At 39.9% G+C, this 144179-nt stretch overlaps 3 protein-coding genes across 6 annotated transcripts; 1 reads left to right on the top strand and 2 right to left on the bottom strand.

Annotated features, from left to right (window-relative positions):
• Positions 1-56961: 56961 nt before the first annotated feature.
• On the bottom strand, positions 56962-78112 carry BMS1 (BMS1 ribosome biogenesis factor). Of its 2 annotated transcripts, none has more exons than XM_054163494.1 (22): positions 77906-78112; positions 77322-77512; positions 75592-75671; positions 73962-74150; positions 73336-73478; positions 72278-72399; positions 71379-71575; positions 70549-70685; positions 69199-70004; positions 68552-68653; positions 67305-67462; positions 66739-66820; positions 66511-66587; positions 65335-65517; positions 63520-63708; positions 62745-62925; positions 62220-62278; positions 61074-61196; positions 59870-60017; positions 58800-58975; positions 58158-58319; positions 56962-57470 (listed from the first exon to the last, which is right to left on the bottom strand). In XM_054163494.1, exons 1-22 carry the CDS (start codon positions 78079-78081, stop codon positions 57234-57236), a joined length of 3918 nt encoding a protein of 1305 aa, XP_054019469.1. In that variant the 5' UTR covers positions 78082-78112; the 3' UTR covers positions 56962-57233. The 2 variants fall into 2 exon arrangements, with proteins under 2 accessions (XP_054019469.1, XP_054019470.1); XM_054163495.1 differs by having other exon boundaries at positions 66511-66584.
• Positions 78113-94380: 16268 nt separating this feature from the next.
• On the top strand, positions 94381-101317 carry TMEM254 (transmembrane protein 254). The gene is made up of 4 exons (XM_009898942.2): positions 94381-94558; positions 96211-96314; positions 97466-97525; positions 99759-101317. Exons 1-4 carry the CDS (start codon positions 94451-94453, stop codon positions 99877-99879), a joined length of 393 nt encoding a protein of 130 aa, XP_009897244.2. The 5' UTR covers positions 94381-94450; the 3' UTR covers positions 99880-101317.
• Positions 101318-109605: 8288 nt separating this feature from the next.
• Positions 109606-139147, bottom strand: LOC104298839 (L-threonine ammonia-lyase). Of its 3 annotated transcripts, XM_054163858.1 has the most exons (12): positions 138689-138874; positions 134334-134360; positions 130839-131181; positions 126812-126928; positions 125781-126022; positions 120646-120811; positions 120133-120229; positions 119203-119278; positions 118493-118618; positions 117124-117291; positions 116769-116826; positions 109606-109773 (listed from the first exon to the last, which is right to left on the bottom strand). In XM_054163858.1, exons 1-12 carry the CDS (start codon positions 138820-138822, stop codon positions 109675-109677), a joined length of 1653 nt encoding a protein of 550 aa, XP_054019833.1. In that variant the 5' UTR covers positions 138823-138874; the 3' UTR covers positions 109606-109674. The 3 variants fall into 3 exon arrangements, with proteins under 3 accessions (XP_054019833.1, XP_009897245.1, XP_054019835.1); XM_009898943.2 differs by lacking the exons at positions 134334-134360; positions 138689-138874 and adding an exon at positions 138883-139147; XM_054163860.1 differs by lacking the exon at positions 134334-134360 and having other exon boundaries at positions 138689-138873.
• Positions 139148-144179: the final 5032 nt, after the last annotated feature.

Below are 144179 nucleotides of genomic sequence, written 5' to 3'. Positions count from 1 at the left end.
GAGAAAAATTGGTAGAAGTATGCTAAAATTTTAACCACCAAATAGTTCCTTTGAGAAAGCTTTTTATTAACATTTCATTTTTATAATTAATAAAATTTTACTGATTTAGCATTCTTGTTCAGGTTACAGGGTCAGCTCCAACATTTTCTCTGAATTGTCTTTCCTATTTCTACCTCAAATTTCATTATACCACAAGAGACCAGATCCAGACCAGATATTATCAGGCAAAGAAAAAGGCTGAATACTTCAGGGAAAAAGTTACACTTGCTTGCTGTAGTACTGAATTCAGTTCAGTATGCTCTCATTGACACACACACACCAACAACACAAAAAAGAGGATGGTGATGTCTGGCCATTGCAGCCAGATAAAACTGTCCTACTGCACAGACACTGAGGAACATCATATGTGCTGTAGTGGGAGCAATCTCATTTCCACATGGATCTCCACATGGTCAGTGGTATGCCATTACAGCCACTTAGGATAACAAGTCTCATATAAACAGATCATCTAACAGGAGATTTTTGCCAGAATTGCTTTGTCTTCTACAATATGTAGTTCTTATGTTGTTTTAGTACTAAAGGAAATGAATAAATGTTTTGGAAGGGCTCTTTTGCTGTTGTCATTTCCATACATAACTAATAAGGAGGTCTACAAGATATTTGTGTGCTCTACCATTCAAAGTAGAAGATCTCATTTCACAATCCAGCCTATAATGTGGCATTCACCCATATGGCAGACAGCTGGGAAGGGCAACATCTTAAACCACTGCTGCTGAATCCACCAAACCTTACGGTCCTGTGTTCACAGTATGTAAAACATGGAAGATGACTCTTTCTTTCCTTTGACTGCCTGCATGGATTATACATCCCTCATAGAAGGTTTTCTCTCAGTGTTTCTCTGTGAAAAGATCTGCTCACATAGTAGCATAAGGCCTGCAGGACTGTTCAGAGCTTCTGGATATCAAACTGTGACTACTAAGATAAGGTGTGGTCAAATGAATCTTCCTCATTTCAGATAATAAAAGCAGATTCTTGTTAGACTGACTGGACATTGGCATTTGTACACATTCCAAACATGAATGCTGTAACTCCACATGAGCTGAACAGTTTTCTGACAGAATAAAACTTCAGGAAACAAAAACTTCAGGAAACAAAAAGTGAGTCTTATAGGCAGCTAACGATGAAAAATTTACCAGAAACACCACAGAGAAAAGAACACATAATCCAAACAATAATATTCCCTAGGATTAGTCTAGGCCGTCATAATCTTACATCACTGCCCTGCTACCTGTCTAGTTTCTGTTCATTTCTGTCACCATCAATAGCTGAAACCATGTGGCACCACTGTCACTTCCACATTATCTGTTTCAGCAGAAATGCAGCGGTAAGTAAGCAAGCAAACAAACACCCCTAGCTTCTTTTTTTTCCTGACAAAACTTCTACAGAGAGAGGCAAAAAGCCACAGAACACCCCCAAAACAATCAATATGGCTGCTATCAGTTTCTGCATTGAAGATGCGGGAGGTATTCCAGTCTGTTTGTAGATTGCCTGTTTGTTTTTACAAGGTTCTTCTCCACGAACAAAACACCAGCAAGCCTTTTGTCTCCCTGTAGAGCTGATTATATTAGATCATTTTATCTTATTGGCAGAGGGGAGAGACAGGCTGGGTGTGATGAATGGCTATTGTTATACCCTACCTGACCACCCTGGCGCCCACCCAGGCACACAGCCTGATGGCAATCAGGTAGCCTGATATTTGACAAAGAGTAGGTCAAGATCTTTCCCATCTGTTACCAGGAAAAGCCTTCTGACTATCTGCAGCAGTACTGCAGTTCTGAATTTCCTACTGAAAGAAATGTATGAAAATAAGAAGTACAGCTTAAAGATTTCCCTTCTATTGTATCTACATGATTTAAAAAGGGAAAGGAAGCACTTGCATTGGAATAAATAGCAGCTCTCTTCTGTGCAGCACAGGCTGAAAACCAGACAGTATTCTCTTTGTCATTGTCAACACAGCTGAATGTGAATGCTTACCCACACCTGTGCTGCCTAAATTATGAGCTATATAACTTCCGTCGAAGTGTAGAATTTTAGAAGATGCCACAGAACTTACCACAGACACTAGTATTTGGCAGCTTGAAAAATCAGAAATGGGAGCATTTCTGTTGCAAAAGAAGAAATTCCAGGAAGTGAAATATGGAACTGCACCCAGTGAATAACCAACAGATTAAGTAAAAACCTTCTCCTATCTCTAATGACATAAAGGGGGTAAAGGCAGCAAGTGTATCTGTAAGGCTAAGCCATATTTTTTTTTTGTTTGGATCTTCTAACCTGGATATCCTGGGACATCTAAGAAGTTTTTCAGTTGCAGCAATAACCCTACATGTTGCTAGAAAAAGTGCTAGAGTACTAAACTAGATATCACTTTTCCATTTATTCACATAACAATGTGACTTAAACAAATGATAAAAAGAATACCATCCGCATTCAGGTGCAGAGTCAGAGCCACACCTAGCTCATGTGTTGTGGCAGTACATTATTCCCATTCAGTGCAGGAACCATAAGCTTTTGAGTAACTTTTGTCTTCACTAGAGAATAAGGAAACTTTCTATTCTCTCCCTGTATAAGCTTCATCATTTGTCAGTTTACCAATTTTAGGAGAAAGCCATGTATTAGAATAATTGATTTCCATTAATAGTTTATTACTAGAGGATTATAATTATTTCTTTCTCTATAGAGAGTTAGTCTTCATAGATTAGACAAGCATGTGCTTCCCAATTCTTAAAGCTAGCCTGGTTGCTAGGCATCAAACAAGAGCAACAAACACATAATATGGAAGGTCTCTTTTTTTTTTAATTATTTTTTTTAACCTGAGCCAAAAATACTGGTATTTCTCATTAATAGTTTTGTGGGTGCTTTGGACTTTGTTCATTCATGACTTGAGGGTCTTGTTTTCTTGTTATTCCAGAAAGACATATGCAACTATTTCCTGTCTGTACACTGAGGACAAAGCTGATCAGCTGCAGAGATTTTACTGCTTGTGCACTCAGCCAACAAACAGTGTCTGTTCATCAGCTGTATCATGCACAACCACTCAATGTCACTGGACAACTTTCAGTAAAGCTAAAAACCCCACATGAAAGCACATGGTAGCCAGCAGGCTGAAACATACAGGAGCTGAGCACAAAGAGTGCTTTTTATACCATCACTGGATTGCTGAGATTCTGATTCTCAACCCTGCAGTACCAACAGCTGAATTCCGTAAAAGCTGGGAATGAAGACTGGACCTTATTTCACACGAAGTAAGTGCACTGATGCTTCCAGAATTTATGTATTGTAGTTATGTTGCACCATGCAATGTAGGTGTTTATACATGTTGTAGCAGTGATTCAAATATTATATCATGACAGCAACAGCACTCCAAATACAAAAAGTGGAGTAAGTCATCTCTAGCCTGGTACTACTGATGCGGCACATCCACAGAGTTCTCCTACAGAGCTTTATTCTCTTCATGAATTATTTGACAGTTAACAGACAACTTTCAGCAAAGCCCATAGTGATATACCATACAGCAATGAATTTCCTTGTCATTGCTATTGATTGTCATGTGGTTTGGATCAAGGAGAAATGGCAGATTTAAATGAGGACAGATTTAATTCCTCAGACTAACTTTTCCTTGTTTCACTCCTTGACAAAGCTGTAGGAAATCCCTGTGCTGCACCAACAGAAACAGCAACTATGTTACTGAAAAAAACCTCCCTTTTCCATGTAATGCAATGCAAGCCACAGTATCGCCACTGAATATCAGACAACAGTAGGTTTGGACCATTAGCGCAATCCTTTGCATTTCTGCTGAATGGACCATAGGTCCTCTAGATCTAAGTAGGAATGTTCTACACCTGCTTTGTACTTTGAAGGTGAAATTTCTTTCACCTTCAAAGTACATGCATAGTGCCTAAGGCAACACGGAAGTGCAAACATACAACCAGTAAATATGCAAGCCCTCAGAAATTTAGAGGTAGGCTGGAGAATGACATGAAGATGGGTAAAACATCCCTTGTGAATGCAAACCACTTAATAACAGAAAACATTTTTGTTATGCAACTAAAAATTATACACAATCAATAGGACAGTCAGTCTCACCTGTGTGCCCAGAAAGACCATGGAGCAGATCCTCCTGGAGGAACTGCTGAGACAGAAGAATAACAAAGAGGTGATTGGGTAGAATCAATATGGCTTCACCAAGGGCAAATCCTGCCTGACAAACCGGTGGCCTTCTACGACAAGGTCATAACATCAATAGTCAAGGGGAGAGCAACCAATGTCATCCATCTGGACCTGAGCAAAGCCTTTGACACTGCCCCACATGACATCCTGGTCTCCAAGATGGTAAAATAAGGGTTTGATGGATGGACCACTTGGAGAATAAAGAACTGGCTTGACAGCTGTACCCAAAGGGTGGCTGTCAATGGGTCCATGTCCAAGTGGAGGCCAGTGACAAGTGGAGTCCCTTAGGGATCAGTACGGGGACCAGTCTTCTTTAACACCTTTGTTGGCAACATGGACAGTGGCATTGAGTGCACCTTCTGCAAGTTTGCCAACTACACTAAGCTGTGTGGTGTGGCAGACATGCTGGAGAGAAGAGATCAATTCAGAGGGACCTTGACAGGCTGGAGAGGTGGGCACATGACATCCTCATGAAGTTCAACAAGACCAAATCCTCTTACTGCTTCAACAGATTTCTGGCATGCCTTGGTCAAAGTACCTGCAAATATTACTTTCATAATTTATTTTTTTTGGGGGGTGAAAAAAAAAAAATTACCCTGAAACAAAGTTGAACCTCAAGATCTTTAGAATTATTACATTATTTGACTAGTGTCTGATTACTGGTATGTTTCATCTCAAAGCTTTTACAAACACAAATTTTCAGTTTACTCCAAGTCTCAGAGAATAGTTCTAGAACAATATTGTTATTATTAGTGGAAATCACTTTTTCAACCACTTAAAATTAACAATATAAGCTTCGTAAGTTTCAACAAACCTAGTTGCCTAAAATTTCTACTGGCTCAAAAACAAGCCCACAAGGATCTTTAAGTTTCCAGCAGTTATCTCATTTTCTTCTTTTCCTGTTTCAATGTGGCTCTATTATTTATTTGTGATACTTAGTTCTGCACCATCTAGAGTAGAAAGTTGTCATGAAGCATTCAGATTGTTAGACTAACACACCAAAAACTAAGCCTGAATAAATATTTGCAGAATATGGAAACTTCAACCACATTTAAATGCATCTAAATTAATAATTCTTCTCCGAATTAAATAATTGATGGCCAAAATGAATATATAAATAGAATAGAATAAACCAGGTTGGAAGAGACCTTCGAGATCATTGTGTCCAACCTATCAATAGATAAGGCAAAAATGTTTTATGTTTCATTCCTATGCATTTCCTAATCCTTTACGATCTATTTCATCCCAGCACAGTGGAACACAGATGTTTTAGTGAGATCTGCTGCAAATAGATCTCACAAATTATGACTAAATTCTCTGAATTAGTAATTCAACGTAACAAGAAAATGTAGATAACATATTGTGAAACCTATTGCAAATCATACCAGCCATAGCCATTTTATATGAGAATACCACAATTGCCTTAATGGGAAGTACATTTTAACCCCAAAATAAGTGCCCTTAACTTGCCCACCTGCTATCTTTGCCTCACTCTCTGTAAACAGTACTTCCTGATAAAAAGGATGATGTTCATTTGGTACATGACTTCAGGAGCATCTCTAGATCAATTAACATTTGCGCTATCATTTCAGGACATGATATGTAATGCCAGTCACATTTTAAGGTTTCTCTTGGAGTGCTTAGATTCAGACCTTTTATCCCTCTGTCAACTCAAATTTGTCTGCTCCTGAAGTTACAGGAAATAATGACTCAACATTAATTTCAATTACAGCAGAGTGAAAGTCCATTCATAAATATTGCCTCTGAGTTCACCTTGCTTCTTGAAGCTGACCTTGGTTAACCAGGACACACACTATATCACAAAGAAAAAGTAGCAAGACCCTGCAATATTTCTTTAACTCAATAGACAGTGTTTCAGAGGAATTAAAAAAAAAAGGAATTAAAAAAATTAAAAGGATTTCAGTATATGAAAGCAATTTCCAGCAATCATGCCATCTCTGCAATATACTTTCACATAATCACCAAAGGAGTACTGGAGATGCACTAAAAGACATTTGTTTTGAGGTGCATTCGATTGAATCCTGAAAGACCAGTCAATATGAGGGGTTTTTAATTTGTGAATGCCTGCAGAAATGTATCAGATCAGATTCCAAGCATTCTTAAGTAATTTAAATCCTAATGTAAACATATCTCAATGGAAAGTCAAGTTCTTCTAAAAAGCAGTTTAAAACTGTACAGTACGCAGCTCCCTGAAATGCAAAAGAACTCCAAAATGCATATAACAATCATACAACACGCACTCTATGTATAGAAGATTCACACAAAGTTAACAAAGGTCCTTTCATATGCAATTAATGATGGGGCAGAAGATTCTGAGGTTAGTTTCCCTGATTGTCATAGTGCCTCAGGGTCCTTCAATCATTTAACAACCCAGTAAGATAAGGTAAGAAACTAACACAAGGAGAGACTGAAGACCAAGTCAGAAAATATCTAGGAGCACTAATTACTGAAGTCATGGGGGCTCCAGCCACTAGTTCTTTTGAGAATCAATCCTAAATTATTTTTCCAAAGCGTCAAAAGAAAGTCTGAGGAAATTAATTCCCATTTCTATTCATTGTGCCAGCCTGCACAATCACCCATTGGTTTCTTGTTTCATCTTTTGAAGTGTCACAGCTGCCAGAAGACCTTTTCCAAACAGAAAATTATGAGGACAGTTTTGGTGAGACTGTCAGTAGGGCAGCATAAATACTGTTCAGATGATCTGTCGAAGGCAGCTAATTTTGAACAGGCATCCACTCTTTAAAAAAAGAATATGACCTTAGACACCACATTGTCTCCATATTTTGACTTTTCACATTGTATTTACGTGAGAGTTAGTTAGCTGAACTGGATTATGTACTGTAGCCAGATTATAAGAAAGGGATTTTAATGTCAACCATGAGACGCTCCTCTCTGGCATCAGAGTGGTTCGGTACCATGCTTAGTTTATGCCCCAAATGTTCACTGATACTTTACAGCTACTGAGCTGATTTCAAAAGAAATAAAATACAGTTGTTGATTTAATGAAAAAATGAATATAAGAGGTTCTCACAAGTTCATATGAAACAAAAAAATTTTAGAGTACAAGGACAGTATGCTACTGAGCTAATTGCAAATAGATCTAAAAAGGTCTTTCTTCTAATTTAGCAATAAAAAGCTATTTCCCAAGCCTCTAACTTTCACTCAGCTGATATTTTCTGTCATTTCCTTTGTGTAAGGCAAATAGTCACTAAAAGCAATTACTGATATTGCTAAAAAAGGTATTGAAGAGCAGTGGAAGAGCTTACAGTGGTTCAGACTGACCTCAGACTGGATGTTTGCTCTGGAAGGGGTTGAGCTCCACCACTGTGAATGAGTTGGAACCCAGCACACATTTTGTCTCCAGCGGCAGAGAACAGCTGCTGTGGTGTTTTTAGGCTGTGCCTTTAAATTTAGTTACAGATTTGAAGCAGAAAAGTAGAAAAACATAAATAAATCACTATTGTGTGTAAAAAGGAAAACAAAAGATTATTCTAAACAAATTCATTGGGTAAATATCTGGAATAAGTGGAGCCATACCATGACAATTCTTCCCTTTTTCTCTTCTCTTCTGATCTCGGCTGGTTTTGCTTCACTCGGGAGAGATAACGTGCTTCTGGCTTGCCTTGGCTAGGTCTAACTTCTCTGCTCTTTTCTCTTGTCTCTTTTATACAGGGGTGTAGAGGGGGTAGGAAAGGAGAAGCTAGTAGCTTCCCCTGGTCCTTGGCCAGGGGGTCCTTGTGCTGTTTATTAATTGTAAATATCTGTATAATATTGCAAATACTGTATATTTTGCATATATTCATTGCATTCCGTGGGAGAGTGTAGATTTTGCTTGTAAATACAGCTTCATTTGCTTCTAACTGAGTTGGTCTGGCAAAGTTCAACACCCACCAAGTACATTGAAGAAATCTGGTAATCCAAACACACATAAAATTAAGGCATCAGATTAAATAGAATCCTCCAGAAATCCCCATGGTAGTTTCTGCAGCTCCAATAGGTGTGCTGATCCTCAGAGAGCTTTTCGCCATAGCCCCTTCTTGCATAACTGTGCTGACACATGCCAGACTCCCCATCTGCTCTCCTTAAGAGTGCCCTGGTGCACCTCAGGGGCCAGCAGGTCCCTGGAGCTGAGGACTCTCCAGGCAGGCAGGGAAGGGCCTGTCCTACCATCTAGACAGGAAACGGGGCAGCCCCAGGACTGAGCATCTCCTTGTGGGCACACCAATGCTAGGCTGGTGGCCCATTCATGGGTCTGGCTTGACAAGGTCCCTACTCCTCTGTCTTGTCATCCTTTTGCCGGTGTTGTTATCCTAGTTCAGCTCACTATAACCACTGCTCCTTGGGTCTGTAGATTATAACAGAGGCTAAGACTCCTTCCCAGAGCTGAGCTGACAGCAGCAGAATTCTGGATGTGTGTGGAGGGAAGTACTTGAAGAAGCAATCACTGTGAAAGGCCATAGTTTCCTAGCACTTCAACCTTCCTTCATTGTTTCACTTAACTGGTCTATGGGATAAGTATACACAAGGTGCTTTATTGCAAGGGGTTGACTAGATTTTCCCAGCTACCTGATATTGACCATTTTGTATCCACATGTTCTCCTCCACCACCTTGTTTTGACCTAAAATTGACACCACTACTCCACAAATAAATTTACTTTCTTACAGCCTAGAATTTAGCTCCCTCATATAATCAGCTGAACAGTATTTTCCATTTCTAAAAATCATCTTATAAAGAGACCTTTCACTCAAGGCAGTCTGTTATCCAGCTGCCACAGGATGCTGCTGGTTTTCTAACATACCTCATGCTCCTAAAATGTCCACTTTATCAAGGCAGTACGCACCTTCTTACAGCATTTATGTCCATCTGCCTTTATAATACTTATGGGCAGAAAAATATAACTTATTGTTGTGTAAATATCAAATATTTTAAATGTATGTTTAATTCCGAAGGGAGTTCCTTGCTAATTTCTCAGAGACTTTGCCCATGATCTTTTCCTACATCTGTTTCAGATCCATTGTGTATTCTGCTTTTTGTACAAATCAGAGATAGCAACATACTTCACAAATGTCACTATCCTATTTTCTTGGATTCTAGCTAGCTTTCTACCAGTCAGTGGCCATACCACAACTGACTTTTTACCATGAAATACCTCAATTTACTTCAGAATTCAACCTGATGATATGAATGCCTCTTCAAGCAATTAAGCCACGACAATGTAAATAATTAGTGAATCTGGAGGATTTTTCTCCAGTTTAAGGAACTACATTGCAAAGTGACTTGCTTCAGCAATGTACTTTAAAAACATTGTCTGCTGAGCCACAATATCTTCATTAATAATATCCAGTGATGTAACTGATACTTTCATTTGGACATACCCCAATAAAAACAATATCATTAAATCATTTGTATAATATAATTTTTCTCTCCTATTTCTCTAGATTGGAACGTGCCTTTCCTGGAGAAACTCAGATCCTCTCCCACACCACACTGGACTGAAGAAAATAGCACAAATTCAGTCACTTGTTCAACTCTAATTCCCAATCGGTAAAAATGGAAAATGTATTAGCACTTTTCAAAGTCTTGCTGCCTTTCTGAAACCTAGCAGTCTTGCTCAGGGGTCTGTCCAACAGAAAATCTCTCAGCATCTAACTGAAGAGACATTTCACAGATGTTAGTTAATTGATTAACTATGCAGTTGCCATGTAATAGTCCTATACATGTGATTGGGGAATTGTAACTTGCAGCTCTTCAGCTGTTTGACACTGTTTATTGATTAGGAAAACAGATTTCCATTCTCAGAATTGTAACATAATATTTTAATTACTGCCATATACAGCCTCTGACCTTCAGCCTGTTAGGATAAAACTACCCACATAGAATCGGAGTCCTCTTATTCCCAGTTCCTTAAAGCTGATTTATCAGTGGTGCCTAGTCAACCATGATTCTGCGCCCTTCCCTTCCACCTGAATAAATTTCATCTTCTTTCATCTCATTTTGCTATGGGAAAATTCAAATGAATGTGTTTATAAGCAGCAAGGTAGTTGCTTTTTATTTCCTTGTAGAAAGTTACAGAAAATGGAGTAAAAACCCTATAATACAAATATTTTTAAGTGAGTTACTCCTTCATGTCTAGATTATCGTTTTTCACATTATCTACAAGCATCTACATGGAACCCAGCAACGCTGTTCATCCCTCAGTGTCTGCTCTTCTTTGATACAGAGAGTAGACATTAAATTGATTAATCTTCCAGTAGGTTTCAACAGTTACTATCAATTCCACCCACTAAAGAATATGCAAGAAACTGTTTGCTTGGTTTAACATTTTATTGACTTTTTCCTCACCCCTCAAAGATTGTCTCTTAATAATCCTTTTCCAGGGTTGTTTAACAATCTGTTTGGGGAGAACTGATAAGACAAATTTTAACATGGAAAGCAATGGACCTAATTCTTTTGTAAGGAAGTTCTCTATGTCTTAAAGTGGCATTTCTGCAGAATCAAATAACAGAGAAGGATTCCAGCCATAGGATTAGGCATTAGACTGTAATAAAGGTAATATTATAAACACCCTTATATAATACCCATGTTTGTGCGGAAAGTACACATGGAAAGTGAATAGGCATTATTCAAGCTCTAAATGTACCTATTTCTTGTGTTTGTGTTTCTTTACTGGTAATTCTGTTTAAGGAAGTGATCAAGTACAGCTACATGCAATATAGCTCTTTTCTGCATTATGAAGGCATATGGCAAGTTGAGCTACCAGAAAAGAATTTTTTTCTAGAAGCAAATACCTAAACAAATGAACCAATTCCTACCACTCAGAAGGAGGAAAGGCTGAAGAAGAAAGGAAAGAAGGCGTCAGCACAGAGCAATGGTTTTCCAGTTTCAGTATGTGTAATTCCACCGGTGGGGTGGGGGGGAAGTAGTGTGCATCCTAACTGTACTATTCATATCACAGAGATTTTTTTTAATAGCCAGGTCTTAACCAAGAACATTGTCCATTGCTGTGTTGTACCTGTAGTTGAGTGGCACCCTATCTAAAAATCTAATATCTAGAACAAAGGGCAAACTATCACCATGTCATTCCTTAAGTTTTGCAAAAACATGCTGAGATGTCTGAGAGGTTTCAAGGCACCACATCCATGCAAATGCTGCAATTGCATGTGCTGTGCATGAATAAGACATTTAACCCTAAAGTTGATTTAAGCATAGGAATCTGAAGAGTGTCTCAACTATCTACATACATGTATTACAGAATTATCTTCCCCAGATTTGAGGGAATTATAGAAGTCCATTCTCTTATTATAAAAGTGTTATTTAGATTGATACTGCACTGAAAATAATATCATGTGGCACACTTCTCTGAATGTGCTGTCATCCATCCACCCAGTTGTCCATTAGATAACTTATCCAACACACCAATTGCCCCAGGCTCTGGTGGATATTCTTTGGTTTATCAACTGAGCAGCCAGTTGGTCTTGCCCTAAGGCAGTGTAAATGAGACCAAAGGCTGTGTTGTTAAACAGTAACATTTTATTGTGAGTTTGTATTACTCCATTCCTGGCTCACTACTTGTATCCTTCTGCCAACATAATCTGTTCTTCAGGACAGTGCTGGTTGCTTCCACCTTTTCTCATATCACAGACCAGGGCCCTAAGCTAGGATTTTTTCAATGAATAACCTCCTGCCTCAATAGTAAGAAAACACCAAGTTTAAAGCATGTTACATCATCTTTTCTAACCTCAGTTTCCTGCTACATTTCTGCATCAAAATGTATTTTATTTTTCCCTCGTAATAAACCTGAAAGTTGCCTCCCTGGGCACTCCTACTATGCATAAACTTATTTGTCCTTTTACGAACTCGCTAAGCTCTTTTTATTATAGTACAGTGCTTTGTAGTCTGGGACTCAGAAAGAACTGTGCTGGTTTGTTTTCTTTTGTTTCTTTAAAAGTATCATGAATCTTGCCAGTTAAGGATTCTCTCTTACAAGCTCTTGGATTAAAGTGTATGTCCCATGGGTGTATAGAAATCAGAAAGTGGGCTATGCTCAGTGACCGTGGATGAGAATAGAGCTTAAGCAGCATAAAAAGGCTGTTATATAACCTATTAATTCAATGGCTTTACAGGATTTTCTGCTCTGCTGGGTACAAATGAAAGGAAAAATTACCTATTCCAAGCCTATAAAACTTGCAATCCCTAAAAAGGGCTGGCAGAATCTATTCTGAGAGATATTGTTCGTATAAAAGAGAGGGGCAGTTACTTTTCTGCTGAAAATTCCATCTGGAATTGAAACTGAGTAATAACTCTGCTCTTTCTGGAATCAAATTCTGCTCTACAATGACAAGTTTTCAGCCACTCTCTTTGTAAATCTGGCTCACTAATGTCATGGATTGAGTTGAATCCGCTGATTAATAACAGCAGTTGTCCTGCTGACCCAGGACAACTAGAAAATTAAACTCGCCAACAGAAACTCTGCTTTTGCCACTGAGACTAATTTCAGGCTGGATTTCACTTAAGCAGAGGTGATACATTCCAAGTGTTTGGAGTTAGGCTTTGTCTTCACAGAAAATGGATGAAAAATAATGCCTGTAGCAGTTTCATTTTAAGCAAAGGAAAGGAGCTTGGCAATAACTGAATAAATACAGAAAGGAGCAAAACTAAGTGTTCCGACCTCAAATGTTGTATTTGGTTGATCACTAAATCTTTCCATGTAAGAAAAACTACAATTATCACCCATTAGCCAAAAGTCTGGGTTGCAAACTCAAATAAGTAAAAAAAAAGAAAACAAACCATAGACACTAGTGTCAGAGACAAGTGCAAAATGGGAGAGAAAAAAAATTTAAAGAGTGTTTATATTTCCATGGTCATTTGCTATAGCCTGTAGAGAAGAATACATTTAAATGTATATAAGCAATCTTTTGCAGGTATACCTATAAAGCACCTACTGATTGAAGCTGTAAAAGTTAACAAGGTGTAAATGTTTCAACACTGGTTAATTAAAATCCAGGCTATTGTGACAACATAACATTTAGCCAAGTACAGAGTTAACAGTAGAATGGTTGCTTAATAAATGAATGCACCTCAGGAAAGGCCAGTGTTGAATGGCTTCATAGGAGATTGTGTTTATAAGGAACAAAACATGATCTCAACTAAAAGGGTTATCATGAAGCAACCAGTCCAGTTGGAGTGGGGGCTAAGGTAAGGAAATGTATACATATGTAAAACTTAAACTTTCAGAGAGAACACACCCATCTTATCAGGTGGTATATTTTGTGTTTGTTCAGAACAAAAAACTTTTTTTCAGAATCTGTAGTCTCCTGCACCAGAATAAACACATTAAACATAGATCCATAGATCCCCATGTGTGAGAAATAAATTTTAATCATTATAAGGACAACCATCATTTAAAATGGTAATAAGCGAAGCAACAAATAAACATTATGACTTAAATGGTATCTTTAGAAAGGAATGTTAGCAGTAGCCATTTGTTAAGATGCACAGCTTTTAAAATAATTTTAAATGGTAAAAACCTAAGATTTCAGACCAGCAAAACAAAATCATGTGCTTATCTGTGTTAAGAGCACCACACCTAACACTGAATTTAATTCATTTTGTAATCAAAAGGAAATTATCACCCTCTTTTAACACAGGCAACACTCTCTGTATCACAGCAAATGCGACATCATTGACAAAAGTGGGGGCTTGAGGGGTTATTTTTATTTGCTTGAGGTGTTTTGTTTTTAAAAGATAACAGACAACAGCAAAAAGGTCTTATTGATTGATAGGTTGATCCCTATACACACTGTACGTACAACAGATGCTTATTTCAGGAGGGCCAGCGTTGCACAAGGGCAGGTTCACTCTGACTTCAGTGTGATTTAAATAACTCCTTTGAAGTTTACAGTTGCAGAGCAGCAACAGCCTGGCACATTTCACAGGCTTATATATATTTGCTCCTGCTAAGCTAATAGAACACTGCCTACTTCACAAACAGATGTTCACAGATCACCTCATGTAGAGGGAGTTCCCCTATGTGACACAGCATGCAGGAACCACTTCTGCAACAAGAACCTCAGCAGTTCTCCAACAAAAATTGTCAGGAAACACTGTCCTATGAACCATTGACTAAAGTCACCCTGAAGCCTTCTCCACACTCAGAAAGATTAAATACACACGCACACATATATATACACATTCAGGTTAAATATTCTCAGCATCAAGAAAGAAAATGGCAGCCATGGGAAATAAAAGCAAAACAAACCAGCAACTCAGGTACCAAAATGCTCATGTTTTATGTGTTTACATTACTCCATTACTGAGAGCTTTGTTCTTGTAGTCAGATACGAAAGAGATACAGCAGTAGCTGGAAATTCAGAGTAATGTGCCTTCCAAATGCTTTTTACATGTAATGTCTTAAAACTTGAAGAATTTAATGTCTTAGCTGAATTACCAACAAAAATTAATTTTAGTTTTTTCCTTCAAGTTTCACAGTTAATCTGATGGGGTAGCACATGAGCATACTTGCTACAGAAGCATACTTCTGCATTTCAAAAAGAAATTGCCAACATGTTTCCTTACTCCAGGTAAATTTCTTCTTTATTTCAGGCTCAGTCCCTACAGTGAAATGACACACACAGACAACAGCATTCAATTAGGTTCAGAATTAATGTAGCATGAAAGCGCAGCTTACTGAGAAGGCCAAGTGAAATTGAACAAGAGGATTGCAGGTATTTTCCCCATATTTTACTGCAAATAATCACTCATTTTTCCTGCCATGGAACAGGTCAATAGGGCAATAGTCAATACAAAGTACCTGTGGAAGACAGGTGGTTGCTTTAAAATCTTTAATGTGTTGGTTCAATTCTAATTCTTAATATTCACCAATAACAGAGTTGGTCTATATGCCTGTGTTGTCAGATAAGCTTTTCCTGAGAAGAGATTTCATTAGTCAACCAACTCTGTGGATTAATGAATAATGCTCCAGTTTTCTATTTGTGCAAAACTTCCATCAATTTAGCTATTGGATGTAATCTCTTTTATTGAATGATAAATCTACAAGTACCTTACTGCACATATATACATACTTATGAGCATATTTATGAGATACATATACTCAGGATTATTATTTTATTGTTGACCATCTATCAAGCATGGCTTCAGACACTGACCTTAAAGAACCAGTAATTTGGGTTGGCTGAAAATAGCTATTCCTGTCTCATGAAAACAGAGCATGAAGGGAAGGGAAATATACTTATGATCAAAGCAAAATAATTAAATATTGAGAAATTTCAAACACTTTTTTTTTAAGCAGACTCTAAATCATCTAGAGCACATCTAGGAACAAATTATATTATTAAATAATTCAAAATGAATGACTGAATGCACAATTGCATTTTGTGAATATAAAACTAGACACATTTAAAAGTAATCTAATATGGCGGGGAAAGTTGTAAACATTATAAGTGTTTCAAAAAAATAGGAAGTTCAAAACAATCATTTTCTTGGGAGAAGTTTCAGTTTTAATTATTCCCTTTCCATTCATAAAGATATTTCATTCTATTGTTTTCAGCCACCAAAGGAACCTCCAACAGTCATCTGGAAAATCAGCAACCACACCAGACTTGAAAGTCATTATTCCCCTACACACATTTAAGTAGTAAATAGATCAAAAAGAATTTCAATTCAAATTACACATAACTCTCCTTGTTTCAAATGCACATGCATTATTAACAGACTACCATCTACAAAATCCACAAAATCCTCTGTTACCCCACAGCATGATCTTCACAGTCAGTACGCCACACGTGACTCAAAAGCAGAGACCCTTTTCAGGTTTCTCAACTTCATAAGGAAAAGACTAAGACTTTCTGGGGGCCCACTTAAAGCACAGTGTACACCACAAAGCTTTTTGGCATGTGATAGCAGCTCTGAATTTCTGGGAAACTCTCCTATTGAAGTCACTGCACCATCACTTGCTTTTTTGCCCAGGGGCAAACGGAGAGTATAATGCTTAAGAGCTCTGTCAAAATTTTTGAGACAGGAACTTGTTTATCTTCACTAAAATTTCAGAGGCACAACATAATTTGAAGTTCAGTGTGGTTAAAATAATTGAAAAAGAGCTCCAATTTTCTTGTTAATTGTATGCTGCAGGAGAAGTCCTGTGCTGCAGCTTTGCATCAAATGAGTGAACAGAGGCTTAATATTTGCGATCAATCATCATTGCAAGCATTTAATAATAGAGAAGAGCTGAGATGGTTCATTTCCATTAACTAACTCCTCTCCACAAACTATATCTCCTTTACCAGAAACAGCAATTTCTGTTCATTTAAAACTCTGGTTTCCTCCTTGAAAAAAACCCCAAACTTCTGTAACACAAGATAAACACAAAAACCCCCAACACTCTCTGGGATCTTCACTCAGGTACAAGAAGTTAATTTGTGTTTTTCTTGTTTTAACAGGGAAGCCTTAGTGAGCTAAGAGAGGGACAAGGAAAAAGATGAGATAAAACACTTGGCTTAGTCAAGCCAGCTCTGATTGACAATAGATTAATCTAAAACATAAGTAAAACTGCTGAACATGCACACAGAACCTATGTTCTTGTAAAAAAAGAAAAAAATTGCTTGGCAGTAGAATTTAGCTCTGGATTGTGTGCCTGGCAAAGGGAATAATAACAGGACTCCTTGGGATTATATACCTGCCTGTTTCCTGAATTAGGAGTATCTAAAACTTACAAATTAAAAATGGAAGTGACTCATACAACTGAATATGCCCCTTAGTAGAAGTCCTTTAAACTTAGTTGAGAACATGTAGGAAAACAGAAAGTCTTCAAAGCAACCTAATGTGCAGCACATTCTAGAAATATCAAGAAGCTACCAACTTCAGCATTCAGAGCAAACTGTTAATTTCAGGCCACGAGTCTGCATTGTTCCACACTCAACTAGCTGTATCTGGAAGTTATCCATTTCCACATGCTACAGATAATCTTCCTCCATAGTATGTATCTGCACATTCATAGTACAGATCTCTTCTCCAGAAACTCACATTTTCTTACTCACATTCTCCATTTATCCACAGATACATTAAATAAAAAAAAAAGATCAGTAAACATAAAAAAGTGAAGATTCCTGGAAGGCAAGAATGTAATCCAAAGTAGAGGACAGAAGTGTGCAAGAACTTAACAGAAAGCCAAAACACAAGCAACAGCTCATGTTCCCAGACAAGATTAACTGTGCATTAGCTAGCCTGTCTGCATTACAAATTAAATATTTGTCTAAGCTATCAACGACCATAGGAGTTTTTAAAATTATTGTCATCATATATTTTCCAGGTTTTTGGCAAGACAAAAGAAACCTTTGAAGGACTCTCAGAGACATTAGTCAAAGGACTGATACTGTCTGTTCTTGGCTAGAGTTTAAGCAGTGACATTAGAAAGAATTTTTAGAAACCTGTCTGGCATTAAGATAAGTACTCAAGCAGTTAAATAGACACATATTAAATGCTAGTCCATATTTAATAATTATAATGCTATTAATATAGCTATTTGAAATAAAATTAATATAGATGTATATATTATGTTTTAGCTAAAATTCTATAACCTAACTTGCATGTAGATTCCCAGGCTCATCATTCCTCTAAGTCAGTTAATTGATTAGATTAATTTGGGTTAGCCTTTATCAGAGATTTATTTTTCTTCATTTATAACAGAAGGAAATTGAAGTGGCTCCATCATTTTTATTATAATTTTAGAAGAGGATTAACCGGGAAAATGATTTTTCAAAACATGAATGCTTAAGTCATATTGTCTTTTCCACGAAAATGGAATGAAAAGCAAGAAAAGTAAACCTTGTACTAGTCCAGGAGAATGAAAACAACAATTTTAGTCACTAGTCTGGTAAGTATAAAAGCAGAGCAAATTAGTTAGTTAGCATTACTCTTTAAAAAATTATTATTAGTAATGCAGAAGGACAGGTAAAGACAATTTCATGAAGTTTACTGGTGTATTTATTTTCACTTGGTACAAATACTGGATGTTTGTATAAAATATCCCCAACCCCTGTTGAATTGTAGGAAATGACTGCTCTTGGTAGTTGCATCAAATACTTAATGCAAGTTAGCGTGCTGAATGAAGGAACGAGGAGACAGCGGGAGACAAAAAATTGTCTGAAACCTTGCAAGGGTACTTGACTGAAACTCTTCAGCAATCAATTTTGCTTATATCTCAGTCATTTTGGGGGGGATCTTGGGCATGCTGTTGGGGCATGTCAACGGACCTTCAGCCCTTTGTTTTATTTGTCTGAAAAACTATCCTGATTAAAATATCATTATTTCACACACTAACTATGAGTCTAACTCCAGCAGTGAGCTAAACTTTGCTCTGATACAGCATTATGTTTAGAATCAGAAAACATAAGTTTGTAACTCAAAGTTATTGACAACTATAGAAAAAGCAAGCCCTGGGTATTACTTGCATTCCTCTTTTCTTCCTTCAAGGTCAAGAAGACCAAGCAGAAGATCTGACAAAACCCTCCTGGTGGAGGCTTCCCTGCCAGTAGCCTCCACTTCACATTTTCTAAAACATTTTGCAAGTGCAGAAGAAAGACTCAAAGAGTTATCCACATTTCTGTAACAAGGATATTTTCAAAGCTAACAGCCAGTCAGCAGCTGCTGGGACAAAGTAGGTCTGTCTGAAGCTGCTGCTAGCTCTGTAGTGGCAGATGTGAAATACTGTAATTCTTCTCTCTAAAGTTCAGAGGCAAGATGATTATTTTTTATTGGCCTAGTTATAGCTGTGTCCCAAGTAAAACAGGGCTCATCCTAAACAGGTTAAAAAAATTTCTATTTCTAGAATCTCTACTCATTAATCTTGACTTTAATCAAGTTTCCACATTTTGCTTTGCTGTTCTTAAAGGAGAGATACGAATACAGTAACATTTGTGAACATGAATATAATCACAGAAACATTCAGGTTGGAAAAGACCCTCAAGATCACCAAGTCCAATAACCCTACTCGACAAGGTTCACCCCTAAACCATATCCCCAAGCACCACATCCAAACAACTCCTAAACACATCCAGGGTTGGCAACTCAATCACCTCCATGGGCAGCCCATTCCAATGTCTGACCACTCTTTCCATTATTTTTTTTTCCCCTAATGTGCAGTCTAAACCTACCCAGTTGCAGCTTGAAGCCATTCACGCTTGTTTTATCACTAATTACCTGTGAGAAGTGACCAGCATCAGCCTCTCTACAATGTCCTTTCCAGTAGTTGTAGACAGCAATGAGATCTCCCCTCAGCCTTGTCCTTTTCAAACTAAAGACCCCCAGTGACATATGAGTAACCTCACACTTCATTTTCAAAGGAGATAATTCAGATTGGAAGATGAAGGGGAGTGGCAGGTAGAAAATAACTGAAAATAAATGTTAAAACAGGTGGTCCCTTTAAAGTAGTTTTGTTTTAAATACTCATATGTGCATGGGGAGGGTGTGGATGGCTTTATCATGATTCTCCCTGAATTGGTTCCAGGTCCTGTGTTATTAAATGCAGGCAGCTACAGCATCTCTTAGAAACAAAACAAAAACAAAGGTTTCTACGATTTGCTTAGCTTTCTGACAGAGCACTTATATTCCAGGTCAAACACAGGCTGCTATGATCCCAAGTACTATGTGTCCTCAGCTTTAAAATGTGGTACTTTCTTAGGTTTCTAATCCAAGAAAGGTCTTTTGCAGCCTGGATTCCCTAAAGATTTGGGTTATGGTTTGGTTTTGGGGTTTTTTTTAAGTGTACTTTTCTACACTAGACAAGGCTACACAATTTGTCCATCTTTATCACCATATGGTCAACTTTTCCAATTCATTCTAATTAAGACTGCGTCCTAATTAGATCTATATCTTTAGCAGTGACTACTGTACAGTGGTGCTGTTCAGCATGACAGCTCTCCCTAGTTTATTTCCAGAGGAAGCTCAAAGTGCTGAAAGATATGTATTCTGTCATCTGAGAATTTTCTGTTCAATAGGTGGAAGAAAAAACAGAGGCAAACCAGGGTAAGATGATATTTGGCTTTCTTGAGGGCTTATAACACATTGCAGGGTGTGATTAGAAATAGTGCAGTAGAATAAAATTTGTGTCTAGAGATTTTGTTTTCTGAAGGCACTGTCCTTCTTCCTTGCCTATGTGAAGATTTGAGTTTTCACAGAAAAATCTAGACCTGCCACTAAGGAAGCACTTTCTCACGGGCTCTGAGTTTGGAATTCATCCGTTAGGCTGGTGGCTAGAAAGAAATGGAAATCAGGTGCAAAGAGAAAGAGCAAGGGAAAACAGATGTACAGGAAAATCACAATACTTAAGCCTACTCTCAATTCTGCTTAGCTCTGTTCTGTAACACGGGTGTGATAGGTGTTAACAACTCCAAGCAGAAAGACTAGCTGCATACCTGCTGAAGCAAGGAAATTCAGACAATAATTGCTGGGGAATGTGCTTGACTATTCACACCAGGTTTTCCCGGATGAGTACAGGGCTCCTGCAATAACCCAGCAGTTTTAGCCTATTTCTGGAGCATCACTAATACATGACAGAGCACACCAGCAAAGCAGACATGCTGACAATCCCCCAAGTTTTCCACAGGTGGCTTTCGATTCTGCAGTAAGCCCACAGTTGTGTCATCACATACTATACACTGCTTAACATCAGCACATGGAAGTCATGGGTAAAAGAGATTAAATTATTAGGTGGGGACAGCAATAACACAGAGACTGGTGCTGCTTTTACAGAACATAGCAAACTGCAACCCATCAGATTTTTGTGAGTGACAAGCAAAACATTTCCCTTGCCTATGCCTGGATTTCTTACAAGAGATATGCAGATAATAAGTGAAAAATTTTTGGCAGAACACTGTATAGAAGTACAGTATTTGTGATTCTACTAAACTTACTAGCATTATTAATTACTAACATTATAACTGTCAGATTTTAATGGCAAACTTACTAAAAACTGCCTCCTAAATGATGGGATGCAGAACAAAGTCTGATAGAACAGACACATCATTTATTTCCTGGGGCTTTTCATTTTATGCAAGTCTTCCAAACAATCTTGAAATATTCATATTTACAGATGTCTGGGTACTTATTGGGCTTTGGGGGGACAGTGAGTTGAGGTTTTTTGGGTTTGGGGCTTTTTTTCAGGGGGATGGGGAAGGTGGGGTGTGCTTGGTTGAGGCTGTGAGGGTTGGAGGTTTGGGGGTTTTTTATGTTTTTATTTGTCACTCTTTTCCTAATTTATGATGTTTTCTTTATTTCTCAGCCCCAAAATATTTGTGTAAAGTGTTTTAAATGCTGGGAAAAATGACGTATTTACATGTTTTTCAATGAACTATACATTTCACACTGCAATATTTAATATTCCAAGATAATAAGAAAATGCACTCTGTTCTGTGAAGATATCAGTATTACATGTTATTACTAGAAAAGGTCATAAAAAGAACAATATATGCTTTATTTATTCCTATACTATAGGAATATTTATCCTATGATATAGGAAATTGTCCTTTAGAAGCAATAAGAAAACCCCTTCCCTGAGAAGGATGTAGAATCATAAGGAATAAAAGCAGTAATTAAAAGAAGCCAGATGGAATCCCTTGAACTTTCAAGGTTTGATCCTGTGCAGCCTAAGAAGATAACGTCCATAATTGACTCTTAATAACACCAAGCACAGATGTAAGCAGTGCTGATTAACTAAGAAAAGTGTGTGGGGGTGAGATGATTATGAAAAGTGAGATGGGGAGGGTGAGCTGCACATTTACTTACTGAAAGTGGATGAGAATATAATCAGTACATTAAGCAAAATAGCTTCCTCCTAGAGCCTCACCCATGCATTTTTTGTAACAATGGCCTAATTCCCTGTTCCTCTGAGCCAGTGAAGATTTTACACAGTAACTAATTCAAAGGAACTGGATTACAGATATCATTTAAAGTCTGTTGTAAGCTACCAGTTGGCCCAATGTCTGTCTTAAAGATGTATTGTTACTACTGCTGTTCTGACTTCAGTTTTGGTTTGGAGTAGATGGGCATAACACGAAGCCAACTTTCCTTTTCATATCAAAGGACTTGCAAAACAAACAAACAAACACCCAAACATATTTTAAATCTGTTCCCTTTGATCACTTAAACATGAACATTTTGGCTGGAGAATTTCATCACAGATTTCCCCTTGCATGGCTGTGACCACCAGGAAATCATATCATTTTCACACACAGAAAAACAAGGTACATAAACAGAGTTTGCCGTCTAAAAGGGATGACTGTATTGAAAGTTGGAGTTACTGGAATGTAGGAATCTAAGCCAAAACTTTAAACTTCAAAAGCTATATTCTCTGACTGCCTAAATTCCTCTGATACATTAGTTTTCAACATTTCAAATTCCCCATCTGCCTAGAGTTTGTCATCTGCACACCCATGTCAGACAGGTGAGGAAGGCTGAGGAATTCAGAACTCTGCATCTGTATTTTGCTAACACAGATCAAACTACTTCCACATACTTTAGCTGAGGAGATGATCTGGCAGGCATTCCCACAGTACACTGAAAAAGTTTAACTCCATAGTAAGATTTATCAATCTATGTCAACTCAAGTGACTTACCTCATTCTTTCATAGCATATCCTAGTGGGGGGCGGGGGGGGGGGGAAGAGCAAAAAAAACCCCAACACACCACACCACCTCTTATTCTGCAAGCTTTGTATCCAGAAGTGGCTTTAGAAGAGTCATCACCACATCGGCAGATTTCTTCCTAGAGCACATGAAAATCCCCTCATTCTTTTTCTATTTGAATTCTGAGAACCCCTAGGTAACAGACCAACTTCGGTATGAGAGATGGATAACACCACTACACAAAACAGCTTCCTGTCAGACTGTCCTCAACAAACAAAGGGAAGAAGAACAGCACTAGTAACCTGCATACTGTGGACATCTCTACTCACTCCTGTTTCACAAAAGAAAACTGTTAAATAACTCAGTACTTTGTCATCACACACATGCACAAAAACCCAAAACCAACCAAACCAAAGAAACCCCCCACCAAACAAATAAAACCAACCAAACAAAAAGCATCAGCACTGCAGTATTAGCAAAAATATTTCTGGGATGAAAATGAGCCTTAGTATACACTTGTGCAGCTCATCTGTGTTACTGACTCCCTTCACAGAGTAGCTCTCGTTTGTTCTCAGCAACTTGTGTATCTAAAGGTGCTATGCCCACACCCATGAGGACAACTTTCAAAACTGGATATTCAATCTTGCCTACTGACTTTGAGGCATATCTTCAAAATACTATTATTCTGCTCCCTCTTTGGTAAGTTCTTGTACATTTTATAGCAGTTAAGTCTATCCAGCTGGTCTGTCCAGGCAAGAATCTCCTAGCAGTTTGGGAACCAGCTCAACATACCCAGCTGTTACAGTCCTACTTCAGCTCATGATCCAAACATTTGTCCAGACAGTGTTAAAATAATTGACTCCACCTGGAAGCAGTTTGTTTGGTTGCACACATGCAGTACTGCAGAAGCTAAATCCCAAAGCCAGGCTAGTGAAGGTGGCAACAGCCCCTGATCCCATCTCTCCATTCTTCAAGAATAAAGAGGACTTCTCTAACTCTTTCCAAATGAAGGTTACTCCCCATGCATGCTCCAAAACAGATTGTTCTGTCTTCTATTTTTTTTTATGGCTCACAACATTTAAATAACTACATAACAGGGCATTTTTCACAGGGTGTCATTCATACCCTATTACTAGCAAGTGACCATTTGTCAGCATGTGGCTGTGTTTGCTTAAGCTGTCACCTAGAAACTGCTTTGTTTGTCCATTTGGAGCTCAACTATATTGCAACACAGACAAACACAGAGATATAAGCACGTCACCAAATAAGCAGCAGCCTGTCTTTAATATCTTTAATATTTTATGCCTGTTTCACTCTCCACATAACCAGTGATTTTTGTTACTGAAATAATTTTGACCCATGACATCCTGTACCATGACTAAAAATATAATAATTTAAAAAAAAAAAAAAAACTATTTTGCTAAAGACCGTCTTGGAAAGCATCATGCAACTTCTTTTGTCCTTTCTTTCCAAACCCATAGTCCTGAACTTGAGGTTTTGTTGCTCAAGTTTAAACTTAGAGACACTTGAACCAAGATTATTCTAAAGATTAGGTATGCCTGTCTCCAGAGAGAATGGAAACAAAGAAATTTCTCATTTTATATTGTTCCTTTACCCTGGAAAGAATATAAATGCCTCAAAATACAGGTTACATCTTATCCTTTCTATAATAATTAATTACACATCAAGTAATAAATTAATGTCTACTAAATAGCTGTGTTGTAACTGCTCACGTCACCTCATGGCTATCTAAACTAAGCACCCAGCAAAGACTGGTTTTGAATCTAAAGGGAAAAACTGCTCCTGGTTGAAGAGCACTCCCTTCATCCACTTCAGCAATTCAGAAGAAGTTGTGAAATTTAAATTACACAAAATATTGATTTTTTTACTTCCATTATTTCTTAATCTTGGTAGAAACTTGATGCACCATAGACACAGATTTTTCTTAGGCCCTTAAGAGGCACAAATAGTTGTCCTTTTTGTATGTTTCCTCACTGTAACACATGAGACACTGGAAGCAAGAGAGAAATCAATAACTGCATATCACTTTCTTGTTGAACATAAGCAGCCCTTGTGGCAGTTAAGGTTTCAGCCTGTGAAGGGCTGAAGGTTTCCTTTCGATCCAATTGTCATGCTGAGACCTTCGCCTACATAGAGATATGCAACTCCCTAAAACTTTGGAAAGTAATCGTCCTACCAGAGAGTAACAATAGAGATGTCTCAACACCTACACTCATGATTTGGGTTCTTCATATCAGCCTAAGTAGTATCCATTATGTACAGATACAGACAGCCAAAACTGGACTATTTACTTTGCTGCAAACCTGGTTAAATATATTTTATTAAGCTTCTTTCATCTTTTCTGGATTACAAGCCTCACAGTCTGAACTTTATATGCAATTCCAGGTTGCTAGGAGAGAAGATGCAGCGTAAGTGAACAGTGTCTGAATCTGTATTAGACCTCTCCAGTCACTCTGCAGTTTGTCCATTTGCTTGTTACATAAGTACTCTTGAAATAAGGTACAGATTTAACAGAAATTCAGTCACTCACGTCACGTATTTGAAAGCGAGCACAATCACTGACCTTGATATATCTCAGCAATAGAATTCTAATTCTCTAGGAGACTAAAATAAATATTCTATCAAAATGCGGTCAGTAGAGCAACTTAGATACCTAAGCATATGCCTTTGCTTAAATTTACGTGGTATGCCAAACTTTGCTTAGTGCGTGCGTGGGAAGAGTTGCACCTAAAATAAGTCCATACACATTGTTATACTTTACGCAGGTGCCTTAATCTATGTGATACAGAGTTTCAGTATTAAATGAGTTTGTCTTGTTCCCAGAGCAAGTTCACGTTGTAAAGCCAGCACATCTGGTCAATATTTAATTTGGAGCAGACAGCGATGTGGAGCAGGCTGATTGTTTGCCCAATGGTTGTGGACAAACTATGCACAAAAGTGCACAGCAAAAATAATATTTTTTCTTAAAAAAACACTATAACAACCAACAACAACAACAAAGGCAGGCAAACAAACAAAACCCCCAAACAATACATAAATGTCAGCTATTTAAAAATGGGTACTTTCATTTCTTGCTTGTCACGCTGAACAACTAGCCACAATCACACCCTTAAAAAAAGAAAGAAAATAAATGAAACACAACACACACACACACGGGGGGGAGGGGTGGGGTAGGGTGGGGGGGTGAATTACCAAACTCTAACTTCTCTCCATTGAATGATAAATGTCTCCAGCCATGCTAAGCTTATTTTACATCCAATTTAAAGTGGGTGGAACTCAAAGAAAATATTCTCTCCAAATTACTCATACTCTGGATCTGAATAGCCATTGTTAAGGTACCTGTGACCGTTTGAGGTCTCAACCTACCACAGTACCCAGAAGATACAGAATAATTTAGATCTAGTTTGCTGGGGTTTGTTTTAATTCATTTGTTTGTTTCTGCCAAAAATAAACTCCAGTTTTGTATGCATATTAAAATGCAAACAAACAACAACAACAAGTTGAGACATTCACCTTGAATGTTTCTGGTATTCCGTATGGATTGGTAAGCAAGGCTGAGAATATACCCAAGAGTAATGTGAATGAGGCACTTTGACATAAAGTGTAACAAATACATTAGCCAACATTTCCACAATAATTTCACTAATGGGCAGGAAAATATGGTAAAATGGCTTTTGAAATAGTCTGCTGATGGGGTTCTAAAAAAGGTGTGTCCATGAACATCTCTTTCTTCCTGCATGCCCTTTCATTTCCATTTATCCTACTTGTTGTCTACCCATTCACATTTTCCCCAGAATAGTTTCCTTAATCTCTGTTCACATACTTTCTTTCCCAAACACACCCTCTCCATTTGTTCTGAGACACAAAAAGCAGACTGCCTGTTTTCCAAAAGTTATCAGTTTAAGACTAATAAATTATACGTTGTATAGAAGAGTTCAGGGGAAACAATTCTCTAAAGTGGGAAAGAGCATGCAGACTAATTCAAAGTTAAAGTATTGAAAACTGGCCCACCAAAGAGATAGATTTTAAAAAATAAAAAGGCTAAAAAAGGCAGGTATTTCAACTTTTAGGAAATCTTCAAGCCTTCCATTGTTTTCCATCACACATTTTACAACCAAAATTTGTCAGGTTTCACATTCTCCTCCCACCCCAAGCACAAGACAACTTTACTTAAGAATCCGATTTGTCTGCCATTCATCAGTGCCCTCCATGTGAACCCCATGGTATCACAGAGCCATTTCTATCCCCTGTGTTCACAGTGCTGGAGTCTCTTGAGCCAACAAACTGTCAAATTAGTGCCAACTCATGACAGCTTTATGATATGTAATCTTGTTCACCAGCAAATGGTCTGAGACCCCCTGCTTGCTACTGCTGTCAAACGAAAAATGTTTTTTTTGTGTGTGTCTGATAAATTTATATTTTGAAAGCAGATCCCAGCTGGGAAAGTAGTGGTTTAGCTTCACAAATATCTTGCATAAGCACACTTAACTGCTTTCTCTGTATGTTACTTAAAAAGAAGCTTTTAGATTCTTGCTTGAAAATTGTAATTTAGGGAATGGTAAACTGTCTTAGATTAATTCCAAATTTACACTGTCCTGCTGATTCAAAATATTTTTCCAGCTAGCCAGTAAGAAATCATTACTCCTTCAACACAGTCGCAATTGATGCAGTGCTAAAAATATTATGCCTGATCTCTGTGGGTTGTAAAGCCCATCTAACAAAAGCTGAGGTGCCAATAAACCAATTTATTCAAATATAGTCAGAAAAAGTTGAATCCGTGAAGGAACAGTTCTTAAGATTTCAGGATGATAAGCACCAGACAACATAACAACATGGAGAAGTTAGGGAAGTAGTACAATTAGGGGGTTCTTCTAGACAGGAAGGAAGTCTTTATGTATCTTGATAACATTGTTCTAGTCATTGTAATATAAAAGAACAAGAGTATACTAGCAGGATTGCTACATGTATCCTGAAATAAGCAGCTTTTACATCCCTCTTTGTATAAGTGGTCTGATAGTAGCTGCCTGCATTTATTTCTTTGGTGGCAGAATTAACCACAAGAAGTAGCCACAGGGAAAAATTAGTGTGTGAGAAATGCTTAAAAGCAAGAATGCTATTTTCAATTTGCTTCGTTTATAATTCAACAGATACAAAAAGGGTGCAATTCTGCAAAGTTCCCACACAGAGTACCCTAGAGAAGTCTGTGGAAACACAAAGATTTACAGGAACAAGTCCTGTAAACAAGGTCCACAAAACCCAAAACAACCCAGGAGTTGGGACACAGGAGTAGGAGCTCAAAAACGGGACATTAGGAAAACATCAGTGACAGCTTTGATTTTAAAAGGCCCTTCAAAAGGTCCAAGTGTAATGCTGATGTGCTAGAAAACAGTTTCTAATTTGTTTCTACTGCATGTTCCTCTGCTCTGCAGAACACCATGAAACATTAGTGCCTTAAGAAAAATCTGTTCAACTGTGCAATGCACATACCTCCATGTGAAGTCTGTCAAGTAATGTCCCCAGATTACTCACATAAACAATCTGCACAATTAATAGACAAACTTTTCTCACCATCACATTAATCTAGCTTTGCCAGGATTTGAAGAGACTACAAGGTCATGTCAAACAAGGTGTGCAAATGCACTGGGTCCCTGGCTGCATGGTCACTTGACACCACATTTGTGGCTGGTTAGATCAGAGACACAGGATTGTGTAGAATGATCCTTGGGAGCACAGCACTTCAGGAAGGGAAAGCACTCCCAAGCACAGTCACTAACACTGCTACAGATGAGCAAATGACGTTTCTGTGCATGGATTTCCTTATATAAAGAAAAAAATTCTTCATCTGAAGATAAAAATCTGTTCAAAATCAAAATTCACCCACAATTTTGAAGAGAAGTTTAGCACATGTATATATCAAATGAGAACCAAAAAAAAGTTTTGTTTTCTTAGAACCAATTCTACAATAACTAATTCTTGAACTTCTGGGCAAGGTTCATCAAAAACCTGACTCAGGACCTAAAGCACCAGGGTAACTTGAATGCCACACCTTGCCACAAAACAGCCAGTAACTATGAAAAAACACAATAAACATTTTCCTGCCACTCAGGTTTTCACTCGCCATACTCTGGAGAGAAAAGCACAGCCCCTTGAGGAGATGGGGCAACAGAGGAAGCAAGGGCATTCCCACCACTTAGGTACCCTCCCATCAGTTTCTGCTTGCAGAGGAGGATGGTGGCCCCTGCTGGCACACTCCACATTAGAAAGTCCAGCAGCAGCAGCTATGCAGACATCATCTGAGACATCATCAAAACTACTCCATTTTTTGGCTGAAATTGCTACAGATTTTCTCATGATGAGAATTCTGTAGCTTTAAGGTTAAAAAAAAATCATTATAGGTAATTCCCTCTTTGGTTTTATAATTTGGAAGGAGAGGGGAATATATTCTAACATAGCCAATATTAAAGCACAATAATTAATGGAAAAGAAGAATGTAGACCTCTTGCCATTTCAGCTTTCGTTTATTCTATTGGCTTAAGCTAATTGGCCTCACTAGAAGGGACGAGGGATGGGGTCATCTCCCCGCTTTCCTCCACCGTGGCACAGTGACAGCAGGTCATATATTCTATGCCATGCTGATGTCATGCTCACTGCATCACAGGAAGAGGTTGGCTAGGGCTTATGGAACTTGAAATATACTCCTTCATACCTTGTGGGGTCAGTGTGGGGGGAGATGGGGAAGGGCTTGTGAGAGCTGGCTGTGTTAACCCAGGACAGCTTCTTTGAAAATACTGCATGTTCCCATACTCCAGCCAATTAATGCTTTGTTACAGTCTGAAGCTGGTTAGGAGTCAACACAAAATTTGACAGCACAAGTAAGCAAGTTTCCATACAACAACTAGCCATAAAAAAACCTAACCAATTAATATGTACAACGTCCACAAGTATTCCCATCCCTGCTCCTACTGAAAATGAAAATAGCAATATCAATGATAAGTATTTGCAAAATAATTTATCCACTGGAGTTTCAGATAGCAGAACAATTGATAGTAGTTAGAATGAAGGCCTTCAGTATTTTCTGTATTGAGATTAGAATTTTTAGATCATGAAGAAATTAATATTTTATCTCCTCCAGTTATTCATACTAATATGACTTTAAATTATTTGAATTATTTTCCTTAATTTAAATCTCAAATTCAATTAAGTTCATGGAGCCAGGGACTTGAATACAACTAAGAATTTGCCATATTGCAAGAATCACGAGCAATGCCTAAAACCATGTAATCTAGTCAGTAGATCTGCATACAAGCAGCCAAGATGTACTCTGTGGCATTTCCTGTTGCACATCAACAATCCATCTCTACCATTTACCTGCCATCTAAGCAGAAACAGAGACATAACCTTTCTGCTTTCAAGTTAACAAGTCAGAATTGCTGCTCACATCACAGTAGGACAGCCAGAGACTTGAGCAAAATATGTGATCTACAAATGCATTTCAATAAGGTATAAATTCAGGCAGAAAGATGCTTTTTTATCAGTTGTCTTTTTAGTACAGAAGTATTATATGGTAAGCCAGAAAAATATTTGTCACTCCTTCCTCTCTATTAGCACACCTTAGTGCCAGTTTGCAGTCTAAGAGCTGAGGAAGAGAGTGAGGCAGGAACAGCAGCTTCTTGACACAGAAAATGGAAGCCAACCACTGGAGTGCCTGCTGAGATGTATACTTCCCCCCTGTGTGTCCAAAACAGATATACAGTCTAGAGTTATTGCAGTGTATTCAATATATAGTACAGTTTGTCTTTTATTTGTATTGATTATGAAATATGCTTAAACATTGCAGTCTGTGATACTGCCAGGAAAACTGCTTCTATCAAGTTGCATCATTTGAGCACAGGCTGCAATAACTAACACCTCTTAGGGGTCCAGCTGTGGTTGAACCTTTCTGTTCATGATCTGTGTTGGTCAACTTTTGTTTGTAGTTGAGGGAAAAGTGCACAGACCTCACAGCATAAAAGGTACTTGACATTTAATGTTCACTACAGTTATAAAAAGTAACTTTCACAACTGCTGCTGTCATCTTTCATCTAATTCCTGACAAAAAGGAATGAAGCATTATTGCAGATTTTGAAGAAAAGTACTCCTTAAATTCTGCTACAGAAAAGGAGTAGTAACACTTAAAACAGTTTAAAATAAATTAAGCAACTTTTTTTTTTTTTTAAGGGGGGGGCAGGGGGAAGGTGGTAGAGGAGGGGAGGCAGGGAAACAGCAAGCATGAGGTTACGGTGCATTTGGTCTTTGGTGACACCTGAGAAAGACTCCTGAGAACACTGTGTATTTTATCACGGTTGCCAGACCCAATTAAACTTCAATGTATATGCCTTGGGTCCTGAAAGCAGGTAGATTGCTTTCATGGAGAAATCAGTTCTGCAGGGAAATCAGATCAATTAAGCCCTCAGAACGTGCCACAGTTTCTTGCTAATTTTCCATTGCTCGTCACTCAATAGATGAGCATTAGCCAGCCCGACTTTCCTTTGTTCAAGCCTGTAGTCAACGCCTTCTAAAAGTAGTAATCTGCTATGTTGCACCAGACGTGCTTCCCTCTAGGGGATCAGAAAGAGCCAGCGTTCCAGGCATCACTTCCCCACTTAGGATTGAATTTGCATTCAGACTTCAGATAGAGCAAGAAATGAAAACATTACTTCTAAATAAAGAAAAATGTGAATCTCATTCATACACTCTTTCATGGAAAAGCATTAAAATTTATTCTCACCACCGTGGTAATGCTTCACTTTTGTTTTCAAAAAGCACTGTTCAGTATTAATAACAGATGCTCCATCTAACTAATCCTTCACATATCCTGTCATTTGTTTTGGCTTTCAGGCTTGCTGTTCTTAATGGATTCTTTTTCCAAGTAATGCATATCATCCTAGATGCTGCATCACTACAATAGATGGAGGCACCTCTCTTCTATTCTTCTTCCCCTTTACACACACATTTTGTGATGCACTTTCCCAACCTATTACCATACAGTATTAAAAAATATATATACAATATATATACACTCACACCAAAAAACCCCAAACAACCTTTGCTGAACAATAATATATTGTGCCTGTAGATGAACAAGTTAAAGTAAGCATGATTTCATAGTTAGAACATTAGACCAGGACATACAAGACCTCCATTTAGTTCCAGATTCAGTCAGGATTCTCTTGCAACCTTAGGTAAACCATAATCCTTCATCTAAAATTTTATTATCTATAAACCAATAATAATTATACTGCTCAGGTGATTATTTGCAATTCTGAGGTTTAGTGTTCTGTATTTTCTGATGTTCAAGTATTTAACATGTCTGAATACAGATTGATAGGGCTCTAAACATTTCAAGGAAGAATAAGAAAAACAGAAGAAAATCAGCCTGATTTTTGTAATTCATACGTATTTATATATATTTTTAAAAAACTTGCTATTCTTTATGGCTAGAAATTCAATGGGGTACAAATGCTTTGACACAAGTAGACAGAAGCAATCAAAGTCTGACAATTCCCTTCATGAAAAGTTTAGAGAAGTGGCTGGAGGCAGGGTCATCTCATTTGCTCCTTCACACTGACAAGATCTGTGAGAACATTGCTGTATAAATCTCACACTTTCTCTGCATGTAATTATATAGATATTGCTTAATTTTATATCTACATAGGTATCTATATAGTTTAACAAAAATCATGCACAAGCAAAAAAAATGGAAGCAATATATATAGATCTACATCTTGGAAGCCTACATAAAGATGGCCTTTTAAAAGAATATCCTTTTGTAAAAGGAAAATTCCATTCTGCTTCATAAGACAAAATCCAATGAAAAGCAGTGAAGCAGTATTGAGTTAACAGAAATAAATATATGTGTGTTAATTGTTCTGATATATATATACATGCACATACTCTCGCATACACAGGATATACACATTTCTCTACCTCAATTCAGTTTCTAGTGCAGCTGGAGTCCCTTGTTTCTGAGAAACAACCTCATTCTGCCACTTTCTGAGGTAGATGAGACAAAGTTTAATAGAGACAACTAACAAGAGACATCTGTAATTGCCAAATTTCCTGTTCCTGTGAGCACTGGCATTGCTCCTGGAACAGACAGGAAGAACACTCTGTTAAAGTTCTATTGTCTCCAATAGCTCAAACATCTGCAGAAATGAGTGGATTTGCTCTTTCTTCTTTTCTTTCTCCCACTTCTTGGCCACTTTCAAATAAAAGCACTTGTGATGTTTGTGTATGTGCCATATTGCAATATTGACTTAAATTTGACAACAGAAAGCCCCAGTTATTTGTTTAGTTTTAGCTCACAACACTGTTTCTATAGCAGCTTAAAAAAAAAAAAAAAAAAAAATTGTACTGAGAACTCATAGACAACACAGCATTTGAAAAAGAAACCCCCCTAACCTATTTGGTCCCAAGGACCGAAAAATGACATCTACATGGGGTTTAGTTACATGTAACTAGCTATTTTCCACTATTGAAGTTAAAGCTTTGGAGAAGGATAAATATATATATATTTTATATATATATATATATAAAACCCAAGTCATGTTTCCAAAGTGGTTTAAGATAATCCAAAGTAAAGCTGAATGTGAACATAGCAACAATTTCCATTATAAGCTTTTTTACACATAATTGAAAATACTAACATTGAGTCTTTTCTGTAGTTTTATAGATAACGTTACACTAGAAAGAGATCTTAAAACACTAACTATTAAGCATACATAGAAGGTTCATCTAGAAACATACAAGAGTCATCATTGGCCAATAGCAACATACACCAAAACAACTTCTCAATAGACCAAACTGCCCAAAATGATTTCTGGAAGTAAACTAATGGTCAAGGGAAGAGACCCAGCCAGCATGGATTTAAGGGGACAGGTCCTGCTTGACTTTTTATGACCAGGCAACCCACTGCGGATGTAGTCTACCTGGACTTCAGCAAAGCCTTTGACACTGTCTCCTACAGCAAACTCCTGGCAAAGTTGGTAGCCCATGGTTTGGACAGGTTCATTGCAGTCTGTGCTGGGCTAGGAACCAGCTGGAGGGCTGAGCCCAGAGACTGGTGCCACTTCCAGTTGTCAGCCAGTCACTAGTGGTGCCCCCTAGGGATCAGTGCTGGGCCCCATCCTGTTCAATATCTTTATTGATGATCTGGACAAGGGGATGGAGTCCATCATCAGTAAATTTGCAGATGACACAAGCTGGGGGCAGGTGTTGATCTGTTAGAGGGCTCTGCAGATGGACCTTGACAGGCTGGACAGATGGGCAGAGTCCAACAGCATGAGATTTAGCCAGCTAAGTGCCAGCTTCTACACATTGGCCACAACAACCCCATGCAGTGCTACAGGCTAGGGTCAGAGTGGCTGGAGAGCGGCCAGGCAGAAAGGGACCTGGGGGTACTGGTTGACAGTAGGTTAAACATGAGCCAGCAGTGTGCCCAGATGGCCAAGAAGGCCAGTGGCATCCTGTCCTGTATCAGGAACAGTGTGGCCAGCAGAAGGGAAATCATTCTGCCCCTGTACTCAGGACTGGTTAGGCCACACCTTGAGTACTGTAATATTGTGGAACTCTATATAGTTCTGAACTGGTACATTATCTGAAGCAAGACATAAGTGTAATCTAGTTTGTTACCAAATGATCTGCTAGCTCACGTTCTGAGCATCCTGGTTGTAGTGAAGTATGCTTGCACTCCCTCTGAAGGTACATACAACTCTTCTTCTTAGTCATCAGCATTAAAATTAGTTCTTAAGAGTTGGAACAACTTGGCATGTGAAAAGGGGAGTTAGTTCTCACATGATATTAATTCAAATAGATATGCTCAACTACACATTATAGGCTCAATGATGAAATCACAGGATGAAGTTCTGTATCACTGACTTCTTCAGCAGATTAAGCCATAATTGTCTATCTACAGGACAGCAGGACCAACAAAAAAATACCACCCAAACCACATATGCCACACCTGACTCATTTTCCCCATTCTGCAGTCTTATTTAAGAGTTTAGTTGGCTTAGAAGGCTGAGTGAGCATCTTCCCTGTTATGATAAATCAAATTTTCATCTCAGAGAACTTCAAAAACATTATTTGCAGTACTTGGATGTGGAAAGTGTCTAGCACACATGCCTTGACTCTATTAGATGTGCTTTCCACAAGAGTGTTCAGTTCCCCTCTCATTTCACAGGTCAGAAAGGGCTAATGGTACTTCAAAAGGTAGTGCATACTCTCAGATGGATGTGTTCTTTCACTGTGAGGGGAACTAAGGTCCCAAAGGAAGCTCCTTTCTTCTATTAAAAGGAGAAAATTCTGGTTGCTGAGGAATGCAGAGCTGTGGGAGAAGATTTTTAATGAACTTGAGCAGAAATTGTGTAAATTAACAGCTGTGTCACTGGACCAGGAGTCTGGAGATATGTGCTCTATTCCTGGCTTCATGACCTCAGGCAGATCAGTTTTACTTAATAATTACTGCACTACAAGTAATTGGTAACAGAAAGATCTTGTAATGCAACACTCACGTAGCATTGTTAGACCTTTTATATTGCTTTTAGTTTAGTAGCAAATGAGACAGGACCTGTCTCAGCCCCTCTGAAAAGAAAAAGTGAAAAGCAAAGACAAAACCCACCACATGGCTTGCTGGGTGCCACATGTGTGGCGTATGAGAAGCAAAAAGTGAACAGGTAGTCAGCAGTTTGGAAAGAAACCCAAGAAGCAGGATTGTTCTAACCATGCTGACCAAGCAAGCAGTAGAATCCAGATCATCTTATTCCCACCCATTTCCATTTTCACTGGGCTACGCAGCCTTCCTCACTAGGTGCTTTCAGTGGCTTCATGGCTGTTGCCTGATATTGTTCACTTTATAAATAATGACAAACATCAACTAACCATCTCTTTCTACTCAGTCTTTTCAAAAGACCTGAGCTGCTTCTTACATCCTTTAAGAACAATTCAAAGCAACAGAAAATATTCAATGGTCAGTACTGCAGTTGAAACTGCAATAGTGATTTTTTATATATTTTTTTATGCTAAGTGAATTCAAAGAACCTAGAAATAATCAAGCACTTTAAAACCACAAGTCCAATAAATAAAGTTCACAGAATTGTCTAGGACTTTGCTGGTCATAATGCCAAGTATTTAAGGAAGTGGGCAAAATGAAAAGTTGTACATGAAACAGGTCAGATCTTGCCTTCCAAAGGCAGTGTGGAGGGTTTACAGTTTGGAAAGGGGAGAGGTTATTAAACCTCTGCAATACCATTTTATTATAAGACTATCAATCACTATGCAGTACATTATGAAATGGAGACTAGATCCTCAAAGCCTAATAAAATTTAGAAGGACATTCTGCATTCTCTTCCCTCCTGGTTTGGCAGAGTTTTTGCCCAGCTGGTATTAACCCAGACAACCCGTCTCTTCTTGTTAGCATCAAGATACCTCTAAGCTTTCAGTGCACCCTGGGTAAGGGATTCCTGTTCTTATCCTGCATCTTAGCTGGTAAAGTTTCTAGTTCTAATGTCAATATTTTCTCTAGGTCAGGTCAATATTTGATACCTTACCTTTCTTCATAAAGTTAATACTGCAGCAAGAAAAAAAGCCTCTGAGTTTTATCAGTTTTGAAATATAAGCTCTAAAAGGAAATCTCAGGTGTTTTTTGAAAATGGAAGGAAAATATCCCAGCTATGAACTTTAGACAATGAATATGATTTTTAGTATGTGCCTATAATTACAATTCAAACAGAAAGATGTTGCTAGTGTTAGGATACGTTAACATATGCTGCATCATGAAACCAGGCTGTACAGATTAAGAAATGTAGGATACTTGCAACAACCCCTGTCATGGGGAGTTCAATTGAACTTCCTATTTCCTATTGATCTGCAAGTCGACAGGCTAGATATATGACATGTGATGTTTGCTCTCTCTTTCCCTCTTCTGCATATTTACAGGGCTAGAGAATTCAGTAATCAAAAATGTGTTACAGAATAAATTCTTCATCAGAAGAATTACCTGATGCCAGCATCATTTTCTGTACCTGACATTGGCTGAATTAGCAGGTATTTACCACAGTTCTCATGCATAGTATCGAGTCTGTCAAGGAGGAAATGAAAAGACAAAACAATGCCAAATCCCACACAGCATTTTTCAGCTATAACAGAGCTATGCAGAAAAAGGGTGAATTATTCTGTTGTGGGTTAACAGAGGCATATAGGAAAGGTCTCAGACAGTGATGACTCAGCAAGAACACCACAAAACTGAGTGTCCCAGCACTGTGACAGTACACACAGGGTAGCTCTGTGCACCCTAAGATAAAAAGCAAAACCCTCATTGTCTGCAGCCCTCTTCTGTAGAGACACATTAGCTTCAACAACTACAAAGCATTCATTTAAATCCAGCATCATGAGGAGAATACCTATGTAAAAGTCTTTTTAATTTCAATCCAGTAAAACAGATTGCTCAGCTACTTTAAAAACTTCTTATCTGGTTGGGGTTTTTTAAGCATCATTCAGGAGCAATTACATCCATAATATACTAGGAATTTGTAGAAATCTCTTACGCAATTGCCAGCATAAAGCACTTTTTTTCCCCCATTGTTTTATGGTATTCGTAAACATGCAAGGTGAGGGACTTTTCAGGCTATCAGGTAGTGATAAGACTAGGGGGGATAGAGCAAAAATAGAAATTAATAGATTCAGGTTAGATGTTAGGAAGACATTCTTAACCATGAGGGTGGGAAGACCCTAGAACAGGTTACCTAAAGAGTTGGTAGAAGCCCTGTCCCTGGAGGTTTTTAAGGCCAGGCTGGATGTGGCTCTGAGCAACCTGATCTAGTGTAATGTGTCCCTGCCCATGGCAGGGGGGTTGGAACTAGATCATCCTTAAGGTCCCTTCCAACCCTAACAATTCTATGATTCTATGCAACAACAGTCCATACAAAAACTACTGAAAAAAAACAGTGAAAACAATATGTTCAGAAGATACAGTTGCTATTTGACTGTGGAAATAAAATTACCATGGAGTTTCTAGAAAATAAAATAATTGAAGTCATTTTTTGTGGGAATGAATGGAATATGTTTTATAATGTTCCTACTCTTCCTGCCTATATTTGCACGAACTTTGTTGAATGAAATCAGTCTTGTGTTTTCTAACAAGCCAGAAAGATTAAACCTCCTATCACAATAAGAAAAGAAACAAGAAACTGATTGATCATGCCAAACAAGATATGTATCATGCCCCATAATCAGTAGAACACATAGCATCCTGGTACAGTGGCAGGAACCAGCAAGAATGTAAGTCATGAGATGGAAGCCAGGAACATCTGGAAGAGCTCTGTGCCAAAGGATTTGCCTGTGGCATAAGCCAGGTTCAGCTGCTCTCCCATCTTTGGCCATTCTTCATGCCTGCCACAGGTTCTTTCACACAGTGAGTTTCTTTTCCAGAGCATAGAATAAAAAGATTACTTCATCAGCCCCTTTTGCATTTTAATCCAGATGACCAGGGATATGCTTCAGCAGGTTCATGCTCTGGTTTCACACCTCACAAGTAATCAAAACAAAAAGCAGCAACAAGCTCAACACAGGAAGTTACATGTCACAAAATAAAAACACCTGGCTCATTCTCATTCAGGAAATCCTAGTATTAGTCAAATATTAGCAAAAATATAAATTACACTCTCTGCAAAGAGCATTTCTAGGTCTACTTTTCAGTGTTTAACAGGTCACAAGATGTTTCCACCTCAAGAGAAAGAATCAGTCTTATTTCTCTTGTCTTGAGAAAGGCTGATTCTCATTACCAGGAAACAGGAGCTGCAAAAAGACCATGACAGTCTTTCTGTTGCAGGGAAGACCTCCATACCTTGCAGCCTGTGAGCTGATATCCTGAAGGGTCAAATGCAGAAACATGTCCTAGCCCAGACAATAGGCTAAGCACCCACAAATGTGCTAACCTGGACAGTTCCTGGGGTACAAATACACATGTAGCACGTGTCATTAACTTTATGACACAGCTGTGAACTGTGTGCACCCCTGGCCATGTTTGGATATGCCCCATCCTATAGGTCCAGTTATCAGGTTTCTGTGTTACCAAAGAGCATTAACTCTCTTGGGACTGTATTTACACCAGACAAGAAGTTAGGCAACTGGCCTTGTTCTCATCCAGCAACAGACCCAGAGCCAAATGTTGCCAGAGTTGCAGCTGAAGGGCCTGCCTTAACAGACCAGCTACACTTGGGCTTTGCACCTGGACCAAAGCGGAAAGGGGAAAGCTCCAAGAGAACTGAATCCTAGAAGAGTCATCGAAAAAGTACAGCCTGGAGACAGAGCACATGAGAAAGCCCCCCCCCCCCCCAGCCAAGGGCAAGCTCCAGACAGTGAACTGGGCAGGAGGGGCCCCTTAGCCCCCTCTGAGCCAAGGGCAACTCAACTTAGAGTCACAGCATCTGGGAAGATACCGGACAGAGGAGCAAGTCGCGAGTGCCCAGCTAATCTGCCACAGAATCCCATTTGTGGGAAACTGCAGATCACAGAACCTTTATTTCCTATGTGAATTGCTGTATTGGAAACTCTTAGATCTGTGTTTAAATCATTTAACTGTCTTTATATGTGGAATGTAATACCCACAACCAAATAATAGAATCTGTAAATATACTTTGTAAATAAGTTATGGCGGTGTTTGAAGATACCGCTGCCAGGAAATATTAATTATAAAATACATAAAAATACGCATTTTATTACAGCTGATAACCTCTCTTGGCACTGCCTCACATGCAGCAATAGGCAAGGAGTCTCTCAGCATCCTGGGCTGTCTATATTCCCTGCTGCAGGATGGGCAGCAAATGCCTGGTGCCTCCCCATTAGAGAGGAATGTCACATCATCTGGGCAAAGTAACAATCTGTCTAAGCACATACAAACATGATTTCTTCCCTCCCTTTTCTTCCCTTCAAAAAAGCACCACTTTATTACATTACTTGGCAAAGAGCAGCTTGTTCCACACAAGGGCAATTAGCTTAAAGTTTTCTGGGTGGGAGCTTAAACCAGTGTTTGTTAGTGACCTCTAAAACTCAAGCTGGGTCCTTGTAGCTGTCAGTAACATCCTGACAGAAGGTTAGAGGTTCGGTACAATAAGAATCAAACAGTGCTGCTTACATACTATGTGTGTATCCAGTGATCATCAGCCTACTGCTCCTACTTGCAGAGTAGCAGAGGAACAGACATTTGGGACTTCAGCTAGCAATTCAAGACAATTTGAAAAAAAAAAAAATCAACAATATTTCCCCCTTTCTTAACACAGAAGGGCAAAAGTGATTCCACAGAAGCAGCATGCTTGCCTTACCATAACCCTTTTCTGCAGACTGCAGTTTAAGAAAGCAGCCTGGGATTACAGTAGGACTGTAGCAATTTCTTACCTGCTGCTCTGAAAAAAGATAGACCCTTTACCTTGTGACCCTTTCCTGTACTTCCCACATAAGATTTCTTAATAGGAGAGGAGACCTAGCACCTTAGCAGTATTTCATCAATGAAAAGCAGTTAAGGGTAAACATCTTCAGCACAAATTACATTTTACCACCAGTGTGACTTGAATCTCATAGAAAGTGTCTAATACTGTGTCATATAATAAACCATAGACTTTAGCTGCATCTCATCTGTTTTCATTAACATTTATGGCAGATAATTTAGGAAAATGGAGAGGACTTAAAATACTCCTTACAAAAACCTTACAAAACATAACAATTGGTAACAAAACAGCTGCAGTCCAGCTCTCAAGTCCTTTTTAGTAAGTATGTAAGCCATAGCTTTCAGCCCATGAAGCAGAAACAGTCTTCCCATGCAAGCCCAGCAGATAGGTCCTTACCCAGTGCTTTACTAAAATGCCAGAGAGCAGAATGGGAGTTTGATGAAGTCTGGGACATAGGGAAGCTAACTGCTTCAATGTCCAAATTAAAAAGCTGCAACAGAGACAATGTGTTGAGGTTAAAAGAATACTTTAAAGATTTTCTTTTAACTCATCCTTGGTTTATCAAACTTATGTCACCCAGATGAATACAAAAAGATGCTCCTTCAAACAATGATAGCATGTAGTGTGACTGGGCCTAGCAACATCAAACTGATCAGCCAAAACCCATCACTGAAGTCAAAGCCATTTTTCAAACTCTTTGATAAAAATACCTCTCTTCCACCCTCCTGAGCGTGCAGCTCACCCTGGAGTCCTTGACCTGATTTCATCCATGCCTCTGCTCTCATGGTTCTTAACCTGGAGCTGTTTGGCTGCACACCCTGGTCACAAGATGACACGCATATACAAGACACACCTGAGTGTGCTTCATGCCTGTCAGGATGCACAGCTTTGTAAGCACTACACATTCTCTCACCAAATACAGCCCAACCTCCACAAAATGTCAGGTGGGTTTACTAGCCTAGAGACTGAAAAACTTAGCCATTACAATTAAACCTTAATTTTTTTATATATATATTTCCCCACCCCTTTTTCTGAAGGACAGGTTCTGGCTGATGACGTGAGTCTCCATGCCAGCCATCACTCTGCAAATATCATTTCCCAAGACGCAACAGATGAGCGTACGCTGGCCTGTTTCCACCTCAGATTTATTACACTCCAGGGAGAATAAATCTTAATATCCAAGTTTAAAAAAAAAAAAAAAAAAAATCAATGTAAACTTCTTATAAATGCATTGTTTATACACTTATTTTTAGAAGCTACTCAGATATTAGGCTTGTATCAGGTTCTTTTTTTCTCTAGATTCCATTTTCTCTTTTTTTTTCCCCCAAATATGCCAGTGATCATAAAAGACAGTAAAAGTTAGTTGAACCCTCTTCCCATCATAAAAGCTTTAGTAAGGCAAAGTATTTCCTGAATACTGAAAATAAACAAACAACAATAAAAGCCCAGTATTAATATATTAAGACAAGAGTTATACTTGTCTGCTATTTACAATACTCATTCCAGATTTTTATGAACTTGGACACACAGCTGCACAGTGTGAAACACAGGTATTGATGGAGGATGTCACAACTGCTCTCTACCACATTATACACCACATCAGGCATTATTTCTGCCTCAACATTCAAGCTAGAGGCTTCAGGCACTCTATGCTGCTGGTTAGGGATCAACAAAGGTTTGACATGGGGAAGCACACTTCAAACAGAAGATGACAAGGACATGGAGATCCGAGGTCTGTCTCTCTAACTCCAGATCTGCCAAGACACTTCCTCATATTTCCTGTTTCTGAGCACAGTCACATTTCTAGATTTTCCTCCTACCAAGTGTCCCTTTGCCATCTTCTCACCTAAGGCAAAAGCACAGACTTCAGAGCCTGAAATTGCTTCAGAGCTGCTTTGTATCTGTAAAATAAAATAAACCACTACTCATCCTTGAGTCTTACAATATACTTTTCATACTGTATTATACAAAACAGGCTTAGAAAGAAAAGGGGGAGAGGGTATCATTCTGCTGTACAATATATTTCATTCACTACATAGCCTTTTCTACAGTTGCAGTACCATATTCTGAAGGAAGAAATACAGTAAGATCCTTAATCTCTAAGGATGATTAGGTTAAAAAGCCCTCTCCTGAAATTTGATTTCTCACAAGTTTTCTGCACTTCCCAAGTTTCCTTCCTCTTCCACATATCTCAGAACAGTAGTGTTGGTTATTCAAGCCATAATATCATAACCTCCCTCCAACAGTCAGATCCTGGAGTCATGCAATGATTTTATTTAAGATGCTTTCTCTTTGTGCTAACAGTAGCAGTGATCACTATGCCTGAACTCTTAGTCACCCGTTGTAATCAGAGAACAGTTTTCAAGGCCTACATCCAATTAACCGATCTTACAAATTTGCATGTATCTAGATGTTCTCCAAGCAAAAAAAAGGAGAAGAATGTGCAGTTCTTCCTTTAATAGTTTCACTTGGTGGGGGGTGGAAATCATTTATGGTATGTAGAAGAATGGGGGTGGTTCCAAATTTTACAGAATATCAATTCAAATGCTTTCCAGTACAAAACTCATTGTAAAAAGGGAAAAGATGAGAAATTGAAAAGTAAATGGCATGCAGGCTTCCTAGTAATGGCAAATCAAAAATAAAACAGTTATCTGACACAGGGACAGTTAAGAGGACAAAAGACTGAATTGGGTGGACATGAAAAATTAAAGGAAAGACAAATTCGGAACTGATGTCAGGCCATACATTTTAATTGCGGAACTGCATGCCAGACATTAACACAGAGCTGGGGTCATTCGGAGAACGACCAAAGGGCACTGGGAGGACATTGGGCACACCAAATTTCTACAGAAAATCTTAACTAGTCTTTACATACTTGTACTACTGCTATGTTACTTGAAATATCTGGCACAAACCGTGGTGCTCCTTCAGCCAAAACCAAAACAAAACAAAACAAACCCAAACCCAGCCACACAGAAATGGAGAAAATAGTCATACCATCGAGGTTGTCAATCATAAGCAAGAAAAACTACAGGCACTCAAAATAAACTGCCCCTTTGGAGCTGAGGTCACCTTGTCAATATCAATCTTCTCATTTTGATGCATATTAAGAGCTACTGGAGTGTCCCCTTTCATCCTATGACTGTGAGTTGACCTTACTGACACTGCTGAATACAATATGGTCATTTAAGGATGTGGTAATTATTGGTAGCTGCACTAAGTAGCACACAAAGCATCATTGCTCTGGCTTGTATTGCCACCTGGCCTTTATTCTAATTTCCTTGTCTTGGCTCAAACTACATTCACATCAGTCCTTTATACAGGGTTATCTTCCACTGGACTCCCATAACAACTTATATGAAGAAGGAGTAATTTTTACTTATAAAACAATCTGTTGATTTACAAATTTGAACTAAGCCTACAAAAAAGCATGCTACGCAAAAACCTTCCTTCTTCCCTATCATATTGTCATTCTACATCTCTATCTTTAAAATTACATCAAGACACTGACAGAAAAAAATTATTCACTATTTTTATCTTGCCATTTGTAAAAAAGAAAAGTTTATTGAAGAGAAAGGCACATCTGTGAGAATATAATGCACACACCATTATGGCACGACACAGTGTGCTTGCTGAACTTCAGCCCTTTAACAGAAGCACAGAGATGACCTGCATGTAGGGTAGCACCAGTTTAATGGCCTTAATTTAGTTAAAACAATGTGTGTAGGACCCATTTATCAGTCTAAAGCACAGAAAGAAATTAAATCTATTCAATAACAATAAAAGATATGACCCACACACAAAACTATGACTTCAGTAAGACAACAAAAATCCCAACAAAACAGCTGTGACTGTGTTACTTTGCATGAACTTTTACTTACAAATGGGAGTTCTCAAAAGGGAATACTCTGTGTGCACTTCAGCATGGTATTAAAATGCTCTTTGTCAAATCCCATGTAGTCTCTCTGACAAAAACACTTGCAAATTAATCAAACAAGACTTCTGTCAAAATACAACAGAGCAACACACCACAGCTGGGTCAAGAACAAGACATCCTGCTGTTTGTGTCACAGCCTGTCACTGCAGAGGTGACACAACCCACACCCCAGCACTTCTCATATGCTGCAGCTCATTAGAAACAGTACTCCACCAAACTGCAGCACCTTTTCTGGTGGATTGTACTCCATTTCCAAACTGCATCAAAACGTAAGACAGCCTGCCTCCAAGGCTCAAGACTGAGAAAGGCAGGTACGTTAGGTATCTACACATGCTCCTTCTTGCATGACCTCAGAGTAGCTACAGCCTTGTGAGCCCAAGATGTGGACTTGCCTGGGGAACAATGGTCAACCTGAGCACACATGCCAGCTGCTGCACTGCTGCAGAACACAAGTCACAGGGCATCTTCATGCAGCAGCTTACTTCAGTCTGAAACTGGCTTTACTGATGAAGATATATAATGTGATCACTACTGAGATGACTTTTTGTTAAAAGGAAAAAGAAATAATCAATAGTAGCTTGGGCTGGAAAGAGACCTTGGAACTGATTTGGAGATGACATGCTGGGCTTAGGCCCAAAGCAGATACCCTGGCCAAATAGAGTCTAATGCTTTTAGCGTTCATTTAAAGATGACCTCAAATTAAATTTCCAATTGTAGGGGCCTGATTCACCCCAGGTTGTTTAAAAACACTGCAAAGAAGAAAAAAAAAAAATCCCAACACAAACATTCTTCCAAGGTTTTGGAGTTCAGCTTAATAAATTTTTAATCAGACCTTGTACATTCCTCCACACTTGTTTACTTTCTTTGCTATAGATTGTCACATTCTGCTAACCCAGAGGATCAATACAGAGACAAGCTTCTCTGACAGCTTGCAAACACTACTGTTTTCTTCACACTGCTTCTATTCAGTGCTACTGCTGTCACAGATACATCCACATTGTTAATGCTATTTATTTTCCCCCTGAAACAGACACAAAATGCTGTAGCAAGGAGAAGGAAAAACACTCCACCTATTTAAACTAAGCACACACACAAAAAAAAGTCACCTTGTTTTCCCATATCACAATCGAGACTTACAAAGTTAACTTACATACATTCATCCTTCCAGACTGCAGCAGTCCCATCACATCAGGTTCATCTGCAGTGCAGTCTTAGTTGCAAACTACGCCAGCAGTGTTTGCTTTGCAACTGCATGAAAAGTGAGAATAGGCCACATGCTGATGCCCCATCAAAAGGTTACTGAACCTGACCTCACTGTGAAATGCCACTATTTACATGCAGGAAAATATCCAGAGTACCAAAAATGCAGCAGTGATGGAAAACCTGTCATCTGCTACTCAGTATTTCAGTAGCTCGAACAGCCTGAACAGTACCTTTGCACAATTCACATTGCCCAAAGTTGTAGTGCTTACCTAAAGTGTCACTCTACAAAGATAAGGGTAACAAGGTGAGCAGGAAGGGAGGAGAAGGAGAAATAAATGCGAAAAATGCTTATTATCACTTTGACAGTGGCTTTGACTCTGTCCTGACAAACAATTAATGTGAGATTTTCACACTACCACTCATTTGGCAGAACACATTTAAGACAATACAAAACACAGATAGGATTTCAAATTAGCAAGATCACCAATGAATTATGTGAGGAGAATGATAGCAAGTCTGTGCTGGCACCAAGCTTGAGCATGCCACCTGGTATTCCAGATTGCATTGATCCCAGCCCGTGCTGATCCCCACCACCTGGTGCATTGCAAAATGCCTTTTCTGCAATACTGCAAGGCTTTCTGAGCAGCTCTCTTGGAAGGAGAGCCCTTCTGTTTCCAAGGTCACCCACATTTCAAGAAACAGCCTTGCAGAAAGGCTGCTTGGAAGGATCAGACCTTTATTTGCATCTCAGCACTGTAAGAACTGTACACCATTTTAGCCAGCTGACTGACCAATGCTTCTGACACTGCACTCGTTCTCACACCCAGGACTACTTCCTCATACCCATTCTGCTGATGGAGACCAATTATGCTTCTCCTGGACACAATCCACAGCAAGAAACCTCACTCCAAACCATCTCACTTACTTTTGCCCACATCAGGTTTTCCTTGCTGCCTCAATGCTACCATAACTTCACTGTTACTTATCTGCTATACCAGAAACTACCCAGGGGGAGGTCTGTTGCTATGTTTAGGTACAGAACATTTTGTTAAGTCCAAACAATAATGAAATGATCAGCTGTACAGCAGAAGAGGTCAGAAGCCTGATGTTGATGAGCAGAGGGGAAAACATGCAAGGGTCCAGCTCAGCTTTCCCATAGAAACCTCACTTTTATCAGGAACAAGTCACCGCTGTTGTTGCTCACATGCAGCCCTGCATTGCTATTTGTCTTCTCAAAGGCTGATAGGAAAAAGCTCCAGGAGTAACGACTGAAAAAAAAACGGTCAGAGGCTGCAAGCCTTGGCCAGGGCCCCTCCAAGGACACTGACAAGGAACTCAGCACGCAGTACCTGGTCCTCTAGTCCTTGCCAGCTCCTAGGGACATGCACCCAAGGGGGCCCCACACTAAAACATGACACAGCAAGCAGCACCACCTACAGCTTTGATGCTGAAAGACCTGCAAAACACGAAGTAGCAGATAAGTTATCACTCACCTTAACCAGAAAAGCCTGCATCTCACCTCTTAGACCACTGAGCCCTAGCAAATTTTCTAGGGTCTATCTGGCATAAAGGTCGGTAGGGGAGTTAAGAGACTGCCAGGGACACACATGGTCTGTGTGAGGTGTGGAGCTTCTCAGGGAAAACAAGCACAAGAGAGCTACAAGTAACTTGCAAAAAGATTGGTGCAAGGTCTGGTTGCATACTGGAAAACAACAAAAGATACATGAACCAGAATAAAAGCTGCCAAAATTATGTGAAATCATGAGGGGCTGGGGGGTTGTTTTTTATTTTGGGGGGTGGGGGGTGGGGGAGGTTGGTTTTGGTTTTTTTGAGAAAAACACATTTTAACTGATAGGATAAAGATGGAATTACTGCCATGTCTCTCACAGCTACAATGTTCTACATCTGGTATCAGGAATACTAAAGCACTCTCATGACATTGCTCTGTTTCCCACCTTGGCAAAGGGAGATAATTTATAATCTCTCTGCTCTCCAAACAGCTTAGAGGCTTCTTACACTAACATGAGTAAAAACTGTGCTGGCTCTTAGAGGGGAGGTAGAATAAAACTGCAAAACATTTTAAGTCTCCACATTAGCTATAGCTGGAAGGAAAATAGGAGACTCAGCAGACAAATTGCTCTACTCAATATGCCACATTATCTATTCCAAAAGGCAACTAGCAGAGGTGCAAGGATCAGCAGCGATGCAAGGATTCCCTACCATTAACAGTGCTAGTTCATGCTTATGTTTATACAGCATATTAGCCATACCTTTCTGAAGCTTGTCAACAATTGTCTCATACAAATTAAACCTTGAACTCTAAAATATTGGCCTCTCTGCCTTTTTCATGATAACAAACATCAAATGAGATAAATTTTTTACTGTAGAGGCTAGGAAAAGTCACTGATTCAAATCATGCAACAAAGGCAAAAGTCCACTTATCCTTGCCTCACCTAATATATACTCAATTGTTAATGTTCTCGTTGAAGCAAGTAACACCAGCCAGATGTGCTTTACCTGCTTCAGTTTACCAGAAAGACTGATTTGGAGCCCCAGCTGAAAGCCCACTTGCACTGACTGCCCTCAGCAGGATAGGCTGTGAACCCAGGAGCACTGGATGTTCCAGTCCAAGGCATATTTATGTGTTCAGGAACCCCCTTCACATCAGTGAGGTGCAGGAGCGAGGAACCCTCTCAGAGAATGTGTTATGAAGTTGAATGGAATAAATTACTTGCAACTATGAAAACTGAAGATAAATCATTCCTAGGCTCAAGGAGCAAGAGGTTGGGGCAGGTTCTGCTTTAGGCAATTAGGCATAGCTAAGTGAAGGGCACAGTTTCTTAATGAGTCCTTTTACCCCTGTACCAACAGGATGAATTATGTACAATATATATTCCAGTTCACCACTTCAGAAGATTAAAATGGCATCTCTCAGTTTTCCAGAAGTGAAAGGTTGGATTGCTATCTTTCCCACTTGCAAAACCTCTGGGACTAACAGACATCACTCCATCTGGGAGACAAAATCTGCCCTTCCAGCTGAGAGTATAAGCCACAAGTATTGATCAAACATCTACCTCCCTTCCACATAATAGAATTTCCCAGTGAGCTAATTGTTTTTACTTCTTTCATCTCCATAAATGAGGTCAATAGCAAGGACAAAAAAAAAAAAAAAAAGAAAAGAAAAAAAAAGCTAGCTAGAAGTTCTTGGCTTCAAAGTGAGAGGAAACAGAGCTTCCAGATTTTGGAGAGTGCTATACAGGATTTATAAAGTGTCATGGGATCTTCCAAGTATCTGAACTTATGATTGATTCACCTTAGGACAAGGCCTGCCTGCACTGCTCAATGATTTATGCCTTCTACATATGACATTACATTTTGGCAATGATGCTTGGAGGTCAACAATGCTCTTAATTCATGCTGTCCCTCCAACAGCGGCCAGCTCTCATCCACAGTTTCTAAAGCACTTTACAAAAATGCATGAAGCTTCACAACAGATGTGAAAGCAGGCACTGGTACCACAGTGTATGTCAGTGCCTCATCCTCAGTACCATCTGCCTGCAGTGACAGAACTGAAGAGAACTTCCTGCCCTGCAGCCCTGTGTTGTGAGGGTGAAAGCAAGGCAAAGTGGAATCACAGCAATAAGATTTGTACTTGTGGATATACGCCAACATCCTTTACAGAAAGGAAAACTAAGCCTCCAGCAAAGATGCAAATGCCAGAATTAAAACACGATGCTCAGAGGGAAAGTGGGTCCTTTGGCTTTTTCTCAAAGAAGCAATGATTCTCTGAATGTGGCCTTTACCCCTCCTCCCTTTTTTCCCTCCATACAGGGGCACATGTTCTAAATCAAGACTTTCCCTTGTGCAATACTGCAGTTTCCTGCTGTAAAAAAAACCTTATAGGACCCATTACTGTCTCAGCAAAATAACATTTTATAGCATAGCTATTACAGGCAAAAACATTAACAAGGATCAGGAATGCCTAAGACAGGCACCTGCAGTCTTCTGCTAGTATGGGTGGGGAAGCAACGAACTGGCTGCTAAACTCTTCACAGAGATATTCCCCATATTTTGGGACTAGCTAGAATTGAAAAGAAATCATCCTGATAGTACAAATAGCAAGAACAAAACTTCAGTTCTCCAAGAGAAAGATTTTAAAAAATAAATCCAAAACTCACCTCAACTTTGTACACAGCACAAGGAGCACATCCCATACTTTTTTCATCTGTCTCAGCCCTATGAGACTAGCAGTCAGAATGCTGGTTGCTTGTGGTGAAGCCTCTGACACACTCAGCACCAGTTTACAACCCCCAGGTTATCAATGGTTTATAACTGCCAAGTTATGAACCAAGTTATAACTGACAAGGTGGAGGAGTCAAAACAGGGCTGAGGCTTTGGGAGGTATAAAGTCAGTTATAACCTCACCAGGCCTTTCTCCTGCTAATCTTCAAGAAAAACACTACCTCTACAGGGAGGGTGGGAGGAGGGCTCTCATCTGTGTGGGCGGCCAAATAGCCAACAGGTGGAAACACTTTTACTCTCTCCCAGCTGATGCAATCCAAAACCCATACTGGAAGTCTCCCAGTTTGCTGTTCCTTGCTAACCACTAACACTAAATCCATACAAATCAGTTTTGCATTTTGGAAAGGTGCTTTTTAAACCAAACTCTGAATATTGTGGAGTTTGCAGAGACCAACTCTGAAGAGACAGAAGAGACATAGCAGACATTCCTGCTCTCAAAACACTGTGGTACCCCATCCACAGGGAGCAGCCCCCATTAAGCAAAAAGCTATGATAGAAGTAAGGTAAATAGTAACACTAAGTCCAACGTTTGTAAATGTACTCCGCAAAGCAAAATTGTTATGGGAAACCTCCTGACACATCTACATTGTTGCCAGAAAGGACACCTTATAGAACAGAAAATTACCCCGAAACACACACAGCTCAACTCTGGGAGTAATTTTTGAAAGTCTGTGAGCAAAGGTTATTATGTGTCTAGAATAATCTAGACAGCTGGACCATCGTGGGGGCAGCAGGACCGAACTCAGGATCTGTTTGTTTCCGGAGGAGCTTTTTGTAATGAACTTTATGAAAAGCCTTTTTGTAAATCCAAGTGAATTAAATTGCTTTATATAGGACTGGGATAAACAACTTATTGACAATTAGATTTTTTAAAAGTACTTAAATGATGAATGTTGGAAACAGATGAACATGCAAGAAAATTAGGCTAAAATAATATGTACATTTGAGAAAAAGTAGTTTTATTTTAAATCATACAAGCTATCCCATCAGTCAGGGGTTTAATGGTTTCAGAATAAATTCCTCACTCTTTTTTTTTTTTTTCTTTCAATCTATATCCTCTGTTAGATCACAGGATCATCTCTCAAGATTCTCAATAATTCATCACTTTCCCTGTGTTGATTGCTGTCTAATGTAACCTAGAAAACATTGCAAGATCTAAAGACATCTGAATATTCCTTCATCAGTCTGCAGCCTTATAATATTTGCAGTCTGTCTTGACCTTTTTTGAAAGAGCAGAGAACACTATGAATACATATTGAAAACTCCAGCATAAAGGCAAATGCCTATAGCATGGCTGTGTTTTTAGTCTGGCATCAGATATATATTGTCTTTTAAAGGAAACAAATGAAAGAAAGCAAACAAACAACAAATCAAACAACCAAAAACAAAGCAAAGAACTTACGATGAGCCAAACCAGAGAAAGTGATAGACCTATGACAATCTTAGCCGGCCTGATGAGACAAAAGTGTTTCTCAGCTACAAAAGTTACTTTAACCTATCTGGGGTTTGTTTTACTTAATTCTGTTGCTTCACTAAAGCCGCGTTCGTCCTCAGGCACTGAAACGCCAGATTTAGTGCAAACCTCAGAGGAGAAAGATGAGCACATATCAGTTCTGCCCCAATTATAGGCCACTTATTAGCTTGCTTTGTCTCTGGCGCAATGGTTTTACCCCTTGCCCCATTCATATGAAAGAAGCTCCAGAAAGACAGTAACGGGTTCACAATCACTCTTTTAGCTCTTTCGTCTGATGTGGTGGTGGGACTTCTGTCTCTAGGTTGTACCGATGGCTATCCTCCTCGGGGAGGGGGTGAAATCTATAATTTATGTTTGAGTTAACTTTTCAGTTAGCTAGTCTTTAGCTTGGTTTTTCTTACATTCAGGCTACAACCTACTCCTGCATGAAAAAAACATCTTGGGAGTTCCATCATAGATATTATGCATGGGTGACTTAACATGAGGCTTAAACGGCAACCTGTTTGTATCAAAGAAGACCAAACTAGTAAATGGATGATACTGTAAACAATTCAAGTAGCTTTTACTATTTAATTTCTATGGATCATAAGTTTGTTTTATAGTTCTATCAAACTTGCCCTTAATAGTAAGTAAAAAGTAACTATGGCAGCATTCTTCAAACATCTGTGTTTGAACAGTGACTGCACTGAGCATGAGGGGCTGCAGCTATAGTTTAATGAGGAAGTAAAAGCATAAAATGGCTCAGCGAATTTCCTCCCTCCTCTGCTTCCCTGTGAGTTTTTGCCAAAGCATATGACAGCCTGAGTTGTGCCACTTGGCAAACTAAAGAGAACTGATCCGAATCAAAAGTACCTCCTCTGTTTTCTCCTTTAGAAAAGAAAACCTGCAGCATTCATTCGGGATTACTATCCAAATGCCCATGTCCTTTGGCCACAGACCCTGATTTTACACCCAGGAAACCCTGGTATTTAGCAACAGAAATTAAAAGTCAAAGAGCCACCTGCTCCAGGCCACATCTTCACAGGTGATGTGTCTCAGGTTCACTGCTACGTTATCTTGCTGCCAAGTAAGTTTTCAGTAAAGCAAACTCTGGTTAGGAATTTAAGAACCTCCAGAATAGTAAAACATAACCCAGGGAGGGAAAAAATAAAAAAAAAAAAATTAAAGGTAAAATATTCCAACTATACTGAATTTCCCAATATTCCCCCAAAAGAAACTGATTCAGGAAAAAGCATTGAAATGCTTTTTCATTCCCTACAATATCAGCAACCCAACACTTCTGGTACTATATAAAAGCAAATATCTTTGTACCATGGAGAATTAATTTTAATTTATTTCCTCTGTTCCCTCCATTCAGGCAACAGCTTGATATATTGATCTTCCATGCATTTCCATTTTCTCCACCAATACCTTTCTTATAATTAGAATGAGCTGCTCTATTAAGCTTCTTAATAGATTCTAAGTTCTCAAAACCCAATAACTTCAGGACAATACATTGAAACAGACAACAAATTAAGCTTGGTATTTGCGAATGCTAGGCTTCATCAACAGTGACCTTTAAAGCTACAGCAAGGATGTTGTTTAAAAGGAGTTGCAGAGAAAACATTGCCTACTTTGTCTAACTGTATTCATTTGTGTCAATGCTACAACACTCTGAATCTGTTTGCAGTTTGTTAGCGGCCAGGAACAAATTACAGTCCTGATGTGAAATGGCAATGGACATTTGCAGATGTCAATGAATTCACTTAGAGCTGTGGGTCCATGGCAGTTGCTTAATAAAAGTATGTAAGTAAGTAAGTAAGTAAATAAATAAATAAAAGAGCTCCATATTTAGCTGCATCACCTATCACAGACACAACCTAGCTTGAGCAATGAAGTCAAGACTGGCCATAGCTTTGTGTATGCAAGCATCATTGAGCATAACACACAGCACAAAAGTATTCTGACAGTCTAACATGGTTATTTTAATTGTATCAATTGAATCCAATAACTATGCTGCAATATCACATTAACAGTTTTAAATACAATGTGAATAGATGTTTTATTTGCAAACCATTACAAAGATGTAATTCCATTTTAAAATAGCAAACCATATAAAATCTTTCTTTCATCACTGTTTAGCCCCAGTATGATCTCTAGATTCTCCCACAGTCATACAGCCAGCTACCATTACAGGTATTTTTAATTCTCTTGAGTCAGAGAAGAGTTTTCTACCACAAGTAAAGAAGAGAGTGGCTTGAAAGTGTGTGGGGTGAAGTCTTGAACACACAATGAGCAACTGGAGCCAGGGCATGGGGATGACCTAACAGACACTTTGCAAACTGCTGTAGCAGGCATTTGCCTGATACCTATCCCATAACCCAGCCTGTAGGACAGGGCATGAGACCTTGTCTGCTCTAGTATATGTATCACCAATTCCAGCTTGAAATCACACTGAAGTGATACTAAAAGTTAGGAGGAATGAGACTTTTTTAAAGTAATCTGGTAGTCAAAGTGGAAACTATTCTTCATCTACCTTTATACTTCCTAGGAAAGGCTTTATTTAAAAAGCCATGTCTCAGGTGCTCCTCACATAGTATTGGCCTCTTTTAAGCATTTGCACAGATAGAACTGTACATAACAGATATTCAAGAACACAACTGCCCTCTTGATTGCACACCATCACCCCTTCACATCCCATCTATTTTTAATTCTAATTCAAAACTGCATGTGACCTGTTTCTCTGTAATTTCAATTTCTCTCATGTTACACATTTCTGCAGCCTCATATCACAGAATCACAAAATATTAGGGGTTGGAAGAAACCTCTAGAGATCAAGTCCAAGCCCTCTGTTAATGCAGGATTACCTAAGGCAGACTAGGCAGGGACTCATCCAAGCAGGTTTTGAATGTCTCCAGAGAAGGAGACTCCACAGCTTCTCTGGGCAGCCTGTTCCAGTGCTCCATCACTCTCACCATAAATAAGCATCCCCTTATGTTGAGGCAGAACCTCTTGTGTTCAAGGTTGCACCAGCTGTTCCTTGTCCTATAATGCTATGGAAAAAACCTGGCACCTTCATCTTGACACCCACCCCTCAGATATTTACAGACATTGAGAAGATCCCCTCTCAGCCTTTCCAAGTTCTCTCAGTCTTTCTTCATAGGAGATACATTCCAAGACCCACGATCATCCTTTTCTGGGCTGAACTCTTGCTGTTTAAAACCCCTTGCTCACAGGCATTTAGTCCCCTCTCCAAGATAATATATTTTGGGACACAGGTCATTTTACATTACTCTCTCAGAAGGTTCCTATAGTGACTTCTACCAGAAGGTTACTTTTTTTTTGTTGGGTTTTTTTTTTTTCTCCTTAAACATGGAAATCATTACACAAACAACTTTGCTTTTCTTACAGGTTTTCATGTTTGCCTTGGGCTAAATCACAAACAAGACTGGTAATTATTCATACCTCCTGCAGCCCTGACTAGGTTTATCCAAGATAAGAACAGTTCAGCTCCTTGTTCCACCACCTGCCAGCATAGACTGTTGCCAGTGCTTCTCTCTGGTAACTCAGGCTCGCCTTCCCCCCACCCCCCTCTCAGCTATGAAGAAGAGTAAATAGTATTTTTCTTTTCCTAGCAGGCAGTTTTACTTGGTGGCTGCAGTAACAGGCAGAGCTTGTGGCTTCAGCCTCCTGCCCTCCAAAAGCCCAAGCAAGAGGGAAATGCAGACTACAGGCTCAGATAGGCAGTGGGAAATGGGGTTCTGAGGACAGAGGGAGGCATTTCGCTTTTCAGGCCCCAGTTTCTTCTCCAAGACCAGCAGCTTTCCCCACTGCCAGGTCAGTAAGCAGTGGCTCTCCAGAACAAGCCTCCCTCAGCTTTGGTGCACAGGTGCTGGTACAGCACAAAGGAGGTGTGAAGCACTCAACACAGTGCAGCCTTCTCAGCTCTAACCACTGCTTTTTTTTATCTAAAGGACAAACCTAAAATATTCAATGTTAAAAACTATTAGAGGACATTACTAGTACTAAAGCCAAGATTTTATTTAGCCTTGCTAGCTAAAACCCAAACATTTGTTACTAAGACTCTGGTAGCTCTCCTCATACCCAGTATCAAGATCTCTCCCAGCTGTAGCTGGGAGTGTAGCACAGATGTCATTTTCAGATAAATACAGTAATGATTTCAACCTGTGCATTCTGCTCCCCATATGCTGGAACAGAGGATTTACAGCGGCCTTCCCTGCACCACTGTAAATCACAGCCCATGAACAACAAGCAAGTGAGGTGGCTCTAGCCAAGATCACCTTGTGACCAGGCTAGTGCAAGGGCTCCCTGGGTCCAAAGCAGTGCAACTCCTTAGGCACTCAAAAAGACAACAACTTGTCACACACAAATACGTAAGATGGAACTTTTCTTACAAGAGCATAAAAAGAGATTAATGGAAAACACACACTTGATGGTTTAGATTAGCACAATATGACAGAAGAAACAGCCCTGCATGGTGGGCCACCCTGTGCCAATCTGTGGGGCAAAGAATGCCAACAGCTTGTAAATCTCTGTAGGGAGCAGTTGTCTATTCAGCAGAGAACCTTCAATTATTTAAGCATAAATCATGTTTTTGTATTCACATGACCTCAGTTGAATCTCATAGGCAAAACCCAATTACTGACAAATTAGTTTGCATTGGGCTTCAGCCTAATATCATATAGGCAAACTTGGATGCATTAGAATTTGAATATCAGTACACAGAATATTGTGAGATTAATTGAGAAAATCCTGAAATGCTGAGCATTCAAAGTCTACAAACCCCTTCAGCAGAAAGCTTTTGTGTGAGGCAGCCTGATCCATGCAGGATCTCCCATCTGAGATAGCAAATATTACTACAGTGTAATAATAATTATGAATTTTGGCTTGATAAAGAATGAACTTGTTCAGGAAGGAGACTGCAAAATTACTGATTTTATCTGTCCCACTGCCTGTTTGAGGATGAAGTATTAAAAATACGTGTATCACAGTAACTATTTGATGCCATATATGGCAGAAAAAAATATTCATTCCTCTGCTCTTTCAACAGAATGTTTAAAGCTACTTGTCATGCAGAGAAATACTTAAACAATTTAATTTAACAGCATTGAAACCATCTTCTCTCTCTCCTCTCCGTTCATCTTAAGAAGCTGTAACACATCATCAAACCAAGCTGTCTGGAAGATACCCAGAAAGAAAGCAAATTACTCTGTTTGTGTTTGCCTCAAAAAAATCACCAGTCAGACACATTTGGGAAGAGTCCACTACTGCTTGCCCAGAGAGATGCTGCTTGCCTAGTCTCAGGATGCCAAAACTCTCATGTAATGAAAGCTGGAAATGTTATGCTGAAGTTCTACCTAGTATCTAGTCAGAAGAAGGAAAAATAATGAGCAGCTTTCATGCAGGACCAGATCATCCAAGCACAGGACCAAGCTACTCTGGTGGCATCTGTTGGCACAGTGAAGCTAGAGAATCCAAAACTCTTGCCCAGCAAGAGGTGATTTTCACACCTTTCAAAGGAAGGTTTTCTCAGGGCAAAATTTAGGCAATGCCTTAAAGCACTGCCAACATAAGAACACATTTGGAGGAGTTTTTTCCTGCAGAAGTCCACTCACACTAAGATAAAACACTTATAAACAAACAATATTCTGTAATTGGCATTAAAATACTTTATTTGCGATATAGAATGTGCAGTATGGCTAGAAATATACTGAAATACAAAGTCCTCTAGAATATCATGTAGAAAACCTACAATCCATACTTCTACAACCGATATATATACATTGCTAAACATATTCAAGAGCATGAATCATGTGGCATTTTGTTCTTCTCTTAAAAGGACAGTCAACGTACTCCAAGGCCTTTTTGTTTCTTCAACAGAAAACCACACAGCTACCATATTTCCTCTTTTGGCCTGAAATACAATGAGTTTTTACATATTCTTCTCTCCCTTGCTAGACCCTTTCAAGCTTGACTTCTGCCTCTTTTTCTCCCTTTGTCCCAGTATGCGATAGACTTTTTTCATAGCCTCTTTTTGCCTCTTGAATTTCTGTTCATCCTCCTTCTGCTTAACTTTAAGATATTCTTTAAGTTGTTCCCGATGTTTTACTTTGGCTTTCTTTATCTTGTAACTATTCACTGTACTCAAAGCATTGAGCAGGGCTGATATCTGAAACAGAAAATAAGAGAATGAAAATACAGTTTATTTTGGTAAGCAAGAACCAGTTCATCCTTAGCAGAGAGCTATAATGAATCAGACTTAAGGCCAATTCCTAGTTATTTTGCACCAGTTACTCAACTTCTACAATGGATTACTTATCTCATCTCATTAGGAAGCTAATCAAAGGTTCAATTCTTGTGAACTCTGATTTTGGTTAGTTACTATTTAAAAGGCTATGCCTAATTAATACTGTAGAACACAAACTGCAGTTTGGACCTTTTTACCTTTGCAAGCACCCTTTAATTTTCCATTTTTGAAGTAGAGTATTTGCTTCAAGTCCTGCCTGTGTTAATAATGCATAGCAACGACAAGTAACATGTCAATTCAAGTCACCCATAATGTGAGAGCATTACATCCAACTGAAATAGCTTGCAAGTGCTGTGACAAGGACAAAAGCTGTATTTAGGCTTCAGGTGACCTACTACTTCAAAAACAGACACCATCTACTCAGTGACAGTTTCCTACATATACTTTGTGCCAAACGGGAACAAAATTCATTGCAGGCTATCATTTTTCACTAGGAGCACATGTCTTTAGCACTAGCAGTAGACTGAAGTGCTAAAACAATAGTCAGAAATGGTCTAAGAAACACATTCACCCTTCCAGAGTCCTTGTTTCATAGTAAGTGATAATTACCTTCTTTTCATGAGGCTCCCTGATAACAGCTGGTCTCCACTGGTCTTTTGGAGTCTTGCCTTTCTTCTCAAGATTCTTAGGCTTGTTCTTAAAAGGCAGTGCCTTTTGCAGTGCTTTAGGGATGTGAAGCTTATTGAAATGCCTCTTCTCCCTCACAATAGGCTGAAAGAATTGTTATAGGATAGATATGAGTCATGATCTTAAAAAGCTTTTACTTTCTGTGTTTCAAGAGAAAAAAAGCAAAACACAAACAAACAAAAAAACAACCAAACAGAAAACCCACCACCAAACCCCAAATTCCAAAAAACATACTCTGACATCCACATACTGAACTCTGAATGGTATGTTCATCCCAATTTCACAATGAGAAAAGTCTCAGTAAGTTTTTGGAGAAGACTTTTATCCTGCAGACTAACTGATAAACTTTGACTGACCCAGAACAATCTACTTTCTACTGCTTTATTCCTATCTCACGCCAGGAAAGGCTGTGAATTGTGGTTAAAAATATGAAATCACACATGACCATGTAATCACACTGCTCTCAGCTTGCACAGATATGAGGCAGAGTGCAAATCTGCTGTGATGACTGGTTTAAGTTAAAAAAAAAACAAAGGTGGGGCAAAATTAACCACATAAATATACCTTATAAAGAGAATCTTGGTTTTGTTTCAGTTTGATGCCTTGCTCATGCCTCAGCTGGCCAGTTGTCTTCATTCCACTCCAACTATCTTTCTCACCTGCTGGCTTCAGCAAGGATGTTACCGGGTTATAAAATGTTGGGATAGAAACAGGATACCAAGTCCTCACAAAAACAATATCTGAAAGGAAAGGAAATGTTACTTGGCTCTGTAACAACACAGTTCATCATATCCACATTCTAAGCAAAGATTAGCTCAGTTGAGTAAGTATAAAACATCTACTCTACATGCCAGCACTGTATTTGCTATATGTATGCCTGATCTCTTCAACATTAGGCAAAAGTAATGTTAACTCTTTGTACACTTGGATTCTGTGAAAAAGTTATGAAGCCATGAACAGTACATACTCCTGAAGGGCACCCTATTCATATTCAGTTAAAAGATTAGCAACAGAGTTCACAAATATATCCAAGCCTCTCCTGTTAATGACAAAAAAAATTTGTCAACACTCTACTTCTACAAAAGAACTTGTCTTTATTTTTCACTATCCATAATTCCAATTGTTTTATGACAATGGGTGTCACATAAACCCAAATGAGCACAAACTCATGTTCTCAACACCACAGTGACACTCAAAATAGGACATCACTTACCTCCACCCCATGCATAATTTCCTCAAAAGGTTAGGAAAGAAAAAGTTAACCGGAGTTACAATGCCACTCTTGGGATTTCTCGGAAAAACATCCTTCTAACACTTGTACCACTAAATAAAATTCATTTCCACATTCAAGGAGAAAAGTAAATCACGCTAAGCAAAACTCTTCTAAAGCACTTGGAAAAATAGGTCTCCAAGACAAATCTTTTCATCTGCATATTATATGACTTCTAACTGAAAGAAATCCAACACAGAATGTTCTTTTTTTTTTTTTTATTTCATTCTGCATCTCAGCAGGCACTTTGTGCTCTTTGAATTCACATCTCAATTATCAGATTCCAGAGATTCTGAGACACGGCTTTTCAATCTGTGAAGCTGGATGAAAGTGTGTCATAACTTCCATGGAAAGTGCAACTTACCACTCATCAGCAACTTGTCTTCAAATGTTGCTCTGAAAGCACCTGCTGGAGTTCGGAGGGCCTTTTTGATTTGTCCTCGGATACCACTCACAGTACGAATTGCTGCACCTTCAAATTTAGCCACTTCCAACTGAGAGTTAAACATTCCCTGAAAGTGTAAATTACCCACCATCATTCAGGATGCTAAGTATCTGCGACCTATGTAGGCCACAAAAATCCTAACTAATTCCCACAAGCATATCTTATGAAGAAATAGGAAGAACGTAACATTGTCTTTATACTAGGAGTGCTGATCATACCAAAAAAACCTACCGAGCTGACATTAAAGTAAGCTACTAAAAGTAACATACCACAGGCAAGGCTTCTCAGCATTAAATACATACATTTAAAATTTCAGCACAGAACATTTAAGAGAACCTGTTGAGCTGTCTTTTATTATTTGCTGGAACACAGCATACCTTAAAAGCAAGTAAGCTGCCAGCTGTGAGTCTCTAAGACAGTACAGCTCTCCAAGGTTTGTGCTTCTTTCATGAATCACAAGGAAGTCAGAAAAAATTCTGTGCATGCCTGGTGTAAATTCTTGAGTGCTTCTCTGTTGGGATCAGTACTTAGTTCTTACTGCTCCAAATGCAGAATTGTCTCACCTTTTCCTGCCCCTGAAAGCCCAACTAAGGACAGCTGGAAGGTCAAAGAAAATTCATTTCTGCAACACTTCCTGCCACAAACACTTTTGTAACTGTAAAGTGCTAAAGAACTGCTAGCATTTTTAATCCCAGAGCTCAAAGTGGCATAAAACTGCCAGAATGACACCAGGGACAGGTTTACATTCTTCAGAGGTGTCTGCCACTGTAGGAAGCTAATCAGTGGGTTTAGTGGGTTTGAGGGAAGAATCAGAGAGGGAGCGTGCCTTAAGTTAAACAAAATGGGGGTGGAAAATCACACTGAACATGAGCCAGAAAACTATTACAGACTTTTTATCTGGTTAACAACAATTTATATTCATCAGTTAATGATTAAGCACCTTTAGACACCGCACAGAAGATAACTTAAAAAAAACCTGACCCAAAAAACCCGAGCAGCTACTAAAATCCAGAACATTATGCAACAGCTATGGGGAACACCTGCCTTGGGAATGACAGATGCAGTCCCAGGTTGCATTCCTTCCTAACATCAGTGTATGTGCTTTTACAGTATACATACCTACCTTAATAAAAGAAGTGTTCTTAAAAATTTTGAATGGAAAACCAGTTAGCTTTAATTTCTTTACAATAGTTATGGATTTATCTAAATCGAGCACAACTCCTGTCGCAGCAATGCGGAAATCAGGCTGAAAGAGAGAGATGAAATACTGTACTTATACTTCTGTGTATTTTCCAAAAAATGAAGAAACCATTTCACTGATACAGTGTCACTGCTTTTAGAGTTTGAGTTCAGAATCTATAATCTTTACAGTAGTACAGCAGCATGACAAATGCAAATTGACTTCCTACAGCCTAGTCGAGGTGCCGCTGACATAACATTCCTACCTTTCACTAATAAGATTTTCAGAACTGCCATTCTAATTATCCTGGTACCAATCTAAGAGTCCTTGTCATCTACCTCACTGTATTCACTTTATGAAACAGAACCATACTCCGGCAAAGTCTCAAAGCAGAAGAGCTTTGTGCACTGCTGTAAGTCACTATATTATGTTAGGGACATGACAAAAATAACTTTTAATACATAACAAGGTAACTCCACAGTAGGACTTAAACAAGGCTTGTTTTAGCAATGAGATAATAATCACCACACTGATTACTGTGATGCTCATTACAATGCCATGTAAAGCTCTCATTATTATTTTGTACATTAACATAAATCTACCTCTGGGTAATATATATCAAACAATGATCATATTTGATAAATACAGGTTTAACACTACTTGAATTCAAATACCCATAAACATTCTCACATAATGCTGAGAAATCCCACTGAGGGCAAACTTATTCAACAACAATATGAGCATCTCACCCTCTATAAAGGTTTTTAAAGTTACTTAAATACTTAGTTCCTGAAAATCAAGTAAGCATAAATCTTTTCACAGAAAATAAAAAAAGCAGTATTTGTTACTGTCAGTGTAGAAGATGAAAATATTAAATAAACAAACAAACAAAACAGCCTTCATCCAATTTCCTATTTCATCACAAAGGGGAAAAAAACACAAAACCACACAGCTTTAAAAGGTTGCATCCAGCTACTTTCTCAGATCCCACATCACTGGCTTACCATATGTAAATCTTCCCCACATCTATGTTTTTTATTCAAAGACTCCCAGAAAGCAGTAATCAACACTTTGTGATAACGAACCTACCGTTGTGCCACTGACAGACTGAACTGCCAAAAATCCTGTACCTTGAGGAGTGATGGGCCCTACAAGAAAATCACATTTAAAAAAATATGAAAAGCTGTACTACACAACATCTGGCCTTGATTTGAAGCCCGAAGGCTAAGATATAAATGCCAAATATTCTTAATGAATGATATCAATTACCAATTACATATACAGACCCAAGAAAGTTAAAGCAATGGTTAACAAGGCATTACTATGTACGGAAGCGTCTGCAGGGCTGGGCCTATAACGTGTACAAGCGTCTCTCTGCACACAGCCAACCAATGAAGTTCCTCTTGGATACTATACAACCTAGCAGAACATTCACAATTTGCATAAAAATCAAGTAGTTCACAAATCATTCAAATAACTCCAAAATAACTGGCAATTTCCCACACACACACACTATGTGCCATTATATTTTGAGATTTCCTGATACATGCTGTAAAGCTTGAGGCTTTTATAATGACTAAGTGGTACAGAATAGTAACTCCAGATTGCCCTCACCCCAAAAAGCTGCTCCACAATGCATATGCTGTGGTGTGTACTTCAGAAGTCTGTGACGTCCATTGTGATCTTCAATGTAGAACATGGGGATGGTCTGAAATCGCCTCCACCCTAATGACAGGATCAAAGGATCGCGCGTCTTAAGTATCTTCTTATACCATCGGTGCTTCTTCAGGCGCAGCTAACCAGAAGAAAATATGAACAATGCTATCACAGGATAATAACATTTATTCTGAAATTGAAGCCTTAGTTTTCACGAATAACTGAAAACACCTTCCATCCACACCAAAATTTTTCTTCAGTAAGATTTGTGTCTTTGAACATTCTCATTAATACCAGGCTGACTGTAAAGACAAAGCCAGTTAGCATTTTACTTACTTGGAAATCATGTTTGCATGCATACAAGTATTATATTAATACATATATACAGATATGCTACTAACTTTCCTATAGCCACTTGTCCATAGACCATCAGCCTCGAAGTACAATGCATGTTTGCAATTTAGTAATCACAATAGCAGACTTTAGTCTGGAGACACCTCTGTAGATGAACATTAAACAACACTAATTTCTTCCAATTATCCATATAAGCCTGCAAATAGTTCGTGTCAGCTACTGTAGAGTTAACTGCAAAATCAAATCCCCTACTCAAGAAACAAAGATGAAAGTTTCTCTCTGTGTTTATCTTAATTAAATAGAAAATACATGTTAACTCCAGACACTGCAAAGCACACCTGTAACAATATAAACTGCACCTACAGCTCTAACTACGTACCTGTACATATCCAACATTTCCTTCACTGTTGCCTAAACCGCCCAGGATGATAGGATAATGAGGGTCAAAATTCAGGACAAATTCACATGGGACATTCTCAATCTCTATTCGAACATACATCCCAGGCCGGAAGCCCTCATACTGCACTCTGGTCTCATCATCTTGATCTTCAAATTCTGCTCGATTAAGCTATGCGACAGAGAGAAGGTCACCACGTGTTTCACAAAACTCAAGAATTAACAACTTGTTCGTGCGATGCCGGTTCTATTTAAAACATGCTAACCTTTATAGAATCTTTTGTGAAAGATCTGATAGGCTTTGTGACTTTTTATTCAGAGCAAGATCTCTGCCACCATGAATTCCTTCCAATTTGAAATCCCAGCTGGGCCTGTTAGTCTACTTGAAAGACAGTATCCAAGAGAAACAAATGACTGAGTCACTTCTGATACACCGTTCATAATGGTGTCTTTGGATTTTAAAAATACAACTGTCAAAAGTGTACTTTTGATTTAGAAGCCAAAATGCCTTTTAAAAGTTAACATCCTGATCTTTAAGGTGCTACCTTGTGAGGAAGCTGGGCTCCTATCTTACTCAGACTAAAAATATTTCTATGCATACTGACACCGTCTATTGTCACAAGGGGGATTTAAAAACTCTTCTGTATCATGTGAATGTAAATATTGAACAAGATATCTTTATGAATAACGGAAGCCTTACCCTCCTGGTCTAGCTCCTGATGTTCGGCTACCTATAACATGCCCTGTTTAAACAAACTAATTATTAATTTCATTTCTCAGGGTCTTGAGATACAGCAGGTTCAACTTTATTTTTCTAAAAGCCTTTATACATGTCAAGTTTGAGATCCTTGTCCTTCCATTCTGCAATAGGAATCTTGCTGATACATATTTCTGTAACAGACCTCAAGTGAAACAGTTGAAAATTGTCCTGTGTTCTTTTACTGGAATATCCTACTTTATGCTTTGAGCGCTCTCAGCAAGCACATCGGCATTCCAGAGCTCATACAATCACTTATGACAGAGGATGATGCAAGGAGGTAATGATTAATTTAATGACTCTTTAGGGCAGCATTTTGTCAGAAGCAAAGACACTGAAGTTATTAGCACTATAAGGCAATGTTCTCCCAAGTCAGCCAAAGAAAGAAGCTGCTTTTAAACTTAACAGATTTTATCTAAAAAACCAAGGCCTGAGACAAATCAACACCTCCAATTCTGGATATAGTTGCACTGTGGACTCCTGCCACGGATACAGAGAAATGGTAATCAATTATTTGTTTTTCTCAAAACAACTTGACAGTTTGATGAAAAAGACTGCCGCACAGAACGAATTTACGAGTTAATAATATTGCAAAAATCATACTAAAAATAGTATCTGGAAAATATCTGACACATTAGTATGAGAAATATTTTCACCTTCATACACATAAAAGGATGCCTTTCCTGGAGGCAATCTTCTCTCTCATATTTTGGGTATTTTGACATCTATCATCCTAGCTTCACTAGTAAAAGTTCTTAACAGTTACACTTCTGTCCCTTAAGTACATGTGTTTGATGGCATTTAAGTTTTGATGACACGTGCTGACTTATTCAGTGATTTAGAATATGGTTAATTACTTAAGTCAACTGAATTAATGCTTTCAGTTGTTTGGCTTTGTTTTTCTTTGTATTTCTTCGTGTGTACTTTCTGAAGTAGCTCCTGAATGTCATGCGTTTTTCCAACAAAAACCTCTGGGGCAAACTCTGTGGGATATTTCTCAGGATGTATAGCCAGATAAACTGCCAAGTTGAGAGCTTGTACCTGTGCTTGTTTATGCATTTCTTCTTTAAGATCATCAAAGTATGTGGTATCCCCTTCATCATATTCTGTATCAAACATTTCTTTCAGTTTCCGTTTCTTGTCCATCCGCTCCTTTTTCTTTTCCTCCTCCTCAGGTTCTTCTGGTTTGGCTATTTCCCCATCTTCTTCCTCTTCACTTCCAGACTAATCAACATTAAGTTATCAAACATGTAAAGCAGTTCATTGAAAACAACCCACTCTGTTTAACAATTTAGTATATATTAATATTTTGCCATAATGCAAATCATATACACTTAAATTCTGCAGCTTTAGACAGAGATTAGTAAATTGCTTCAGCAATGGCCAAAACATTTCATTATCTAATAACATATCTTTTCAATGGAAAAACTTCTCTACCTGCTATTTATTACAATGTCAGGGAACAGACCCTAGAACTGACCTATCTGTGTTTCTACAGCTAAAATAGTGCACATAATAAAGCAGGAGGAACACCAGAGTAATTACTGATAGCACTGAGTAATACTGTGCTGGAAGGCAGCACTCTCGAGGCCAAAGTTTGTTCACAGACCATTTGAAAACTGCCAAAATTATGCCATTACCCACAATTTTATAATGAAATGCAAAGCCATGAGGTTTCTCAGTATGAAAAACAATTGGGTTTTTTACTATCTGTATTGTCACAGACAACTACAGCTTTGTTCTTGGAAGACATCCAAGCCACAGCATAAAATTGCTTCCACCAGCCTCTTTTATGCAGATATGAAGAATGACTAGAAAACTCTGTCAGTTTCCAGTACTTGCTGTATTTAAACAGAACTCTATGATCTTCTGCATCTGATTAAATGACACAGTACAAACAGTGATGATCACATTTGGCTTTAAAACACTACTCTCACACCTCCAGATCGTCCAGCTTTTGAATAAGCCTGACACCTACTGTTAAATAAGCGAGGTGACTTTCCTACATAATTAACTTCAAACAGCAATTTGGTCTGAGACTAAAAGCACACATTCTAGATATTTGTAGGTTCCAAAGTTCATAACACAACCTTTTCTTCCTTGTTCCCATTGATTTCTTTTCTATTGATAAAGGAAAACTGAATTTATTACACAGGGCGCCTATTGCTTGATCAGAAACTCTTATACATGCAGGTCAGTAAAGAACAGAGTTCAGACCTCATCACCTGCAGCAGCACGCTTTCCTTTGTGCACAACACCAGTTTCAAGATCTTCAAAATCTCCATACAGTTCTTCTGAAACAACAAGTACCCAAGATGCAAGTTAACCATTCTGTGTATTGTTTCCATACACAATATATCACTAAGGCAAAACTTTCTACATACAAAATGACAGCTGTACTTCTCTTAAAAACCACGTGTACATAAATCATTTCTAGACACATACCATCTTCCTCCAACAGCTTTGCTGCATCTTTATCATCTTCCCACTTTCCAGTAACAAAGCAGTCTCGAATACTGCTCATAACCTGCAAAATATCATTGTTCAGTCACAGCTTGCCTTCAACAGAAACATTCTCCAATATGATCCCCACTCCTCCATCAGATACCACCTCAGACATAATCTGATATTCTCACACACAGGACCACATTAAGAGATTACCACAACTACACAATGCCTCTTGCCCAAATGTCTTTATACTAACAAGGTCTCTACCCTACATCATATTTTCACTCATAATTCACTTGCTTTTTACTTTTTGTTAAATAAATAGCAAACTATGATCCACCAAACAGTCAAGAAAGACAAGCATTGAATTGACTTATTCTAATCTTCATTTCCCGTAAGAACAGACCCTGGAATCTGTTAGCTAACAAATATTTCCAGCAACAGCAAGCAGCAGAAGATACAATACTCTGGCCATAACTCTTCTAGATGTGTTTCAGTGACAGATCTGTAGTAGTTTGAGACACAGTCAGGACATAACCAAAGCAATAACCCAATGGTATTACCTCTTCTAAATCCCAGTCTCGAGGCTTTTCTATCAGAAATTTGGAGCAGTCAAGACCATTAGCCTTCTGTTTGGATTCTTTGTCTGGACGGCTGACATGAAACAAACCTCCAAGTTCATCTCCTGCATCCTCACCCTCATGGTCTTCATCCTCAACAGCTAAGTAAACAGTAAGTAAACACAGGATGCTCATTCAACATCATAAGCAGAAAAAAAAATGCCAAAATCATCTGCAAACAGAAATGACATTAGCTGGCCTGTAAATCAAGAATTCCAGACTTGAGAATCTGTCAGAACATATTCCCATTCCTGCACTGTGGAGTCTTTACAAAATCCACATCCTCGTTCTGCTCTGCAGTACTGCATAATGAGGTTCATACACTCAGACTACTGAGAAAGCTGCAAATGAAACAGGACAAATGATATATATAGAGAGAATCACAAAACGGTTTAGCTTGGAAGGGACCTTAGAGATCATCTACTCCATCCTCCTTGCCTTGGGCAGGGACGCCTCCCAACTAGACTCATCTGCTCAAGGTCTCATCCAAGGCAGCCATTTTCTTTTCCTTTTAAGCCAGACAAGTGTTTTGGGTTTGTCTTGTTTTGGTTTTTTCCCCCTCTCTTTGCAAACACCCACTAAGTCATATCTAAGAGAATCATACAATGACTTGGGTTGGCAGGGACCTCCAAAGATCATCTAGTCTAATCTCCCTGCAGTAAGCACAGACATCCTCACCTACATCAGGTTGCTCAGAGCCTTATCAAGCCTGACCTTGAAAATCTCCAGGGATGAGGCCTCAACTACCTCTCTGGGCAACCTGTTCCAGTGTTCCACTGGAATATTCCACTCTCAAGTCAGAAATTCCTGAAAACAGCCAACAACCAACATCCCTTTATAAAACACATCAATTGATGTGAAAACCACAATGGACTTGCATAATATCTACCAGATAATTATATAAATGACTGAACTTTAAATGTCTGGGGGGAAATAGTTGTAGCAGAAAACCTGAGTAACAATTAAATAGTCTGGAAAAATAAGCTTGAAATGCTTTTTAATTATACAAGCAAAAACTGGTATTATTACAATTATTAGTGAAAATGAGCATCAGCAACCAAAAAAGTCAACTGACTCTCCACAAACCTCTCTCCAAAAGACAGTGCACAAAGATTTAGACCTGCAAACTTGGTAACAGCTACAAAGGTGTCAGTTATGGAGACAATACAAACTTCCAAACAGACTTGTACCTGTTCCATAGACAAGTTTACGAAGATTAGGGGTTGAACGCTGCTGTCTTAGAAAGGCCTGAGCTGCCTTCTCTGCAAGGTCCTCCTTCCACTTAAGTGCACCTGAAAAAGGAAAAAATGCATTCTATCTCCAAAAAAGAACAATTCGGAGCTATACAAACAAAACTAGGAACAACAGACTTGAGAAGTGTAGACACAATCCTGAGTTCCTTTTTTTCCTATTCCTTATATATATACAAACATAAGTTATGGCTAAGGAACTACATTACAAATTTTTTTCCTAACAAGTGCTAACTTGAGGGCAAAATGTTAGCAATAGTAACAGATTTGATTATTCTCATGATGATGCGTGTTTTCTTCACAGACTCACAGAATGGTCACAGTTAAAATGGACTTCTAGAGGTCCAGGAGATCAATGAAGTTTATAATGCAAATCACCTCCATAACCGAGGAAGGAAATCCAAGACCTGTGTAATACACACTGCAAATCAACAGCTTAATAATAACAGCAGATAATCACAGCTTTCCTAAGTTGGATATTTGCCACTTAAGAATTTCATATACAGGATGGGCAACGTTCTATATTTAGTAAATCAAATATTCTGTAACAATGAGACACATTAAAAGCAGGCAGTAAAAATTTTTACCTGTCGTGTCAGTGGAAAAATCTACTTTTTCTTCATATTCCTCTTCCTCTCTCAGTAGATTCTCCACGTCATCATCCTCAGCTTCAACAGCTTTAAGTTTATTCTGTCTAACCCTATCACCTTCCTTCGCTTGAGTGTGATGAAATTCCTTATTTGACTCTCCAATTTCTAATTCATCCTGTGATGCCTCTTCATCATCACCCTCAAGGGAAGAGTTTTCAGCTTCAGATTCTGATGCCTCTTCTGCTGTGCAGTTTCCTGAGTCTGTAGTGAGCACTCCTTTCCTTTTCAGACTGTGATCTGATATTTGTGATCTCATTTTTGTATCTCTACGATTTATTTTATACTGCTTAGACTCAGCTACTCTTTTGCCTGAAGCCTCAAATTCCCTATCCAAGCTCTCATTTTCAGAAGTCCTTTGCTCCTCCTCCTCCTCCTCATCTTCCTCCATCTCACTGTCTTCCGGACCAGATTCTCCTTCTTCTGAACTCCTCTCAAGATCATCATCACTGTCTGCAAATGCTGGCATTTCATTTACTGTTTCTTCTTTAGCCACCTCTGTTTTCAGATGTTTGTCTCTCCCAACAGCCATCTCTTTCTCTAACAGCTCTGTCTCACTTTCTTCCTCAGCATCATCTTCATCATCGCCGTCACTTCCATCCTCAGACATCATTTCTTCTTGGTCATCTTCCTCATCGCTTACTGCATCATCATTTTCTTTCTCCTCTTCTTCTTCAAACAATGCCTTCCGACGTACTCTTCCAGTCTTCAAATCAAGTTGTCTCTCTTCTTCAGGCATTGCAAACCTGCAACATTTAAGGCAAGATGGTGAAAGTACAAGGAAATTTTAATGAAACGAAGAAGCTTCATGTGAATATTTTTTTTTTTTTTTAAAACCAGAACAAGGTTATGGACAATATTAAGAAGGCAATGCAAGGCTTTAAGTATGGAAGGCCTCTTAATTCAAGAATACACCCCATGATAACAGCCAGCAGTAATTTCAAGTAATTTCTTCATTTTCCATTAAATTAAAAATAGATTATACAAATAATTTTACTGAAAAATTAAGACTGCCATTCTCCAAAACCCTGAAGAAAAGCAGAAATATGTGTCATGTACAGCTATATCAGCAAGCAATTCCTGGAAAGCTGGACTATACTGTTTGCAAAACCTTTCTAATGTCAATTATTTCCATCTCAAAATGCACAGGTGGCATCTGAGCAGTCTCAGAAGAAGAACAACTAGTCAGTAAACCATTGTACTAACTGTCCTCTACTGAGAATTTTTCCCTAAATTAAAGCCTGAAATTGGAGATGCATGTTCAAACACTGCTCAGCATTCAAAACTTACTCTTGTCCTACATCATCTGAACCTAAGGGTCTAGAGTCCATGAAGAGAGAGACCTTGCTTGACGCCATCTTAACATCAATGGCTGAATGTGTGGAGATGAGGCTCTGCACTAGTTCATGGTTTGGTCTCACTTCTTCCTGAAAAGCCAAGATTTTTTACTTTTCAGTTAAAATGAACAAACAAGCATCTAATGAACACTGTCATTAATCTGCCTAAAACAGAACAAATATGCATATGCAAGGCAAAATTCCCAAGCATTTTAAATAAACATTTTCTCAGAATAGCAAGGTCTCTCCTCCCCTCTTCCCATTTCAAGAACACATACAGTATTAACCCAAGAAAACATAAGAGGGCCTCCTTCACAGTATGCAACCTCTACCATAAGTAGCAGCAAGCACATTGTCATAGACTCAAACATATTTAACACTTAGCACAGTAAAGGGGAAAACAGCTGAATTCAATCTGTTTGTATACAAAAGTTTATGTTGACTCTGACCAGACAAATCCTTTAAATGTTGTCCCACAATCCCTCTGCCCTGCAAAAACAACAGCAAGTACCACTACCAGGAATTTTTATAAATCCTTAGTCAATGTTTGGAAAGTTTATGAGTCTAATTATAGGTACTTATTAACTGATCCTTCAAATGTTTTATACAGAGATAATACAATCATCCCTCCTTTGAAATCACTATAGGAGAAGGAGAAATTTCCACTACAAATATATAAGGATTATTATTTTGAAGTAGCTTATTTTCAAATGCCTATTTTGACTCCAAGGATAAAAACTACAGTTTGCAACAAAATTCAAATTACTAACAGCATTCCCTTACCTCTTCTTTTTTGTGAGCATGGCTTCCACCAAGGTCAATATAAACAGCATCTTTATCATACACAATGCCCCCAACTCCTGAAAGAGGGGCATAGACAAGTTTCTCTTTTTCATTTAAAGAACGCTTCTTCTGCTGTTCAGGTAGAGCACAGGGATCTGGTAGGAAACTCACATCACTCACAGTAAAATCTCCTACACCTGGGGTAACAGACAAGGGAAGCAATAAGCTTTTCACAAAGCGTTGATTCTGAAGTTTGTACAAATCACCAGGAAGAGGAAAACCCAAACCACAACACCAGAACACTGTAGCATTTAGTGATTCATCAACAGAGAGTTCTGTATTAAATAGACAATTCTTCTGCCTTACCTCTGAACTCAGATAAGCAAACCTAAGTTCACCAGACTACTGCAAAGCTTTGGGGTGCCATTGCTGTTTTTCAATTAAAAAGCCTTTCGGAGTAGGTCTGTAAATTTATTCAAGTACTTCCTATTTAAGCTTCAAAGCATCCATTTGAAGTATTGAATTCATTCAAGTAATGTGAGAAATCTCACATAAACCAATTTCACTTTTCACTACTAGGGCCAGTACATTTTGCACTTCAAGCACCACTTTAAGTGAAACAGCTTTGAAAAGCTTCAGGCTGCCAATATTGTGTTTTACACTGCCAAAAAACCCACTTCACAATTAATAGCAAAACTATTCACAAGTATTTATTATTTCCACAAAAACATGTATTATGAAAAAGAATTCCCAAAAGCATAATATGTATTTAGAAAGGCGAAAAAAACTATTATACAACACACAGTTTAGAGGTACAAATCATCCCACAATAAAAATAGCAACAGCTATGCTGCTAGTCAGAGATCAGTACAAACAGGCTTAAGAATCTGATAAAATACCTGGCATATGAATTTGACTTTTGTTTTTCAGGTGTGCTCCTCTCAAGTATCCATAAAGCGATATCTTCCTGTCGCATTTGGGATTGATGCGCACATCATCTGGGTTTGTCAGCTCCTCCATTCTACACAACATCCACACACACCAAAAGGGAAAGAAAAAAAAAAAAGTCACAATATCCACCAGTCCTAATGTTAGCTTTTGGGAAAAAGCCAATGTAATGAGAATAGTAGCATCACTGCTGCTACTGTGTGCTCTGCAGACTCTAAAAATCAACAGAAAATGATCACAAGGGAAGCAACAGAAACACACAGGCCAAGAAGAGAATGTGACATTCTGGCTGCAGATCAGCTTAAAACTGAGCCAACAATCAAAATAATTTTAACAGCTATAGAAATCTAAAACAATGCCACCGAAAGAATACAGAATTCTTTTTTTCTCATTTTCCTGCTACTTGCTTTGTGTTTCGCAGGACTTTGGATGATGTTTATCTTCTACTCTGACATTTTTTTCTGAAGAATTAGAGCTTTGAAAAAGACTTGCTCTAGACACCTTGGATTCTTGTGGTAGTTTAGTCATAACTGTGAGCATTCTGGCAGTAAAATATGGAAGGTGAGGTAATTTCTCAGGTAGGCACAGCCACCATCAAGATTACTTCCACATTCCAAAGAGACCGTGAATCAAATGCTATACATGGAGATGCAGCAGAAGGGGTACTCCAGGGAACTCAGAGGACTAATTCACCAGCTGTTGTCAAATTGCTCCAACGCTGTTTCTTTTCCACAGAAAGTCAATATAATCTTCAACAAACAGATTTATTTTATTTCTGTGTTTCAAAACTATTTGTAACAAGTCAAAGGCCTACCTACACAATTCAACGTAAATGAAAACTGAATGGCTTACTGACACAAACCTGAAGAGTACACCTTCATTTCCCCAAAGCCACCTAGACAAGACTGAATGCCCACTCACACATAGAGCTGCCTGGCTTTAACACTGCAGGGGTTTTTAAACAACAAGATGCTATCTAAGATTGAAGAACAGACAGAAAAGCACAAACCTGTCAGCAAGAACATATGGGTGAGATGTTTGCCAAGTAAGAGGTCGAAATTTCATCACCGAGATAAAACGCCCCAAATTGTGAATTTCCTGCTTTTGATATTCTCCATGAACCATTCCAGACAGATAAAACAGCTTGGCACCCTAAATACATTTAAAAGACATTAAAATGTTAACCATCAATTTAATACCTACAGAACTTTACGCAATTCTAATTTGCAAATCATAACCAGAAGTTGCAGATTATAAATGGTTCCAAAAGACCAGACTAAGGAGTTTTCCTTGCTCCCTAAACTTATGCAGAAAAAAAACTCACATCCAGAAAACCTCATACAAAAGTTAGTATCTCACAGACCTACAGATGGATCCTCCTTGCACAGCATCTGCCTAGCATACCTTTTTGCTATTATCATGTTTAATGCCTTGTCACACTAGGATAGAAAATAATTACACAAGTATTTTAGCAAACAGGAGGAGGATTACTTAATCTGATACACCCCCAGTACTGCCCATTCACAGTATTATTTAAACATATGTAAGAAAAGAAGCATTTAAGTATTGCCCCAGTTTTAATTTAGTCTCCATGATGCAAAAAATATATGGGAAAATGGATGTTGAATGTCATACCGGATACACTTCAGTCCAGAATCTGTGCTTCAACTTCTTTTTAGTCTTCTTTAATTGTTTGTTGTTCTTGAATGTATCCAGGTGAGTAAGAACTCCCATAATTTTGGGGAAGCCGTGTACCTGACATATATTCAGGAACTCAAATGTTTCCATCTCAAACCCAAAGCTGGCATCAATAAGCATTAGAACCTGAAAACACAATATCAACATTTCATTATAATATCATCACAGTGCCCACATGAGCTAATTTCAAAGACCACACCTTTAAAGTCACAAGCTTCTTGGGAGCCAAAATCTTGCATAAAGTTTTGTTCTTTATCTTCATATAACATGAAAATCAACTTTGTTTTTTTTAATCGAAGTGTAGGTTTTAGCTGCTTTAGAAGTTAGTGTGGTTTAGGAAACTGAACCTCTTCCTCCAGTCAAATCTCCTTCATATAATTTGCTTTGCTCATTGTCTCCAAGAAGGCTATAGAGGAATAAGGCTGCCCAATGAAAGTAGTAACATTCAGTATCAATAATAAGGTCTGGACAAACGTTTACTTGTATGAATTTAAAATACGCAAATTGAGTATCTTTCAACATTTGCAGGGAAGTCTGAGAACATGATTATTCTTTTCTGTGTCTTGGGTGCACTAATGCCTCCAAGGCCAAGTCATTCAGTAAAATGAAACAAACAATTCACACACTGTTATGCATCACCAAAACACACTGACATAGAAAAACAGGAGCAAACAGTCACATGAAAATGCAAGCAAAGTCATACTAGGGCCTCAGCAATTAAGAGCTTAAAAACACCTGGGAACCGAGGAGAGATCTGCAAATGATTGTATAATCTCAGTCTAACAATAAAACCAGACTCTCACCATCACCATATGTGTACAGAACCTCAAACATCCATTTTTAAATACATTTCCCTGCCTGAAGTAGAAACCATGCAAGTAGAACAATATCTGGATTATTGCATGCATTTAAATACTTAGATAGTCAATTATAAAATAACCCAATCACCTACAAGTACTATACTCCAAATCCACACAAAGTAAAATTCTAAATAGCCAAATGCGTTGTGCATTGGGGCCCCAAGATCTGATGGCATAATCAGAACCAGAAGCTAAAACTAAATTAGAATGACCACCACACTGCACTGAAATCAATAGTACTCACTACATAACGATCTTCAAAGACAGAAACATCACAGTGCAACAGATAAAACCAACCAGCAAACTTATACATATTTCTACTTCACATATTAGCTGACAATTTCTTGACTAAAAACCATTACCAGACTTTACATGGTTTGACCAAGTCCCTTAATGAAGTTACTATACAACCTTGGCTTGTTACAAGATCTTCCATTGAAAGTTTGCCAGTTGCAGTAGCAATAAATTTTACGTTTATTTTCTTCCACGTCCCCCCCATCACCACACATACAGACTCTACTTCCCCCCACCTCCTAGGGGTTGTTGCAGAATACTAGGTTTATTGTTGAGCTTAGACCTCTGTGAAACCAATGAGAGTTTTGCTTTTGACAGCAATGGGTAGGGAAAGCAGACATTGGTGCAGCCCATCCAAAAGGAGTACTTTCAACATAAATGACAGCAGAAATCACATGCTGTTCTTAACTTACCAAATCGGCAACTTTAGCCAGGTCAATCATTGTGTTGATGTCACAGCCACATTCAATAATGGTTAGCCTGCGTTTTTTACCTGAAAGCAAAATTAATAATCAAAAACAGGAACAAGGGAGAAAACTGAGTCCACTGTTTGAGGACAGTCTCAAGCTGCACCATGCTGGATGTTAGGAACAAGTTCTTCATAGAAAGAGTGACTGGCCATTGGAATGGGCTGCCCAGGGAAGGTGGTGGAGTCACCATCACTGGAGGTGTTTAGGAAGAGACTGGATGGGGTGCTTGGTTGCATGGTTTAGTTGATTAGATAGTGTTGGATGACAGGTTGGACTCAACGATCTCACAGGCCTTTTCCAACCTGGTTAATTCTATTCTATTCTTTCAGGTCACAGTCCTGAATTTCCTAAATAGCATTTGGGACTCAAATTCTTGTCTAGCACACAGATTGTCCAATAGGTACCACTGTGGAAGTGTCTGCTTTCAAAAGTTTCTAATTCTGCTAAATTTTTGGTTTGAAATTATTAGGTTGAGTATCTATTTTCAAAGGAGTTGTTGTACCTAAACAATGTAAAAATGTATCTAAACATTGTAAAAAAAAAAATGCTAATAGCAAAAAAAAAAAGGTTTGGTTGGAGTTTGGGGGTTATTTTGATTTGTGTGGGTTTTGGTTTTTTTTTAATAGAAGTTTTCATCTTCAGTGCTCCAAAACTAATAGCAGGGATTTTACTTTACCAATATGTTCGGGGTTTTGATATTATTAGGAAAACTACACTCTGTTCTAGCCTTCAAAAAGCAGATTTGCATATAAATAAAAAATTCTTAACGTGCATCCAAATGAGGATAAAGTACCCTCTGTTAGCTTGGCTTGACTGAACTTTAGACAACAGGAGTAACAACTTTAAACAACTGTAACAAGCATCAGAGGCTTCTTTATGCAGGTCATTGATTATAAAATTCAACCCTTGCATCTCAGGAGACCAATTAGGAAATTCAATTTAACATATTAATTTTCCTTTCCATTTTTTTGGCCCATATCTGTCAACTATTCCTTGCAAAATGGAGATCTGTTAAAAGTCTCTGAAAAGTCTGTCTGCACTCAAGCAAGATTTCCCTTATAAATTGTTTCCTTCAGCTGCCTTGGCCTGTACTTCCCCTAGAACCTCAGTGATCTCCATCCCAGCAATATTCAGAGAAAAGTATGAAAGGAACATGTGGAAACTGTGACTGAAAACTGGAAAAAGAAAAGGAACTGACTAGGGGACAAAAGGGAGAAATGTAACTGGAAATGGCTAGGCAAATTAATTTTTGGCTTAAGAAAGGGACACAAAGAAAGCAATACTATAGAATGGGAAACATGAAAAAAAAATGTAGAGGTTAGGATAAAGCTAGAGAAAAAACAGTTCAAAAGGAAAAACAGAACCCAGCAGAAAAGTCGGGGGGTGGGGGTGTAGAAGAAACTGTGAAAAAAAGACTGAGAGAGAAAAAAAAAACAAACAAAAAACCACACCACCAGATTTGGGATCCCAGTAGGATGGAAAACAAGTTTAGAAGCACAAGCCACCCACCCCATCTCACTATTCTTTTACTGCTAACAAGTGTGCCTGATGATCCAAATTATTTCTTCAAAATGACTAAAAATTATCAGAACATTAACTTGTCCTAGCTCTAAAAGCATGACAAACATGGAGTGCAAAAGAAGCATTTCCATTTCTTGTTTCTCCATTCTCACCTGAAACAATTGTAACAGGACCCCGGATCTCAACCAGTTTTTGCCTTGTGAAGTTCTTAATGAGACATTTTATTAAGGTGCTCTTCCCAACTTTGGGTGGGCCAACTACAACAACCACTACAGGAGGTGGCTCCAAAGGAGTACGGTCAACCACTGGAATGTGATGTTTTTTAGTCTTCAAATCCTGAGTCCTGAGAGGAAACGGGTAATGAATAAACACAAGAACTATTTTTTATATATAATTACATTCGTTCTTTGAAAATCTTTAGCACTTGCAAAAGCTTGAACACAAAGCTTCACCGAGCACCCAGATACTAACATGAATGTGTAACTCCCACTAAGTCTAAAGAGTCTATACAATTATTTTTTTCTATTAGCATAGCCTAGCATGTAACAGATACCAAAAACCTCACACTTCAGACACATGCATAAACTACATCACAACCTGGGAAATGATGAATGTTATAAGAACAAAGTGAAAATTACACTATGTATATTTCTACACAAAGTAACACTGAAGCTCAAACCAACACCTATCCATCCAGCCGACCTTGCATGCTCTATAACCAATTCCCATTTCTTACCTATGGAAAGTTCTGGCCATCCGCACATGAGACTGGACTGTAAAGGCTTTGGGGTTTCTCTTCCGTGCATTCTCTTCATCTCCTATTCCTAGGTCATTGAGATAACGTTTCCTTTTCTTCTCTGCCTTTGGCCCACTATGCTTTGCACGATGCTTCTTCTTCTCTTTTTCCTCCATCGTACTCCTTCAACAATTGTTTACAATCAATAGGAGAGATTCCCTCTGCGCTGTGTGCAGCTGGCCTAGGAAGAAAACACAGCAGCACTATGAAACTTTACTTAACCATCTCGGGGGAAAAGAGCTAATTTATGTCACCGCTGGCCACACACGAAAAGAGCCGAAACCCGCCCAAAGCAGCATTCCTGGAAGCCCGCCGGCTACTATGCTCTCGCCACCACGGCCGCAGCCCAGACTGGGCTCCGAGCCCGGCAGGACGTGGCTATCCGGCCAGGCCAGCAACCCGCTCCCGGTGGTGCGGGACCTTCGCACGGGCCGCCACTACACTCCGAGCAAAGCACCGCGGCAGGGTGCTGCTGGGCGCGAAGCAGTGCAGCCCCGCGCCCCCTAAGGAGGGACAAGAGGATCCCCGCGTGGGGCTGCGATACATGTGGTACCGCCGCCACCCACCTGCGCCGCAGCTCAACACAGCACGCGTGGGCCCGCATAGACCGGCTTGTCGCTACAACCCCCCGGAAACAGCGGCTGCGCCCCAAGTTCCAGGAGAAGCGGCTGCGGCGGAGCTCTATTGCTGGCGCACACAGCGGCGGCCGGACAGCGGGCGGAGCTATCTGCTTCCGCAGCGGCAACACAGCCGCGCTCTGAGCCCGGCCACCTAGCCACGCCTGGTGTGGGGGTAAGAGCTTTCCCGCAAGCGCTGTGAAGAGCCGCGGTAGCTATCTGGTGATGCACCCCACAGCATCGGGGACTGAGGAGGTGTGCGGGCCCCGCCAGCGGCTGACCGGCTCAGACAGCTACCCGGGAGCTCCCATGCAGCAGCTTTTCGAGGGTGTCTCCCTACTCACTGGCTGTCATGGTTCCAGAAATCAATGTGAAAAAGATCTTTCTTGAAAAAAATAAATCCTTACCAAGGACTAAGGGAAGGCAAGTCAGAGGGTTAAAAATATCTAAGGGCTGTCAGTGCTATGAACACAGACATAGAGTACTGAAATGATGGGGTTTTCGATTTCAGATATTCTGTCCACCACCTCACAAGGACATGACTAGGCATGCAGCATTCAAGGAACTATAGGTGAGAAGTGAGTCGCTGTTTATCTCCGGCCTGTGCCTACGCCTTAAGGCAAGTCCTCCTGAAGCTATTCAGAAGTACTGGCCCTGCTTAATTAAGCGAAGGTCCCTCCTCTCCAGGGTAATTTGCATTTTGCCAAGAAATAGGGAGGAGCAGGGCTGCTAAAGAGGTGTCTAGGTCATGAACTGCTTGCCTCTGTTAACACTAGCCAGATCCTAAGTCCCAGGTAGGTAGGTAGGTTCCAGCAAAGACTCTCAGCTTGCAGCTGAGGCCATGGCTCTCACTACGGTCCTGCTGCTGGTGAAGGTGTCTGAGAATAAAAGAACGCACTTTGCAGGGTCCCACAAAATGAGGAATTCAAGACTCCTATCAGTGGAATAGGCCCAGGTTGACTAAAACTCATATTTGGTAAACCTGAGTCCTCACTCTCTGACAAGTTACATGGGAAAACCCCCCACTTTTCAGTATTTGCAAAATCCTGATGTCTTCAATAAACAGGAGAATTTTACGGGCAGTGGAAGAGTACTCTTACACTGAACACACTTGGTTCCTGCCCCACCTCTTCCTCAGTAACACCTACTTGTATGACAGCAGAGATGCTTTTGGCATGCAAGTCTGGGGGAAGCTACTGATACTACAGCTGTGAAAATAGTGTCTTAAATAAGCATGTTATTTGTGTCCTGGCTTTCTCCATTTTATAAGCTTATAGAAATGTCACAAAAAATGTTGCATCCAACTGCTCTGCATAAATATTGCTTGTGAAACATGCTAGGTAGGTCTGTTAAAAAACAGCAACTTAGAGAAAAATTTCTACCTCTGTGATGGGAGAATGATTATTTTTTTTCTCTTGGACTTGCTCACAATAAATAATCAGGTTGCATTCTACTTCTGTGTTGGAAATGGGGTTTGCTAATAAGGGAAGCCTGTTCCCTAGACCACATGAAGGAGCTGTAATGCCCAGTATTACTAGAGAAATCAGGCATGACACCATAGCACCAGACATCGAAAACAGCTGCCGTGGTGCAGATTTGTGAGCGTTGACACAATAGGATGCCTACAGAGTGAGTGGGGTTAAGAGCTGGATGCACTGAGGAGGACTGGGCTCACTTAAGGAAGCCTGTGATAGTGACCCTCCAATCATTTACATCAAACCCCTATGAGATATGAGAGCACTATGCCTTTTGATTAGCAGGCAGGATAACATGGGAAGACCTGTTTCTGCCTGCCAGGTGGCCACTGGCTCCAGGGATGAAACCAAAAGCCTACACCTTGGTTGGTTTATTGGGGTATGTGTTTTTTATTTTTATTACATTTCTTTTGTTTTATAAAAAAGTAATTAATGACATACATATTAAAAACTAGGCATACTTAAAATTAGTGCAGAGCCACATTTTAAACACAGACAGGATTTTCACATATAGTTTTCAATATTCTAGGTACAATATTGCTTTCATACACCACCATGGCATGTGTATCTCTCCAGAGGTACACATCAGGAGCAGTTCCATGATTAGTGGTCTTCCAAAGGGCCACAGATCTCAAGAATTTTATTGTTTAATATTTTTTTTTTGTATGCGAGTGCATTTGTACAAGTTCATGATCACCCATGTAGAAAACCTTCATTTGGCAAATGGAAAATTACCCAACAATTAAAAATACAAAAGCAAATCACAAAAATACTGCCTTTCATAAGGCTACAAATGAAGTCATTTTTAAATGAAAACACTGTACATTAAGTATCTCGGAAAAGGCCAGCTGTATTCTTTATCAGGAACAAACCCATAACACAAACAAACCCAGTGAGCAATCCCCTGACACCCCAAAGGTCATTTTCCCGTGTCTGTACCCCACCTTTGGTATTAACGCTTTCTCCACTAAAAGCTATAAATTAGTCTGTTTTCTATAGATTTCTTAAAGTAAGTGAATTCTGACCAGAATAGAAACGACTTGGGCAGTTGGCCCACAAACCTAATGCTGGCAGAATTAATCTAGCAGATTCTGGACACAGTGAGAGTGAACGTTCAGTACTGACATGTAAGTTAATATGATGCTGCCAATAACCAAATGCACACACACAGCTTGGCTTCCCATAGGGCAGGAAGGCAGCACACATTTGGCAGGTTATTCTCCTCTAGCCCTTGCTGACTTTGCTTATCTTCCTTCCTCTTCCACGTAACACACAAGACTCTGAGCAAGCACTCCACGCTCAGACCTGTAAAACCTCTAGCCACTTAGGACAACACTGCCAATACAGAAAAAAACACACTAACTTTTTCATCAACCAAGCATATCCACTGTCATTTTCATGTGTGACCCAAATGACAGGTTGAACTCTGGCCACCAAAAGCAAAAAGGTAACTTTTTGGCCCACTTTGCTCCCCACTTTGCTCACTCTCAAACAGCAAATCTAATCCAGTTCCCAAAATTTCATTTTTCACACCCAGCCAATGAGGGTCATAGTCATTTACTGTTTCCAGCAGCTGCTGCCCATACAATGGAGCTGGAGCACTAAATGTCCCTTGGTACCCCACTTCATGTTTTGGAAGCGCCAAAGGAGAACTAGCATGACTACTCATGACCAGAGGTGGACTGTGCCTCATCTGGTCGAGCTCAAGCTGAGATTCCCCTTCACCATAATTGAAAGTGTCAAAAGAAGTGTTTGATTTGATATAGAAATGGTTTTCAACACTTAGGCCCTGGTTAGCATTTAAATAGTTTAAGACAGGCTTTCTATACATGTTCTCTTTAGCTGCCAGATACTGGTGATCTTCTATACAAGACTGAAAAACATCTGCATCTGAGTAGTAGCTTTCAGTGAAAGATTTCTTCAGGTATGGATATTCCTGTGCCTCCTGCACAGGGAGTGAGACCTGGGAGGGATTTCCCATGCCACCTGTACTTAGCGAGACCCCTTTTCCCATACAGTCCAAACCGAAGTGATCTGGGGTCTGACCTTGGGCAACAAATGTGTTATCCAAGCTCCTGAAATGAGTATCGAACCTAGAGTACGGCTGTCCCGGGTAAGGCGACGTATGGCATGCAAAATTCTGGTTTTCTCCTGGTAGGCCGGGCTGCGGATGGACAAGGCTCCGGTCTGTCCCAAGCACCTGCATCGTCCGGGATCTCTCCAGGCAACCGCCGCCGCAGCGGGTCGCCTTTTGCTTCCCACAGGCCGGTTTGGGGTAGGCAGTGGCTTCGTTCTTCTTGTGGTTCAGCTGCCGGGCTCTCCTGTTCTGAAACCACACCTGCGAAGCCAACAGAGACTGAGCACCTGCCCCCGCCTCGGCTAGGCCAGAGGAGACCGCCCCGCCGCCTCTCCCGTCCCTCTTACCTGGATCCTGGACTCGGGGATGTCGGTGAGCGTAGAGAGCTGCTCCCGCAAGGCGATGCCGGGGTAAGGCTCTTTCTCGAAGGCGCAGACCAACAGCTCCAGCTGCGCCTTGCTGAAGGTGGTCCGCTTCCGCCGGCCGCCCTCCCGCCCCGAACCAGGGACGGTGGGACGCGGCCGGGCTTCGTCTGCAGGGAGCGAGAAGAGAGCGGCGGCCAGCGGGGACCGCGGCGAGCAGCGTTCCTCTCTTCCTACCCCGCCGCTGTCACCACCACCACCATCAACCCACTCGGCTGAACCCCGGGAAGCCTTAGTGGTAGGGCTGGGACCGGAGGGAAGGGTGGCGAGCTCCATGCGTGCCAAGGCGTGCGGGCTGCAGGGCGGCACAGGCCGCTCCGCACCTTATGAGCCCTCCGCCCCGGCCGTTAGCGACCCCCCACCCTCCTGGCCCAGCCCCACCAATGGAGCCGGGGCCTCCAGGCCTGCGAGGGTGACTCAGAGCCGTCTCCCACACCTCCATTGTCATCCCATCACCAAAATACACATAATGAGGTCTCGCCCCATCGAAGGAGCCAAAGCGTCTCCCAGAGAAGAGCCCACTGCCGCCACAAACCCATCTGCCTTTCTTTAATTCAGATGGAGTGAATAATTTAATGACGTTATCTTACACCTTTAGTTTGGCCTTCTGGGGAGGCACCCCTTCTCTCTGAACTGCAGGCCTGGGGCTCGACTGGAAACCTAGTGGCTCCCCTGGATGCCAGAAGGAAACCATCTCAGCTCTTACAGCACCCGGGTGACAAAACGTGTGTTCCCCATTCAGTTACCCAACTCCTATTCCCATTTATGGGATCTTTGTTATCAACTTAACTGCAGTACATAAAATGCTGCCAGCTTTACAAGATACTGAATCCAAACTCACCAAAGCCTCCCCCAACACACTCTGAGGTGACGTGGGGGAGAAGAAGCCATCTCCCTCCTGAGTGTGCTGAAGAGCTCAGCACAAGCTTTCCCTTTCCTAGGGCTGCTCTTACCACCCCCCCCTCACCCCCCCTTCTGGGTGAGTAGAGACGGCTTTATGCATCCAAGTCATGTACAGAACAAACAAGGTCTGTGCTTTCAGCACAAGGTGAAATCATGACCAATGTATTAATCCAAAAGAGAGGCCAGTGATACTGTGTAAGAGAGCCAAGAGTGACATAAGGACTTACAGGGAGCAACAGTTGCAGTGCCGAAAAGGATTACATGTTAGAACAGGATTAGAACAGCAGCAAATCAATCAGTCAATGTAATAATCTGTCAAATGCTGCCATTAATGGCTATTGCTAGAGGTGTTCAAGAACAACAGCATCATTACTTTCATGTGTTTTTCACCTCAACATGTCCTCATTAATTTTTCATATTTATGACCTGCTTCAGCTTGCTCTGAAACTAAAGGGTACAAGGACAAAGTATGTGAGCTGTCACAATACTATTTGCATTCTGCAGGGAACAGTGCATCCACCTCCCATGCAACCACTTTTGGGCTGAGCTGGGAGAGAGTTTTAACGTAATACACACCACCACAGTAGTTCACTACATAAAGGAATGTTCTTCCAGGCAAGGGTGACTGTCAGCCCCTGTGAGTCTAGTAGAGTCTGGATTCCTTTAGTAGCTCATCTGATGTAAGGCAGGGCAAATGCCATGAGAAACCAGTGTACCTAAATAACATTTTTAAGCAGAAGTGTATGGGAAGTTGGAATTTCAGAGGGGTGAAAGCAGCATATAGTTCAAAACATCTGGAAACAACAGCTTAGAGCAATTCCTCAGTAGTCCTCCCATGGCTTCTACCATTGTATTCCCATAAGCCTGGACTGTCACAGCACAGAAACATCCCACAAGATTTCTTTTCTCCCCCAGAACTCCAGGATACTTCACATTTTCCTGTCTATGTAAGCAATAAAATTTGTATTTAAGCAAGACTTTTTATGTGGGAGAAGGGCAAAAAGCAGCCAGATAGCAAGCGGTTCAGCAGTTCTAGGTACAGTCAGGGTGTGCTGCTAGTGCTTCAGGTTAACTTCACTTTTAACATTCAGATACATATGTAGGGAGGGGTGGACATTAAAAGCTTGGTGACATAGTTTATTGACAGTCTTCTCTACAGCAAATCCACCTTCAGTTATCCCTTCTTGTTCTAAGCCCCTGGATGGAATTCTACTTGCCTTTAAGCCCCTATATGCCTTCACACACAGTCCTGCACACACCACCTTCAGTGCACATGTGAATAGCAAATGAGCCAAATCACAAAGCTACTTCTTAATAAAAAACAAACAAACAAACAAACAAACAAAATCCAACCCAACCCAACTACACAAGATAACTTTTCTTGGTTTTGTTTTTTTGGCCAAGTTAGTTTTTTTGCAATCTCAGGTCAAGCACCAGCATGGGTGGGGAGGCACAGGAGCAGAGGGTTGGGGAACCCCAATTTAAACTGCCACTTGAAAGTATGGAATTGCACATGATCTTTCCACCTCTCTGCAATTCCAGTACAACTATCTGTGGAGTGCATAACAAACTGGAACAAGAATACCAAACATGTTTGTAGGATACAAAGACAGCTTACTCATTTAGCTGGGCCACAGGCAAGGCTAGAACAAATGCTGTCATTCCTTCTGAATTTCCAATTTTCATGGCACAAAGCATCATCTCATAGGAGTAACTATAACCCTGGCCTTGTAGGCAGCCTTCAATACTGATCTTAAAAAGATATGGAAGCCACCCTGTTCCGACAAACACACCTTATGGCCACAGCCACTGCAGAGGAGATATCGAGAGGAGTCAGCAGAGGCTTGCACCAACTTGCACCACTTGCTGATAGTGACTGTCCATGACTACTAGCTAGGTCAAATAGACCAGGCTTTTGTTAATATCCTCTGGCTATGGAGAGCAATTCACAGTTCCCGGAGTTACTGTTTCAGGCACTCTGCCAGGCAGCCTCTTTACACCCTTCATTTTTAGAGATTTTCTTTGCAATGCTAATTGATAGAGACTTAGATTGCAAGTTTTGAAGAGAAATTCCAGGAAAGAAGATGACAATCTTTGCCTCCCCCACTTCTTCCCCCTCTTCTGCTGAGATGTATGAACTTGACCTAATATAAGAACAAATTCCTGCTACACCTACAGTTTGACCATACAATAATCCAGGCAACAACACTGACCAGACCTTGCTGCCCATGTTCCCTTGGCATCATGCTGTTGAGTATCAGTCATAATCAAAACAACTGTTTGTGAGCTCCTCTATCTCTAAACTGTATCAGGGAAATAGTATTCCTTCCCCTGTGTGTTTTACTCATTTCACAAATAAGGGAATGGGAGGAGTGTGGGGAAAGAAGCAGGAATACTGAAAGCAGCATGCTTAACATAACCAGCATCTCTTTGGTTCACAGATTGTCTTCAGGCTCTCACAAAAATCCATGTAGTTACGCTAGAGATTTCAGCATGGTGTCCTCTGCTAATGTTCCTTCATGCCAGAGTCATGGTAAAAGTGCATCTTACAGAGGAATCCAAATCACTGGTGAGATATGCTGAATACACAACAAAAATTACAGGCATGTATATAAAGGACATTTATGGGAAAGAATACAGTTGTTAGACAAGGACAGTGCTCTTTAAAATGGCTCTCAAAAAAAGGTCTGCATCTATTCTAATCCAGATGAGGGCATCACAAGCTCCTGTCCTGTCTCACTCCGGAGTAGCCATAGTGTCCACAGTTGCAAGGATGACCCCAGAATCATGCTAGCCTGAATGAGATGCCAAATTACCCAGTGCAGAACGGTCTGAATCACCAGGCGCCTGCCTGGGGAGTCAGGACAAGCACAGCCGTTTAGAAATCCCTTACATCAAACATTTTTCTAGGGCAGTACAAAGCTATTGATGTTTAAACAGAACTTTCATCCTGAAGGAGGCAAGATCAATTTCACTAGTTGTTCTTCAGGCATTAACACCTCATAAAAAGGATGCTCATGCCCTGCTTATCTGGAGTGCATCTTTAATTATCTTTTGGTACACCTTTTGCAGCCCATTACTTACCAGGCAACACTGCTTTAATGATGGGCTAGGCAGTAAAAGGCAGCTCTTACATCACTGAAAGACTACAAAACAACCTTGGGGAATTGCAAAGAGGTTTCCATGTTCAAATGTAGAACTATAGAATTCAGCAAAATGAAGTGCATTCTACTCCACGAAGATTTCTCCCTATGCACAGTACTGTGTCACAGCCAGGTGTACCTAGCAACCCTCCAAGCAACATGAGCAGCTAAGTGATGCTCTCACCTGCTGTTCAGGGAAAGGCACATTTACAGTAGCCTGTCTTGTTTTGAAAACAATTCAGTGCCCAGACTTCCTGCATGCTGTGTCAGGGCAAGCAGAATGGAAGCACTATTTGCACCTTGAGGAAAAAAAAAAAAGAGCAGAACTTACCATAACCTTTGCTTTCTAAGAGTGCTCATTCCCCACTTCAGAAATGGCTGTTGGGAGAGCTGTCACCCACGCTACTGAGCTTTTCCTTACAGCAAACACATTTATTATGCTGAAGCATTGTTACAGCCTTTTTTCCTACCTGAAATTAATGTTATTTCTAACACTTGAAGGCAGAGGAAGGCAATACTGCTGAAAACATCATGCACTTTTGCAACATGACTCAGTTGCCATTAAAATCTATAGATCTCAAGGTGAAAAAGCATTAGGCCATTTTCACATAACTTCTGAATAACCTCACACTTACATTTTTCTTATATTTAGCCCTCAAAATAATTCATGTCACTGACTGCAATTACTGAAATCTAAAGTAACTGTAAAAAAGGGTCAAACTTGCTAAGATCAAATGTCTGTCTAGCCTAATTTACATTTAACTCTTCTGCATCAGCCAAAAATGGACAATGTTTAGGCAAGGTAGGTATCTATAACAAGCCCAATGAGCAACATTACTTAGTAAGTATGATGATTTTAGCTTGACAGCATCTTCTGGACAGGACTTAACCACATGTTATATGAACTAGTATTTCTCTGTATGTGTTCTTAACATGCTGCCTGCTAGAATCATTTGGCACTCACTGTCTCCCACACAAGATCATGAAATTACCTTTGCTGGTTCCAGTGGTTCACACTGCCCATTTTTTCATCAAGCCCAAATGCTTTCCTCCTTCAGCCACCTCTTTTCCAGACTGAAGAATCCCATCTTACTCATGATTACTTGCCCTATGGTAACTGTTCCATGTCTTTGATCATTCATGTTACCCATTTCAGACCCTTTTCTGTTTCTACTGTATCCTTCCTGAGATAGACTAGAATGACTCTCAGAATTTAAGATGTAGAGGGATCATGGTGATTTACATATTATGATTATAGTGTTTATTCTCCATTGCTATCCCAATAGTTCTTAACATTTGCATTTTTTATTATCACTGACTTTGCATTCTTACAAAGATATCAAACTCTACTCCTGAGTTGTAACAGTAATCTATTTTCTGAACCTGAAAATAGGTACTTAGTTGTACTGTCATTATGCTGTATGCTGGTAAGGTTTTGAGGCCTGTGACAATCTTGAAAGAAATTGTGATTCATTTCATATAGAAGACTGCCTCAAATTTTAAAGGAAATACAACTCAGGTAAAACTGAAACCAAAGTATTTGCAAATTGTGTCTTTTATTAAAGGTAGCCCAGTGGTGTACAACACCATTCCTTTTTCTCGTGGGCAGTTGTTAGGGAAGATAGATGTAGAACAGCACAGATTTGCTGGGAAGATAGTGATTAGCGCTGCCACTCTAATGCAGTACAAAGTCTTCTGCTCTGGTGGAGGGAAATCTGTCTTCTATGGGCCAGATCTCCCTCACACAGTCAGAACACTTTTTTAAAGTTTGGACAGGCTGAGCCTGTAAAGAGTTAGAATGTCCACTGGGATGGGTGAATCAGCAGAGCAGGGGCCAAACCAGCTCAGGAATGTACTGGAGTAGGTTTTCTACAGAGATTATCAGTGTTCATGAGCCCTTGTAATGCCAAGTAGAAAAGTTGCACAGGAACCCATGCAGTAGCAAACATGTCTACTAAAATCCTGACTCAAGAAATGTCAAAAAAATTGTGTATAAAATATTCTCCTGAAGTCCATCCAAGACTTCCAGTGGATTACTGAGTGCTGTTCAGTCTCCCAAGCTTTCATTTTGCTTGAGCATCATTTGGACAGATACAATTTTCATTTAAATGTAGCAGGATTTTGTACCCAGTCCAGTGAGGTTCAGAGTCTGCATCACATTATGGTAATTCTTTCCCTCATACTCCCTGCTGTCTCCTTCCTTGTTTCTTTTCCTTTGTAGGAATGTCTCTGTCATCATCCTTACCCATGCTGTTTGGGTAACTGGCAGATGCCCTATGACTGATGGCTCCAGAAACACTTATGGACTCTTAGCACCTGAAAGGAACAGACCTCTGAACAGATATTTTAGGACTACTGTATCTTTTTCTTTTGCAGTCAAAATACAAACACACCCGTGTGATACTATAGAAATACAACAAATTGCAACATCATAGTCTGCCAAACATGATTACGATACCTAGTCACCTAAAGATGAGTGAATTTGGCCTTAAGGGTAGTCTGCTGGGGCTGGAGACAAGTTGGCTGGAGTCTTCTCCCTGTTCTAAGAACTATTGCTCTAACTTCCCAAGTCAGTCCTACTCCTTCTCATGTCCCAAATGACATCTCCACCCATGTGGTTGTAATGAAATGTTCTTCCCACCCATCTGCTAGTAACCCCATTTCTTTGCTAGATCAATGCTGTCTTTTTTTGTACTACTATTAGCTTTTCCATCAGAACATTCCTATTCCAGACATGTAGGGGAAAAATACTCAAGAGCTAGCAAGCTGTGTTAGTTGACACAACTTGTTCATTAATTGAGAAGCACAATTAGCTGGCCCAAATAGACCCTCAGGAACAGTGAACTAACTGTAAACCTTTCTTTTTTTCCCAATACTGCACTTCTGTGTTTACTGCGATGCATGTGAAGAACTTGACAACCTAAGGCAGTGTCTTTGATAACAGGAAGCAGAACCCAAGAGTTAGAAATTCTTTCTGACATAAACATGAAGTGACATCAGATACCAAATACTATGTATTAAACTACACATTCGCTTTCATCAAGTGCATAAGGGACAGAAGGCAACATCCAGATTCTGATGGTTTGCTGCAGACTTCCTCCCTCAGACTGTTTTAATTATTTAGTCTATAGTGTTGTAGGTTGCTGGTGTGCAGTCACAACCCCTTATCTGTGTGTAATACATTTTTGAATAAACTACAGAGGTTTTTCTACAAACAAAAAACCCCTGTAAAATACATGTAGCATACATTTACTTTCAAAAAATCCCACCAAATACTTGTAGCATAAATCCAACTGTTACTGAGATATCAAGTCAGTGTTACTATTTCATTTTTTAAAGCTACCTCACACAATAATAGAAAGCCACCAAAAATGTTGACAAAATATTTTCAGTAGGATTAAAGTTGTTGACTTCCAGTAAAAATGTCAGTTAAAACATTTACAGAACTGTAAAATGCACATCTGTTCCTGGGTTTCAAACTGGTGAGCCTTGGCTTTCTATTTAGAAGGGCCTATTAATGCAAAATTGGCTGAAGCATGTTTCACCTTTCTGTTCCTTTTTAATAAGAACAAAAACCCCACAGTGGTACTGTTAAAATGAGCATATAGAACATAAATTAATCTCTAAAATGCACAAAATGAGTTTGTAGTAAAATTAACAAGAAACTCACACTTTTATAGCTTATTGGTATTAGTTCTTAAACTTTGCAAAGAACAAATATTTGGCTGGGACCCTTATAACTGGTAATTTCCAAGACTTGAATTATGCTCCCAATTGTGTTAAAAATGTGATAGCAGAGAATTTGCTTTATCAGAGATCCAAGAAATCCATTGACCTATGAGGAGGATACAGCAGATATATATGCAAAGGTTTATTTATTTCCAAGTCACCAAGGGTATTCACTACAACAAGCAGGATTACTACACTCCATTGTTTCTTCTTATGTGCATCTCATTACTCTTTACATTTTTTTCTAAGTGTGAGAATCTGCTGAAAATCATAAACCTCAAAACAGTAACGCTAGTCTAAAAATATTTCATATTGCAGTTTAAGATCACACTTTTTCTTAGCTTCTCTAATCCTAGAACTAAAAGATTGAAGTGTAATATTTTTTAATTCCCCATTTATAAACAACAGAGGAACACTCACATTAATTAGTTACATTAGGACTCAGACATTGCTTGCAGTAGTTTCATTACAGCATTTTGTCATTTAACCCTGATTTTAAAATCCCATCTCCTTAGGTGACTTTCACTGAATACATTTCAGCTTTTTTTATACCAGCTTCAAATCCAATTTAAAGTCAGCTGAAGTTCATTTCCAAGTAACTTCCTAGAAGAAGCCAAACCCCCTCTTACTTACACAAAAAGTTGCTGTTTACACAAGCCACCTCACTGACTCCAGTAAGATGACTCATACCATAAAGATTGGTGTGAATTAGACTAACCCTCCCACTCTCCCCTTTTTTTAAAAAAGAATTTTAAAGAACTAACCTGTCTCTATCTAGTCTCTGGCATCTACCAAGAACACCAAACAAAAGAGGCAGACTACCTGGCAAATACCCATTGTACTTTCCGATGAAAGTGAGATAGTCAATATCTCTAAGTTAGAGATAGCAAATGTTTCTGAACTGAAGGGGGAGCAAGTTTTCTTCATTACTAGTTACAACAGAAACATCAGAATTTGAAAAATCTAAGACAGTGATGTATTGATCTAAATAGTGTGTGAAATGGGCTAGTTATGTCTCAGGGATTAAGCAAGAAGAATGCACAGGTCCATTTAGTTTTCATATCCAGTCACTATAGAGATGTCAGGACCCTACAAACACAACTTCAATGAAAAAAAAAAACAACACCCCAACAACAAACATTAAACAGATGTAGTTGTCTGTGAAATCTCAGAGGATTATACATCACATTTTCATGTTACTGTACAGCTAGTAACCTTACCTGTTGATCTCGTAACAAACTTCTCTTTTGGTCAGATTCTTAAAAAGTAGCTATGGCTTTAATTGCCAACCTAATCTGAAATCTAAACCAAGAGATGCGAGTGAAAGAAAAAATGTTTGTAGGTAATCCTGAGGAAACCTTTTTTTTCCCCTGACTTGTTTTTAAGATTGAGCAGGGACTTGTCTTCATTAACTGTTCAAGTTCAAGGCTGTGGAGATGCCTGGGACTGGTAGAGCTACCTGCATCAACAACACTGGCAGCAAATAAGGACTGCTGTTACACATGAAGACAGGCCTCTCTTTGTGACCAATGTCTACCTGGGACAGGAAGAATACTGCTTAAGGCATACCATTTAAACATAAATGATTTAAATATAAATCAACTACTGTTGGTGAGACAGAAAGAAGGGTAAGTCGGCTTCCCTGCCTCTGCCCAAAAGGATGTGGTGGAGTATGGCAGAAAGGACAATACAACATCATCCACATACCACCTCTGAACTCACATGGCTGCTTTTGGCCACCAAAGCCAGTCTAACAAAGCAAATGTCCAGAGAGATGCACAAGCAGCTGAGATGTGTGTGTCCCCCAAGGGTCAGTAGGAAGGGGAAGGGTTTGACTCTCCGTCCCCAGCTGCTGGGTACACACCCCGTGACGGAGGTTGCAACACCCTTCTGCCAACGCCTTTCTGCCATAGCAGCGGCCAGCTGACAGCTCATTTCTCTCCTGGGTACTTGACTGCCCTCTCCAGTCACCTCCGCGGAGCAGCACATCCATCCTTTTCACAAGTCTTGCTTTTTGTTTCCGTTCTAATCGCCTCATTGTGCCCTTAGAAGTTCTCGGTGTGTGGGCAGAGCTTGTTGTGTGGGGCACAACAACTCCAGGTATTTCTACCACAAAGCTCGGACCGTCTCAGGATCTCAGCACAACCTTTGGACACAGATTTACAGGCAGGGAGAAACAATTTGTGTAGGATGTTCTGAAGAGCAAGGAATTAAGTCATGAGCCACAAAAACATGCAGAATTTTAGAAATTTCTGCCAGATACCAAGACATTGGAGATGAAGCCACACAAACTTTTCCCTTATATCAAGAAAGCAACCCAGGCAACTTTATCATGCAGGTGGCAATCCATGTAGCCAGCTTCTCAGATGGCCTCCCAGAAACAGCTTTTACCACTGTGTGAATTTCTTACCAAACTGCCTTATAATCTCCACAGAACACCTCATCAAAATAAGCACAGTGCTTTGGGCAAGAATAGCTGGGAATTAAATACAGAAACAGGGAAAAAGAACTGTCTTAGGAAAGAACAAAACTAATCCAAACACTTGCAAAGTCAATCCCCTTCTACAGCGATTCTTTTCTACAACATAGTGCTCATGCTGGGAAAATATCAGCACTTGCTGCATTAGTTGTTGAAGAAAAGAGTTTTACAGGCTCGTCATCATCACATAGTCAAAAGAACAGTGTATTTTGCCTCCAGGCAAGGGGGACAGCACAGTCAACATTTCTTACCGTATCTTCTATGCTGTCAAAGTCACTGTCAAGCAAACAGATAGCAAAGCTCAAACGAAAGCATGAGACCCTCCCTCCAACATTTCTATCTGTGGACCGAGTCCAAATCTATCCCCAAAGGGCATACAGTAGAAAATTCTGTACTTAATACACTTTAAATCTGTAGGCTTCAATTACATATTTTCTAAATAACAGGACTGAATTGCTCAGAGATAGAAATCATAGAATATTTTCGATTGAAAGGGACCTAGCGAGAACCACTGCTATTTCCAATCCACACGTGGCCTGAGCCAGTGCTACAGTGCCCGTCTGTACCGAATAGAGTCCTCTGCCCCTTCCGTTGGAAGACGCCTTTCAACCGCATTTTCCCTGTGACTTCACCATTTGTGCCACAAGAGGGCACTCGTAGCTTAACTACGGCACCGTTCACCTCCGAGTTGAGAGACAAGGGGTGGCCTAGAAAGGTGCACGGAGTTGAGACAAGTGCTAATAGAGGATGTCAGTACCTGCCTGGACGTGCGCGGAGCCTTGGGCACTCTACATTTGCTGTAATTGTCTGTTTTCCTACGTTTTCTGCTTTTCCTCTATCCCTGAAGCGGAGAGCTGTAGCTTTGATAGGTTGGACACGATGATCTTGAGAGTCTCTTCCAACCTGGTCTGGTCTACTCTAATTCTATTCTATTCTATTCTATTCTATTCTATTCTATTCTATTCTATTCTATTCTATTCTATTCTATTCTATTCTATTCTATTCTATTCTCAACTAGCGTTGCGTTTCGTGAACTGCAGTTCTCCTGCTCCCAGGGCAGGGCGGCCCGGGGGCTGGCCGACTTCCTGACCGCAGACCCCCACTACAGCTTTATAAAAGAGCTGGCAGCCAGGCCGCGCCGGCCGCACGGTGTGGTGGCGAGGCGGCCGCAGGCAGGCCCACTGAACGACGTGACCGGACGCTGCCGGCCCTGCCTGCGGCCGCCGAACCCGAGAACACGCCACCGTCCTGCTGCCGCCTCTGTCACAGGGCCACCCGCTCATGGCAGGTGACGCCATCAGCAGCTGAAAGAGACTTTGCACACAGCGCCATCGCTGGCCACGTTCGCCCCGAAAGCCACTTCTGCCCCGCGCGGCCCCTGGGGCAGGCTCACACTCGCCCTGGAAGGCTCCGCCGCGTGCCCCTCGGCAGCAGCACGGCACGGCGCACCCCGGCTCTCCGCGAGCAGCAGGCAGGCGGGCGGCACCACCACGGCGCCACCCCCGCCGTGCGTCATGGTCCCGCTGGTCTGTCACCGGCAGGGCGGCCCCGCCCCGGCCCCGCCCCCCACCGCGCGGCGGCCTTAGGACCGGCGGCGGCTCTCGGCCCACAGAGCGGCGGTCGGTGGCGGCCTGGCAGAGATGACTGCGGTGACGAGCGCGGAGCGACCCCGCGATGGCAGCTGCCACTTCGAGCGCTCCCGACTTATCTGGATGATTGCCATCACCTTCGGCATGATCCTTCTCGGCGTAAGGAGCAGTGGGGTGGGGGTACCCGCGGCCCTTGGGTGCAGGCCTGCAGGGGCTGCCCGGAGCTACAAAACTCACGTACCCGATGGGGACCTCCGTAGGTTGGCTGCTACCACAGCGGCAACCGTCCTCAGCGAGCCTGGCGGGTAGCCGGGAAGGTGCAGGGCTTGTGGCGCTCTGGCTTCCTTTATATTCTTAGCGTCTGTGGAAACTTTCTGACATACACCCGGGGAAAAAAGGGGGAAAAATGGAAATGGGAAATGCTGCTTTAGCTAGATCAGCTTGTGGAGGACCTGAGAAAATCCATGAAGGAAGGTCAGAGATGAAAAATAAAATACTTGAATTGGATTCCAAAGCAAAGCGAGGCTGTGGCACTAGATGTGCGCAGCATCCCTAGGTGTGCTTACAGTCACCCAAGTGCTGCAGCTTGTGTGGGTTTGCTTTGCTGGTACCCTGTGAATGTGTCTTCAACAGTCACAAAATTGAAATACGCTCTTTGACAGCCACTGGTTATGTGATCAACAAGATGCTTTTACAAGTGACAGCTGTAGCTACAGACTATATTAACTGGTAGTGTTGTTGGACAAGTGTTGGAAAACAGACTGGTTCAGTCACCATGCCGTCTTAATTTCTAAAAAACAGACTTTAGCCAAAATAGGTGAGATTACTGAAGTGGGGAGATGAATGAGAGTTTTCTGTATCAGACAAGTTTATGAAGGTCATCTATTAATTTTTCAAGTGGTACAGCTTTTCTTCTTGTGCATGGGTTTTCTACAGATAAGCGCCACTACTGAAAAAAACCTGATGGTCAGGGCAGGCCAAACAGCTCACAAAACAGCTTTTGGACTATTTCAAGAAATAGAAGGAGCTTTAAGCAGATTCCCTGTTTAAATCCATTATCTTGCCACATCCTTGGCATAGCCAAATTTACATGTAGTTGGAAACTGCAGCACTGATACCAGAGGAGTGAGAAATAAAAGTGAGCTTTGGCCAAGCTTAGCCTTTACCCAGTGGACTGCCTGCTTTTCTTCCACAGCTTGTTTAAAATAAAGGTAGACAGTGATAAGCACTGCAGACAACTCAAGTGACCAGAAAGATCCCTGAACACTCTGTGCAGCTTTGGTCTTGGGTTTTGTGTTCAATTATCTTCTATGCCCTGTTCAAAATAGAACAAAATGTGACATCTTAAAGGGACTTTCCCTACTAATAGATAAGTAGTTACTCTTCCTTCTCAGTCTGGTCATTGTTTGAATTCTTCAGGTTAGTTGCATCAGATGTTCTTCAGGACATAGACAATGTATTTTTGGCAGCTACCCTGTCTAATAGGTAATGAGCTTAAAACTTAAATGCCACTTAATGTGCAGAGACAGTCTTGGTACGCAGCAACTTTAAACTTGCCACCTTGGCATCTTGTATGTCAAGGAAAGGAAATGTCATAGGCTTGAATCTTCTTAAATGTGCTTTGGAAGGCTAGCAGTCTTGTTGAAGAGTATGAGTCTTAGACAAGGTTAATGGATTGTAATACTATGAATAGATGAGCACTAAACCATGTTCAGTGGATTTGGTGGGGTGGAGGGGAAGCTGATTTGAAGGTTAAATTGATAGTAATTCTACTAGGAGGTAACTTAACTTCCCTTTTTTTTTTTTTTTAGTGGGTAACACTTTGGCCTTCAACTATACCTTATAGTTATTTGGGAATATTTGGTACCTTTCTTAATTATTTAGTGGAAAACCACCACAAATGGGTATGCTATGGGTAAGTTACATCTGACTATAATTATTTTGTATCTCTCCTGTTGCCTCTCTTTGAGTGTTCTGCTTAGTCTGTGATAACAAGCTTTCCTGTAACCCACTTGTTAATTACATTTAAAGAGCTCTCCTTTCAAGCTCATTAGAGCTGAAGGTGTGAGGTAGTAATTATACAGAAGACTAGATAAGCTAAGACCAGTATGACAGTTTTAAAATTCAGCTTAGAATTCGGTACACCCGTGTTGTAACAGTGAGAAAGGAAATTCAGATACTACTTCTGGAGACAGTTATTAGTCCATGTGTAAGACCTCCTAAAAGTGAACAGTTTAGAGAATGAGAGAAGATTTTCTGTGCTGCTGCTAACTTATCCTGATTTGTGCTCATGTGAAAAATAACCTGCTGAAGAAACTACATAGTGCTAAGATTTCCTGCATTCCAAAACTTATGGTTTGTTATTTTAATGAACCACAGAGATGGAAAACACTGCCCTGTAAGCAGACCTCTCATTTACTGATGTTTTGTAAAGACAGGAAGACAGCAAGGTTTTCTTGTTTATTTTACTATGCCTCTTTGCTTTGACTCTGCTCAGAGCATCTTTTGCTTTAGCATGGTATTGAATTGAGCCAAACTGAATATCCTGTGTAACTTGTTTTTTAAAAAAGCCTGTATATGAAGATCTGTAGACCAAGTTTGACTAATCAAGCCATATTATATATTCTGAATTTATACACACAAGGATTGTTTTCACAGAACTAAACCTATGAAAACTTCAGTAACTTGTTAGGAGCACTGAAAATACTTGTGTTAGCAAAAGGGTAGATTTTGTATGCTTAACTAAGATTAACTTGGACTGTTTTCACTGAAACTTTGGCTTTTTGGCTTAAGTGCTGAAAGTTTTGGAAATGTGCAGTGGATACCTGGAATGGCAGGTCCAGGCATACTGCATGAGTTACACGTCCTCAAACTTTCTCAGTGGACTTCAGTTTCTCTTAAGACCAAGTTTGGTTTTTTTCCTAAGATAAGAAACACACCTCATTTTCTGCGTTGAAGTGCTATGTCACTTCTGTGCTTCCAGTTTTACATTCTGCATAATGTGTCTTGGATACAATAGTCTTCTCCCTAATTGTCAACCAATAAAACATGTTTTCTTTTTATCAGGTTCTGGGTGTCCTGGTTGATTCACGTAGTAGAAGCCTTCTACGGTGTTAAGTTATGCCAGTAAGTTCCTCCCTCCCCTCACCCCAACAGACACTCCAAAGGATTTCTGATACAAGCACTATAAACAGGATGATTTTGGTGGTGCTTAGCAGCAATTTCAGTTCAGAGGACACCAATAAAATTCTTACTACAGCTATAGCTTGCTATCCTCCACAACAGGCTACTGCAAATTCTGCTAGTGGTCACTTGTGTAGGGTGCAAAAGCAAGGGATGGTAACTTGCAGAACTGGCATGAGCACGATTTGCCAGAGCTTGTCTACCTATCTCTGAACTCACTGTTCACTGAGTAACATTGCACTTCAGAAAACAGAGGGAACAATAGAAATCACCTGACAACTTCAGGTGTTACAACTTCATCAGATCTTACCTCATCAGGAATTTGAGACTGCCAATTACCTGCTTAATTGTTTGCACCTCTGTCATGAGATTACAACTGGACACTTCCATTTAGGACTATTTAAGGTCTGCTTGTATTTGCAGGTTTGTGGGATAAAGCACTTCGACTAAGCAGACTATAAAAGTAAAGCCAACTAAGTCTTATGTTAGGATAACAAATTGTTTGGAAAGGTATGCTGTCCAAACACAGCATCATTCATTTTCATTTGAATTTTCAGTTCATTTGAATTTTCTTGGTAGGAAGTAACAAACAGTTCAGAGCTGTCTATCACAGGCTTCTCAAGTAACATCTTTTGGAGGCAAAGGGATTTAGTTCCATGGAAAGCTATTAAAGGTGGTTCTTGAGATAATAGAATATGGATGAACATTTTCTGCCTTCAGAATGGGAGTTAGTAATAAATTTTTTACCAGGCTGCACTTTTAAATTATGTAGCTTTAAAGTTAAAACTTTAATTCTGATTCTGCAGATAAGTATACAGGCTTAAGGTGGTTTTTAAGCATGAGGGAATTTGATTAACAATGGATATACTAAATGGATGTATTGTAATCAAGATAATTAATCAAGTTTTAGAGTAGTGTTGAAGCCCATAAGAAAGACCATAAATTGCTTGTCCATCATGGTCTCTTCATGCACACTTCTGTGGGTTACTGAACAGTTGTATTTTACTATAAGCACTAGACACCGTATACTGTTTACTTGTATAATTGTCTGCTTATGAGCATCATGAAGGAGGCATGAGGAAGAACTAGCAAGTAAGCAGATACAAATTTCTTAATAGTTAGTAATACTGTAAGTGACTGTTGGCCTATATTGCTGTATCTAGTCTATTCAAATAAGCCTGCTTTGTCAAGGCAGATAAATTTCTCAAGCCCTAGCTTTTCCAGTTTCTGCACTCATTTAGAACGCTGCAGCTAGGATTATAAAAAGGTTTTTTTCACAGCTGGTAAGAGAATTTAAGACTGAACATTGAGAAATGCTGTGTTAATCAACACTTGGTGCACAATCATTTTGTGCACAGGGAAGATGAGCTGTTCTATCAAAATTCAGCAGAGGGAGCTCCCTTGTAAACTAAAGAGTTGAAACAATTATGTTTGGCACAATTATTTACTGGAGAAGTGAAATCCATTGATTTTTACTGTCATGTTTATACTAGTTCATTTATCTGAAAATTCAGTATTATTTCTCAACAATAAAGAGATGGAGAAAAAAGGGACATTTTCTGTAATATACCGAAAAATTCATGTATGCTAGGTTAAAGCTAACTGACATAGGAAGGTCTCTGTTTCAAAAAAGTCAGGTGTCTTGAGCTCACTTGTGCCTGTATTTTTCTAGTTACAAATTCAGGTAACTGTGCTTCTTCATCCTGCACCATACAGTAATTGTGAGGCCTCTTTGTCCTGCCAGCATACAGCCTACGTTTAGTAACTGTAGTCAACAAGAAGTTACATACAGATTTGTATATTAAAGTTACTATTAAGCTACTTTAACTTCCTGGTTCTTTGTACATAAACTTCTAGGATAAGCAATGTCAAACAGTATAGGCTGAGATTGTAATTTATATATTAGTGAGGAAATTGCATGTAAGAAATCTCTGAAAGAGCCTTTTGTTTTATAGCTAGCTTAAATCTACTAAAATCACAAGAACTGGTATGTTTAGTTAGCACAGCAAATAAGTCTCAGTAGACAGAAGTTAATGATACTAAATTCAGATGTTCTAATGAAGTGTGATGTATCAAGGGTAGGTAGAAATATCCAACATTGTTTCGCAAGTGTCAGTGTATAGGCTGAAAGATCATAACTGTTTTAACACATTTTATGCTTTTGTTACTGTTTCAGATCTAAAGGAATCACAGACCCGGCAATTCAGTTTCAATGGTTCATTCAGACACTTCTATTTGGGTATGCTTCCTTTGGTCTGCTGGTGTGTTACAAACCTTCAGCCAAGAAGCAGTACTAGAAGACAGTGAAGGAAGTCACTTCTCACATTCTTTATCCTCATTTTTTCAGAAAATATCCTCACTTACATGTCTGGGTGCTGTAATTAGCCAAATTACATTCCTGCTACATGATGCAGTGCCCTTCTAGGCAGGTAACTCTCCTCTTACTAAATGAGGCAATTATAATTCACAGGGCCCTGTGGATAGTTCAGCAGAAATTCAACCCTGAGTTTAATCCCATTTATTTTCCAAGAAGCCAAAAGTTGCCCCTCTGCAGTTTTTGACATAGCTTATATACCCTAATTGTCCTTGACAAGTCCCTGACATCTGGTAGTAGTGGCTGGTAAGTTACCTTTTTGTGTGGGAGAATATTCTTCTACAACAAGGAGTTATTTACAGCCACACGGTAACTTGCACCTGCTTTGTGATAGGATTTAAATTTAGCTGTATTTTCTCTACAGGAAGTTTTAGTGTATTTTGTTGTTCTTAGAGCCTGGTCTTTGTACTTTGTTTTGTCAACTTTTTGCTGAAGAGGCAGACCACAGTATTGCTGCAGGCACATTAAAAAGACCAGCTCTCAGTTCAGGTTGAAGTGCAGTGATAAGCTTGGATACACAAAGCACTTTAACCTGGTTCAATATGTGTGCCTTAAATTTGATGCAGCATGACCTCATCTTTTGAATGAAAATTTCAGTCTTTGAGTTAGTATAACATGAAGTAGCAATTCTGTAGCTTTGAGGGCAGCTTTTTAAAAAAAAAATTTATTATCCAAGAAGAAAAATAAAAATCAATTAGCATTCCAAAACCTAGTTGAAAATTTTAGACTCACGAATAACATCAAGTGTAGGGACTAAACATACACCACTGTTTCCCAGATGCTGACACCCTGAATTCTGTGGTTGAGAGACCATCTTAAGCACCCTTCAGAGTACTTCTTTGTGTAGTGAGGCTTTTATCATCCTGTCTTTCACTTTTGAATCTTTGAAGAAGAATTTAGCCAGTCTTTTTGTAGCACTTTTAAAAGTCGTAACTATTTAAAATACTAACTGTGGTGCGGGGGGAAGTTTTACAATGACACCTGTGGTGCTGCTGCTCTGAAATGAAGGACAAGAAAAGGTGGTTCTTCCTCTGACAAAGAGCTTCAGGAGACCATAACAAACTTACGCCTTGTGCAATATCTACAGACTGTAACACTTCTGATGGAGATGTCTTACTCAAGCACAGGTGCATGAAGTTTTTGCTCTTCAGTGGGTACTAAAAGCATGGAGAGCTGAATAGTTTGGAATGCTTTGGTTATTTTTTAAATGTCTAACTGGTAACATTTTGTGGAGAGGTAGAAACTCATGTTTAGTAGGTAAAAATCAAACAGGAATGTAAAAATCCCAAGCTCTGTTTCACTGTAACCTTTTAATCTTAGTCTGTGATCCTGGAATAAAGATTTTTAAAAAGTGAAGAAGTTGCTTTTCTGTTTAATTTATCCTGGAAATAAATGTCTATGAAAAATATATAGGCATCATCTTTACACCACTATCAGTGTTCACATTGGATCTTGCAGGATCAGCGGGCTATGTACTTTCCAAAGCCAGTCCTGCAGAGTCTAGTTTTGGTGGAGACAAGTCATATCAATACCTCACCTTGTCAGAAATGCTAAAGAAAAAATTGTCCATTGTGTGTCCATAGGGATAATACTCAGGATGAATTCTGATTGGTCTTAATGAGCATTAAATTCAAAGTGTGAGGGGATAAAAGTAGTAGCTTTGATTTAGCATTTTCATAATGTTTCTGGACACAGGAAAAGTTGTAACGGTAATGCCAAGGCTATTTAGAGGCTTAGGAAAGGTGCTAAAAGACTCTTTTTCTCTGTTTCCCACTTGTTGCTTTCATCAGTAAATAAGCTCAGAAATACTATGTAAGCTTCCTCTTCCACCTCCTGTCTGCCCACCGAGCACTTGGGATGCTCCCCATCACAGCTTTCACAGCATTTTCATGAGGGCTCTGGGGCAGCTATAGATTAATCACAGCTCTGAGAAGATAACTGCTTACTGTTAAGACTCAATTAGAAAGGCTTCCTTTTAGAGAAGCAATGGGAAAAGCCTCTTCAGTGCAGCCCAAGGTGGGGGGAGGGGAGTGCGTGGAGGGGGGGGGAGGGTGTGGATGGCGGGAAATCGGTTAAATAATGACTGAGGTAAAAAGTATTCTCAGGTTATAAGTTGTAGCCAGAGGGCGGCATCAACAGATTTTTTGAAAGCTCTCTGGTGAGGGTTGTTGTTGGTTTTGTTTGATTGGTTTTGGCTTTTTTTTTGTGCTTTTGTTGTTTGGGGGTTTTTGTGTTTTGTTTGTTTTTTAGCTTGACAGATCTCAGTGGCTGTTTGGAGTTGGTTGGCCATTGCTTATCAAATTTTTCACAAATGCCAAGGACATTGTACTTGCCTACCTTCAAACATTTTCTCTTCCCTGCCCTTGTTTTTTTTTAAAAAAACTGGGAAAAAAGTGTTTACTCTCAGCCTGTGTCCTAGTTATCTGCTTTCTAATGTTCTTGAAGCCCATGAGATCCCCGGCGCCAAGAAGATCAGTGATGCTGACTAACTTTTAATGAAAAATAGTCTTGAGATAAAGACAGACATCTATGGAAAGATAAGATTCAAAATGATACCGAGATACAATTGCTGAATAGTTGTTTATAATGTCCCTCAGCTCATAGCAAGATAAATATACCACAGTACTTTGCAAAATTAAGTTGCCTGTGGAAGCACAAATCCTCCAGGTCAGCAATTTACTAAGCCCATAAAGAAACAGTTATGGCTAGTAACAGGCTCATGGGAAACAGCACTGGTTGCACCAGGGATAACTATTTTTCCAAGTTACCCTAGTAGCACCAATAAAGGATTGCACCTAATCACACAGAACAATTCTTTCCACTGCCATCAAAATATCCTTTCCACAACAGAAGAGGAGAGCAACGGAAGTTCTTACAGCAGTTCAAAGGCTAGACTGTGTTGAACCATCTCCATCAGCACCCAACTAACCTGGCCTGCCAAAAGGGCTTTATTAAAGAGCAACACTAAACAGGAAAATACATCACCAAGAAAACTAAGCTGACATTAAGAAAGGTTATTAAGGATGGATGTTTCTGCCAACTAGGCTGTTGACAATACTAAAGAGAAATAGTTTAGCCATCCATCTCAAATTGAAAACATAAGGAAAACACCCTTGCCATGAAAGCCCATGTGCAAAACTAGGCATGCTTTATGCTAGCAGTATAAAGTAGATGCCAAGGCACATCTATATCTATCTGCATACCAAAAAAAATCAGACATCATTTATTTGATCTGCATTGGGTGAGCAAAGAAACTATTTCATGCAAGTCACAAATAACCACATTTCTTACAACAGTGCTTTTGTGCTGTGATTACTTGGTAACTTCGTTACAGGAGAAAACACAAAGAAACTACCCAGATCCATTTTCACCTTTAAATTTTAAAATGTGGAATGTATGAAGTAAGTGTAATGTAATTCTTAAAGAAAGGCAAGTAATCCAGATCAGCATGTTTGACAAATTACTGCTCAAATCAACCTCTGCTGACATGAAACTAGGTCAGGAAATGCAGCATCAGCTCAGAAACTGCTGATCCTGAAGAGACAATGAGATGTCTCCCATCTGTTTCCAAGAGCTATTTCTAAAGCCTTAAGTGCTGTAGCTCATTTTTGCAAGGGTGCAGTGAAAAACTTCTCTCAGAACCACGTTATGGTGTTTTGTCTTGCCTCTGCTGACCTACATTTCCCAAAACAATGGGAGTCAACTGAGCCAGCCTCTGGAATTACTCAAGTGTTGGTTCATTAAGGACATACCATTTTTTTCTAGGGCTGGGCATCTGGTCTCCTGAGCCCAGTTAAAGATGGGAGAATGGCTTCATTGACCATTGCCTAAGAATCTGCAGTAAGCCTGAAGCACCCTAGGCAAAGTCTTAGAAGTCCTGTAGTCTGCTGCTTGTGGGCAGTCTGGCATTATCTCGGGGGTGGGGAGACCAAATATGGCAGACCTTCCACAGATACACAGATTTTAGAGGAATCTTACAAAAAGCAACTTTTAGCTCACATTTTTAAGACTTCTTTGCCAAGAGAGAAAAAAAAAAGGTAAATGTTTCCTTGAGTGAATCAGAATTATACATTCCTGTTTGAATAAGGGGTGGGCCCCCTCAATTCACACTTTTTCATAACAGTAATGTTGCCTATATGCCCTCATTAACAAGGCCATCAGACTTACTTCACTTAATTACAAGCTTTTACATGTTTGTCCCCCTGCCCCCCAGCAGGTGATCTCCACACACAAAGACATTTTTCTGGAGGTATTTTTAATGACTTCACTCAATCAATGGGACTTAATGAAAACTTTTGGCATATGGCCAACAGCCTATGCATTCAGTTTATCATGTCAGCAACATGTTTATTCAGACTGTTGCCTGTATGCAAGGCCTACATGAGCAGCTCAATAAATTGTCATGGTTTATTGAAAGCAAAAAAAACCAAACCCCTTTCAACAGTCCCTTTACTGTTGCTCTTCAGAGGAGAGGGAGTAATACAGCACACTCCACATGCTCTACTGGAATTTACAAGGCCCCTGCATAACTACAGCACATGCAAAACTGGGAAGGAGGAAAGAGAGGCATAAGGAATACTGCTGTATCATTTATCACTGTCCTTCAAGACTGCTCTCTCTCAAAGCAAAATCTCTTAGGCACCCTTCAGGGAAATAGGGAAAACAACCAACTTTAGAAACCACACAAGCTAAAATGTCGTTCTAAAGATACTCTAGAATTCTGATCAAAAGTAAAAATGCAACAAACACCATCATTTTCCACAAATCCCAGAAGTACCAAGTAAGAGTACCTGCATTTAGAAGATGTTTCAAATACCACCAACACACCCTTCCATCCAAAGAGCAGGGCAAGCCCTTCATAGCCTTCCTGTGGATGCACTCATGTGTGGTTGATCTGCCTCTGCTCCTTAAGGACTTGCCCAGCTCTTCCTTTCTTCAGAGGCACAGGTTTTATGAGTTTAGGGACCATTACTTCAAAGTTTTCATATTTACTATAATGTTTTCCAACCACAGCCACTATGTTTTTGCTGTAGCAATAGACAAACAAACAAATAAATAACACGGTTTTCAACAATGGGAAATTCATTGGCTCAGGAGAACATTTCATTCAGCAAGATTCCCCTTCTACTGGGATGCAGTGTAAAGTTGGGAGCACGTGAAAGCAAAAATCCTTAACAGAAAAAAAACTCTGCAAACTTCAATATCTTACACAGTTTACAGTTAAACAGCAAAGAAGGTGATAGGAGAACAAAGGCCATCAAATAAATGACTGGCAGGTATTACAGTCCAGCCCTGGAGTCTTGCAATTTCCTTTTCTGATCATGAAACCACATGCTAGGTCTGTATCTGGCATGATATGGCATGTCAAATGCATATCTGGCATGATATGGCATGTCAAATGCACTTACTGCACGTTTCTAAAGCTGCCAGTAATGGGCTAGATGGCAAGGTGCTACTTGTGAGGACACACCACCTGCATGAGAAGATGTCAGAGCTAACAGGGATCAGCTGAAGAAATTAAGGAATCACTGTGGGAAGAGACTTTTTTTCAATTAAAGATAGACATTCTTTACATCAGTCCTTGGAAGAAATTGTAGTGTCCCTGACAAACCTTGTGTTCACAAGATTGCTCCCAAAACTATGTATCTTAGCTCTAGCAGAGTTGCCTGGGTCAAAACACCCTCTTCAACTGGAGACACAAACACATATTTTAGCTGGTAGAGTTTGCTGCACTTTGAAACTGAGGAACTGGTTTACCAAAGTTCACAATATTTGTGATGAGTATCCACCCACCAGATACCATGGACTTCATTTACCCACACAAGTCCAGCCCAGGATACCTCTGCACCAAGCCCTATACATCACCCAGGATCACAGCCAGGTACAAGCAAGGACCAGTACATGAAGCAGTCTCCTTTCAAGCCAGTAAAGAATGATGCTCACCCAGCCATGCTGCTGAGCAGTCTGGCAGTTTCCCAGCCCACTCCACAGGGCAGCAGTCCTGCCCAGCTGTGCTCACCTCCCTAGCAGCCCAGAGCTCCCCACCCATGAATGGGCATGGACATGGATTTCACGTCAATGTCAATGGCAGAGAAGGGAAAAAAATAGAACTCAGAAATTTTAATGCAAGACATGCAAGTCTGCTGTTAGTACTGTATGAGAGAATGACAGTTCTTGCACTGCTGAGGTGACATAGCATGATTTTAATTATTTTTTCAAATAAATACAATGCTTATATTTTAATTTTTTTCTGATTTAACAATTTTTACATAGTAGTTAGGTTTGAGTATTTTTTCCAAAGTGGTTTGGTTTAGGGTTGTTTTTTTCAGTTGGTTGGAGGCTTTTTTGTTTGTTTGTTTGCTTTTTGAAGGAACATAGAATCATAGAATTGTTAGGGTTAGAAGGGACCTCAAGGATCATCCAGTTCCAACTCCCTCTGCCCTGGGCAGGGACACCTCACACTAGATCAGGTTGCTCAGAGCCACATCCAACCTGGCCTTAAAAACCTCCAGGGATGGGGCTTCTACCATCTCCCTGGGTAACCTGTTCCAGTGTCTCTCCACCCTCATGGTGAAGAACTTCTTCCTAACATCCAGTCTGAATCTACCCATTCCTATTTTTGTTCCATTCCCCCTAGTTCTATCAATACCTGACACCCTAAAAAGTCCCTCCCCAGCTTTCTTGTAGGCCCCCTTAAGATACTGGAAGGCCACAATAAGGTCTCCTCAGAGCCTTCTCTTCTCCAGACTGAATAGTCCCAACTCCCTCAGTCTGTCCTCATAGGAAAGGTGCTCCAGCTTTCTAATCATCCTCTTAGAATCATAGACTCAATAAGGTTGGAAAAGACCTCAAAGATCATCAAGTCCAACCTGCCATCCAAGACCTCATGACTACTAAACCATGGCACAAAGTGTCATGTGCAATCCAGCACATCCAGATCCTTCCTGTAATAGGGGCTCCATAACTGGATGCAGAAACATTTAAAATCACATCATTAGATCTTTGAAGTTCCATAGTCCCATTATGTTTCATAACACAAAAAGGTTAGCAGCACAGATATTTCAGTATTGTTTCCAATTACATACAGTAATTTAAGTGTTTCATTTTGATTTTCCCCTTTCCCTCCCCCCACACCTTGGAAGTATTTTATCTTGGCTTTAAAGCCAATGGACCTGCACAGAGGCAAGATACCTCTGTTATCATAATATTCACATGTAAAGTGTTTAGCACTGAAGTGTAATTTACAGTTTGTGTTCTGCCTGCCATCTCTCTTGCTTCAGTTTTTTGAAGGCTTGCTAAATGCAGTTTTCTCACATTATAAAAGCTGTTAATGCTCTGAGCTTCTTAAAAAAACAAGTCCAGAATAATGCAGAATGATAAACCAAGCACTAAGACAGCAGAAGCTGTTGACCAGTACTGAGAACATTGGTTATAGTCTCATTTTCTTCTCACCTGAGAGATTCTCAAAATTTCCAAAGAGTTTTGCAAAAAGAGGTGAGAGGATAATTAGACCCTTGTTTATGGTGGTCTTACATCCCCAAATCTACTCTCTGGTGATGTGCTTCATTGCTTGTTTTAATGGATGTAGCACATATGCAATATGTAATCTGTCATCACATAGTTTCACATAGCTTTCTTAAGAATCTTCTGACCACGAAAAAGGTGTTATGTCTGATGGGCTGTGATTTACAGGACATGTTCTGGAGACCAAGCCCTATACCCATTGTTCTGGATGGCAAGAAGGGAAAGAAACCAACCACTGGGGCACCACCACTTTTTAGTTCCATGTTTAAACCAACACATGCTTCCAAAAATAGTCCAAATCATTGAGCTTTCAACATTTGTCCATTTATGAAGGTTGCTTCTCTGCTCCTGCTCCTGCCAGACTATTTCCCATTAAGAAAAAGTACTGCAGAGATGGCCAGAATGCTGCCCTCTTCATCCACCCTGCAGGCATAAGTCAAAGATGTAACTACTCCATAAGTAGTAGATACAACACAAATGGGATTTGCATAAGATTGGATATGCAGGTCCATAGGGCCTACCCTCTGGTTAGGTTGCCCTAACTCTCTGGATGATGTCCTGCATAGCCTAAGTAGAGTTAAGAGAAGGCAGAGAAAACTTTCACCTACCCAGGGCATCTCCTCTTGCCCACATGACTTCTTGGTTCTGCTTTAGAGACAAAAGTTTTCTGCAGAACTAAGAGAGGAAAGGTACCACCAGGCCATTCCTAACTGCACGGGGGACTAAAGATGAAAGCTCAAATTATAACATGACAACAAAGGAGCATCACTATGGAGTTGCAGCATATTCCTCCCCCAAAAGCTATGGAAAAAGTTGGTTTTCATGGTCAGATAGCAACAGCTCACTCAGCCTCCGAACTGGAATGATTTGATCCCAGACAGCCCATGGAGATGCTCGCTTTGACCTCACTGGATTTCCAACTGGGCTCTGCTAGGGCACTGCTAAATACATCATATTTATTTAATATACTTAATTATCAACTTGATATACTAGAGGCAGTTTTGCTCAAGTGGAAAGACAACTGTTGCATGCATGCTCAGAAGTGGGCCTGAATTTCTTCTACATTTCTTGCCATCCCACTCTGTAGCCTTATTATTTGGTGTCTGCCTGTAGTGATGAAAAAGGTATTTAGGTCATTGTGTTCTTTGTTAATTGCATTAGCCATGTGCCTAAGACTTAGGCTAACTCTTTTTCCAGCACTGCCTTTGGCTATTAACATGTGGTCTTGAAATATATTTCACCAAATTTATTTCACCCTTAACAGTATATTTAATCTGTCAGACAAGAGGAATAGAGTCTGGTTGAGGGAAACTAAGACAATCAGTGAAATGCTAATCACAACATTCACATGGGTGAAGAAGCCCCTTTTTACAAAAGAGACACAAGCCATTTTATATGCTTATTTTTTTTTTCATACTGAGTCCCCAAAAGCTGAGACATTTGTTTTCTGCATATGAGGTCTAATTATATTCTGAATATACTGTTGCCCTTTTTTTTTATTGCTGCAATACCTTTTGGAACTTGACTTTATAAATAGCATCACTTCCCCTTAGGGAAAAAAAAAATACAATGTTGGCTTTTATCTTCAGTGTTTGTTTCTCAGGTTTTGTTTGTGTGTTTGTTTTTATTAATTGCATTTTATCAGCATGATTTTTCCTCACATGACAGCAAAGATAAGAACAGAAGTGTGTTCAAATTCACACACATGTATATATCTCCTGAAACAATTTCAGCAAATGAAGAACTGCTTCTGGCTTGGAAATGGAAAATTACTGTATCAGTAGCATGGCAAAGTCCAGCAAAAGGAGCTTCATTACTTTAACTAGGGATATCAAAATCAAAAGCCCTTTCAGAGGTCTATATTCAGTTATGAAGAAAAATGCCTTTTCCCTGTTTCTTTATTGAACACCATTGGATCCTATACACTAGCCAAAATCCAGATAGCCCGCTGATAAGGAATTACTGAATTCCAACAACAGCAGAGACTAGAAGTTTCCATTAGCTAAGCTAAAGTTTTGAGTTTAACCTTATTCCTGAGTACATTCACTGCATTTTGAGGAGGAGATAAATATTCTGAGACTATTTGCTAACTGTTCAGCCTTGAAAGATAATATTTGCCCTGAGTGCTTCAAGATTAGGGCTCTGTATAATATCTGTCAGAGGACCACGGCCCCTTTTTTTCGTGCTCTGCCCATCACCGCTCTATCCAGGTGGCTGTGGGGTAGCGTTCCAGAAGTGCATTCCTCAGCTGGGCTGTGTGGATCTTGTCTCTGGTCTCCACGGTGCAGGTGACCTGGGAAAAGAATTAGGAACATTTCTAATAGCACGGCAGCAATCTCAGACAAAGGCACTACAGGCACTACCAAAGGTGAAACACCAAAGTGAAGGTACGAAAGGGACATTATGCTTCACAATTTTAGACTACTAACTTCCACTGACCTGCCAGCAGTAATAAACAACTCCACAAATTTACCTGATTTTTCACACTTGTCAAAATAGAGGAAGAGAGAATATTTGCTCACAGCAGGAGTGAACAGAGAATCACACTACAGTTAGGCCAGCTCCAGATCTAGACAGTACGGCAGGCAAGATTGTCTTCCTTGCTTAGATGAAGCCAATTTACCCTAGAGTTTTTTACCATCACAGAACTTCTTTCTTTTGCTTGCTTTGCCAAGTAAGATTTGCCTAAGTGTTCAACAGAGCAATCCTCCTATGCATGGGGAGTTATATGAGGATTATATTTATCTAGGATGAACAGTCACCTAGGTACTAATAGCTATAGGAGGTTGTGTACCTAACTGAGTAAGTGCTCCAGATTGGTCTTATTTGAGAACAAATGACAAATCCTATTGCCTGATGTTTCTGATACTCTAGGCAACATAACCCACAGCAACTGGCTGTGGGTTTCCAGATGACTGGAAACTGGCCAATGTGGTCTCCATCCACAAGAAGGGTCAGATAGAGGAACCTGGAAAATACAGGCCAGTCAGCCTGACCTCAGTGCCAGGGAAAGTGATGGAACAGATTATCCTGGCGGCAATAACTGCGCACCTGAAGGATGGCCAAGGGCTCAGGTCCAGCCAACATGGATTTAGGAAGGGCAAGTCCTGCCTCTCCAACCTGATCTCCTTCTGTGATCAGGTGACCCATCTGGTGGATGTGGGGAGGCCTGTGGATGTAGTCTACCTGGACTTCAGCAAGGCCTTTGACACCATCCCCCACAGTAAACTGCTGGCTAAGCTGTCAGCTCGTGGTTTGGACCACAACACTCTGTGCTGGGTTAGGAACTGGCTGGAGGGCCGAGCCCAGAGAGTGGTGGTGAATGGTGCCACATCCAGCTGGCGGCCAGCCACCAGTGGCATCCCCCAGGGATCAGTGCTGGGCCCCATCCTCTTTAACATCTTCACTGATGATCTGGATGAGGGGGTTGAGTCAGTCATCAGCAAGTTTGCAGATGACACCAAGTTGGGAACAGATGTTGGTCAGTTAGAGGGTAGAAAGGCTCTGCAGAGGGACCTCGACCGACTGGACAGATGGGCAGAGTCTAATGGCATGGCATTTAACAAGCCCAAGTGCCGGGTGCTGCACTTTGGCCACGGCAACCCCATGCAGAGCTACAGGCTGGGGACAGAGTGGCTGGAGAGCTGCCCAACAGAGAGGGACCTGGGGGTGCTGATTGACACCCGCCTAAACATGAGCCAGCAGTGTGCCCAGGTGGCCAAGAGGGCCAATGGCATCCTGGCCTGTATTAGGAATAGTGTGGCCAGCAGGAACAGGGAGGTCATTGTGCCCCTGCACTCTGCATTGGTTAGGCCACACCTTGAGTACTGTGTCCAGTTCTGGGCCCCTCAGTTTAAGAAGGACATTGAGACACTTGAACGTGTCCAGAGAAGGGCAACAAGGCTGGTGAGAGGCCTTGAGCACAAGCCCTATGAGGAGAGGCTGAGGGAGCTGGGATTGTTTAGCCTGGAGAAGAGAAGGATCACCTCTACAACTACCTGAAAGGTGGTTGTAGCCAGGAAGGGGTTGGTCTCTTCTCCCAGGCAACCAGCACCAGAACAAGGGGACACAGTCTCAAGCTGCGCCAGGGGAGGTTTAGACTCGAAGTGAGGAGAAAGTTCTTCACTGAGCGAGTCATTCGTCATTGGAATGGGCTGCCCAGGGAAGTGGTGGAGTTACCGTCCCTGGAGGTGTTCAAGAGGAGATTGGACGTGGCACTTGGTGCCATGGTCTAGTTGTGAGGTCTGTCGAGACAGGTTGGACTTGATGATCCTTGGGGTCTCTTCCAACCTTAGTTATACTGTGATACTCTGATACTGTGAACTAGAGAACACATTACTTTGCTTCAAACCCATAAGCCCTCGGTACTAGACATAGACTTTTTGGTACATCTAGGGCTGTCATTGACGGCAGGATCATGTCTGCACAGTAGACCTTTGTTTTCTGTGTAGGAAAAAAAAACCAGCCACCAAAACAACACCACCAACAAAAATGAATTTTAAAAATGCATTTCTTCCCTGCATTTTATGTCCTTGATGGATCAAAATAATAATAAACCAGTATCTTATAGGATCATTGAAATAACCAGCCAGGTGGATCTTTTATTGTGTTTATAGTTCCAGCCTCTGTGTCAGGTAGTTTAAAGATTTACTCCAGCCTAAGGTTTAGGTTTGGTTTGGTTTTGGTTTTTTGGTTTGTTTGTTTGTTTGTTTTTTGTAGCAGGCCCACAAGCAACAGAAAACAGCACAGTCTTTGTAGAATATTGATGTCCTGTGGATTTTACTTAATAACTACAAATAATTGAGGGAGCAGGACAAAGGCTGAAAAAAAAATAAAGGAAAAAAATGATTACAAGTTATTACTCTGTGCAACACCAAAATCTAGATGCATAAATTAAAAAAAATAATAGAAATTAATTCCATCTCAAAGAGAGGAAACTTCCTGAGTCCACAAAAAGAAGAAAACTGCAAAATTCTGTGCAGAATAATTTGGGGAACAGGATGGTCGCCTCTGCTCCCCTTTCACTGCAAGTCTCACATGTGGGCACTTTGTATTTTAGATCATATTTTCCTGGATACTAAAAACTATTTTGATGTGCTACTCAACTACCTGATTCCTGACACCTTTAGGTTGTGTGTGCAAACAAGGGTATTGTGTGAGCATGCTGAGTCAGTGCTAGAGAGCAAAGGAAATGCGACTGACATTGCTCAATCAAAAGATTTCAGTCTTTTGTGTATTTCCAGGCTTTTTGTAAATATAAACCATAACAAGCTACTGCAATTCTTTATCCCCTTGACTCATCCACTTTGTACCCCACTTCTTTAATTCTAGAAACCATATTAGAATACATAGAATACATAGAATAAACCAGGTTGGAAGAGACCTTCAAGATCATCGCGTCCAACCCATCAACCAATCCAACCCACCTAAACAACTAAACCATGGCACCAAGCACCCCATCAAGTCTCTTCCTGAACACCTCCAATGATGGCGACTCCACCACCTCCCCAGGCAGCCCATTCCAATGGGCAATCACTCTCTCTGTATAGAACTTCTTCCTCACATCCAACCTAAACCTCCCCTGGTGCCGTCTGAGACTGTGTTCTCTTGTTCTGGTACGGGCTGCCTGGGAGAAGAGACCAACATCCACCTGTCTACAACCTCCCTTCATTGTCATCTCTTAAGACATTCCTCTTAGCAGATTCACATAACTTAATATTCATGATACACCATGCCCAGAAAGAGTGCAAGTTTATTTGCACAAAAATTGCCGGAGGTAGAAATGAAAAAATTATATACACTGGCTTCAGTTCTATAAATAAATCCACACTTTGCCTTTCTAGTTGAAAAAATCAACTGGGCAATTTTATGAATTATTCAGTAAACACCCAATGTAGGCTACTGCTTGCTACAGATTATTTTGCAACAGCACTTCAGCTTATGGTTTGGGAACCAGGTAACAGAGAGTCCCCAAGGTCAGTGCAATGCAATGCTTGAGAAAGAGTGCAACAGCTGCTGCAGCTGTCACTTGGTTGTGCAACCTGAGCTCTTATCTTTTGGCAACCTCTGGCATTCAGGTCAGTGAGCACGAGCACGAACAAGTTACCATTGCATTACTTAAGTAGATAATAATCCAACAGGTCCACTCCTAGCCTCACCAGACTCAGGTTCTTATTTCTACGACTAGGGCAGGTTATTCTGTACCAAGTCTGTCTGCTGTGGAATACTGTTAAAGAAAACTACCAGAATCTTTCAGAGAACATCAGAAGAAATTTCTTGTCAGACTTCCCACTCCAGACATCTCCATTTTGTAGATGGGCAATTGAAGTATGGAAATAGCACCTGCCTAGGTCATGTAGGAGATGCTTTAGGAATGATAGCATCCTTCTCATATCTGGGCAGCTGCATGCTTTTCAAAATCCTCATTATTAAAAAAAAAATCTGTGCTTGCCAGTAAAATGTCAAAAAGGTTATTTTTCTAGAAGCACCGTTTGAACATAAAGCTTCCTTTTAGGAAGTCCTTGCTACTCCAGGCAATCAGACTATCAGTATGGATCTTCCCATGGAGCATTCCAAGGGTGCACCATATGAGTAAACACTAAGTCAGTGAGGCATTTCACTAGAGAGGAAAAAAAAGTGCTCTGTCTTCCTGACTAGACTCCAAGTTTCACTCCTTTGGAAATTAAGGAGTTAACATAATAGGATTATTAAACACTGGGATGAAAGTCTTGACAGGACTGATTTAATGTTTCACATAAGCCTCTACACTTACTGCTATTTTCTGTCAAACACTACATCTATACCCACAGTCAAAAGTATGTATTGAGTGGAGTGGGTATAGCTGTAATACCTTTCTTGTTATTACCACCAGTTAAACACATGATAATTTTGATTCCTGATCTAAATTTAAATGCCTGCTAAATTTAATATGCTGTGATTGACACTGATGAAAATGATACAAAGCTCTTTGCAGGACTGCTTTAGCAATAAATGCTTAAAATGCTTTGCTGAAAGAGGGCTTTGGCTCTTACAAGCAACATAGGAAAAAAGCAAAATGTGTGTTCCCCCCCCCCCCAGTTATTAGCTTTACTATGAAAATGTATACATTTTTCTATATCTGATTAGAGCAAATTAATTCTGATGCTGAAAGATACGTTCAAGATTGTATTTGGTTTGGCTGAGCTGGAGTAAATTCTCCCCAGAGCATCTTTATAGTGCTGTGTTTTGCAGTGATGTAGCTGCGTGTTGGTAACACACCACTGTTTTGGCTGCTGCTGAACCAAGCACCCAGGTTGTTCTTTTCCAGCATTCCCCTGCCCCAAGAGTATGCTGAGAGGTGGGCAAGATCTTAGGAAGGGACACAGCTGGGACAGCTGACTCAAACTGACCAAAGGGGTATTCCACACCGTAAGACATCAGCTCAGATATAAAAGCTAAGTGAAAGAAGGAAATGTGGGGACATCTGTTGATGGTGTCTGTCCTCCAGACCAACCACACTGCGTATTGAAGCCCTGCTTATCAGGAGTGACCCAGCATTGCCTTTTTGATGGGAAATAGAGAACAGCATTTTTGTTTGCTCTTGCTTCCTAGCACAGCCTTTGTTTGGCTTTGCATTCAATTAAATTTCTTCTCTCTTGACTCCTGTGCTTTTGTTCTGTTTTTCCCTCTTGCCTGTCCATCTAAGAACAGGAGTGATAGAGTGGCTTTGGCAGGCATCTGGCCCCCAGCCAGGGCCAAACCGCCACAAATATTCTACCCTTTTTGATTATCCATGTCTTAGTTTTTGAAGAAAAGCTTCATAATTCACTAGGTGTCACAAGACACAGCAGCCTCTGAAGACACTGAGGACTATAAATCTCAATGACTCCTTTGCACTTCCCATCTAATTATCCAACAGCCTGTCCCAGGATGATTAGAAGCCATCACGCAAATCCAACATCCAATTAAATTTTTCAGGAACACAAATTCCTCCCTTCAACCCTCTCATTGTACAACACTGCCAGATTCTTGAAGTGGACAGTCAGTGAAAATACATTGTGTTTAAAGTGCAGTTAATACCATGTGGCATTTCTTCACTCAGGGACTGTATTTACTACACACTCATAAAATTGCCTCATTGGGAGAGGCTGCAATGGAAAATTGCTCTAATATTCTCAATCAAAACCTAAGAGAATAGATTTAGTTTAATTTACTTAGTAGCACTAATAAAAATGACATCACTTCATTAAAATCTCATTGGAAACATTAGAATAGTTACAGGGTCTGTCAAAGCCAGTCTTTGTTTAAAAGTTTTTTTGAACCCAAGTTAGTCACTGAATTAGAGGGATTTGTCTACCCCATGCAGTGACATGTTATCTTCAAGTTACCCAAACTGGTAAGCTGGTCTATCACAACCCGAGAAAACTGATAGTAATGTGTTCTGAAAGACATTTGTGAACTTCATTGTAGTCCTTTGCTACAATCTTCTTTACTCTAATCTCTTCTTTGTATCCACTAGTGAAAATAATGAGCAGCTTTTTGCATCCCAGTGGGCAATTAGGTTTCAATGCCAAAATAGAAGAACTTGTTAACTCAATAGCATTACTGAATTCGAGTTGTAAGCTTGTTTAGCAAAGATCCCTACTGTGGTTTCCACATGTGATTTCACAAAGTCAGGCTCGACTCAGACAGCAGTAGCATGAAGTCAGAAGAACCACACCTTTGCCAAACCAGTTGAAAGAAGAGATACACCATGAGACAAATGATCCTTCTAAGAGATGCCATTAAATGATTCAACCCTCTTCACTTCACTATATCAAGTACTCTGCAAATCAATAATGATTTTGTTCTGTGCTCTTTGTGGATAAAGTGCAAAACTGAGGCCCTACTTAAAATGAAGAATTACTTAAGAGTAAAGGGTGTTCTCCACACCGCCTTAAGGCAAATTGATCCTGGATAATTATAGCCAGCATGCAAAGCTGGCTCTTCAAGTTTTGGACGGATGCTGCAGCTTACTCACCACCTCACCACACACGTGAGGAAGGATGGCAATAGTAACAGCTGGACCATTTCATCTGTGGTGCCGCAACAGCAGGCAGAACAGGTCCTGTATTATTTACATGCCAGATAAGTGTTTGGTGAGGCAAGATGCTGTATAGCACCCAAGAAATTATCTGTCAGACTGCTCTCCGAATCACTGTGTACACTCTGTTGGACTTCTCCAACACAGTCATATAGAGATATATGGAAAAAGAATGAACTAGGGGAGGTCAGTACTGGTAGAGAAACTGGAATTGCATCTCATCTTACCTCGACAGTGAAGAGCTCAGATGTCACAAACGTGCGTTCTTGTTTGATATCCAAAACTCTAGATCAAATGAGGGAGAAATTAGAGACCACAACAATTGTTTATATTTGTTAAATAGTTTCTGTAAGTGTCTGGACAGTAGCCATTTTTGCTGCTTTCTGTATTAGACAGTTATTCTGTACTGCAAAGGTACTTTCAAACTGGGACAAAACATGAAGGAAATAAACGTTTTTCTGAAATATAAAAAGAAAAATTACTTTGATTAGTTACTTACAGACTTGCCTTCACAGAAAATTGAGAAAACATCAATTTTGTGCTATTCTGTGATTATATTTCCCCACTGATAGTTTGATTTACCTCGTTTCTTCCCGAGCCAAAATCTCCAGTAGCTTTGAGATGTCTCCTGGGCAGTCAGAAAGCACAAGGGAAAATCTGCACACTCTGTTATCAAGGGTCAGGGCACGAGCTATGCACTGTTGCAGCAAATGTAACTCCAAGTTTCCACTGCATATAACAATTGCCACTCTGAAAACAGAGAGAAAAACTGGATTTTTGATTGGCACCTCTCTGTGAAGGAACCATAAATCACAGACACTGTGTTCAATATCAGCATAAGAGCTGCTGGGGCTGGCCTTCAGTAAATATGTATTACTTGCCAGAGAGCTTCTGGCTGTAGCATCAGTTGTGGGCAGGCACTGGGAGCCTAGAAGCTGGCTGCATTACTTGGTCTAAAACCTTGTGTTCATTTTGCATTTCCTGGAGATTTTAGGTTTGTCAGAGATATTCTGGTTCTGTTGCAAATTTTTAAAATGTGACTTTTTTTTTCTTTTTTTTCCTGGAAGCCCTGAGTCTTAGCCTCTAAATGATGAGTTAATATGGATGTTAAAAGCTCCCTATAACCATTCATTAAATCCATCTCAACCCTGCAAAGTAAATGCAGTAATGTTTGAAGAGCAAGCAAAGAGCCACATGATTAGTCTGTGATAATTTCTTGCTGCAGAGCCAAACCTGATATCTTTAAAGCTAAATATTTACATTTTCCAATTTATTTTAGCTGTAATGAATTGAACTTTGTTGCTGCTCTGCATGTACCCTGCCAGCCTCTTCTGAAGAATTCAGCAGTATTTTAGCATACTATGCTGTGCATTGGAAGTCTGGTTTTGTCTCGAGTGTATGTATGTTTAAATACATTCTGGACCATATCCTTAGCCAAGGCTCAATCCACTGAAGTACTGAGTACATGGTACTTGCCCAGAGGAATGAAGGCACTTACACAGATGTTTAACACTAAGGACAAGGGTAATCCAACTGACTACCTGGGCAGGAGCTCTTGGGGCTGGGAAGCAGGTGTCACTGGGTGGCTGCAGAAGACAGCGCAGCTCCTGTCCTACCACAGACAGGGCTAATTTCCACAGTTGGAATGACAGAAGGCAACAGGCTGCCAAGAGAAGGATGCTCACCTGACAGATGTGACCATGCCTTAGGAAGCAGCACATAACAGTCCTTCCCCCAGTCATTTTTGAATACAGGAAAATTTCAATTTTTTTCTGGTCTCTAGGCTGACACTTGTCATGTTCAGCATGGTTTTCTGACGTGTGAGTGGTCTCTTCAGGGGCAGGAACTGCCTTGTCACTCATGAAACAAATAATTTCTCTCCATTTCCTAGGACAAAGGCACTAAACCCCACACTTTTGCTACAGTTCCCTGTTTGTAGTAGTTGCCATACCTTTTACCCTTCAGCTCAGGCACCTTCCCTGCAACCAACGCTGCAAGTCCGATGGCCCCTTCTGCATCAACCGTGGCTCGCTCATACTCCAGCAATCTCAGTATTGAAATGAGGATGTCCTCCTCCCTGAAGGCAAGAGAGTTATGTCAAAACAATGCAAAAGATCTACCAAAAGCAGAAGACAATAAATTTCTGTAAAAAGGGATTCCTTCTATCCTCCTGGGTACGCAACAACCCCAAGGCAATGTTGCAGCAGGCTGTGCTGCTGGGGGTGAGTGGGCATCTTAGTCTTGTTAGTAACTGAAAGACAGGATGGCACTTTTTACTAGAACCATTTGCTGGCTAAATCCTAATGGAAAGTATATTCTGCAAACTTGGCCTTTCAGTGAAAATTTAGAATAGTTTTGCCAAAAGCCTCCTTCATGTGTTGTAGAATTCAGCAAGGACCAGTTTTACATCCAGCAGTATGTGAAGTTTTGGCCAAAGGAGTGCGATGTATGGGTCTGGGTTGAAGGCCTTCAGTGCCCCTCTTGGAAGAAAAGACAGCCCACTGCCGCCATGCTCTCTCAGTGTGTGTATGATTGCAAGTCCTGCCAACCTGCCCTCCACTGTACATGAAGAGCCACTATACCCCAACAGTACAGCACATTTCTCATACACAACAACGTTCTCCCAGTATTATTCATATCATTTCCATTTTTTCCACATACCTCACAGCAACAACTTTATCCACAAGTTTCCCAGTCAGCTGCAAAGAATTGCTGCCAAAGCAAAGCCCACTCACATCTGCAGATTTCAAAAGACAAAATGTGAAGCTGGCTGCTCTAGAGGAGTTCAACAGTTTTTACAGTCCTGACTGTTTCATGCCCTTGAGTACAGAACGCATGCTGTTATGTGATCTTAAGTTGCTTGATTTTTCATATAACAAAAATGTGTTTGATAATGAATGACCAAACCTCCCAGGAGGATTTTGCAATTTGGAAAATTGTGATTCTTCACTGGCCCGGTCACACCACGAGAGGCACCTTGCCGCCAGGCAGTTTTCACTGTACAATGAAGTCTGGAGAAGAGAAGAACCCAGCATGGCACTGGGCTTGTTAGCTGCGGCAGGACAGTTGATGAGTGCAGAGACAGGCAAAGCTTACCATGAGAGTTAAGAAGCTGCTTGTTTATGAAACTTCCATTTAACCCAAAGCTTTCAGAGATTTGAACTTCAGATAAATATATTCTTAAACTGCTTATCAGCTGAGGTTTTGTGAGCAAATGATATGTAAACAACTGTGCTGTTTATAAGTGCTGCTGTTCTGAGAACAGTTTTATGAGCACTGCATTTCTTTGCCTTTTCACAAATTAGTCTCCTACATAAGTTTTCCCATTGACCTCACTGGTTTAGATGCTTGTGAGCACAATAGTCAGATAAATATTATTGTATTTCTGAGTGTTCACTTGAACTTTTCATGTGCACCCCAGGCTGTATGTTTGGGGGGAAAGCGTCAGAAGTTGCTCTTACAGCATCATTTAAATTCTGTCTCTTTAGAGGTTTAATTTAAAGTACATTTGAACTGAATTAATGAGAATATGGTTGAAGATATCAATGAAAACCTTTAATTTACTTCCAAAAGAATAATCCATTTTCTTACCTCCATAAAAATGATGATTGCTGCAAGCCTGGTCTTCAGTTGGGTGGCCAGCCTTTAAGGACTGTTGCAATACAGGGAAACTTTCAGATTCAACCCCCTGGGGAAGACAAGTGTTGTCACGTTTGTACTGATCCAGTTATAACAGAAGTCACTGCCAAAGTAGACACCAAAAAAGCTACACAAAAATCTCTTCTTAGAATTAACAATGAAATTCAAATTGCAAAGTAGCTGTGCTATCACTAAATCAATCCTGTGGCTTACTTAGGGCCAAACTTTTAATAAGAAATTATTTCAAAGCATAGAACTGGATTTGATTTATTTTTTCTTAAACACAGCCAAGCGACAGGAGGCTTCTCAGGTTTTCCATGTCTTTTGTCTCCACAAGGGCCAGACAGTACTCACCCCCAGCATATGCAGTCTCTGCTAGTGTATCACTGGATAGCAGTGTCTTTTGAAAAAGTCTATGGTGAAAGCTGTCAAAATACAACACTTTACAGGTGAAAGGAAACTTACAATTACAGAAATATGTGGGTTGAGATGTTTGAGCACAGCAGCTGACCCTGCCAGCAAGCCACAGTGGCCTCCTGCAGGGAAAATCACTGCATCCAGCTTTGGCACCTGTTCGTACACCTCCAGCCCCACAGTCCCCAGGCCTGACAGGTACACAGCACTGTCCTCCCTGCAGGAAGGAAGGGCACAGCTCAGCAGGGTTCACAGTTGTCAATACAGTAACAGCTCAACCTACTACTTTAAAGACATTGTTCTGCAGGAAAAGATAATACATGAGAGTAAATCACCATCACAAGGGTGATAGAAAAGGACACTGCCTTCAGACTGACTATGACGTGCAGTGTGAAGTGGGATGGTGGTAGAAAACTTGTGCCATTGGCAAACTGCAGCGTGGAGAGCATATACATCAGTTGTTAGCAGTATCAGGTATTTACAGAGCTGGAAAGACAGAAGTTATTATTCCATTGCTGTCACTACCTTTTGCTTCATAAAATTTGAATTGTGGTAGCCCAAGCCAAAAGCAAAGCCTCAGAAGGAGACCTCCTTCTCTGTATTTGTAAGTGGAATTCAGTGTTTATGCGAAATGGGAATTTTCATGAAATTTAAGCACTGCATTCAACCTCATAAACACCAGATTGATACAGATATGAGTCTTTCCACAATCCAGGGCAGATATCTGTGATCTTCCCATTACTCTGGAAGACTCTGAAAGGGTAAGAGGAGCATTTAGTCTTGTCAGAAAACTCACTAATAAACCACTTTCAGACAAAGGTGATTCAATAAGCAGAACAGGGACAAACATTCAAAAGAATGAAGAAAAGTCTACTGTACACTCACACAATTGACTTGGATTTATTTCTACAAGCTGGTTTACATTTTAATTTAACAATCTGCAAAAATGTAAATGCAGAGTGATATGTGGGTGGAGAATATGAGGCCTCTGTATGCCTGTATGTTCTTTTTATTCTGGCAAACAGATAGGCAAACATAAAGATAAATCCAATTATTTAACTTCATTTGCATGACCCAGGAATTCAGGTCTTTGGAAGCTATGCTTTTATTACCATTAGACATGCATAGAGAGGTTCAGCAGAGGAGCACATAACACCTGCAAGGTGGAGACCAAGGTCCTCTGAAGTTTTCTCACATATATAGCAAAACACAGCAAATTCCTCAGAGTGAGAATCTATAAAACTATACAAGAAAGGGTGGGAAACTTTCACTCCTGTAGCACAGCTAAAGACAAAGGCAAGAAAACATAATGGGGTGGGGAACTGAGCCCTTACATTTGTTTTCTTTCTCAAGACACTGAAGGAGCTTTCTCCTCCTTCTTACATGTTACAGAATATATCACTGCTTTCCTCAAAAATTCTTCTGAAGTCTTTTTTGCAAACAAGGTTCTGAACTGAGTTTGCAGTTACATCTGCCATGGCTATATGGGAAGCCACAAGGACCTGCTGAAGTGAATGAGGACTTGAGGTAGTGAATTTACAAGTGAAACTTCACTAACAACTGAAATTTCACTAACAATTGAAAATTCTATCCGAAGAAGACTGTTCTTGGCATGGGGATTTATTAAGTGTTTGAATGAATGTTTGAGATAATCATGTTTTCCTTGCTAATATTTCATTAGAATACTAGTTCACTTATCAGCTCTCAGCTTTTTACAGTCATAGAATCACAGAATGTTAAGTGTTGGAAGGGACCTCTAGGAATTATCTAGTCCAACCCCCTTGCCAAATCAGGATCACCTAGGACAGGCCACAAAGGAATGCATTCAGGTGGGTTTTAAAAGTCCGCGGAGAAGAAGATTCCACCACCTCTCTGTGTGCAGCTTGTTCAGTGCTCTGTCACCCTCACAAAGTTTCTCCTGCTGTTGAGGATGATAAAATGGATTGTTTATTTACACTGTGATGGACTATTTTTGCTTTCTGAAAGCAAATGTATCTCTTTAAATATCATATGCCATTGAAGGAAAATCAAGTATAAGGGTGAATAACTGAAACCTGTAGATTTAAACAAACAATTTTTCTTTTAAATCAGAGCTAGAAATTTGGCCATTTGCCTTCTGAAATGTACAATATATCAGCAAAGATAGGCTGTCAGGTTTTGGTTTCCCAATGACATTTTTACGTGGTGGCTAGCTTCCTCTGCTATCCAAGTAAAGGACCCAAAAGCTGTCAGCTCTCCTTCCTAGAGTATCAGACTAGTCATATCACAAATAAATGAGGATCAGGTCTGATAAATATTAGAATATGGAGTTACACAAGACAAAACTAGAGTCTCTAGGAGGTAAGGTGTGTAATTCAATCTGCAGTACTCTTACCTCTCTGATTCATAAATCAACCTTTCTCACATCATCCCAGAGGTACTGTGTTACTTATTAGCAATATTCACATTGCATTTGTAATGAGGTCCCAAACACCTATAGGTATTAAAAATCCCATGTTACCTAAGCAGTAATTAGGTAGATATAATGACTGAATTCCAACTTGAAAAATCACATTTCCTTCCTGGAATTTCACAGGAAGTTGCAGATGGATAAAAAAGTTTCCTCCCTTTAATTGAACTCTTGCATAATAATTTTCATAACACAGTATTTTAATTGCACTCAAGAAACGGGAGGAATTGACACTGACACACCTAACTACAGGACATTACCCATTCAGGTAAAACCAAAGGCAGTCACACAATGCCTACTTCAGGAAAGGGAGAATGAATTGTCAGTTAAGGAGATCCACAGACCAAGTTGCTAGGGATTTTATGCAGGCTAGAATTAAACACTGTTGCAGTTTGAAGGGGGAACTTCAGTCTAGTCCCTGACTGCAAAGACTGAAAGCACATTACCATTGGATGTAAAAGAAAAATAATGATAAGGTCTATATAATTCATTGGCTTGCTAATGGGGATATAGAATAGAGGCGTAAACAGTTCTTTTTCTCTTTTCTTCTGTCACTCCTGCTTGCAACTTCTCTCTCTCTCTTCTGTGGCCTTGCCAGAGGTATCTCTGTTTTGACTACTGTGTGAGGTAATGAGAAGAAGGGAGGAAGTGGGGTAGGAGGTGAACAGGTCCCCTGAATCTCTCTGAGCAGTTTCTGCATTGTTTATAAATTGTATATATATATAGTACATATATTGTATATTTTGCACATATTCATAGCATTTCAGATTTCTAGATTTTAGTTTGCTTGCAAATACAGCTTCATTTGCTTCCATCCCAAACTGACAATTTATTTTGGGGGGTAGCTTCTCCAAATTAATTGGGAGGGTAATTTGAACCCACCACAAGCAGAAATAAAATGACATTTTAGAAGTTCCATTCTAAAGCACAGGAGATGAGCTGATGTTTAACAGAGAGCTTTGGCAAGTGACAATGAACCTGTGGCAGACATGTTGAAGAGGAATGGCTATCCATGTATGCACGCGTCTCTCTTTGGGAAAGCTTTGCCAGTCTACACCTAAAAAACCATGTTTCAGTCGTCCCATTATGAAAAGACTCACAATGATAGTGCAGGTGTTTTGTTTTGTTTTGTTTTCTCCAGAGTCTGAAAAATTGCATCTGTGAGGTTTTAATTAATCTCAGTAACAGATTGAATAACTGAGTTTCTTGAAACCTGAAACAAATCAGAGTGCACTGATACTATTAGTGGTAACATGTACATTTAGAGTTCATCCGTATTAGATGCTGAAGTCTTTCACATGCGCTGTCCCTGGAGCTTCATGGACCTGGGGAATATCTACCTCATGTAACATAAATAATTATTCTATTATGAGATATAATATATATTACTATATTATGGGTAAGGCAGCTCAGTCTGCTCCCTGTCTAGCAACCAGTGCTACTAAGAAAAAGCAGTGGATAATAGTAGTAGGTGACTTCCTTCTGAGAGGCCTCTGCGCCTGGCCAGATCATGGAGCAGCTCCTCCTGGAAACTATGCTAAGGCACATGAAAAATTAGGAGGTGATTGGTGGCAGCCAACACAGCTTCACCAAGAGTAAATCATGCCTGACAATCTTGGTGGCCTTCTATGATGGGGTAACAGCACTGGTGGACAAGGGAAGTACAACTGATGTCATCTACCTGGATATGTGTAAAGTGTTTGACCCGCAAACAGTGCAGTTGAAGAGTATATTTTTTAATATCACCTTCCCAATAAATTAGCTGTGAAAGAAGTGAGAACTTTCTCCATCTGCTCATTCTGGGATCCTTTTTCCAAGCAAGATTATTCATTATTGGTATGTTTAATGAAGTGGTTTCTAGGAGCCCAAGGGGGAACAGGCACTTGCTGCAGTAGGTGCCATACAAATATGAAGTGCTGCATAAAGCCTGCAGAGTGGGCAATAGGGAGACAGAACATTCCAGGTCAATGCACCAGAGAGATCACAGGCTATCTCAGGCTAATGATTCACCCCTCCATGCTTTGGGAAATCTTACTTGAAAAAAGGTGAGAGAAGGGGGTGGGGAGGGGGAGGAATGTAGAAGAGATTGTAGAAGGAGAAAAAAAAAAAAAAGAAAGAAAAGGAAAGGAAAAATGGATCAGTTCTGAATGTTTTTGCCTGCCTTATTTTAATTGTGGCTTGTTTGATGACCTCAAACAGTTTTATAGTCATCCTTAACTACTTTAAACATACATGTGAAGTAGCCTCTTAATAATACTTTTTTCAAGCCAGAGTCTCAGTTTTCTCACTTCCACCAGATAAACAAAAATTGTGCAGCATTAACCTTCTTTTGCTCTACACCATGCATCTGAATCCTTTGCATTACAGATTAGGTTTTGCACACTTAGAGAGACCAAAACCAAATGCTAGTCTTAATGCTTTCTGGCAGGGTTCATAAAGACTTAACATATAACCATCTTCATGCTAGCCCATATAATTTCTAATTTGATGAAAAAGTGTGTATCATTTTGGTTTCCAGACCCAACTGTTAGAGTTAGATTCATGATTTGTGCCTGGCAATACACAACTGTTCGTAATCCGGGTATTGGGGATATTTTGATGATCTGTGATCAAGTTTTAATGAAACTAAATTGTTTCAAATTTTAATGAAACAAAATTGTTTGAAGATTTTTTTTTTTTTTCAGAACTGTGCAAGTATCTAATATAATCTTTCTAATCAGCCTGACTTTCCACTTACTCTTCGAGGTAGAGGTAACCATTCTCCTGTGCCAACCTTCTTGCATGGGTCTGGGAATCCTTAGCTGTGGTGCCATAGGATATAACCATGGCACCATACTCACGGCACATTTTCACTCTGGCAGGGGGTGTGCTGGTTGACATGATGACAAACACCGGAATGCGGAGCTCCGCAGCATGGTAAGCAACAGCCATGGAAAAGTTACTGTCCGAAGCCACGATCACCCCCTTTCTTTGCTGATCCTAAAACACAGGTTGATAATTGCACATCATACAGCATCACAAAGTTGTCCTATATGATCCTGGATCATTCTAATGGTCTGATTTTCTTCCTTTCCTCTACTACATGCATGTCTGATGTGATCTCAGGACTTACACACAGCTAAGACAGCAAGAAATCAGTCCTTGTTCCTGCACTCCTATGAGTTCCATTCTTGTTCCATTAAAATTAGATGTAAAATTCCAGCTCATCTGAGAAGAGATGATATCTTGCCCCTCAGAGCTGACACCCGGATCCTCTTTCCCTGCTTTATTCCATTCATGTTTCCCTTTAATAGAATTTATTCATATTATTACAAAAGTAGAGAAATAACTGCTGTTTCTGGCCTTCTGTGTCATGCCAGTTGGAATTATTATTGCTGCAGTGACTCAATAACCTCCTAAAACAAATTATAAACAAGCTACTCATGTAACAATGCTGAAATTAATTACAAAATCAATTGATGATCTAGATGCTTCTCATCAGTCATTGCAACTTAATTTCATCATCACTTCAAGTTTGATGATTTGGATGTGTCAGAACGACAGTACTCATACACACCATCAAGTGCTTGCCACAGAAAAATGCTCACATTTCCATGTTGCAGTCTTTTCTTTTGAATATTTTAAGCATTTCACCATGTCTATGCTGTTCAGCACAATGGTTCAAAAGCTAAGAAATGCTGTGATTCCATGGACATTACAGGTAAAGCTGCATTTACTTCTACTCTTTTTTTTGTGAAGCAGAACTTAAACATTGTCGTCTTGTTATACCTGTGGCAGTGATGTCAGAAGGTAAAGTACCCCTCGTTCCTTTACAGATCCTGTGTACTGGAGGAACTCTTTCTTTAGGTAGATGTCCATTCCATACTGCTTGGATAGCCTAGAATACTGGGGCATAGAGATTTTATTATAGAGATGTTTATAAAATAAATTTTAAAAATCTTCTACACCCCATATGAGCTCCCTGGTGAATCATGCATTCAACAGCTATATATGAGCTCTAAAAACTACATTTCATAATCTATTTCTTTAGAAATACATGACAGTGTATAGTTGCCTCCCAGATTCTTCTGGTTCATGGAAGTAATTTTCAAACTCACATTAGTGAAGTAAGTAAGTCATAACAAATTCTGAAAATAACACTGGTTTTGGTCTTTCTGTTCAAATACAGATGTTAAAATAAGTATTGTCAATTATTTCAAAACTCACCATACAGTCTGATATTCTAGCACTTGCCAGAACTAAGAATACCCCAAAAATAAGGTTGGCTCCTAACAGATACAAAAGCAGTTAGAAAATTCCTCCTTGAGTCTGCCATGGTTTCTGCCACTGATTCACTATTGAAGGTCATATTTTCACAAATATGACCTTAGTAAAGACATTTATTTATTTGAAGAACAATGGAAATCTAGAAAGAGTTTCCCAGGACTGGAAGTGTAAGCAGCAGCTGTTTGAAAATGCTTAGCGTCTGGAGCAGAAAGGTCTCTGAGCTGAGAGGAATCAGCAAGCATAGTACATGCAGTGATACAGTGTCCAAGTGGGTTTTTATATCTTTTTTTAAACGGATTTTTTTAATGTCAAACCTTTATCAGTTTTTATAATACTACACTCACGGCATGCACTGGCACATTAATTTGCTGTTACCATGCTGTCTAAATCAAGAGTTTTAAACAAGATAGCTTCTGAAACAGAGCCTCTGTAAGCCTGTAGGCTCCAGTTCCCTAGGCTTACTCTAGGTGTCTCTATTTCGTAATTGGCTCTATTTGCTCCACTGGCTGCCAAAGCAAATGAGGTCCTGGGGATTTAGAGGATCAAGCCTTCATTTATCACAAGTCACAAAGAGAGATAAAAGACAGCCTGACAATATATTTTAAATATTTATGTCAAAAAGTCTCTGGTAGAGTCATGCATGTGGTGTGTAGAGCACATAGCCATACGTACTGACATTTTTCAGGCTGTGGGACTTTTAAATTGAATTTATAAAACCTAAATATAACTGAAACAGATACTTGCTTTAAGGTATAAAATAAAACTAGATATCTCAAATTAATGTTTCAAGGCTTTTTACAAGTACATATTAAGTTTTTCACCCGTAGATAAAATCAGATTCTGTGTTTCGCTTTTGAAAAGCCTGCAATAGGATCTAGCACTTGCTGCTCCTTTGCAAATCTGGCTGCAGAACTGAGAGAATGGAAAGTGCTTAGTAAACTAATAGGATAATGGTTTCTATCCTAAACAGCCTAATCTATGGAGAATGCCTATGTAAAACAGAATAAGGACACTAGACAAGAAACACTCCTTTACTCGTTCTTCACATGCAGTACTAGTTTTAGCATTTTTGTTTTTGTAGAGACATGGATTCTAAAGTGAGCAATGAGAAAAAGGGTATAAGGAGATCAGTCCTGTGACTTTATAAAGTTGCTAAGTCTCATATATTTAGAAATATGTGTCATTAAGTCACTCTTTCCCACAGCAGTGGTATAGTTCAGATCATTATTAATTCTGATACTCAATATTTTAAGTCTTTGGGTTATCCATTTGTTTCCTTTAACTGAGGTTTTTTTCCCCCACAGCCTAAATATAGCAATTACTTCTAATAAAGGAAACATCAAGGCTATTTTCAGCTGTACTGACCAGATGCACGACCTTGTAAGAAGCATTGAACCAGCCTGTAAGCCTTCCCTTTTGTCACTCTAATCTTATCTAAGGACTACAGATACTGTGCCTAATGTAAGAGACACAGCACAAGCCTCCATTTCGCATCCACAAAGCTAACACAAAACAACATCTAACGTTCCTTAAAGCTTCATATTACACAGATGCCTGCAGGAGCAAAAGGTGGACTTGGTAGCACAGTAGTGCCTTTTCCTGCATTGGGATGTGTTGGCTGGCTAATTTTCAAACTGACAGCCATGCCTTGGGAGCAAGTAAATGGCTCAGGGGACAGGGCCAAGGTAGACTTTTACTAGTTTTGCACTGTTGGTCAGACCTATTTGAGCTAAATATTAATGAAGTCCCTCAATGACCCACACAGACAAGGCTCCCACAGTCTCATACTGGCAGACATACAGATAGCATCTTAAAACTGTTGGGCAGAGGTACATGAAGGCATGACCCAGGCTATCAAAGGGTGCAGAGACGGCCAGTTCTGCTTTCCAAATTAAGCCATGAAATCCTCATTCTCTCTGCCTGTAGAGCTAGCTTTGTACATCAAGATTAAACCCCCCTAATATATATGACCAGAGTTGCCAAACACAGATGAGTGCAGTGCTCACTACCTGCAATATAATGCAGATCTTCTTTTCCTGGAACAGGCTCTCCAGAAAAGCAGAAGACTGACTATTCTGTCTAGCACACTGCCTGTCTTCTCAAGCATGACAGTCTGGGAATTTTGGTGACAAACAATGTCATGTGCAAAGTTTGGTGCACTTCCTCTGTTCACCCAGGCCCTGACACATCGACCACCTGCGCTGCACATGTGTTTGCTCACTCCCCCACCACCTTCCTAGGCCAGGAAACTTTTCCACTCTGGGAGGACATCCAAGTACAGCTGGCAGGATGGTTTACTCCCAAGTCACTCAGAACAGGCATCCAGTACACCTTGCTGCACTGTGGCCAGCACTACTCCGCAAATTTTCTGTGCTACCTTGCAGCCCCAAATGGTCTTGTGTCATGCCCTTTCTCATGAAGCACTCTTCTTCAGTAGCATGCTACAAAAACACAGCTGTCCTAATTTTGGGAATTCTAAGTTAAAAAAAAAAATTAAAATCAACAAATGATTATGATGTTTCTGTATCAGCAACCATTATTTGGGAATCAGGAAAAATGCTGTGCCTTGCAGACCAAATCACTTTGCTACAGGGACTGTCAACCTCAAGCAGTGGCTCAGACATCCAAAGTCCCCTTTCCTTGAGCAGGCCAGAAAGAAAATCCACAGTCAGTTAGGCTAGCAATGTATCCTGGGTCAGCAACAGGGAGTGATTTGGGGCTAAGATGTTCTTTTCCCCTACTAGTAACCTCTGGCCTTCAGTGGGAACTCATAACAATTACAATACCATGACACATCTCGTGCTAATGACTACTGTCTAATCATCATTACAACAAACATCAACAGCTATGACAAATGGGTAGACTGGCCACCCTTACATACTCTGTATGTTTGATAAATAGCCATCATGAATAGCCCCCAACAGTAGAAATACACTACAGCTTAAATAGCTTGTTACTGTACTTCTCTTGTGCTTCAGCAAAAGTTTGTACCTTTATGGGAGTGTCTCAATCATTTGCATACTCAAGCTGAATGATAGGTGCATATGTTTGTGTATGGGTATCTTAGTGTCCTTGGTTTTTTGAAGATGCATGTGACAGAACCACCTAGTTACAGAACATATCCAGCCTTGCCAGGCTGGCCAGGATAGTGAGGAAAATCTGTACCTTCCAAATCTTCAGATATGAGGGCTAATTCCAAACCAGCCCCTGCCACAAGGCTGCTTACCAAAACACTGATAGTCCACCGTCACCAACTCGTGTTTCTGGTAGCAAGACTTTTCCACTAGGAGCATAATACCATAGTGCATTAAGTCTATGCCTAATGTGGTTTATCCTTTGTTTACAGGTCACTGCAATCTTTGAGGATTTAGGTTAGTGTAAACAGATAAGAAGAAAATTATTATTGACAGTTAACAACAACCAGTATAAACATGAGTCTTCTCCCACAGATCTGTCTGCTGCAACTCACACATACTTTTCATAAAGGAAATAAACATTAAGACAATGAAAAGCCATGAAGACTCCCTACCATGCATGGGGTTTTCTGAACACCACACTGGATTTTGAAAGCTGCTGCACTAATATCTTCAAAGCGAATCAGCTTGTTACAGCTTGACAGGCTGGTCCTACTGCTTGACTGGGGGATGCGGGAAAGGGCATCCCTAAGTAACTCCTCATTACGGCTCACTATCTTCATTTCCCAGGTCTTCACATCTCCATTCAGGTAATCCTCCTCACCAAAATCTTTCAGCCTCTCAGGGTTGATAGAGGGTTGCTTCTGCCCAATAAGGCCATTTCTCATCAGCCCATCTTTACAGCAGTGAAGATCACAAAGTGCTGGGGTATCTTGTTTCTTTATTTTACTTTCATCCCTAAAAACAAATAAAAGAAACTTGTTAGGAAAGACTTGACATTTAACATTTAAGAAGCATGCACGTCTCAGTTGCTCTTTGCAAGCCTCAGGCAGGCAGACTGAATAATTACTGTTAAATTGCTTATCTTGTAGGTGGGTTGAAAGCTACTATAACTAGCCAGCCTTTAGAAAAGTCTCAGATAACCTGGCATGCAGACAAACTGGAAAAATGTCTTACCCAAGAAAATAAGATAGACATAAAATTGGTGCTGTCTGGGCAGCCAGACCTTTCTCAGTACTCAGTCTCAATCAGCAGTGATGCCTGTTCAGTGCTTCCAGAGATTTTGAAATAACTGGAATTGTATTTGCTGTATACAACTCCCTGATTTCATAAAAAGGCAAATAGCTGCTGCAGAGCATTCCCTGATGCTATTAATAACAGTAACAAATGTCATTACATCATACACAAGAGGTCAGTTTCTCTTCTCTTGCGTACTTGCAGAGCATACTCGTAGAGCATACTCTTGACAGCCGTTACTGCCTTGTGACGGGAAAGAAATTACTTTGATAAGGGATAACAATTATATCTTACTTCAGAGCTAAAGAACTAGGTCTCCTGATCTGTCAGTTAGCACTGCATAGATAAAAACATCTGTAAATAGGACAACACTGTGATGCCACACAAAACCTTCCCCAATAAACTTCAGAAAGACAATACTCCTACAAATTTGTGAGTTTTCCTACCTTCAGCTGCCTTACCCTATGGTCCACAGTGTTTTACGAGTTCACAAGGAAAAATATACTGTAGTGTAGGATTTTGCAGTCCTGGTAACAAATAAATGCAAAACTTCTAGAAATTCTTGGAATTTGGAAACCAATGTGGGGAAAAGGAGCATTAAGCAGACAAGTGACTTTGAAAAGAACTGAAACCACCCCTGGTCTACGGCTGTGATTACACAGAGAGCATAAGCCTCTGAACATGAAGGACTCAATATTTACTGCTTGGAAGAAAGGGTTTTCTCAAAAAGGTATGTGTTAAATTATGTCAGAGATTCCTGCATCATCTCCAAACTTTTAACACTTTCACAAAATAACTTCAGTTTAAGTTATGCAGTCATTCATCATCAGGGCTGGCTAGAGCAAATGTTGCCCTAGTTTTACAGCAGTGATCAGCACTGTATTATGCATTGCAATGACTTCCAAAAAGAATTTAAAAATATTTAGAAACAGCTGCTTTTTGAGCAATTGCCCTGCTTTCAGCAGTATCATCATCATCCATTTTCTCTGTGGGCCCAATAATATGTGCCAGCAGCTCTGCTTCCTATTACACTTCCAACAGAGAATTTCACATAACAATATGGACAACATAAAAGGTTTTGTTTGTTGAATCAAGTCAAATATCAGTAGTATCAATCTTTCTGTACATCCTCACATAGGAGGCAAAAGAAGGACAATTTTTGTAGCAAAGTCTTCTCTTTACAAAATTAATGAGATCAAGACCTTTTTTTTAAGATAAATAAATAATTTGAACATTCATAACTTTTTTAAAGTGAAACTTTTGATTTAAAATCTTTTCCTGATACTGTACCACAAACCTGATACACCCAAACAGCTGACATGCTGCCTTTGAAACAATTAGCTTATCAAATAACTCTATTCCATAATTTCTCCATTCTCCTTTGGGGTTAGAAAATTGGAATGCATCATAAAAGATGTTAAACTCCCACTGTTAGTTTTCATGCATATTAGTTAACTGCATGCACACTGTCTTCCCAAGAACTTCTTACTGCACAGGGGGCTGCCTGCTCCAAAAGAACATTTTCCAAATGACCATAGGCCATAACCACACCGAACAGAGAACATGTACATCTTATCTCTGAATATATTATCAAAAATGTTTAGCAAGCATTAGCAATGAATGATATTTCTTACACTGGCAATGGGTTAAAAAGATATATGCAGAGTGAAATACATATAGGTAGATACATTTGATTTTTCTAGTTTTTGTTGTTGTTGTTGTTGTTGCTTGTTTGTTTTTAACTGGCTGACATTTGAGATAGAAAATAAAGTCACACTTTTTCCTTGCATCTGTGTCAGTCAACTACAAAAAGTCCATTAAAAAAAAATCACAGCCAAAGATGACCACAAAAGCTCCATTAATGAATCTGGATTCTGCTAGGGGGCAATGCTTCACTATACAACTGCCATCAGATATTTTTATCTGCAAATAGAAAGGCCAAAATTTTTAGCTTCAGTCTTGGATTTTCTTTTTTCAGCAGAACAAAGGATGGAAGTAAATAATTTTCTTAGTTCTTGATCTGCAGCAATGCTTTAATGAACAGTGAATATCTTCTCAGCACCATCATGGAGACAAGACTAAGGTCATTGGAAAATGATCACTGGGGAAAACAAAACAAAACAAAACAAAACAAAACAAAACCTGAAAGTCAAATAGCTATAGAATATGTGCAGGCTTTTCAAGCTTGAGATAGTTTTCAAGTACACCCAAAACATCATAATCTCAACATTTAATGTGGAAGCTATCATCTGTTTGCTTCTGAAAGGTCATCAGCTTTGTTATCAAAGGAATATCATGGTGCTATTGTATATGTATGTATTCTATATAGTTATTTCAGATGAATTTTTAGTCTCCTTCTTTGTACATACTTTTCATTTACATTAGCAAATGACATTTCCCCCTATTAAACCTGAGAGCTTTCAAACTTCCAAGGTAAACAGTAGGTTGAGGTTTGATAATCCATCACAAACAGGCAACTAATAACCCTATTGGATTATTGTCTGTTGGGAATTCCTTTTGCAGGAACAGTCAAAGCAGGCAGCCAAGCATGCAAGTGCTCACAGAAAGACAGCATGTTACTTCCCATGCACAGTAACAAAGCATGGCCTCTGTTGTAGCAATCATGAAGACCAGATGAAAATCTGAGCCAATATAAATACAAACCCCAGCATTATAAAACACTGCTCCCTTCAAACGCATCACTCTTCCATTTTTGGAGTTTGTTTCAGAAAGTTTTAAGAAAATGTCTGTTTATTTCCATCCTTAACACAAATATCCAGCTGGCAAGCTTTGTTACGTAGTTATAAATGACCACATTTTACCTTTAAAGTGATTAGTAACAGCAAACATGGAAACACAGTTTATAAACCTACTTTTTCAAGAGCAGCTGCTCAGCATAACTGAAAAAAAAAAAAAAGGAAAATAAAAGATCCATATGCAGACATTTTATGAATAATTAAGGATCTGGAAAAAAATATCTTTTGTTTAAGCAGATATCTGTACATAGTTTGAAGTCTTAAAGCCAGTGCAAAGAGATTGTGTGCTGGAATGTACCCTTAGAATGATACAAAACAACAGCACAGAATGAAAAGTAATTTCTGTTTCCAGTTTGGTTTATATTTTAAATATATTGATAAATTTCATCAAATAAGCAGCACTGGGGAAAACAAGTTTAAAAACACACTAATAATAAACCAAGTAATGAATAAAACAAATAAAAATAATTTGGGGAAGATAAAATACAGTAGTAGCACATACAACACCTGAAGACTACTACGGTTACCTTTGTGACAGGGAGAAAGAAATGCCCGTGCAGTGTTCTTGCAATCATGGGACAATTACGTGTCTCCATCAGATGAAGCATGTGCTGATTGGATTCCTCAGGATCCATGTGGCAACAGAATAAAGATTAAACTGATATACTAAATTCTCTTCAGCTTCTAAAACTGAAGGAGCAAAAAAGTCTACAAAGTCATGGATATCCAGGACAGAGTCAACTGGGAAGAATTAGTCACTGGTCCTCACAGGGGACTAACAATGAGTAGAAAATTCAGGTAAAAAATGGGAAGATTTTTCTTACAAAAACAATTAACTTGAAGAACTCATTGCCAAAGGATAATATGAAAGGCAATAGTGTAATTGGGTTCCTAAAAATTTGTGCGAATGTATGAATATAGGGTCTAATAGAGCCTGATAAACACATTGTTCAAGAAGCAATCTGTGATTCAGGAAGCTCCTAAGCACTTAGGTGTCAGACTCCATTAAAGCATATGAGAGACTGCATCTTACATGGTTTTTGTTTTTCTCCAAATTCCTGTTACTGGGCACCACTACTGACAAGACACAGAAGTAGACAGTGCTTTGTTCTTTCCCAGTGTTGCCATTTTGATTTGCAGACATATCCAGTGTCAGATTTTGGTCCATTTGGTGGCTTTTACACCTCTTAAAAAATGAGTCACAACAATGCATTTTGAGGCAGGAATGAAGCTGGAATTATGGACATACCTTCCAAAAATACTGTGCTCTTTCATAAATAGAAATTCAAGTGACACAAAAGGAAACAAAGACCTTTTTGGTGTAAGAGTGAAAGATCAGGATTTCTTTTTCATTTCCACAGCAGGTTTTTGTCACTGTATTTATAGTGATGCACACTCATAAGGAAGAAGGACCAACACTTTAGTGTAAGTTCCATATAGTGTTTTAGAATCCTTAAAGATTTATGCCATGACAAGAATTTCAAACTCCAATGCCTAACTTGGGCTGATCAGTGGTACAATGCAAACTGGATAGAGCTAGAATACTACTTGAAGCCACCTCAGTGAATCAGGGCTAGCCCCTCATTAACTCAGCAACACACGTGTGTATATGGATGTTATTTCGTTCCTTTTTAATGTCTCACCCTTTTAGCCCATCCTGGGACCAAACTACAGCCATTACACTACAACCCAATGACCCCTCCCCAGCCAGGAAGGGGAATGGGGGAAAATGCAATCTAAAGTGTACAAAGTTATACTCAGCCCCATGAAAGTACAGAAGTGAGCTCCTCCAGGAACAGGGAGAAGACAGAAGAGGAGGAGCAGGAAGAGGCCTCATCCTTAGCAAACTTCCTCCTTTGTACTGAACATGACATTTAGGGTCTGGGATACACCTGTGAGCCAACTCAGGTCAAATGCCCTGGCTGACTTGGAACTGCTCATGGCCTACAGGCTGTGACTGGCCTAGGATTCTGTCCTAGCAAAGCCAGAACAATGTTTTGGGGGTGGGGGTTTCTTAAGCTTGTGTCTATATGCTGCCATCTTCTTCAGGCTTCCTAAACACCTTCCTGGAGCACACCAGGTAGCAGACACTGGTAAAGTTTTAGACATACCAGCCATCTGCTTTCTAGATAAATGGGCTCAGATCTTATGCCTACAAGTTGATGCTTCTTATTACAGCAAAAGGTGATCCCTTTAAAGTCACATCACTTATTTTCTCAGAGTCCTAGGCAGAGATGGATCATGTACTGCAGACATGAGGTGGAGGAAAGAGGCCTGCTGTAGGTCTGTTCAGCTTATGACTGAGATGTGACTAGGGCTGGGATCTCCTCTCAAAGGAGTGAGAAAGAGGTAATCCCAGGATATGACAGAGAGGGCCCTTTCCCTCATCCAAATCCCTCTTTTATCCAGAATCTTCCCAGTTCCATTAATCCTTCTTATTTCATGTCCCCAGCCTCATTTCCCCTGACCCCTCTGAATACCTGAGCCTCCCCCACCCTTCTGACACCTTCCCTCTTTGTTCCATTCCCCTTCCCCAAAACGCCCTAAATAATGCTGTTCTCTCCCAACTCCTTTTTGCAGTGTAAATCCCTGTGAGCTCATCAACTTTTGCAAAAACTCTACTGACCCCATCCAATCCTCATCTCTATTTTCCTCTCCACAAACACACAGAAATTCCTACAAGCATCTCAGCAGCTTAAGTGTGTCTTTATGAAGGAGAAATGACAGAAAAATGCAGAGTTAGTGAAATACAAGGAAGCATCATAATAGATGTTATCTTCACTGCTAGTAATTCTAGGTTACTACACTGAATAGTGTCCAAGTATCCTTTGCAGGACTACAGGGTGACAAGTAAACTCCCCCAGGCACGGGAAAGGAGTATGACAGATCTCTCTTTGACAATGCATCTTCCCCTAAACAGAAATTCAGTAAATATTAGCTCAACTTTATTGATAGAAACTGGGGCACAGACAGATCGAGTGACTTGCCTAAGACTCCCACAGGAAGTTCATAGCAGGGCTACTTATCAAAGTGTCTTAAAGGCAAAGAGATCAGGGCTTAGTTACTAACCTGCATGACAGATGTTAGGGTATGTATGCACTGTAAGCATACATAGGTGCATAATAACCAAGCCATGAGATTGAGCAGGCATTTATAACTCTGTTGACCATATAGAGGTCTGACAAAACCATGTGATGATATGCCAACCACAAATCCAAAGAAAGCTCAGGCTCATGCAGGGAACAACCAAGCTGCTTTATCACTTCTGATAAAATATCTCCTTACTTTCAGTAAGTCAGATTTACCAGAGCTTGAGCCTAGTGCTATATCTGCCTTCATCTGTGGTCATAATCTGTTGCCAGTCTTTTGTACACATGACAGAAATGTCACCACTTACTGCTGGCAATGACAGCTGAGTGTCAGATGCTAAACAGATAACATGACAAAAAGTAATCTGGAAGCAAGAACTCAGAAGGTGATCCTTCTTGGTTACCTCTGCTTCAACACCTTCCAAGTGCCCTTCAGACGCATTCCTCAAAACAGTTCTTACAGGACGTTCACAACTGTGAATGTCAAATTATCACTAACAGACATATAAAACTCTCCAAGTAATTAAACTTTTTTCCTCATTAAGTTAAATGTATTGTGAGTTGAGGTGGTCTCTGGTGATTAATGAATCTCCATATTTGACCTGAAACAGAATGAATAGCATGACCCAAACAAGAAGAGTGGTTCTGCAATGAAAGGATTGTGTTAAGGTTCTCAGCTCACTGCAGAACACATCACATCATGTGAGTGACTTTGGGCAAGCCATTTTTTCCATTTAGAAGTGAAACCTTGTCTTCCTCTTTGGTGTTTCATGGAATTTTATTAAGAGCATTAAGTTCACTGAAACAATTCATGTTTTAAATATTACCATCATCTGTGGCTATTGGCATGGTAGAACAATGAGAACTGTCCCTTGATTACACAACATTTGGTAACACCAAGCTGTGATCTTGCTAGCAGTGTCCAGATAATAAATATGGGGAAGAAAGTAACTATGGAAAAGGTTAAATGTGAAGCTATGAAAACACAATCATGCCATATGGGTGCAACCCCCTGCAGCTGGTGCTAGACAAGGGCACTAGACATATCCTAAATTCCATCTGCACCATTCAAGTCTGAATTCAGGAATTCAAGAAGACCATAAGCACCATAACAAAGACAACCACAGAGCACTTGTAATAACAAGATCTGATCCAGGCTGTTCCAAGATAAATTTTCAGCAGTACTTCAGCCTGTCTAGGGCTATTTCTAATACCATACTCATGAAGAAATAAAAAAGCTGAACTCCACAGGCTTAAAGTATTCAGATCTCCACTGCTTCTAGAGTAACTCATACTCACAGAACTCTAGGAGATATTGGAGAATTACAAACAACATTCCTCTTTTATTTGAAGAAAGTAAGGAAAGGAAGAAGAAAGCATTACCTATACAGCACAGCGACTAAATAAACAACGAGGTGAAGCAAAACTCCAACTACGACACCGTAAGGAGGCAGGAAGGGTCCAGGGGTTGTCATGTCCATAGGCCTGGCCTTGGGTGGACCCCAAAGGCTGACCATGACCTCTGAGGGGGAGAAAGGAGAGCTATAGCTCTAAGTCAGACAGCAATATGCTCCAACCTTTGCCAGAAAGGATCGTAGTCTTCATCTTCCCTGGAGCGGTCCCTGGGACTTCTGTTTTTTAACACCCTGGAGTAGAGAAACTGTGCTGCAAAATTCATTGTAATTCCTGGGGTAAAGTAAAGCTGGAAGACTGCAGGCAGGACACCCACTTGCCTGTGAAAAATGCCAGCCCTGCAATGCCTGGATGGGAAATAGTGGGTGATGTGCTGTACGCAGCTCTCCAGAGCTGGCTGGGGGAGGGAAGTGCCTTTCAGAGAGATGTCTGCTGCTATTTAAAGAGATTATTTCAGAGGCCAACCTGTCCTTGTCAATTTGAGTCAAGGCCTGGATTATGCTTGGGTGACACTCTGTTAGCTGGACACTCGAAGCTTTAGTTACATACTGCTTAGCTATGGTTCACGATCTGAGCCTGCTATAGGGCCTGCAGTGTAATGGCATGAACTTAGGTAGACAGTCAGCAAGAAAGAGATGCCCATTAAGTGGAGGTTGAGTCAGCTGCAATGATCCTTTCAGGCACCACCTGGGGACATAGATCTTTGTGACTGATTACATTGTTTGGACCTTCTCTTGGCACAAGTCCTTGTAGCAGAAAACCAAAGATATCCAGATCATACAGACAGAAAAGATCATCTAGGGAACAGGAAGCCATAGATACTAAAAACCCTGAACATCTGAATCTGTTGCTCATTGTCCTGAGAGCACACTAGCAAAGGCCACATTTCCAAGGTGCAGAATGACTGTGCAGTGGGGATAGGAGCAGGAGGTCTTTCTGCAGTCCCCCTCTGGAATACAGCCCTGATGGAATGCAGGCTCCAGGTTGCTCAGGGCATCCCTTTCCAGGTATCTGTGGTCCCTTAGTACCCTTTAGTTTCTGCTGCCAGCATACAAAATCTTAACCACTAATACAGAGGAGAGGTACATTGTAAAATCTAACTCAAACTGTAACTTAACCCTCCCAACAGTGTACTGTGAAAAATATATAAGGAAATAAATGATCAGATAGTCTTCTGGGATCTCTAGGAACTCTGAGCTGTCTTGATGGAGCCTTTCCTACACTGGCATGGCAGACAGGTCCCCCGACTTCATCCAGAAGAAGCTCCAGATTCATCGTTTTTCCTGTCTCGCCCACTCAAAACCCCAGAGGCTGTGCAGGTGGTGCCAGCTTTCTGCAGGTTTCATTTACATCTTTCATAGTGCCACCACCCAAGATTTGGTTTGTGTTTGTGGAAGCAAATAATCATTTATATCTGCACTGCTTTAGGCATAGTTAACTGTGATCTCAGTAAAACCAGGCTCAATCAGGGATACTGCATACATCTGAAGTGCCATTCTTGAGAAGTGTCTTTATTTACAGTATTATTGTCTTGTACTTAGATAATTTTGAGTCTAAAATACCTCAACACTTTAATCAAGGAACAGAATTGGAATTCAGTGCTTATGTGCCAGTGTGTAAGACTAAGGATTAAATTAATGGAAAGAAATGAAAAATCCAAGTCTCAGAATAAGTTTTATGCTCACTGGGTTGTATATGCCTGCCTGTCTTCTTCAGTCCCTGCAACAAAAGCCACTAAAAGTTATCATAATGTGGAAAGTAATAGCTGCTTCTTTTCACAGAAAACCTTCTGAAAAATAAAATAGGACCACTTTGACATGAAAATGGAAAACAGTGCTTCATTCATTTGTAACCAGAGAAAATTCAGTTTGGATAGCATTGGGAGAAATAGCTATTACCACTGTGAATAAAGAATCCATTGAAGAGGTTTTGAAGAATTTGCCAAAGTTTCTCCCCACACTAAATAAAACTAATAATGTTTCCAACCTCAGTGAGAACAGCATGGGTGGGAAGTGATAGTCTATCCAAAGCAGAGAATTCTTTGCTGAATTTGATCAGTTGCAGAAGGAAAGAGGGTGGAGACAGTCTGCAGTTAAGCCAAGAAAAACAATAGAAGCTATTCAGAGAGCAGCAACACAGAAAACCAAACTGATCATTTAGGATTATGCAATGTATTGGTGCAAATGTGGTGGTAGACCACTATAATAATCACTATGGATAAATAACTATAGACAATTCAAAAAGAATTGTGAATTTAAGGAAATGAGAGAGGAAGAAGGAATAGCCATCAAAAAGTTTCAAGGCTCCTTCTAATTCAGCATACTAATTTCACTTCCATCTCAGTTTCTAAGTAAATCATTATTTATAAAGCAGGCCAGAGTTACAGCCCTCACTATTTCTATGTCAGATAGCAGCTAACCCAGGGCAGTGAAATGTCATGATCCTGTTTGATATTTTTAGGGAGCTGAGAAAGAGACTCAGAAGGTAGGTTGAAATCAACTGAAACAACTCTAGCTTCCTCAAGCTATGTTTTGTAGTAGCTAAGAGAAAGGACATTGATTTCAAGAACATATCTGCTGACACCAGAGGCTAGAAGGAAGCCTGAGAGTGCTTTTTGCAAACTGTGCAGGGCAGACTGTATTTGGTAAATATTTTGAAGAAAGGGTGAGATGTTTCTCAAGACAAAAAGCAAAATTTTACATTAGAGGTCCCAAAATTATCACCCCAGAATATTATTCATATCTATCAGAGGTAAGATTCTGAACCAATACATTTCAATAGCTGAGCAAAAACTGGGAACTCCAGCACAGATCTTGTGTTTTGCTGGCACAAAACCAAACAAACATGCTCTCTACCATTGAGACTAAATAACTGATAAGAATCAGCAAAACGTTTTGTGTTGCTATATGGGATATTTAGCTCAGCTGCACTAAAAAAACAGAACTATTCTATGGTTCTATATTCTTCTTACCTCAATTTCCAATTGTAGAATAGCACTTTTAATACATGCAGAGGCAGTAAATTGACAATGCAGTTTCAAATTGACAAAGATCTTATCTAGATATCTTTGGATAATGTGAGATATCCTATGTTATCACTGACTCCAGGCTTTCTGATTTTTTGGGTCTAAAGCATTAGTCACAAGGCTGCATTCATATTAAAGGAAATGTGCACTGGCAGAAGCCCACACTGTAAATCCCTGTAGAGATGCATTAGCTTGTCTGTGCCGAGCACAGCAACTGTGATCAACAGTTTCACCTTCCGCTATTTCAGAGAGCGTTGGAGCATCACAGCGGCACTCTATAATCTCAAATTACTGCTATAATTATTATCTTTTCACTAACAAAAATCACCAAGCATTCAAATGAAAAGCAGATGTGAGCCAAAACACACAAAGGTTTTTACAGACTTACTGAAACAGACTTTGATTTGCTGCAGTCTATAGATTAACTACTACATGATGCTTTCAGAAACTCAAAAAGCTTCTAAAAGATGCTTAAGACATCACTGCTTAGATATCCAACAGCAGTAATGAACAGATGACAGTTTCTGCTGAAATATATAAATGCTTTGCTGGCATGCCATACGTCAGCCCCTGTAAGCATTGGTATTTATGTGAATTCCTCTGCCTCCCCCTCAGTCTAAGCAAGCTCAAGGTCAAGTACGTAACAGTTTGGGTCTATTACTTTGACTTAGACTATCATTGATCTAAATCCTCTTCCCTTGTCTCCTGCTGAGTCTAATTTAAACATTGAACTCTCAGTTGCAGTTCATGCTGTGCTGGAGATCAGCTCACCTGGGCTGTACCCAGCCTGGCCCATCAGTTTTGCTGAATGCCACTGTGGGCAGAGGAAAACGAAGAAGTTGCCTGAGCCAAAGGCAAGGGATGGGAGATGTACTGGCTCCTGGTGGCCCTTCAGACAGAAATAGATTACTTCATCAATCATCCATGAGGCAGCTCCCTGCCTGCCAGGCAATGCTTATCCACCTCAGCCAGCACCTCCTCCCCTGCCCTTCTGCTGGGCTACACTCCTGCCCACTTTGCCTCATCTCTTCCCAGTCCTACACTCTCCTTTCAGTGACTCCATCAAGGCTGTACAGTCAAGTACCTCTCAGTTTTTCTTCCCTGGTTTTAGTATCTAATACCAGCAGAACACTTTCTGTACCCTGTAATTTATTCTTCTAAATTCAAACCACAGGCTCTCTAATTCACTTTCTTAATGATAATTCAAAGAAAAGAGATTGCCTCAGAACTGTGTATAATGTCCTGATGAGTCACATGATTTCTGTACTCACTTCTGTTGCTTCTTTTTCCTTGCACACATGCAGTCAGCCCTCCATTCCCCTTCCATGTTTTTTATCCTCTAATCTTCTAGTTCATCTTTTCTCAATGCTATTAGAAAAGATCTGAGATAGCTTCCACTGTGAAACAGAAAATTATCACTTTATTTTTGTGCAGATGATTAAAAGTATCCAAGAAGGAAAAAACAGAAAGTACTTACAGAAAAATCCCCCACAAAATTATATAGATAAAACACCTGAATAAAGAAATAACATTTTTGTTATTCTTATAATGGTTTCCAGTGATGGGTGTGAATTAAATAACAATTGGGACAGATTATGTATTATATTATAGTTTGTATATTATGTTTTATTATATCTGAAAAGAGTATTGTTACAGATATCTTAACATACTTGGAGCCAACTGGTCTCTTAAACCAAGGTAGGATGACCTAAAATCTGACATTAGAAACAGCGTCCATACAATCCTGATTTCCTGCAAGGACTCATTTCAGGTGGTAATTCTTTGTCTTGTTTCATGCATAACACGTACTAGAATATCCACAAAGATGCAGCAAACAAATAGCAGGTGTAGCCACCATCAGCCTCCACACCAAACACATATGGAACTGATCAGTCTTCAAGGATCTCATCAGAAAAAAATTCAGAATAAGGGGTGGAGGACAAGAATCCAGAATCCACATCCATTTTCTAACAATGTGAATTAATGCCTTGCCTCTGAAGCTCATGGTGGATGCTAATTTGTTAATCTATTAATATGCTCATACTCTCACAAGGATTTTCATGCCTCAGATCAACTTTTAATGGGATTTTTTTTTTATGGGCACTTCTCTTTCCATTCATTATACAATTTCCCTATGACAGCTACCACACATTTTCCTATTTAATAGTGGCATTAAGAAAATATTTAAGTTGTCTTAATGCAGTTTTGCAGCTGGAATTATAGAGGTGAGAAGCCAGTACCATACAGTAATACCTACCTGTGCTCCAGAGGAATCTTGTTGGTCAGGATCCATCACATGATTAACTACACTGACAGCAGGATGAAAAAAATCATCCACATTCTTGTTCAGTCTCTGCCTAGAAGCATGTGGCAAAAGCGCGCTTGAAGAAAAAATGCAGCTAAATATGTGAGGGATCTGTAATAAGAGAGGAATTA

The sequence above is a fragment of the Dryobates pubescens genome, chromosome 8 (genome assembly GCF_014839835.1).
Source record: "Dryobates pubescens isolate bDryPub1 chromosome 8, bDryPub1.pri, whole genome shotgun sequence".
In the NCBI taxonomy this organism is placed as follows: Eukaryota; Metazoa; Chordata; class Aves; order Piciformes; family Picidae; genus Dryobates; species Dryobates pubescens.
Note: the sequence above shows the minus strand (reverse complement) of the source record. Positions and strands in the feature narration are given on the sequence as shown.

Bases quoted from the DNA above. Each gene is read 5' to 3' on its own strand.
- BMS1 (XM_054163494.1), bottom strand. From the start codon at position 78,081: ATGGAGGAAAAAGAGAAGAAGAAGCATCGTGCAAAGCATAGTGGGCCA. The intron at 70,005-70,548 runs GTAAGTTTTGAA...TAAATGTTGCAG, and splicing joins TCAGATGATGTAGGACAAGA to GTTTGCAATGCCTGAAGAAG. The intron at 67,463-68,551 runs GTACAAGTCTGT...CTGTTTACTTAG, and splicing joins TAAACTTGTCTATGGAACAG to CTGTTGAGGATGAAGACCAT.
- TMEM254 (XM_009898942.2), top strand. From the start codon at position 94,451: ATGACTGCGGTGACGAGCGCGGAGCGACCCCGCGATGGCAGCTGCCAC. The intron at 96,315-97,465 runs GTAAGTTACATC...TCTTTTTATCAG, and splicing joins CACAAATGGGTATGCTATGG to GTTCTGGGTGTCCTGGTTGA. The intron at 97,526-99,758 runs GTAAGTTCCTCC...TTACTGTTTCAG, and splicing joins TACGGTGTTAAGTTATGCCA to ATCTAAAGGAATCACAGACC.
- LOC104298839 (XM_054163858.1), bottom strand. From the start codon at position 138,822: ATGGTCAGCCTTTGGGGTCCACCCAAGGCCAGGCCTATGGACATGACA. The intron at 126,023-126,811 runs GTATAACAAGAC...CCTGTGTTTTAG, and splicing joins TTCTGACATCACTGCCACAG to GATCAGCAAAGAAAGGGGGT. The intron at 120,812-125,780 runs GTAAGTGGAAAG...TCCTTCCTGCAG, and splicing joins GGTTACCTCTACCTCGAAGA to GGAGGACAGTGCTGTGTACC.